This window comes from Lemur catta, chromosome 13 (assembly GCF_020740605.2).
Source record: "Lemur catta isolate mLemCat1 chromosome 13, mLemCat1.pri, whole genome shotgun sequence".
Taxonomy (NCBI): domain Eukaryota; kingdom Metazoa; phylum Chordata; class Mammalia; order Primates; family Lemuridae; genus Lemur; species Lemur catta.
The window spans coordinates 79428742-79572920 of record NC_059140.1 but is presented as its reverse complement, the minus strand read 5'-3'; positions in this window follow the sequence as shown (position 1 = coordinate 79572920).

Genomic DNA, 144179 nt, shown 5'->3' with positions numbered 1-144179 from the left:
TTGATATGCTCTGTGGCATATAAGCAGTTTTGAAAGAAGGGCATAAGTTTTTATTAAAATTTCCAGAAATTGTTTAATAGATAAAATTGTTCAATTGCAACTTTAGAGAAGACACTCAAAATCAATGTTGATGCAGAGGGGTGGCAAACACAGACTCAGGACCGCTCTGCTCCAAGTTGGAATCCCACCCTTCCCTTTATAGCTGCATGACCTTGGGTGGGTATCTAAATCAGAGTACCATACCTATTCTGTGACGGGGCTACCAGTAAAGAGGTGATAGCCTTTCTGGACTACACATCCTCTCTCACTACCACTCAACTCTTCTGTGTGATGTGAAAGTAGCCACAGAAACAGACATTAAAAAAATAAGTGTGCTAAGTGTGAACTAGTTGAAGATTGGATAAAGAAAATGTGGGGTGTGTGTGTGTGTGTGTGTGTGTGATGGAGTATTATTCAGCCATAAAAAAGAATGAAATCATGTCTTTTGCAGGAACATGGATAGAACTGCAGACCATTATATTAAGTGAAACAACTCAGACACAGAAAGACAAATATGGCGTGTTCTCACTTTTAAGTGGGAGCCAGATAACACATACATGAGGATGCAGGGTATGGGATAATAGACACTGGAGACTTGGAAAGATGGGAGGGTGACAAGGAGGTTGGGTAATGAGAAATTACTTAATGGGTACAATGTACATTATTCATATGATGGCTACACTAAAATATCAGACTTTGCCACTCTGCAGTGTATTCATGTAACAAAATTGCCCTTGTACCCCTTAAATTAATACAAATAAAATTAAAAAATAAATTTCTTATAAAAGTATATGCAAAAAAATGAGTGTGCTATGTTCCAATAAAAATTTACTTATGGATACTGAAATTTGAATTTTATTTAATGTGTCACGAAATATCACGTTTTAAAATTTTTTTCTTAAGCATTTAAATGTAAATATTTTTAGTTCTTAGACTATAAAACACAGGCAGCAGGCCAGATCTTGCCCCAAGACAGTAGTTTGCTGACTTCTGATCTAAACTCTCCTCATCTGGCTCTTCTGTGAAATTCAAATCACAAGAATTGTCTCTCAGTATTAAATTGTGGATGATGTGAAATCAGTGAGCTGCTTCATCCAGTACTGGCTGAAAAGTAGGAGCTCAATAATTTTTTTTTAATTTAAAAATTAGAAATTATTGCAATTATTAATTTATTCAATAAATATGTATTATCTCTTAGTGGCAGACAGTGTTCTAAGTGCTGGGGCTGCAGCAGCCAACATCACCTACAAACTTCTTGCCCTTCTAAGTGGTCACTTCGAGTGGAAGGAGAAAGCCGCTACCAAGACAAAAGGTAAAATTTATAGCATGTCAGGTAGTCATAAATTCTAGGAAAAAGAATCAGGGGAGGAGTAAAAGGGGAAGATTTAGTCTGTGGTTTTGAACTTTGGAGTCATCAGCACATAGATGGAATTGCCAGCTATAAGATTTTGAGGAGCTCATCAAGTGAGTAAGTGTAGATAGTGGATGAAAAAGATCCAGGCTTTGAGCATGGAGCTACTCTACTGTTCAGCTGTCAGGGAGGACTGGGAAGGTGGAGGCAAGTCAGGAGCGCTTGCTCTCTGGAGAGCCCAGCACTAACAAAGGGGAGGGCGGCGGGGGGGCGAGATCACCAGGTCAGAACGCCCACCGGGCCCAGCGCGCTGACTCCTGAGCAGGGACTAGAGGACACAGTAACATGGAAGTCACTGGTCACCTTGACAAGAATGGTGGTGATGGCGGCAGGGTAAGGGGTGTCACAAAACCTGACTGGTTCCAGAAAAAACAGGAAGAAACATGTAATTAGAAAGGAGTCAAGACATGGCTTTGAAGGATTTTTCCTGTTAAGCAAAGACAAAAAGGCATCAGTAACTGGCTGTGGGAGATGGGTTCGGGTGAGGCAGTGGGGTTGAGAGCCTTGTTGGCTTGGTTTAAATTACCTTTTTTAAATGAGAAATAACAACTTGTTAGTCTGCCCAAGGAAAAGATCCAACAGGGACGGACACATTGATGATGCGGCGGCAAAGGAGGCAAATGACCAGGACATAGGCTGGTTCAGAACCGCTGCAGAGACAGAGGGGCCAGCTCAGTGGGGAGCATAGGGAATGTGCCACCGAAACAGGGGGGACCCGGAACCAGGCAGAGCCTGCAGCCCAGTGTGCGCAGTGATGGGAGCTTGTGGCAGATCTGTTCTGGCTATTTCTAGTCTATTTTCTCAGTGGAATGGAGCTTCCACTGAGAGTGACAACGGCTGTCTGAAGTTGGAGGAAAAGAGAAGATGCAAATAATCAGATATAATTATTGTATTATGACTGTTGGACAATACTTAGGACGGACTGCTTAGGTGGGGTACATGGATTTCATAGTTTATGGATGGCCTTAGACTATCCATGAATCCCCTACAATGGTATGGGTGAAATTTTCTACAAATATGCATTTTTCTGGAAAGGAGATCCTGGCTCTGTTTAGATTATCTAATGGGTTCACAACACAGACAAGATTTTAAAAAATTAAAACCCACAAGATACACTAAACCTACTGATGAGAGATGGTAGCCAGGACCTGGCATCGGGACGTCTTCTGCCCATGCCCGGCCCTAAGGGAAGGCTGCCTATCCTGGGATGCTGGTTTCTCATTGGGAGCAAGAAAACCAGTTATGCCTGAAGCCCAAATGCTGTGGTCCAGCTATAAAATCATATTCAGAGGACGTTATCAGAGGGAGACAACGCTTCAGGTGAGTAACAAAGGAGTCAATCCAAACACGGGCTGTAGAGATTCAGGTCAGGTAAGAAGACCCCAGGGCAAGCCCAACACTGACAGCTGTAGGCAGAGTTCTGCGGCTCTCTGGTCAGCCCCATGCCCCCACCAACACCGCCCTGACCCTCCAGATCTGCTTGCCCTAGACGAGGTTATACACTGGTAAAACCATATTCAAACCAAAGACATTCAAAACAATTTGGTTTCTTCAAAATTAAAGGATGAATTTATTTTAAATATGCAGAATTGAAAGAAGAAAAGGTAATTCAGGTTCAAAACTGAAATACATTTTCTATTTTGAGAAGACTGGAGTATTGAATGACCCACTGGAGTCATCAAGTTAAGGAATTATTTGATTTTTCAGAGGTTTTTTTGTCTTTTAATTTATTTCATTTTATATTCCCAAAAGATATGGTACAAACAGGAAAGGTGCCATAATCACCATATAGATAAGAATAAAACTCTAAGTTGTGAGGATGATAAATTATGTCACATGTAAATTAATCATTTGGGGGACTTAATTTTGGGTTTTTCTTGAAACTCAAAAAAAAAAGATAACTCAATTGTTCAATTAGTAGTTCTTTTTAGTTAAAAACAAAACAAAACAAAACAAAACAAAACAAAACAAAACAAAACAAAACAAAACACCCTCTAAGCTGCAGATCTTTATTTGACGCTGATAGATATCTTTCTAACTTTAACTTGAAAGCCAAAGGGGAAAGAAAAACCCAGTTTGCCTGATTTTGCCTTTGGTGTTATTAAAAGGAAGGGAGAGAGCCTGTCTCGGGCTGAGATGTTATTTACCAAGTTAAAGGCTAAAGCCAACTGTCATGTCCAAGTTATAAAGTCCTTATGAAAACAGCAACTTATAATGGAAAGTTTGACCCACTTAAGCTCTGGTAAGGCAACGTGATTCAAGAATAATAACAATAATAATAAATCTGGTTTTCCTATATTCAAACTCATACCACATTCTTGCTGTGAGGAAAATCAATTTATATTTCCAGGGAGGAATTCCAAAGTAGAATTGGGTATTTATCATGACTGAAATGAACTGACAACCTCTTCTCATTTATTTTGGAGATTTTCTACATGTTTACATTTGTTATTTTTAAAGTTAATAATTTAGTAAAAAATATTTCCTGTTAAAAATGGACCTTCCCATTTATTTCTAAAGAAAGTTACCACTATTTTAATTAAATTAAGGTATGACTGCAATTCATTTCATTAAATATTCCATTTTAAAAAAATAACCTCTCTTTCCTAGCAAAGTATGCACTTGCTTTAGTCTTGGCATTTTTCTCTTTAGCTGCCGTCATCCGATTGAAGCATTTGCTTTGAAATGTCTGCCAAATATTTTTGCCCAATACCACAATAACAATGCAGCAATGTATGAGTGATTTATCCTAGTCAGTTTACAACTGCCGGGACTGCAAGAAACACTCGCTGGAGTTCAAACAGAAGGTTTGCTTTTCTCTCTTAAGTTGCAAGTAGACTCTAACAGCTTGCTGTGTGCCTGGGCTGCCCATGTTCCCTATGCAGGTAGGTGTAAACACTGCCAAGGAATTAATTGGTTGTTTTAACTGGGGGAAAAAAAAGAGACAAGAGCACAAATATTTATGCACGTCTATCCCATGCACGCATAGATATGTACAACCACACACACACACACACACACACACACAACTTTTTTTCCCTCATTCCAATTAAGAGTTTTCTTATGGACACTTTAAAAAATTAAGTAAATGAAAACATCATTTCTTTGTTTAAGTGCTTAAAAAAACCCATTTTAATTCATGCCATTGATTAAGTTAAGCATGCTTTCTTTGGGTTGCCTAACCATTAGACTTTACTTGAAATAACCAAAATGAATGTATTTTCAAATTTGTCTCTAGTTCTCTAGTTTTACTTCTGTGTGTGGCTTTTTAAAAAGATCCACAACAAAGGAAAAAATGCTTGCCGGCTGCAGTTCCAAAGGCTGAATGCTTATTTAGAAAGGTCACTGTATCCAAAGGACAGATTGCCAGTTCTTTTCAATTTTCCTTACTTGCCCCTTCTATGGAAACAGAAAGAAACACGAATCATCATCTGGGAGGCAATAGGTAGAGACCACCCAGGGCAGAGCTCATTTGGCGTCTAGTGACCTTCTGTTACACACACAGCAAGGCAGTGAGGAAAACATCCAGACACAATCCCCACTGAGGCCTGAAGTATTCTCTACTTTATCTTGCTCTTTAAAGGCTTCAAAGCCACAGAAGCGGCTGATTATTTTAAAAACAAAGCAAGACCAAACTGGACCTGACCCTGCAGAGAGCTTCAGCCAGTGTTCTCTGACCTCCTTCCTCCCACATCACTTGCCCTATTTCTGGAGGACGATGATCTGTTTTCTTTTCCGAAAAAGCTGTCAAGAAAGTGGTCTCCCTGAAATGTTCAATCACAAATGGTGGACTCTCAAGAAATAACAATGCCTGTGCACACTTGCTGCCTCTACACGCAAGTACTAGGAGTGGGGAGGCAAATTCTTCTGCTCTGTGCAAAGACGTTCATATGCTGCAGCTCTGGGATAAAGACCTGGACATGAGCACAGATACCTCCTGTATGAAACTGAGATCCAGCAAAATGAATAGACAAGATGCAGTGCCTAGAACTGCAAGGGCAGGAAAGTCTGGTTAAGAATGTTGGCAGTGACATAACTGCAATAAGGCAGTTGGGTGGGTTCAATCACATGTCACAGTTTTCAGACTGTGTTGTAGGGATTGTTAACATTTTTAATTTTGTTTGTGTGCATGTTCATTTGTGCTGGTGACTATGGTTGATTTGTTGTTATTGTTTTAGTTTTTGGATTTTTAAAATTTACTACATAGCTTAATCAGTGGATCTCCTTGGAAAGGACTGGTTTAGGGTTGGGGTGAAGAACACTATTATTCCTAGATGCAGGGTGGGGACAGTCAGTGGTTGGGTCAAAAATACTTATTGAGTATTTTGCATTGGTTGGACACTGAACTAAGCTCTGAGAATTCATAAGATGAATAAGGCAGAGCCCCTACCTTCAGCAAGCATAGAGTCTGATGGAGAAGACCGGCCCCAAATCTGCAGATTCTTATCTTCAATGCAGTTAACAAATGCCACTTACTACCAGGCCTGGCCAATAGTAGGTAATCAGGAAATGTTTGTTGACTAAATGAACGAATTGTTTAGCACAGAGGGTTCCTCAGTAGGCAACAAATGTGAGTTTCCTAAATAGTGAAATGTTTATTTTGCAATTTTTTTCATATCTGTGTTTTAACACATTGACCGCCATGTGAGTTGTATTTAACTTAGGCTAGTTTGACTCCAGAGCCCTGGGAAGCAAAACCCTGCAGTAAGTTCATGAAAATCTTAGTTGTTGATGATCTTACCATTATAATTAATATTGAAAAAAATGTGGATTGTGTTGCATATAACTCACATGCAGAAAACAATAAAAAATAACAAATTAGAAAGGATCATTTTAATAAATGTGGCCCCAGGGAAAATTTTTTTTTCCTAGTGCAGCAGTCAATGTGTTAAAACTGTTTTTCTTACTTTTCTCTCCCCCAAAAGTTAGTAAGTTCACTGGGGCTGGACACCATTTTTACTATTTCTTGTCTGGGACTTGGTACAGTGAGTGAGGTTGGGGGTAAGGATTACAACCTGGGAAGAGGAAAATTCTTTGCAGTTTCATTGTCTGTCTTTAAAAGTCATGTACATTTTGGAAATATGACTATTTTAATATTAAAATAACTTTTATGAACATGAAAATGCTTACTAACTCACACATTGTGGTCCTAAGTCCTTCTATTTTAGAAATTAATGTGTACTAACAGCATATATCAGACTCAGCTTGGGACAATTTCTCATCTTTAATCTGGTATCACAAGAGTTTAAGAATCCAAACCCTTCTCTCCAGACATCAGTCAGCAGGACATGCTACCTGCATGGTTCCCTCACGTTCCTAAGGCATCACTGCCTATTCCCAGGACACACGTTCAGTGTGGGACATGCTGCATTAGACCTGTGACACACGTAAGTAGTGAATTCCGAGTGATGCATCGGTGCTAGTCCTGTGCCCATCTGCTCTCAGATCCGTCCCCATTTTCCCCTATGCTTTGCTCTGTGTCAGGCCACGTAACTCTGCCATTGCTCTGCCAACTGGCATCCACCTGGGTTTGTAAAATGGAAACACTGATATAAAATTGGAGGTTGCAAGGGAGGGAGATTCCCAGGGCTTGGCCCCTGTCTCCTCTCTGTCCATACTTCCTCCACAGTCCCACCTCTCGCCAGGAAACCCTGTCTCCTGCACTCTAGGAATGACACCCCCTCCCATGTTCCTCCAGTCCAGTCCTTGGACAGTGGTGGCTTCCTCTTGCCCTCTGTTGCCCTTGTGGCTTTTCCAGTAGTTTTATAACTAGTTCTCCCTATTAAATTTCCTCTGTTGAAATACCACGCATGTGCTCTCTTTTCCTGACTGGATGCTGCCTGATACTAAGACTTTGTTTACAAAAACTTTGCTGCTATTTCAAATCACTTACCCTGGTATCTGGCAGTATTTTCAAAGAACTTACTTCACTCTACACTATTCTATTCTATGAGAATACCTTTGTAACTTTGTTCACAAATCTACTTTACCTCACTTTCTCTGCAAATAAGTACCAGCTTGATAAGCATTTGTACTAGTCTGCTTGGGCTGTCATAGCAAAATACCACAGATTGGTAGATTAAAGCACAGAAATTTATTTCCTTGCAGTTCTAGAATTCCAAGAGTGAAGTGCCGGCTGGGTTGGTGGCACTAGTGAGGGCTCTTCTCTGAGGTTGCAGTGGCCACCTTGTTGGTGTGTACTCACATGGAATTTCCTTGGTGTGTGCCCATGGAGAGAAAGGGAGAACGAGCTCTTGGTGTCTCTTCTTATAAGGACACCAATACTATCAGATCAGGGACCCACACTTATGACCTCATTTAACATTAATTAATTCCTTACTCCAAATACAGCTACACTAGGGGTTAGGGTTTCAATATATGAGTTTTATGGGAATGCCTATGTTAGTTATACAACACCATTCTTTCATAAAACTATTTTATGCAGAGAGTTTATTCCTTTTACATGAAAAACATAAATGAAATAAACTCTTTGCAGCATTTTGGATTTATTTGGCAATAAAGAAAAAGAAAGGTAGCCTTTTGGGTTAGCAGTATGCTATTCTGGTATGTGTTATTATTAGTAATAATTTGTGTGCATAAAAATTTTAGTTTACTTATTTTAAATAATAGATACAATGTTAAACAATTAGAGCAAAAAGTAATCAGTAAGAATGATAGAGAATCTGAAAAATATTATATGCCAACTTTATCTTATTGATGTTTACAGAACATTATATCCAATTACTGCAGAACACACATTCTTTTCAAGTTGCAAAAGGTATTGACCAAGATGGAGCATATGCAGGAATATAATAAGGTCTCAATAACTTTTAAAAGATGGAAGCTTTACAGACTACATTTTAGAGGCTTGATGTCCAAGATCAACGTGCCAGTTGGGTTGGTGTCTGATGAAAATTAGATGAGAAAGTAGACGTAAGAGATCTACAAAATATGCAAATATTTAAAAATTAACATATTTCTAAGTAATTCATTATTCAAAGATGAGCACATAGAAAAAATTTAAAAGCTGTTTCAAACTGATGGATACATGATAATTGGTCAGATGCAGCCAAAGCAATACTTATTGGGAAATTTATAGCTTTAAGTGCCTACATAAGAAAAGATAAAATATTTTAAAATCAAGGAAATCCAAATTTCTAGCCTAAGAAGCTAAAGAAAAGAAAAGCAAAATAAATATAAAGAATGTTAATAAGAAATAAATAATAGCAATCAGAGTAGAAATCAAGGAAGAAAAATATACAAAGGAAATGAACAAATCCAAAAGTTGCATTTTGTTAAAGATCAATTAAATGGGTATATTCCTAGCAACATTAATTTTTTTTTAAAAAGGGAGAAAATGCATAACTTATATGTGTTAGAAAAGAAAATGGGGATCCTACTGACTTTAAAAGAATAGAAATGGAATATTATAAGAATTTTATGTCAATAAATTTAGTAACCTGGGCAAAAGAACCAATTTCTTGAAAAACAAAGCTTACTACAACTGACTTGAAAAGTAATAGAAGATCTGAACATCCCTCTAGCCATTAAAAAAAGTGAATTAACACTTGAAAACTTCCCATAAAGAAAACTTCAAATCCATATGATTTCACAGATAAATTAAAAATAAGTTTAAGGAAGAAATAATACCAATCTTATATAATCTCATTACTCTGAAACTAAAATCAGAACAAGACATTTAAAAATATTAAAGACCAGAACAATTCTCCTCATGAACATAGATGTAAAAATCTTTAAACAAATATTAGCAAATCTTATATAGGACTATATAAAAAACAAACTACACCCAGACCAAGTAGAATTATTCTAGAAATGCAAGGTTGGTTCAATATTGAATATCAATTATATAATTAAACCAACAGATAAGGAAGAAGCATTAGACAAACTTCAACACTCATTTATGTTAAATCTTCTCAGTACACTAGGAATCACAAGAAATGTCCCAAAATTGCTAAAGAGCATCCATGAACAGCCTGCAACAAACATCACACAAAAGATTCAATTGAGGAGAAAAGCTAATATTTCGCTTTCAATCCTTACCAGTGTAATAAAACAACAAAGAAAAATGAAATGCATAAAGAATGGTAAGAAGAAAAACTGACCAATTTTCAAAGGACATGGTTATCTAAACAGAAAGTCCTAAGAGATCTATAAAAATGGTACCAGAATTAAGAAGTGAATTAGACATGGGCATAAGAAAGAAGATAAATAAAATTAGTTAAATTTGTATATACTAGCAACAAAAATTTGGTAAATACAATTTTTTAAATGTCATTTTGTAATAGCTTCAGAAAACATGAAATACTTCATAATGCAGAGAACCCAAAACTGCCAAAATTATTTTGAAAAGTCTGACAAAGTTTGATGATCCAAACTTTGATTTGAAAACTTAATTTAAAACTACTGAAATCAAGACCATGGAATTAGCATAAAGATAGACATACAGACTAGTGGACCAGAACCGAGCCGTACAGTAACCTCTAGACCACGTGCCGCGTAGCTGGTCTAAACAGATTTGCTGTAACAGCTGGTGTAAATGCACATCAGATTCTTAAGACTGCATAAAAAATATAAAATATCTTATTGATAATTTTTATATTGATTGTATGATGAGATGATAATATTTTGGGTTTATTAGGCTAAACAAAACATTTTATTCATTTATTTATTTAAACTTCAGAGTATTACAGGGTTACAAACACTTTGTTATATAAATTGCCTTTGCACCGCCAGGGTCATAGCAACAAGCGTGCCCATCCCCCAGACATCACGCTCTGCACCCATTAGGTGTGAATTTACACAGCCCTTCCTCCCCTCTCCCACCTGCCCAACACCAGATGAATGTTACTTCCCATATATGCACATAAGTGTAAACAAAACATGTTATTAAAAGTAATTTCAGCTGTTTCTTTTTACCTTTTTAATTCAGCTATTAGAAAATGTAAAGTTGTATATATGTAACTAACATTGTGCCTTGTCTTTTAATTTCATTAGATAGTGGCAAAATAGAGAGTCAAAACCATGATTAATTGATTTTTTTTCAAAAGTCGCCAACATAATTCTACTGGAAAAAGATTAAATCTTCAACAAATGGTATGGAGCAACTGGATATCTGTGGTTTAAAAAAAAAAAAAAAAAAGACTCTTGACCCCAACCATATTCAAAAATTAATTTAAAGTGGGTGGATAAGACAGCTGAAATGTACACTTAAAACTATAAAGCTTCTAGAAAAGAATGGAAAAAAGCTTTGCACCTTTAGTGTAGTAAAAACTACAAGAAAAGCACTAATCACAAAACATGCTAAATTAGACTTCATTAAAGTTAAAATCTTTTGTTCTTCAAAAGATGCTGTTAAGAAAAGGAAAACAAGGCCAGGTGCAGTGGCTCATGCCTGTAATCCTGGCACTTGGAGAGGCCGAAGCAGGAGGATCGTTTGAGCTCAGGGGTTCGAGACCAGCCTGAGCAACAGTGAGAGCCTGTCTCTACTAAAAATAAAATTAGCTAGGCAACTAAAGTATAAAAAAAATTAGCTGGGTGTGGTGGTACACGCCTATAGTCCTAGCTACTTGGGAGGCTGAGCCAGGAGGATTGCTTGAGCCCAGGAGTTTGAGGTTGCTATGAGCTAGGCTGATGCCACGGCACTCTACCCAGGCAAGAGAGGGAGATTCCATCTCAAGAAAAAAAAAGAAAAGGAAAATGAGTCACAGAATGGAAGAAAATATTATCAGTACATATATTGGATAAAGGATTTACATTCTTGTATTCAGCATATACAAGGGACTCAAACTCAATAATAAAAAAAAGAAACCACCAAATAAAAATGGGGGAAAAGACCCGAATAGGCCCTCACAAAAGAAAATGTAAGAACTTTGGCTAGTAAGCACCCCAAAAGGTGTTCAACATTACCAGTCCTCAGGGAAATGTCAATTAAATCACAGTGAGATAGACTCACACTAGAATGGCTGAGATTAAAATGACTGTTAGTACCACATACTGGTGAGGATGTGGAGCTACCAGAATTCTCTTACATTGCTGGTGAAGAGTATAAAATAATACAACTAGTTTTTTAATTAGTTTGGTAGTTCCTTAAAACTCTGCAATTTCACTCCTTATATTTTACCCAAGTGGAAAGCAAAGTAGTCTACAATCGTGCAGGAATGTTTACAGCGGCTTCACTCTTAGTAGGCAAACCCCAGGACAATACAAATGTTCATGAAGAGGTGAATGAATAAACATTGATTTTTCCGTGTCATATTGACAAAGCAAAATTATTCAGCACAAAATGGTTATTTATTACTGATATTTGTAACAATATGGATGAATCAAGAACATTATGCTGAATCAAAGAGAAGAGGCAAGACAAAGGAGAGTACCCTCCGAAGGAGCCCACTTACGTGAGCTTTGCCCGTCTGCCCAGGTAATTTACAGTAGGGAGGTCAGCGGCTGGCTAGGCAGGAGTTGACTACAACGTCCCAGAGAGCTTTGGGGCTGATGTGACTTTTCTATATTTCGTTTGAGGTTGTAGTTATAGGGTTGCATCAATTTCCAAAGCTTATTTTACTACACACTTAAAATGGGTCCTTTCTATTGAATATAAATTACTTTTCAAGAAAGTTAATTATATGTGTGTGTGTATAAAGTTGACTAAGAGCAGGCACATTTTATTCATTGTACACCTTTGCCAAAGAGAAAAGGCAGAATTAAAATCTTCAAGAAGGTCATTTTTCAGACACTGTCCTGGTTCTCTCATAAATGATCATAAGTTACATGATTATAACTAAAATATTGGAATTTTTTTCTAGAATTTGATATTTTTCCTTTTACAATTTGGAGAAAAATATGTTTTTAAGAATTATCGATCTTATGAGTCCTAGAGTACAAATAATTTCTATCCTAAAAGTTTAAAGAGCCAGAGAAACCACCCTAGAGTTAGGTGAAGGGAGCTCAGCTTGGTAGCTATTCTTTATTTGGGCGTAGCTTAATAAAAATAAGTGGCAGAAAGATGATTTCTTCTTCTTCCTCAGCAAAACAGACACTTCGATACCTTTTCTTACGAAAGTACAGGTCCCATTACAAAAATAACACCTTTTTCTAGGGAAAAATCTGCACACTTTAAACAATTCAGTAGCATCTTTGAGTTTCCTTGGGTATTTGATTGTCTGCTGGTGTGTTTGTTTTGTTTTGTTTTTCTTGTTTTCTGATCTAACACTGTCTGACTCAGGTGTTGGTTTAACCAGTTAGAGCTCTATGTACAGAGAAAAGCTTGAGGCATTAGAAACATAATTTGGCTTCCCCTTGAGATGTGCTTTATTTTAAAAAAGCAAAATTGGAGAGGACATACTGGCAACTCCACCTTGCAGGGAAAGCATATGACAAGCAGTGAGAGGAGGCAGCAGGGCGTGAGGAGTACCTGTCTCTAGCTCTCCGATGTGGGCACCTTTGGGAGGTTGTCTGAGGCATGTGCTCTGCAGCCAAAGCGATTACCTGATTCTACCTATTTTATCCTGTGAGTCTGTGGTACAGAACATGTCCAAGCTTTGCAGACTTGTCTCCTGCCTCCTGGTCTGTTTCCTTCCATCATCTGACACTGGCAATCCCAGCACATTTTTTTTTTTAAACCAGCATCCAGCCCTAATTCTCTACTGGGCTCTGGAGCCCTGGCATCACTGTGTTTTCTTTTTCATCCATGAAACCCTCTTTAAATCTTGCTTCCCTTAACATTGATGCCAGTGGAAAGAGATGGCAAGCTTGTGCAGAGAGACTCTTAACAAATATTCTCTTATAGCAACCACAAGCACTTACTGAAAAGCCTGGAATATTTTGGGATTTGTGTGAAAATCCTTGTACCTCTACCCTGCACAGAGGGTGATATCATTGGCCTTCTTTACCTTAATTTTAAATGCCTAGCCTCTCTCTTGGGCAGGTGAATAGAAGTATTCTGTAGCCCTGAATCATAATTTTAGACATAGTATCCAGTGAACTGCCCGCAGGTGGTGGCCTGGGCAGTCACTAGTTTGAGCTTGACACAGAGCAGCATGGCTGGGAGGAACCTTTTGATGGTAGTTCACGGGTGAGGAGGCCTACAATGTTCTAACACTTGCTGTGGGCAAAGTCCATTGCTACACACTGTACACATTCCCACCATTGAGTCAAGTAGGGCAGCTACTGCTGCCGTCCTCCTTAATGGGGCATGGGGACAGAGCGGTAAAGCAAGTCGACTGAGGCTGCAGGGCCAGCAGCTGGTGAGCAGGGAATTGGACCTGGCTCCAGCCTCTGTGTCTGTGACAACTACACTATACCTATCAACTCATCCAAGGCAGGTGAACTCCACATCAATGTTTTGAGTTTCACTTGAAAAAATATGTCATTATTTTAAGCCACACTTAAAGCAGCTGTAGCCATCTACAACAAAACTTCATCCCAAGGGGACAAAATTCTAAAGAGCTGACATACATTCCACACAAAGCAGACAGAAGTGTTAAATGAGATAATTTACAAAAAGCACTTAGCACAGATTAGCCTATGATAAGCATTCAATGAATATGAGCTAACATTAATGCTAATAAGAGGGAAAACAAGCCACAGCTGGTTTTAGGATTTTCCTAGAGTGGTGAGGGTCAGTGTCAGGACACTGACCTACTTGATCATAAATGAGCAAATAATTTAGACATCAGCAGTTTCAGGTTTAAATCTAGAATTAGTCAATATCAGAATATATAATCAGGAGGTCAGAAAATAACAAGAGGGTAATCTTTCCCAGTAGCTGCAACTGTAAGATATGAAATGTGGAAACATATTTTGTGCTCTTGCTTTTAGCCCTGTAGCCTAGAGAAGCAGAGTCAGCCAGCAGGAGGAGAGAGATGAGAATGGAGCAATGTGAAGAGAGAAGCCAGCCAGGAGGGTGCGACCCAGCTGTCGCTGACACCAGCTATATCAGGGTTCATGAATTTTAGGCTAAGATCTAGAAGTGAGCAGCAGATGGCAGAATCTACAATGGGACTAGAACCATGTAACCCAGAGAAATGGCAGGTGAGTAGCTAGACTACTGATCAATATACCAGATAACTAGGACATACTATCTAGTACTGAGCTAGCCCTGCCACTACAACTGTTGAACTCTTTAACAAGGCAAAAGGAAAAAACAGTTGTTTTGAGACTTCGGACAATAGGCAGTACAGAACAATGATCCCTGGAAAACACAATTGAAGGAGATAAATCCAAGATCACCCCAAGATTGCAATGCAAGGAGTACAACTGAAGCAGAGCATAATGGTGTTGCTGAGCTAGGGAGACAAAGATTATAATTTGGGGAGGCTGGGGCAGCTTGAATGTGTTAGGCAAGGTATTGAGGGGAGAAAGCAACACAGAGAAAGTGCTTTAGAAATCTGAATAAGGAATCTTGGAGTATTCTGTTGAGCACCTATCTATACCTGCCTAAGGTGGGACTCCATGAGGCCAAGGGAATAACAAATGCCAGGGAACCATAAAGTGAAAAAAATACTAGAGTTTGCACAAGGATGGGAATGTGCTGTTTCTGAATAGCCAGATTGGAAATGACTAATTGAACACCTGGGGCATTCAGTAAAATTCCAGAGAAGCAGCACCAAAGCAAAAAGTATAACAGCCCCTAGATTAAATCATAATTAGACCTCAAAAATACACAAAAAATAAGAACAAGCAGCAAGAGGAACATGCTGATCCACAAGTAAATTGACAACAAAATCCAGAAATTCAGCACTGTAATATTAGAAATGTCCAGCATCCAATAAAAAATTAATAGGCATGCAAAGTAGCAAAAAAATATTACCTTTAGCCAAGAGAAACACCAGTAAATAGAAACAGACCTAGATATGACAGGTACAAGAGGATTACGACTATTACGTATCTGAACAAGGATATAAAGAAAAGTATGAATAAAATTAAGTGAGAAACATAAATTATAAAAAAGAACAAAGGAGAAATTCTAGAGCAGATAAAAAATAATACCTGAAATGAAAAATTCACTGGATACACTTAACAGTAGATTAGGCATGGACGAGTAAAATAATTGCTAATTTGAGGACAGTGTAATCAAAATTATCCAAACTGAAGAATAGAGAGGAAAAAAAAGCTTTAAAAATTGAAGAGAGACTCAGTGACACATGGGACAATATCAATCAAATGTGTGTAACAGGGATCCAAGAAGGAGGGGTACAGACCAAAATAGTTGAAGAAATAAGGATCAAGCACATACTAAAATGGATAAAAATATAATCCCACAGAGCCTAGAAGCTCGATAAATGCCAAGCAAAATAAATACAAAGAAAACCATATTCAAGACATCATCAAAAATACTGAAACTAATAATAAAGAGAATATCATAAAAGCAGTCCTCTTCACACAAAAAACCCACTTCACATAGAGAAACAAAGATAAGATCGCTGTTGACATCATCAAATTTGGGAGGTCTAGGCTGGGGCATTAAGAATTTATAATTTTAATAAGTTCTCAAGTGATACTCATGCTGCTTGCCCAGGAACCATTCTTTGAGAACCACTGAACTAAAGATTGAATGCTATCCCTAAAAAAATTTCAGCAAGCTTTTTAATAAAGGAATTGACAAGCTAAGTCTAAATAACTTATGAAAATTCAAAGAACATAAGATAGCCAAAATAATCTTAAAAAATGATAAAATTGGAGGACTTACAATACCTGATTTCAAGACATGTTATTTAACTACAATGATCCTGAAATAATGGTATTTGTGTAAGAATAGGCATATAGATCAATGGAACAAATGCAGTCCAAAAATAGACTGATGCATTTAGGGTTAATTCATTTTTTATAGACTTTCTCAATGTAATTCAGTAGGGGAAAGGATACTATTTTCAACAAATGTTGCTGAAACAACTGGATATACACATAGAAAAAAAAACTTAATCCTTAAATCACACCATAAATTAAAATAAGCTAGAAAAGATAACAGGCTTCAATGTAAAAGATAAAAGTACAAAATAGAAAATAATATTATGGTAAGCAGAGATTTCTCAGAAATGGCACAAAGAGTGCACACCATACAAGAAAAAATGTTGATAAATCAGATTTCACCAAATGAAAACCATTCACTCTTCGCAAGACAGTTCAGAAAATGAAAAGGCAAGCCAATGGTAGGGAGAAAATTATTGATTCAAATATTTGAATAGTCTCAACTCAAATATTTGACAAAATACTTTTATCTAGAATACATAAATAACACATAAATAATATGAAAAACAGCTCAAATTTTTTAAAAGAGCAAAAATTCTGGACAGATTTTCATGAAAAAGATGTGTGAATGGCCAAAATACATGAGGACAAATGCTCAAAATCATTTGTCATCAGGGAATTACAAAAACCACAGTGATGTATTACTACATCTCAAATGGAATAGCTAAAAGTTAAAAAAACTGACATTGTTCTAAGGTCTATCCTTACAAAATAGTAAGTTTTGGTGGGGATGGGGAACAGCTAGAACTCTCTTTATGCACTTCTGGTGGGAGTTTAAATGCTATAACTACTTAGAACTGCTTTCTGACTGTTTTTCATAAAGCTACACTTTCCATATGACCCCACAATTCCACACCTACGTATTTACCCAAGAAAAATAATATATCATTTTATATGAATGTTGATAGAGGCTCTATAAATCGTAACCCCCAACTAGAAACAAGCCAAATGTCCACCAACTGGAGAGCAGATACTTGAGTTATATTCATGCAATGGGATATCCCTCCTTTATTAAAAGGAATAAACTACGGATACATTCAGCATCATGGGTATCAAAAATACTACGCTGAACAAACAAAGCCAAACAGAGAAGAGTGTCACACATCCTATATGATTCCATTTATAGGAAATTCTAGGAAAAATATACTGAATTTATAGTGATGGAAAGCAGACGAGGCCAGGGGTTGGGGGAAGACTGACTCTTGAAGACATGAAGAATCATTTGGCAGTGATTAAAACATTTTATATCTTGATTGGGGATGTAGTTACATGAGAGGATACAGTTTTCAAAACTCACCAAATTGTACATTTAAAGTGGTTGCATAATATTATAGGTAAATTATACCCGAATGGAGGTGATTTTAGAGACAGTGTACAAAGGAATATTCAGGAGCACCACTATTATGTAAGACATAAATACTACATTGTTCTTTTTTCCTTGGCAAACTATGTTTTAGATGATTAATTATAATTTTACATCTTGAGGAATCTGCTCAATTTTAATGCCATATGTTTTCATCCCCATAGTCCACAAATCATTAGCTGTGAATATTTGAGAAAATATGTTCTTATTAGCAATTTAGACGTGAAATAATATGTATATGTGTGCGTAAAATTGGGCACAATTCAAGCCTCTTATAGTTGTAAGCCTATTAATAGTATGTTTTATTGTGTAAGTATAAAATTCAACCCAATCCATATTTTGATGACTTTTGAACTCCATCAAAAACCATCTAATAATAATGGTTTTGTGCTTTAAATAATTGTTTATTTAATAAAAAATAAATTTGTTTATTACTTGCCTAATCTCTTTGTGGCAAGAATGCAATTATCATTATTAATTATAATCCAAAGGCAAAAGAAGTCTGAAGAAAAGACCAAATTTTTCTTTGTCACTAGGATGCTTTTGGGTTTACTTTTTGCTTTAGCTATATCATAATAGTTGATGGATTTTAATTTCATTATAGTCCTTTAATTCTACAGTAAATAATTAATCTTTTATGATGAAGTGTAGTCATGTTTAATAATTCTGTCATTGTCTTTCACTGTGGCTCTGATTCTTAAGACCTTCTGATCCTTAGATTAGGCTTGAGAGAATTTCCTTCAGACGTGCAGACAGACATCTTTCATCAGACGCAGGATTAACTAGGGTTAGCAGCCTTTCAGAGACAGGGACGTCCAGAGTTGTATTTTCTGCAGTGATCTCTTTCAATATGAGATTTTAAAATCCTTTAAAATATGAGATATGGTTAACTCCTTGATTTATGATTTCTTTAAAACCTAAAAGAACAGGGAAAATGGGGGCAGGAAGGGAAACTGTGAAAACATTTTTAAAGACTGGAAATGTACAACTGAGGTCCTCAATACGGAAGGAAAGGGAAATATTCAGCGAGGTGTGAAGAGGAGGGGATAGGGAAGATTTCCTGTGAAAGAGTGTCTTTCCTGAAAAATCACTGGCATGCCTTGCATTAGCGGGGCCTTCCATATGTACCTCATACAACTCTCCAGGAGGCATTTTGAAAGGATCACATTTGCCAAGTAAGTTCCACAGGGTTTGCCATGAACTCCTGGGACGGAGACGCATGGGCTCCCTTGCAGTCTAGTCATTTCTTCAAATCATCAATAATTTAAATCTTGTGAATGGAGTAGAATCTTTTACAGATCTTGTTTTTGAAAAGAAAAAGCCTATATTTTACATTACTCTAAGGGAAAAAAGGGGAGTTGTCTTAAAACTTCCAATATCTTGTTGTAATCTAGTTCTACCAAGTATTAGCATTGATACCATTTAAGTGGCATGGTTAACAGTGTATGTGCACAGACACATACATGCACCCACACATATACTCACACACATATACATGCACACACACAGGTAGCTCAGCAGAAGAGGGTAGGCAGTCCAGACAGCAACTTCATACAAGCTAGAGGGGCCTCTGCACTCATGGCACTCCTAGGTTCCATGGGCAGCTCAAACTGTGACAAGGACCAAGGTGGCAAGCTATGAGTCTCTGAGGAGGTGCCATTTCGTCCTTGGACTGAAGAGCTATATGTGAGCTGATAATAAAGTATCTTGAGCCTGTCTCAAATAGGCATTTTCAACAAAGATGCAGGTGAGTCAGGAGAAAGATCTTCATCATTGAAAACTCTTCCCAGAATTTAGACTAGATCAGTATAGTGACATGTGCATCTGCATTGTGTGACAGGGAGAGGAGGGTGGGATGGTGAATGAAAGGGATGTATCGGGAATGATGGGAAAAATTACCTTGCAGGCAGGGCCCTCTCTCCTGGGTCATTCCTTACTGCTCTCTGTTAGCTCACTCTCTTCAGCATACAAATTTTAAAAATTCCCTTAAACCTGCTTAGTCTTCCAGCTAAAACTCCATTCAGCTTCTCCCCTCTACAGCAAAATATATACATACATGAATGCATACATACCTGTGTGTGTACATGAATTCATAAATAGGAAAATTTTTAAAACCTGCAAACCAAACTTACTGTCTTTGCTTTTTCACCTTCCATTTCTCATCTCCCATTCTCCATTTTCTTTGCTGTTATGTCATACAAATTTTATTTTAACCAGTTTCAAGGCTAAATATTTATTCTCCAAAAGTTTACAGATCATAGAGTTTATATACAACTCAGCTATTAAGAGAAATCAGGCCCAGTCCATGCAAAGCTGCCGCGCCAAGAGCTGTGGTGCCTGCAGACCTGTGCACTGCACAGCTGTATGTGGTAAGGAGAGGGCCGGCTCCAAGGATAAACTTCAAAGCCATAAAAAAGTACAACTTGTTTGCATCCTGATTCAAACAAACCAATTTTTAAAAAAAGATATTTGCATATAAAGTCTATATTAGGTAATATTTTGTTATAATGGTATGGTAACTGTGGTAAACAAAACCTAAATATACTTATCAGAACATTAACAGGTGAATAAAATAACGCTTTATAATACTGTTAAAAGACTGTTTAGAGACATGGATGAAATTAGATTAGAAAAATAGTGATATAATTTTTATGGTTTCATCTCTTAGGTTTCAGTCTGTAATGCATAATTTTTATGAGTGGTGATAGATATGGATCCTATTTCAGTCCAATTTTCCCAGCACCATTTATTGAATAGGGATTCTTTTCCCCAATGTCTATTACTGTCTACTTTGTCAAAGATCAGATGGCAATATGTGGATGGTTTTACATCTGGGTTTTCCGTTCTGTTCTATTGGTCTATTTCCCTATTGTTGTGCCAGTACCATGCTGTTTTGGTTACTATAGCCTTGCAGTATAGCTTAAGTTCTGATAAAGTGATGCCTCCAAATTTGCTCCTTTTGCTTAAGTTTGCTTTGGCTATTCAGGCTCTTTTCTGGTTTCTGAATTTATAAAGAATTTATAAAGCAAAGAATTTATAAAGAAGATCCCAAGGGCAATCACAGCAACAATAACAATAAATAAATGGGACCTGATTAAATTTAAAAGCTGCTGTACAGCCAAGGAAACAATCAACAGAGCAAATAGCCAACCTATAGAATGGGAAAAAATATTCACATGCTGTACATCTGATAAAGGGCTAATAACCAGAATCTACAAAGAACTCGAGCAAATGAGCAAGAAAAAAATCAAACAGCCCCATTAAAAACTGGGCAGAGAACATGAACAGAAGCTTTACGAAATAAGACAGACTACTGGCCAATAAACATAATGAAAAAATACTCAATGTCACTAATCATCAGAGAAATGCAAATCAAAATCACAATGAGATGTCACCTAACTCCAATGAGAATGGCTTTTATCAAAAAGTCCCAAAACAATAGATGCTGTCATGGTTGCAGAGAGATAGGAACACTCATACACTGTTGGTGGGACTACAAACTAGTGCAACCTCTATAGAAAATAGTATGGAGATTCCTCAAAGAACTAAAACTAGACCTACAATTTGATCCAGCAATCCCACTACTGAGTCTTTACCCAAAGTGAAATAAGTCATTTTTTCAAGAAGACGCTTCACTAAAATGTTTATTGCAGCACAATGCACAGTCACAAAGATTGGAATCCACCCAAGTGTTCATCAATTCATGAGTGGATTAATAAAATATGGTATACATATACCATGGAGCACTACTCAGCCATAAAAACAAAATGAATTAATACCTTTTTCAACAATCTGGATGGAACTAGAGTCCATCCTCCTAAGTGAAGTATCACAAGAATGGAAAAACAAGCACCACATGTACTCACTATTAAATTGGGACAAACTGATCAGCACTCATGTGCAGAGATGGAAGTAAAACTCAACAGAAATCATGCAGATGGCTGGGGGAGGAGGGGATGGGTGAAGTCACACCTAATATACACCATCTCAGTGATGGGCACACTTACAACTTTGACTCAGGCAATACAAAAGCAATCCATGTAACCAAAACATATGGACCTCTGTAATATTTTGAAATAAAAAAAGGAAACTAGTGATAGTTGATGACTCTTCCTGATAGAGATGTAAGAATTCACTATACTAAACTCTACTTTGTTGAATGATGAAAACTTCTATAATTAAAAGGAAACAAAAATAATGCAAGAAAAAAATAAGGTATTAGTCTTTCTTTCATTCACTGAATTTTAAGTTCTTTGTTCTAGATACAAGTCTGAGTTATATGATTTACAAATATTTTCTTTCATTCTTTGACTTCTGGTCTTTGAAACATAAAAGTTTTTAATTTTGATGAAGTCCAATTTACCCAATTTTTCTTTTATCACTTATACTTTTGGTGTTATATTTAAAAAAACTTTGCCTAACTCAAAGTTACAATTATCTATCCTATATTTTTTAGAGAAGTTTGTTTTAGCTCTTACATCAAGTTCTATGATCCATTTTGAGTTCTTGGTTCCTCTTGTAAGAGTCTGCAAAAATACTAGCTGGAATTTTGTTAAGAATTGTATTGCATTGGCTGGGTGCGGTGGCTCACGCCTGTAATCCTAGCACTCTGGGAGGCCAAAGCGGGTGGATTGCTCGAGGTCAGGAGTTCGAGACCAGCCTGAGCAAGAGCGAGACCCCGTCTCTACTAAAAATAGAAAGAAATTATATGGCCAACTAAAAATCTATATAGAAAAAATTAGCTGGGCATAGTGGCGCATGCCTGTAGTCCCAGCTACTCGGGAGGCTGAGGCAGTAGGATCGCTTAAGCCGAGGAGTCTGAGGTTGCTGTGAGCTAGGCTGACGCCACGGCACTCATTCTAGCCTGGGCAACAAAGCGAGACTCTGTCTCAAAAAAAAAAAAAAAAAAAAAAGAATTGTATTGCATTTACAGCTACAAATTTCCTTCTCAGCTCTGCTTTAGCTGAATCCCATAAGGTTTGTTACCTTGTGTCCTTATTTTCATTTAGCTCCAAGTATTTTCTAATTTTCCTATAATTTTTGACCCATTTTTTATTTAGAAGTGTTTAATTTCCAAATATTTTTGAATTTCCTAAATTTCTTTCTGTTATACATTTATAATTTTATTTTATTTTGGTCAGAGAATATCCTTTGTCTGATTTCAATCCTTGTAAATGTAGTGAGCTTGTTTCATGTCCTAGTACATAGTCTATCCTGGATAATGTGCCATGTGCACTTGAGAAGAATGTGTATTCTGCTGTGGAATGTTCTATAAGTATCTGTTAGGTTTGTTTATATATAGTGTTGTGCAAGCCTTCTATTTCCTTATTGATTTTCAGCCTAGTTTTTATATCTGTTACTAAAGTGATTCATTCAAGTCTCCAACTATAATGTCACATCATCAGTATCTCCCTTCAATTTAGTTTTTCCTTTAGAAATTTTGGGGCTTTGCTGTTAGGTAAATATAAGATTATAATTGTTATATTTTTCTTATGGATTGAAACTTTTATCGCTATAAAATATATCTCTCATTTCTGGTAACAGTTTTGTTTTAAATATATTTTATCTGCTATTAATACAGATTCCAACTTTCTTATGGTTGTTATTAGAATGATATATCTTTTTCTATTTGCTTTCAACCTATTTGTATCTTTGAATCTAAAAGGTATCTCCTGTAGACAGCATATAATTGGATATATTTTTTGTCCAATCTGACAATCCTTGCCTTTTGGTTCAATTTTTAATTCATGTGCATTTAGTGTTTTTATTGATATAGTTGAATGTACAGATGACCTTTTACTTTTTGTTAAACTATATCTGCCATGTCTCTTTTATTCCTCTGTTCCTCATTCCCTTCTTCCTTTTATATTAATGAATATTTTCTATTGTTACATGTAAGTTACTTCAATGATTTTTCAATATACCTTTGTGAGTTATGAGTGGCTTCTCCATGGCTTATAATATGCTTTCTAACTAATTAGAATTACCTTCAGATTTGTGCTAAATTCCAGTGAGATATAGAAAGATTACTCCTATATACTTCTATTCATTCATTCTTCTACTTTTCTGTGATACTACTTATATATAATATCTGTATATGTTAAAAGTTCAAAAGTACATTGACATAAGTATTAATGTACATAATTTTGTTACTTTTAAAGGAATAGAAGCAAGTATATATTTATAAGGTTTGTTATATTAACCTTTGTATTTACCATTTCAGGTTCTTTCTATTTATTCCTCTGGATTTAATATACTATTTTGTGTCACTTTCTTCTTCTAATAGAACTTTGCTCCCACTGATCTCCTTTGTCCTGTTATTATCAAAGAGAGTATGTATCTATATTTTAAAGGTCCAATTACATACATATTACTCTCCTAATTACATGTGAATAAGTTAACAGAAGAAAGAAGAAATATGCAATTATACTTTTTATGAATGACTAAATGGTTACTATTCACAGTACTCTGTTTTTCATGCAGAATTGAATTATCTCCTATGGGTTCACTTGTTTCGAGCCTAAGAGATTCTGTAACTATTTCCTGTAAAGTGATGCGCTTTCAATAAATTCTTTCAATTTTTGTTTATCTGGAGAGAGCACTGTCAGGTTTTCAAGTACCACTGAGAACAGACTTAAATATTCCCAGATCCATTGACATTAGCATAGGAAACATAATAACCATTCAGTGTGAACTACCCTCACATACTAAACACAGAAAAATAACCAAGAATCAAGATCGAAAAAGCAGATAGGGACAGTAATCTAAAAACCAAAATTTTAGAAATGACAAACTCTGGAGCAACAGCTACATGGCCACGTAAATGCATTACGTGTGTGCTGACGGCAGTGGAGGGCAGTAGGGAGCGGTGTTCACTGGAGTAACTTATGTCCAGTGGGATGCTCCTGGAAGAACCGACATGAGGTGAGCAGGAGCCAGCAGGCTAACAGTCCCCCGAACGGTAGCAGCAGGATCAGCAACCTTACGTCATTATTAGATCACCTCCAGCCATTTTTTCTGGCCAACATGAGAGACTACATTTGTTTGTTATTTGTTTTATTTGAAAGAATGTCAGGTGTTTGAACTTGATCCTCAAGACACTAACAAGTCTACATGCACACAAGGTACTACACTGGGTTTCTTATTTTCATCTACTTGGTATTTTTATGAGTGTCTAAATGGTCTTCTGAGTCAATAAGTCTAACCCATCACACGTGTGTATGCTGGAGGGTAGAGAAGGAAAGGGGCACAAGAGAGAAGGGGACATGAATAACTTCCAAGTTGCTGGCATAACCAATTGAGTGGATGAATATGACATTTACTGGAATTGCAACACTACAAGAGGAAAGGAAAATCATACTGGGAGAAAGAAGCTCTAGCCAGAAGCCATTTGGACTCCTGAGAATTCAATGGGATAATGCATGCAAGGGGGCCTAATAAATGGTAATGCACAAAACAAATAATGATGATGATAATGTTGATTACCACCTCACAGTCATGGGATTCCAATTTGTACAAGGATTTTGGAACAATTTCTATTACCTTCAACTACATATTAAACACTGCCAAAATGTTTCTTGTTTTCTAGCATATGTTTTGGCCCTAAATATAAATGTTAATGTTAATTCTCTTTTACTCCCTGGCATTTCAATCTTCAGCTCTTTCTAATTTCAGTTGGATAAACATAGCCAAGTATTTTCTTCCAAAATATATCTACAGTACATCCAAGGGTTTTCCTACAGACAGATTCCCAGAACACCAAGCAAAAACTAAAAGAAGTAGTATAAACAAAAGCAACTTTATTTATAAAAACTCAACTGAAGATCGAACATAGGAAGAGTGAGTCAATGCCACTCACCATCAACAGATGTTGTTAGGGGTCATTGTGGTTGTTTTTTAATCTCTGTCAGTTGTTTTCAAACCTTAGTGTGCAGAAGAATCACCTGGTGGGCTGACTAAACTGAAGATTCCTGGGACCCACTCCCAGAGAATCTGATTAATTGACTGGAATGAGTCATAGGAAATTGCATTTTTAAAATAATTGTAAGACAATAAAGAGGTACTTTTGTCCATGGATCACACTTAGAGAAACTGTCCATCATATTGGTCATTACATTTGGCACGTTTGTTGCCCCTCTGCCTGCTTTTGAAGATTGCAACTGTTGGTAAGATTAAACATAGCATTATGCTAATGCCGCAGCTGTGCAAGGGAACCCCACCCTCCCCTTCCCAGTATCTGTCAACTCCAGACTCTTCCTCCTGTTTGCTGCACTGAACGCTCCGAAGTTGCCTTGTTTGCTAGTACAGCTGCCTTTCACAGAAAATAACTCAGGAATGTTTCCAATTAGACAAATCTGGTGATCAGTTATTTTAAAAACATTTGAGAAACTGTTTACCACAGGGGAGATGGCAGATTTAAGTCTGACTTAATGGAGTGTATTCAGGGGAGTGGTTATCAGGGCCAACTTTTATATAATTGCTTAAGATTTCCTGCTGTGTCATTCAGCTCTGTCCTTCTTGCACAAGGCTAATGGGGGAAAAAAGAAAGTGTTGTCACAACCCCCATTTCCCTCCTCTAATGTCTCATTGGTGGAAAGACACAAGGTCTATAGGTATCAGAGAGTTACAAAATTGGGGTTGTGTGAGGAGGAACATGTTAGCTTTGGGGAATTAAAAGCTTTAGACATGTCCCAACAGGACATGGTTCTGAGCTGTGATGCTGGAGCTCTCCAGTTTAGTAGAAATGAAGCCAACTGAACTTTTGAAAACTTGAAAGCAATGAAAAAAACAACAATATTATATGCATTTATGACCAAATGGACTTTACAAACAGCCTTTCATAATTCAACGTGTTAGTTGATTAGAAGAGTATGTAAGTTATATTAATTGGACCCACATTAATTTTTTTTCACTCATCTTTTTTTGTTTCTCCCATATCTAGAATTGTAGCTAAGTAGCCATTTTTTTCAAGGCTTGTGTAAGGATTTAGACAAGATACTCCTGTAGGAACATGGATGGATAGATGGACACAGATAAGGATATAGGTATATAAATATGTGGATGCACGTAGTTTTATAGGCATATATCTGGATAAACACATATATATAATTTTATATATATCTATATATGTATATATAAAAGATAGGTCTATAATCTTGGACAAATATACAAAAACAAATATTCTTTCAGGTCATGCATAGCACATCTAAAGTACTTACTCTGATTCTAGAAATAGGCTTATTACTCAATGATAGCCACTTTTATTAAAATGGTAAGAAACAAAGGAAGAATAAAGCTCCACACAAGCTAAAACTAGAATATATTGTCTGTAGCTTTGGTGGGATCTGACCTGGAGAAGCATGAAACATTACATGTGTATTGTAAATAACCTTAAAGTAAAGATGGCAACAAGCTCACCACTATCTTGAGTGTGATACTGTCTGTCCTTTTGATGTGCAAGGGAGTGTTCATTACTATTTCAATGCTTCTTACAAGTTAATTTGTGCCTCAGCTTTCATGGAACTATGGTGGACAGTTAGTGTAGAGTTCTGGGGGGAAATGTGCATGGCTGTGACTCTTAGTAGTATGATACTCACCATCTTTACTACTGTGAAAAAGGTAGGAATTCCTAGGACCAAAAGGGAATATTTGCAATCATTTCAAGAACACTGGGGTAGTAGCTAAAGAACTCTTTTAGAGAAAGGTTTTTAAGCACCAAATGTCTGTCTCATTTGTTATTATTTTAGTATCCTGGTGCACAGTAGATACTCAATACATATTTCATGAATGAATTAAATCCCTGATTATTAGGTGATTTCCAGTGCTCCTCTCTACCAAAGTAGTACTATGTGATTACCATTCACTGTGTCCTTTGAGATCTTTTTGCTATTATTCCAAGTGTTCAGAATATGTCAATGAAAAAAACAAAACAAAACAAAACAACAACAAAAAAAAACAGGCCAAGGGCCCAGTCCTCCCAGAGTTAACTTTCTAGCTGGGGAGAGGGGAAGAGTTTAGATGCATAGAAAAACAATAAATATGGTAAATGGCAAGTGTTATGTTATGTCAAAAATCATCAATATCATAGATGAAGCAAACAGAAGAAAGTAGAGTTGGGTGAAGGGAGTCAAAGTACTAGGCTGGAGAAGGGTGAGGAAGGTTATATTTTAACAATGTGATTGGAATAGGTTTCTTTGAAAAGATGACATCTAAGCCATGACCAGAAGGAGATGAAGGAACTAGCCACTCCCGATGGGGGCAGAACGTCCCAGGAAGCAGCAGCGGCAGGGCTGACCCCAGGGGGCAAGGGTACCTGACGCTCCAGAGCCGTGAGGAGGCCAGTGTGGCCGGAGCAGAGCGGGCTGGGGAAGAGCAGGACTGTGGTGCGAGGGGCCATGTAGGGTCTTATGAATCTGTGTGTGTGTGTGTGTGTGTGTGTGTGTGTCATTTCTTCACAAAGAATTGTTTGTTTGTGCATAATGAGCAGCCATTGAAGAGTTCTAGTCTAGGCAGAGGCCTGATACGAACTGGTTAACCTGTTACAGGTTCCTCTCTGGCTACTCTGTTGAGAACAGATTGTAAGAGGGCCAGGGTGGGAGCAGAGTGACAGGTTATGAGGCCACTGCAATATTTCAGGAGAAACAGGATGGGGACTTCCATCCTGGTGGTAGCAGTGAACTGGTAGAAAGTAGCCAGCATCTTTGCCTTCAGTCATGATGGAGTAGATTTTATCAGACCAACCCTGCTTGGAACACTATAAAAAAACTGATGAAATTAACAGCAGCAACAACTTTCTGAACACACTGGAGAACCGCCAGGACACCTATAGCTTGAGTGGCCAAGGTGCCCTGAGAGGGGCGATGGCACTAAGGTGAGCCCAGAGACACTTGCTGCTTCTCTCAACCAGGCAGTTGCCAATTTCCAAGGGGGACGAGGCTGAGAGGATCAGGTGGAAGCAGCAGCAGGGACCTGTTTCACAGAGGAGAGGAGGCAAATCTGAAATTTAGAGTTACTAGGGCAGCTTGGATTTGGGAGAGGTAACCACAGCCAGGCAGGCCTGATATTTTGCACAGAGGCCTGTGCTGTGTCCTAGGCTGGATGGGAGTGAGGGAGATGGTGGAGTGGAGCCGCCAGGAAGTGGAACGAAACTGCAGCCATGGTTCCAGACAAATGGAAGTACGGCATTATGCATTAGGCTGGGAATATAAACACTGGAATTTAGAGCAAGACAAAGAGGAAAGGGCCTGTAAGCCCTATGAGCTTTCAGATAAGACTCACTCCCAGAGCATCATTTTCTAGGATAAAAGGCAAACTAGCAAAAGAGTATTCTTCATGAAGACAGAAACCCAGTTTAAAGCATCCTCAGCCCAGAAAGGATGAAGTTGATCTGTCCATATTCTAATGATCTTCCAGATAAAAGGAAACAATTCCTAGATGAACATAATATCTTTCAGAGTCTTCACAACCATGGTCCCCAACCCCTGGGCCGAGGACGGATATTGGTCTATGGCCTGTTAGGAACCAGGCTGCACAGCAGCAGGTGAGCATTGGGCAAGCAACTGAAGCTTCACTGTATTTACAGCTGCTCCCCATTGCTGGCATCACCGCCTGAGCTCCACCTCCTGTGAGAGCAGCAGTGGCACTAGATTCTCATAGGAGCGTGAATCCTACTGTAAACTACACATGTAAGGGATCTGGGTTGCAGGCTCCTTATGATAATCTAATGCCTGATGATCTGAGGCGGAGCTGAGGCAGTGATGCTAGTGCTGGGGAGCAGGTGCAAATACAGATTGTCATCAGCAGAGGTTTGACTGCACAATAAATGTAATGTGCTTGAATCATCCTGAAACCAATCCCTCACAATCCTCATGGAAAAAATTGTCTTCCATGAAACCAGTCCCTGGTGCCAAAAAGGTTGGGACCATTTGCTCTATAATATGTGACACACAATATCTTCCATTCAGTAATTTGTTACTAGGCTTTTAAAAAATAGAACCAGGTGACCAAACACCAAGAGAAAAAACAGAAAATATAATAGAAACTGCTAAGCAGCAGCTCCACAGGTGATAAAGAGCTATCAGATTAACATGTTCAAATAAACAGTAAGATGGAAGTTTTCACCAGATAATGGGAGTCTATTAAACAGAATTAAATGCAAATTCTAAAACTATAAAATAACTGGAATCAGCAATTCAAAAAGTTTCAACAGCTGGCCAAACATAGGAGAGTGGGTTAGTGGGCTGAAGGAAAGATCTGTAGAAAATACTCTCATCCGAAACACAGAAATATTTACAAAACAGAGAAAGAAAGAAAAACAGTATGGAAACTAAAGGACATTTTGAAAGACCTAATATGTGTATAATTGGAGCTCCAGATAGAGGAGAGAGCCATGGATAGAGGCAGTATTTGAGGACATAATGGCAGAGAATTCTCAAAACCAACAAAAGGCACAAGACAAAGATGAAAGAAAAACTATGGACCACAGGCAAATTAAATTGGCAAGAAAAAAAGCACACAACTGTACATCGAGCAGAATAAACTGCTAAAAGCCAAAGACAAAAAAAAAAAAAGTTTTCAAAGCAGCCGAGGGAAAATAGACACATTTCCTTAAAAAGAGCAACAATGATACTTGGAGCTGAATTCTTAACAGAAATTATCTAAGCACAAAGAAAATGGAATAACAATTTTAACATGCTGAATGAAAATAATTGTCAATCCAGAATCCTTTACTTTGCAAACACAATCCTTTGAAAATAAAGACCTTTATAGATAAACAGAAACTGAGAGGATTCATTGGCAGCAAACATGCAATGAAAGAAATACCCAGGGGTTTTTCTAGGCAACAGGAAAATGCTGAAAACGCTACAGAAAGTAGTGAAGAAGAATGAAAAAAGTGAATATGGGGTAAATCTAAATGACTATTTTCTCTATAAACAACAATAATAATGTCATGTGCTTGAAATGTGCTTGAAAATATGTGTAGAATTAAAGAACATGACATTAATAATATTAAAAATGAATGAGACTAGTGGAATTCAATACTTGCATGACAAGAAGTGATAAAAAGAACTTGTTATTTACAGTAGCCCTAATCAGTCGAGGATTTGTATTGAAGTACCGAGGGTAATAATGATAGGCAATATTACCAATAAACTAATAGAGGAAAAATAAATAAAAATATAATCATAAATATTTTATTAAACTTAGATAATTCAAGAAAGGTACAAAATGAATCCAGTAGGATAAATAAGAAATAGTGCATTGACTTAATGTCAAAATCATCAGTAAATGCTTCAATTAAATGACAAGGATTCAGGATTTTTCAAAATCCCAAATATATGCTGTTTTTAAAAGATATGCCTTAAATATATGGGCACAGAAGGTTAAAAGTAAAAGATATAAATGATATATCACATAAAAGTAATGAAACAAGTTGCTGTAGTTGTACTGATACCAGATGCAGCAGACTCTAAGGCAACGAGAATTCTAGAAACAAAGAGATATTTCCTCTTGATAAAATGCCCAGTACACTAGAAAGATATAATTCTGAATTTGTTTGCAGCTAATAAAATAACTTTAAAATATATAAATTAAAGCTGAAAGAACTAAAAGGAAAAATAGACCAGTCCACAATCATAGCAAGAGACTTTAACATCCTACTCTCCATAGTTGATGTAACAACAAAAATAATGCAAAGATTTTTTAAACAGTGTGCTTAACAAATTTGACCTAATTGACATACACAGAACACTGCACTTTCAAGTGCACATGGGCTGGGCCATATGCAAATATTACCAAGTTTTGTACCCTTGAAAGCATACAGAGTGCAGTCTGCTACAGTGTAATTAGCTAGATATAAATAACAATAAAAAACTTACCAAATCTTGAATTAAACATAAACAAATACAATCCAATGCTATATAAAAAATGACAAAATTGAAAAATTTTATGATATAATTAGAAAAAAAAATGACCTCAGAAATGAGGACAGAACTGGAAGTAGCAGGAAAAGTATTGCCTGTCTAGGATGAATGGCATTTTCTTGTTCCCCTCGTCTGACCAAGCACTGTGTACCCAGGACTGCATTTGCCAGAAAAGAGCCCCTTTCCCTGATTTGTACAAAGGCACTACAGAGGAGGCTCTGGGAAATCTCAAGGGAAAACAAGATTTGCAATAATATGACTGAAGAAAAACAACACATACATGTATGTATCTATACAATTAAAAGAAATGGGGTGATTATGTAAAAGAATTCAAGGGTACATTAAGAATGTAGAAAACTTACAACAAACAAGTATGAGGAGGGGGAAAGATATTGAGAGGTAGAACATGTTGCTTGTCTCATCTCCAAAGCTGAAAGACAAAGATTATAGATCATATAATGCTGACAATTCAAGTAACAGAAGTACAAAGGTAGATAGTAAGAGCGATAAAATTGTTGTGTGAAATTGGGTGACAGAGGAGAAGAGGGAGGGGAGTAGGAATGTGATAATTTTAGAGATGCTTATGGTTCAGAAAATAAAGTATGAACTAAAAATATTGGGTATGGTTCTAATAATAATGGTTATCACTAGAACAAAAATATAGCCTTTCCTAAATATCAGGACTCCCTAAAGAAAATCATAGAGAAGACAGAGATCACATTATAAAATGGTATAAAAGTCATCAATCCGAAGTCAAAACACAATGGCCATAGTAGTAATATAAATGAGCTAAAGATGCTGCGTTCACACATAAAAGAAAAATAATTTCTAATGGATAATTCTATAAAGCAAAGTTATTAGAAAGATTGCAAATAAAAACACGGACAAAGTCACTCCTGCCAAACGCCATAAAAACAAAGCAATGGTTTGCAATCTTATTAAGCAACCTGGCAGAATGCGGCCCACACACACAGTAGTAGAGGAGATAAAGACAGGAACTGTTAATGGTAAAGGGAAAAATTCAAATGAGGTTGTAAGAATAAGCCATATGCCACAAAATATAAACAAATTCAAAAATACAACTATAGGAGATACAAGGAGAATTAGATGGAACACACTAGTAGCACAGATTTCAATAAGTTTTCTCAGTCTGTGGCAAATTATGAGGAAATAAAAGTAAGGCTATAGAAGTCAGAATAAGATAATTTGAAAAGTAGCTATAATCCATCTACCCATCTATCTATTTGTGGTGGGCCCTGTAAAATGATCCCCAATAATTTTTGCCTCCTGGTTATAAGCGTCTTCATGGAGCCCCTGCTGCTGCTGAGCACAGACAGGATCTGTGACTAAATCCCGACCGACAGAATATGGCAGAGGTGAGGGGACAGCACTTCCGTGATTACGTTACAACATACTATGGTAAGAGGCGGTCTTAGCAACCAGAGCCAGAGATTGTCATTGTTGGCTTGAAGTAAGTGTCTAAGTTCAGGAAACCCAGTGGCAAGAACCTGGGGTACACTCTGGGACCTTGGGAAGGCCGTCAGGACATAGGGGTGGCCTCTGAGACCAGGGAGAGGCTCTAGGACCCGGGGGAGGCCTGTATGACCTGGGAACACCCTCCAGGACCTCCCTGAGGCTCTAAAACCAGGAAGAAGCCTCTAAAACCTAGGGGCTTCCTCTAGGGTCTGGGGCTCACTCTGAGACCCACCCGAGGCTTCTAGGACCTAGGGTGCCCTCCAACCCACAGCCAGCAAAACCCCTCAGCACTAAGCAAGGGAAGGAATTCTGCTAGCAACCTAAATAAGCCTGGAAATGGATTCTCTCCCCAAACAGGCTCCCAGTGAGAACCCAGCTAGACTAACACCCTGATAACGGCCTGCGCACACGACCCAGTTAAGCTGGGCCTGAGTTCCCGAGCCAGGGAAACTGTGAGGGAATAAACGTGAGTTGTTTTAAGTTACTACTACTATGCTTGTAATCATCTCTTATGCAGCGATAGAAAATTCACATACTGTTTTATGTACACATTCAAAGTAGAGAGGATAACTTGATTGTGAGTGCTAATGGAATATTCAACAAAATTGAACATAAAATAGGCCAGAATAAAACATAATAAATTCAAAGAATATTAGTACTATTGAAACAATTATCTGATCACAATGCAGTAAAGCTAGAAATGGCAAAATGAGAAAACAAAAAGCTGTACCTCCTATAAATTAAAAAAAAAAAAAAATCTTTCTGAAATGCCTTTGGTCAAAGTAGAAGCCTGAGCTTAACTGCATATTTTTTAAGAAACCACAAATAAGTGAAATTTATTCCAAGAATACAAGTGTGATTCAATATTAATAAATCTATTAATACAATTTAGCATATTGATAGAGCTAAGAAAAAATATGATCCTCTCTATAAATGCTAAAAAGGCATTTGACAAAATTTAGTGCTCATTCCTTATTTTTTTTACAATAAAACAAAACAGGTTCCAATGGATACTTCATTAACATAAAGAAATACATGTATCCCACCCAAAAAAACTCTTAACACTTTTTTTACTGGCGGACATATTTCGGCTGAAATCAGGAAAGAAGCAAGAATGCTGACCCGCCTGATGATAATTTAACATTGCATTAGATATTTCTCATTTCAATGAGGGAAAACAATTAAAGGTAAGAGGGTTTGAAAGAAGAGATTTATTCCAGATGGTATAATTACATACCTATACCTAACTATATCAATTCTCTCTAAATAAATTTTTGTTCAATACAATGTCCCAAAAAATACCACTAGTGATGTTTTTATAATTTGACAAGCTAATTCTAAAATTCATACAGAAAATCAACAAACATGAATAACCAGGGAAACTCTGAAAAGGAAGAACTATGAAGGGAGTTTTTTTTTTCCTAGTTATATTAGGCTCCAAAGCCCTCATAATTAATTCAGTATGATACAGTCCTGTTATAGGCAGGTAAACGCTAAGGGAACAATTTAGTGTTTTTAAATAGATCCAAATGCACAAGGGAATTTAATATACAACAAAAACAGCATCTCAATTCAGCACAAACAATAATGGATGTTCAAATAAGTGGCACGGGAACAACTGGGAACATACCTACAAAAAAACTTCATCCAGGGACTACAGCAAACACCAAGATGAACTCCAATAGGTCAAGTATTTAAATATAAACAGCCCCCTAAAATTAAAACTTTCAAAGTACAAAAATGCAAAGAGAGCAAATTCTCTGTTGCCCAGACTAAACTGTTCTTACTGTGATTTAAAAACACAAACGACATAGCTTAAAGAATGATAAAACTGAATCCATTTAAAAATTTTCAAGTCAAATGAAAAGATAAATGAAAAACTAGGAAAACTAATGGCCACTTATATCACAAAGAGCCCACATCCTTAATCTACAAAGAACTCAAAGAAATTCAGAAGGACTAGACTAACCACAGTAAAACTATGGCAATGGATATCAATAGAAAATTTGAGAAAAAATATAAAAGGCTTATGAACATAGGAAAATCATTCTCAGTCTACTCAATGAAAGAGAAATGTAGAGCAAAACTACACCAAGATACCATTTTTCATCTCTCAGATTGACATCCAAAGATTTGGTAACACACAATGTTTGTTAAGCTGTGATGCAACTAAGTACTCTCACACACATCGACAGTGGGATTGTAATTGTTATAGCCATTATGAAAAACAATCAGCAGTATCTTCCAAAACTATAGATACATGTCCCCTTTGACAAAACAATGCCAGTTCTGGGAATTTCTGACAGATACACTAGCATACATATGATATTACATGTATAAGATTATTCATTGCAGCGTTGTTTATAAGTGCAAAATGTGGGAACTAAGCTGCAAGTACATTAAGGGTGTTTGGTTAAATAAATTATGGTTAAAAAGAAAAATATCTTGTGAATATGAGGAAAAATGATCTCCAAAAGTGTGGTTACTTAAAAAGAACAAACAGGTTCAGAATAGTACATAAAGTGTGCCACCATTTCAGAGGACAATAAAAGAAGGCGTAAGCATATTTCCTCCCTTTGCATAAAAATCCCAGTAAGGATTAGGATTGCCAGATAAAACACTGGACACACAGTTAAATTTGAATGTCAAATAAACAATGATTTCTTTTTAGTATTTGTATATCCATGGCCATATTTGGGACATACTTACACTAAAAATGTATCAATAGTTGATCTGAAATGTAAACTTAATCAGAAGTCCTACGTGTTTATTTGCTAAATCCAGCAATGCTCGGGGGGTACACAAGTAACCCACAACCATGGTCAGCCGTGTGGGCACAGTACCCATGGGCAACGTGAAACAGCGGCTGGCTGATGCCTTTTTGCTTTATGCATTTCCTTTATGTATTTTATACTTTCTGATTTTTAAACCATATAACTGCATTACCTATTAAAATAATATAAATACATAAAACCAAATATAAATAAAGCTAAATATGTATATAAGGAGACTACGAGAAACCATGTGTCATTAATTGAGATTTCTCTTTTACATTCTGTTTATAGTAAAACCAGTCCCCATCTATCACCTTATAATTTGAAAATATAAATGTCCACAATTCAGTGAAAGCTGAAACATTCTGTGATTTTTATATTTTTAAAGTATCCTACCTCTGCCTAGGCTTCTTGTTGCCACCATTTCAACAGTGAAAAAAAAATCAAACATCTGAGGTTTGGGATAGAGAATAAAAGTGTCATAAAGTATTATTCTTGAGAAGGCAGGCTCAGCCAGGTTTTTGAAATCTTCCCAAATCTTCTCAGCCTTTTGACAGCTTCTCAGATAACTCAAATGGCCAGTCAGACATGTTGTTGTAACAAGCACCAGGTGGGCAAAAAAAAAATCAAAGGAAGAGTGTGCCATGGGACTTGTTAGTGTGGCAGGCCTCATATCGACACCTGGTGGACACACAAACACACACGTGCATGCATGCATGCACACGCACAAATACGTGTGCAGATGAGCCAATGTATAAAGGTAATTCAAGATTTTCTTGATGGCTAGAAGCATGAGTCTTATTCTAGTATGATAGATAATAAATCAAGTGATTGGAAAAATTTGTAAAAACGTGAGTAACTGACTATGGTCTCTAATAATAAATAATAAAATAATATTGTGAAACTAACACAGTGAATTATTAACTTTTGGATATGAATATCTTAATTGCTTTTTACTTTAAAGTTAATTTTCCTTTTTTTAATATACAGGAGGTAGGACAAAATTACAATCCCAGGCTCCTTAACTGATAAAAATATAACTTTAATATATTTTTAATGTATATATTTTTTCTCATAAGCATGTTTTCATTTTTTAATATAGGTAAATGACTTGTTTTAGGGGTTCAAGTAATATGAATCAGAAGAAATGGTTTAAGAGGAAAATAATTTCTGAAGATATCATTGCTTGGCAAAATTGTCGGGTAGCCAAGGTAGGGTTTTTCGCTGTTTGTCATTTTAAAAGTAGAGTTTATAAAAATGTCTTCAGCCGTAGTCCTAATCAGCTGAGAGATTCCCACCCTCCAACCTCATGCCAGCTGGCTCATGTATCCACAGATTTTTTTTGGCAAATGGTCAAATACAACACACATTTTAAGCAGCTGGATTAACCTAACAGCCCTTTCATCTGTTTTACAGAGATAGAAGGCTGCTATTTAATTACGGCCTAATTGGAAAACACATGCACATGTATTCCTAATCAATAGGATTATCACACAAAAATGTAACTTTGAAATTCCAAATAAAAGTGGTTATTAAAAGTAAAAGCTTTTAAGTTTATAATTTTGTTCATTATATATGTATTTTATTTTTAAATTTTTGGTTATAATTTCATTTGAAAAACAGATAAAAGGCAACTGTTATCCTCCTGTATTAATGGTATGTTCTTTAATGTAAAAATTAAAATAACACAGCACAGAATAGAAATTTTCATAATAAGATACTGGAATTCTTAGCTTAGCATGCAGGGGTTTTTTTATTTTCTGTCTGAGATTATAATCAAAACAGTATTGATCTTTCTTAACATTTCAGTCTCCATCATGACAATATTTGCAGTGTTCTAAATGAGAACCATATGCTCTTCCCTAACCTATTTAACAGTGGTAGCCAGATGTTTGAACAAATTGTGAAGGACAGTTCTACCAGCTCACCCTAACAGTTAGGCATAATGCTGACCACTACCAACGCTCACAATCTGTCCTCGCCTCCACTAGCAGGAAAAAAAAGTCTACCTGTTATAATATATATGACTGGGCCTCATTATTTTGATCAGTGTTAAATGGTGACAAACTTTCTGAGGAATAAACAAAAATATATTTTAAAAATTAATAGGGTTAAAATTTATTATAAAAAGTAGTATCTTGGTTGCAAATATACTAAATTTAGGGTGAAATTCACAACAGTTTTATTATCAGCTACAGCCATAATTTCTCAGTGGACATTCTTTTGATCCTGCATGTTTAATAATGGATTCCTTAATGTTAAAGCATTTTACTGCCACAGCCATGCGAAACAGATAAAGAAGATTAGATATTATCTTTTGAAGCAAATGTCTAAGGTAAACATCTCAACATGCAACATATCTGCATTATCACTCCTTTCTACATATTACAGATTGGATTTGCTTGCAATTGTAACTAATTTTAATTACTTATTACTGCTGTGGGGAAAATTCACATATTTAAGGTATATATTTACAATAAGCAAAAAAGGAAATACCTTCATACATGTGCTTATAAATAGCTCTGGACAAGTAAGCCAAATCTCCTGCAATAATTCAGATTGAAATATAACAGCCACAAAAATATGGAATAAAGAATAATAAGACCAGTAGAAAACAAATAGCAAGATGGTAAACTTAAACCTAACCATACCAATAAACATACTAAATGTAAACGGTCAAATGCTACAATTAAAGAGCAGAGATTGTCACAATGAATAAAAACGCAAGCTCTAACTATATATTGTCTATAAAAAACACATTTTAAATATAAAAACATAAATTGTTTATGAGTAAAATAATGCCAAAAGATATAACATGCAAACACTAATCAAAAGAAAGATGAGATGGCTATATAGATATCATAAAAAGTAGATTTTAGACAGGAAATATTATTGGAAATAAAAGTGATATTTTATAACTAAAAAAGAGTTTGTGAAGAATAAATATGAATGCAGATAAAAATAGATTCAAAGCACCTAAAAGAAAAACTGATAGAACATAAAGTATAGACAAACTATATGTAGATTTTCACATATTTCATTGTAGTTGATAAAATAAGGAAAAATCAGTAAACATATAGGAGATTTTACTATCAGCCAATTTGTCTGATCTAGTCAACATTTACAGTAATAGAACCAGAGAACAGTCTACCAGCAAGAGCAGACTACACAGGCTTTCAGGGGCACAGGGAACGTTCATCAAGACAGAGCAAATGTTGAGCCAAAAAACAATTCTCAGGTACAAAAATACATTTAGCATACTTTTAAATTTATTGTAAGGACAATTTGTAGTTTAAAGCAAATATAACAATCTATTGTGTGATTTGTAGCGTACATAGAGGTAACATGTAGGACTAAAACAGCTCAAAAGAGAATATAGAAATAAAGGAATATCATTGTAGGATTCCTATACCATATGTGAAATGTGATATTATTTAAATATAGGTGGTTTTAAGTTAAAAAAAATACATATGATAAACTCAAGAGCAACCACTGAAAAATAAAACAAAGAGGGATAGCTTATATTCCATTAGTAAAGATAAAACAATAATTTTTAAAATATTTAATCTAAAATAAAGTGAGAAAAAAAGAACAAAAGCAAGATGGTAGATTTAAACATAACCAAATCAATAATACCATTTAATGGAAATGGTCTAAACACATCAAGTAAAAAGCAAATTATCATCCTGGATTAAAAATAGCCAGACCAACTATGGATCATCTATAAGAAACTCATTAAAAATAAAAGCACATATCAGTTAAAAGTAAAAAAAAAAAGTTGGGAAAAGACACACTATGCATATACTAACCAAAATAAAGCTGAAGTAGCTATATTGACGTCAAAGAAAGTAGATTTTAGAACCAGATACATTATAATGAATAAAGACAACCATTTTTTAATGACAACAGGTCAATTCATAAAGAAGACATAATAGTCCTGAATATATATGGATTTAATAATAGGACTTCAAAATACATAAAGCAAAACTGAACCCCTATAACAAGTCATTTACCTATATTAAAAAATGAAAACATGCTTCAGAGAAAAAATCTCCATTTACTCACAAATTCATAAATTTTCATTTGTGTTTTTGAAAAGCAACATTATCCTTTGCTAATGACAACAACACACCCCTTCCCATTAATTATATTGGTTTGGCACCATATTCTTTTGGAACCAAAAACTAGGTTAAAGTTAAATGTATACATTGTTAAATTCCCATAGACCTACTTCTACATTGCACATACAAATTTAACAGAGAGTTATCATTGCAAAAAACAAAAAACAAAAAACAGGGAAGTAAAGGATGTAAAGGAAAGGAACATAAGCAATGTGAATAGGGCCAGCAAGTAACGGAATCACATAATCACATGTGCTTTATGATCAACATGGTTTTCTACATCCTGTATGTTTTCCTTTCTAATTTGGAGGTGACCAGACCACCCTCTAGTGGGATAAAGAAGCATGTCAATTAGCCAAGTTCAGTGTGCTTTGCCTGCAGAGGAAAGCAACAGGTTTTTCTTTCTCGTCTTCTTTAAGAGATTTTACTTCAAATTTAAGAAATTAGTATAACTTAGAACTTTCAAAGTTTTACATCTTTCCAAAATGTCTCAGTATGTTATTCTTATAAAATCTTTGTAAAGTAGATAGAATAGAAATTCATAATCCTACTTAAAAATATTGAAGCCAAGTTTTGAAGATAGCTTGACCTGCCAGGGTCAGCTACATTAATAAACAAGTAATGTGATTAGAATTCACAGACTGATGCTATCAGTAAGGTTCTTTTTGTCATGATAGCAATAGTAGAAGTTTCTATAAGATAAGGCTGCTGAGACTGCTCCTACATCTGTAATGATTATCATGTTGCAGAATGTCCAGGTTTCTCATTAGGGAAAAACTTTTTCAGATTTTTTAACATGTAATATTGATAGTAGTTACTAATATTATTGCAAATAAATAAATGAAAATCTAATTTATTTTATGAGTTTTAAATTTCAAAGTAACAAAGCCAAGTAGCATAGATATATATACTCCTTGAAGACAAAGTTGCCAAGAATTTTTGGAAGGAAAGTTTTCTTTGTATGAAAAAGAAATCTCCATCTTTTTATTTGTATCATTTTCCAGTAGGTACTAGAAAATGTCCTACTTAGGGGGTATTGGGGAAATTCCTAAATGCCTCTTTGGTTTTGTGGTGTGAATTTATTTAGAGGTTCTATTAACTTGCTTTATTTTGCTAAGAAACCCTTTGGTCCCATTTATTCACTGTGGATTTTTGTTTCAGTGACTAAGATGGATTGTAAAGACCAACCCAATCACCTAACTTCTAATTTTATTTCATCACCTCAAAAACATATTTTTACACCTATTACCTAAAGGGTAATTAGAGGGCATAGTAGTGTGGTTTAGTGGTTAGAGACTTGGGCTGAGAATTAAAGAACCTGGTCTCTCTACTCCCACTCTTTGAGCTGACTCTGTGTCATTGGGTTAACCCTTGAACACCTATAAATGCAGTTTTCAAAAGGAAAACCAATACTACCAGAGGTGATGAGGTTAGTGTTTTCCAGAATAGAGCCACTATGTAATTGTCTTGGGCAGCTGCAAATTATTTTGAGATTTTACAATTAATGGTAGATTTTGAGGGCAGCTATTTTAAGATTATGATCTGGAGTGAGCAGAAGGCACATACCTGGTTGGCCTCAGTTCACTGTTGTATGCCAGCAAAGAAGAGACTCCAGAAGACCTGCTTGATTTAGAAAACAACCCAGGTACCAACAAAGGTTGAAAGTATCAACTTTATTTTTCTTTTGACCAAATCTGTAATGCTTTCTAGATAATGCTTTCTAGTATACTATTTTAGCTGCTGTTCAATCCAAAAGTACTGGCAGATTCAGAGAGAAAAGGCAGACTAATATACATTTTCACCCCTGCCCACTACCATACCTCCAAATACGCGGAAAAGAAACAAAATGGAGAAGATAATTCATATACAACAGCATGGGGATAAGAACCAAGACGTTAGTAACTCAAATTCCAGAAAATGTTAACTGTACAATTTGAATGAAGTGAGGGAGAACATTAGGAACCTGTCAAATAACTTAACTACTTTTGAACACAGTGTCATTGGGTTAACCCTTGAACTCCTAGAAATGCAGAGTTTTCAAAAGAAAAACCAACACTACCAGAGATGATGAAGTTAGTGTTTTCCAGAACAGAGCCACTATGTAATTGTGACAGATGCTTTGCATTTCCCAAAGAGTGTTTTAAATTACTCAATTTTTACTTCTAGAAATTAAAAAATGAACTCTCTGACATAAATATAAGACAATAGGGTTACATAAATGAGAACTGGCATATCCAAAAGACAAAATTAAAGGGAAAAAAATAACATCAAAACCTAAAACAAAACATGAGCAGAACTGACCCTGGAGAAAATAAAATTAATTAACATTAAGATCTGAAATGATCAGAGTATTAAAAACACTTACAGGTCAACAATAAATAGATAAAAATACCAATTTAAAATTGGGCAAAGGATTTGAACAGACTTTCTCCAAAGAAGATATGCAAATTTCCATGAGCACATGAAAAGATGTTCATCATCATTAGTCCTCAGGGAAATGCAATCAAAACCGCAGAAAGACCACTTCACACCCACTAGTACAGTTCGGATAAAGAAGACACATAAATATTGATGAGGATGTGAAAAAATTAGAATCATCATACATTGTTTGTGAGAATGCAAAATGGTGTAGTCAGTTTGGAGAACAGTCTAGCAGCTTAATCACGGAGTTACCATTGACCTAGCAATTCTATTCCTCGGTATATACCTAAGAGAGATGAAAACGTATGTCCACACAAAACTTGTACTCAGGTGTTCATAGAAGCATTATTCATAATAGCCAAGAAGTGGAAACACCAAATTCCCATCGAATGATGAATGCATAAACAAAATGTGGTGAATGCATACAATGGAAATATGATTCATTCTCAAAAAGCAATGAAATGGAAGGGTAAGGAGAGATGAGCAAGTGGAGCACAGAGGCTTTTTTAGGAGTATAAAACTGTTCTGTATTAAATTATAATGTTGCGTACATGTCATCATGTATTTGTCCAAACCCATAGAATTACAACACCAAGAGTGAATTCTAACATAAACACTGGGCTTTGGATGACAATGATGTGTCAGTGTAAGTCTATCAATTGTAAAAAATGCACCACTCTGGTGTGGGATGTTGATAATAGGGAAGGGTGTGCATCTGTAGGGGCTGGGAGTATAAAGGAAATCTCTGTATCTTCCTCTCAATTTTGCTATGAACCTACAACTGCTCTAAAAAAATTAGTCTATTAATAAAACAAAATTAAAAGGAATGAAATTCTGACACCTGCTAAACATGGATGAACCTTGAAGACATTATGCTAAGTGAAATAAGCCAGACACAAAAGAACAAATATTGTATAATTCCAAGTAAGGTCACATTCTGAGGTTCTGGGTGGACATCAACTTTAGGGGGACATTATTCAAAACCAAGTAACCCTCCACCTCTTACCTCTGTGAGCTCACTCTCTATACTCTCTTCCTTGCGCACTTCATTCATGCAGGGTGGTCTTGCCCTTCCTCCAACATGCCAAGCAAGCTCCTGTCTCAAGACTTTCACACTTATTTATGCTCTTTCCTCAATTCTTGATTCACAAATCACCTTCTTAGTGAAGGCTTGTCTCATTACGCCAACTAAAATTGCAATCTCGTCCTGCCCTTCTGGTTCACTTTCTCTATTTTGTTATCAGAATTGTCAGTTTTGTACATTTCTTGGTTAATAAAGGAGAAGAAATCCATCATTCATATAGATGCCTAAAAGGCAGTTGGTAAAATTTGACACCCAACTTCTCATTCAAAACTTAGCTAACACACATTTCATTCGACAACAAATGGAAATACTTAGTGTATTATAAAAATATGAAAAAATACATAACTGACCTAGAAGAAATAAAGGGTAATCTTCGGGTGCCAGAAACAAAGAAGGAAGTTGTAGCCCAAGAGTAAGCCAGCAAATTAAAGATTGAATAGTTCAAAGGAATATTTCAGACATGGACATAAGTTCTTTACCTGTGCTTTTATAATTGGACTTTTTTTTTTTCCAGAAACTTTCAGCCTAGAAGAAGAGAAAGTCATGTAACTAATAATAATACCAGGCATTAGCCTCTAGCAGGGGTCCTCAACCTATGGTGACTTGTATAATTATTTCATTATATATTACAGTGTAATAATAATAGAAATAAAGTATACAATAAATGTAATGCGATTGAATCATCCCAAAACCATCACCCTGCCTCCTTGGTCCATGGAAACATTGTATTCCATGGAAACGGTCCCTGGTGCCAAAAATGTTGGAGACCCTGCTAAAGCACAGATACCTACAAGCGCTAACTGTAATGGCAAAGTCCCAGCTCTGGGAGGGCAGGCAATATGCCACATAGCAGCAGGTTTAAAGCAACAGGCAATGGAGGGAACAGGAGCAAGCTCAAGAGGGTGGCCCATATGAGATATTTAAAGTAAAATTGGGAAACAATTAAAAACGGGATACAAATCAATGTGATCTGCAGTTGAAAGGATCCTCAGCTGGCTCTAGCTTCTGAAAGACCTGTGTGCAATAGAGGAAAGAAACTCAAGAGTGTTTCTTGGAGGCTTGTCGCTGTCGGCACTGCTCAGTGTTTGTACCCACCTCAGAAAACCACACGAAGACTCTTTCCCCTGAGCCCCATCTCCCCCAGCTCTCACGTCAGTTCTCTAGTTAAAATAAGTGTTCCCAGCGTTCCCTCACAGACACAGGTTCCTGGGCAAACCACATCATGACACAACAGCAGCAATGTACATCTTGCCTGTTGAAAACATGGTTCGAACTCTTCAGCATTTTAAAAAACACGTACCGTGATTTCTTTAATGTCGCAGGTATGTTTTAAATTTATTGAATATTTATTTAATACCTATGTATGCCAGGTCTATACTAGGTAAGGGATAAACTGCCAAAAAAGGAACGATGAAGACAACTACTGACCAAAGTGATTAGAACTTATGACAAGGATTAGGAAAGCAATTCGTGGAGTTCATTAACACAGAATAAGGACAGAATGGGTCAGCTCTGTGAGTGTGTGTGGGGTCAGAGGCTGCCTTAGATAAGGTCGTCTTGAGAGCCCCTGGAGAGATAAAAAGCCTAGTTAAAGGTTGGTTTAGGTCTTGCTTTCGCATTAGGTCACTATGGCATTTTAGTGTGTTTAAATTCACTTGGTTGTTCAATGTTTAATGTTATTGAGTCGTCCTAATTATAATTTATAAACTTAACACAATTCCGTCTAGAATTCAAATGGTGTTTTTAAGCATGATTATTTTGTCATCTGAAAAAATAAGTATGCTAGAATTGCTCATAAATTTTAAAAAATTAAAAAAGACTACCAGAAGATGTCTCAACATTATAATGCATTATAAATCTACAGTTAACTAAAGGAGTGTGGTACTGGTAGGAATAAATCAATGAGGCAGAAATTCTTAAGAGCTATCCAAATTATTGGAAGGTTTTACACATTTCCACGGCGGAAATGGTCCTCCCCGTGTGCTGCAATCATAGTGGTTTCCCATCTTCTTCTCTAGTTGCTGATGCAGGGTGAGCACCCCAGTCTGAAACTGTGAAATCTGAAATGCTCCAAAATTTGAAACTTTTTGAGCACCAATACAATGTTTTAGTATATACTCACAAAAATAGAAAATTTAATACATAGAGGGTATACATGCATGCGTACTGTAAAATTATTTAGAATGACATACATGCCCATGTTTGGTTTATAACCCACGCATATCTCAAGGCAAAGATGTTAGGACCGTGTTTTAATTAACCCATGGGTCACCAAGGCCAAACGGAAGTCTAGGGGGAAGTGACAGAGACAAATTGAATCCTTTACATCTCATTATATTCTGCTGCTGAAAATCATGTGCTCAGGGCTGACATCCTCCTAGGAACCTGTTTCTGTACTTTCTTCTCTAGAAGCACTGTGAACTAGCACCTCATTGTGCTCTGAAAAATAATAAATTAATGAACATCTTTGAAACATTAACTCCTATGATTCATAATTCCTGTGAGTAGGAGGAAAGAGAAACATTACATTTAAAAAGAAAAATGTCCTATCCTTTGTCCTGAATATCTCAAAACACGCATTGTGTTTTTAGCACTTGATAAAAAATTAAAGACTCTGTGGGTCCTGAAGCATTGACTAATCTTTACTTGTACCTGAAGGCAGAAAAGAAGCAGGAGAAGGATTCAAAAAAATTGATTTTCACAAGGCAGTCCTCAGAACCCCAATACAGAGGTCACCTCCCATATGAGCCACTGCCAGGCAAAGCTGTTAGGGTTATTTCAAGGTATAAAATGATTCTTAGAAGTCATGTTCTCTTGTCTGTGCTCATGTCAGCAGCAGTGCCTGGCTGTGGTTTGAAGGCACCCAGTCTGCAGAGCTTTGGGAACCCATGGCAGATGCCCCAAACCTACTGTACCCCTATGGGGCACCTCTGAGTCCAACCTCATGGGACACCTTGGCTTAGAAGCAAGGAACCTCTCTCTGCTGGAGTGTTGGAGGAAGGAACACAGTGGCAAAAGGAGCACAGCACAGCACAGCCTCAGACACGAGGGCATCCACCATCCCCACCATGGAACAGAGTTGGGAGATTGGCACCAGTACTGGCATTTTGTTCCTATTCCTCTCCCATCTGCAGTACACAAAGGAACACACGGGTGCCTTCTCCCTCTGTTGAGCTGTGTGCTCTAAAAATCTACACTACTCCCAAGATGTGGCACGTGGATTAGCCCACTGAAACATGCCCTCTAGCCTCACTGTGTTATTTTCTCATCTCCTGGAATGAACACAACCGGAGCCTTGCATGTGGGTTTCAAGCCACTAGGTTTAGGAGAGAACTACCCTGCACTCATCAGCCCCTGTGGGCCAATAACTGGCTTGATAGACAGGCTGCTCAGTGGTTGTCACTCTTCCCTGCCGTAAAACAGCACCTGCCACCTCCTGCCCTGCATCAACTGTGCAGAGCTGGTGTCCTAACTACACCCTGGAACTCCTGTGACTCCCAAAAGCAGTCTTTGTCAATCCTCCTTTAATGGAGAGAAGCCAAACTGGGAGTTGCATAGAAGAGGCAAAAGCAGCAGTCTCTGCTGTTCTGGGTCTGTTTGTATACTAGTATGTTTGTTCCCAGAAATCAAACTGTCTTTATTTTCAGAGGAGCAAAACAAAACAAAGCAAAATAACACAAAACTTAAAAATTATCCAGAAGTTCAATTGAATATGAAATAGATGGGGGGAAAGATATCAATAATTGCGAAGAGTATTACGAATGATCCAATATGGCATGTGGATTAAGCTAAATTAGTATTCGTGGTGAACCAGTGGACATCATTCTGTTTTAAGACTTCATTTAAGTGATCCTTAACTAGGGTAAACTGCAGCTTGAGCTTGCTGGGAATCTACACCGCAGGGTTGCAAGTGGTGGAAGGTTTCCCGACGTCCCGGTGCTATGCATTTGAGCTTCAGAGCAGGAATGTGTACAGCCTGCATTCCCGCAGGAAGCAGGGAATCTGCAGGAACAGGAATTGAAAGGCAATTACCTGGCATCAGACTGGCGCAATCTGTTCAAGGGACTTGTACGCCAGCATGGGGTCAGTGTGATAGAGAACTGAGCTGGGAAGAGATCCTTTCTCCAGCCTCAGCAGTTCCCAGAGATACTGAGCAATTCTTGCCAGGTCTTAGGGCAGCAGAGCAGAGGGCGGCATCTTTCAATTTGTTTTGTTTTGTTTTGTTTTTTACCTATGCAGAAGATTTCTATATTTCAAATACTGAAAACTTACATTTCTATAAAGCAGTGTGCTTTGCCAATGTTTATGACTGGTAAATTTCCTCTCTGCCTCCTCCCTTATAAAGTTTCTTAAATGAGTAATTATATCACCCAGAGTCAAGGAAAGAAAAAAGGAAAAGCAAAACATACAAAAACAAAATCTACATTAAAGAGAAAATAAGAATCAAGGTAGAGTGCAGTTCGGATAGATTCTTATTTGGGAAAACCAGCTATTTCTACTTCTATTTTGAAAATCCAACTAAAGAGAACATATATTATACTTGGTATAGTGTTATGACATTATTCTGGGTAAAAAACCTTAAAAGCACTTAAAAAATATGATTCTAGGCTAGATGACAAAAGATGTATTAGACAATCACAGAACCTTTAATCCATGATGCCTTAAGTGTTCCCGAAATGATACTGAGACTGGATGTTTCATCTTCTAGTGCCTAGTGCAGAAATAAAGCCTTTAGACATCTCTCAGCAAAGGAGAGCTAGTGTGTATGTTTGCAATAAAAACTTAGCAACTTTTATGTAAGCTTATTCAGCATAGTTTTATTAATATACAGTAGCACAAACAGAAGGCAAAGAAGCAATGACTTAAAGACTGATTTGAATAAATACCCTTATTTTATCCCGAAGATGGCAGATTAGAGCCTTTGTTCGCATGCCTCACCCACGTGGAGATAGCAAAACAGCATGTGGAGATTCACACTGTGAACTTTTATCCAAGAAAGAACATTAGAGCTCAAAAAAGTGAAAGAAACTGTGGATACTTTGAAAAATAGGGCAGGTAGCAGCCAGTGTGGTTGGTCTGGCAGAAATCCATGAGTGAGTTTCCACAGCGCGAGAGGGACAGAGACTGCGTCTGTGGTGCACATTCCCGCAGGGCAGCCGGGCAATCCAGGCCACAGGAGAGCTCCTCGGCCCCACCAAGCACAAGAGCTGACTGGGGCAGCGGGGAGTCTGGGAGAAGCAGCGGCATCGCAAGTGCTTGGCGCCACCCCAACCCCTGGTGCCAATAGGAGGAGTCCATTCCTGATCCTGACTCATGGGGGCTGCACGGAAAACTGCCAGCCAGCATGGCGCAGGCACGGGTTTGGAGGGGCTCCACACTGAGGTTGTGATCTACTCTCAAGCAGGGGAGGAGCTGCCACGGCTGGAACTGAGAGGCAAGTATGGCGTGGGCTTGTGCCACAGGCATGGGAGTTGGGTGCCCCTCACACCTTCGCAGCATCCCAGGAGGGGAGTTTTGCAGCTTGGGGCAATTTTGCAATCTGAGCACAGACTACTTGGGACTTGGCTGGCTGTTTCAGCTTGCTCTAATGGTGGGCCACAGCAAGGTGACCCACTGGGTCGACAGCATGGGAACTAGGTGCGTCGCACTTTCACCTGCTGAGCTAGTAGGCTCTTTCCCCTTGGTGGCTCTTTGATGTGGCACAGGTGGCTATGCTTCTCCCTAGAACATTTCCCCAGTGGCCTGAGAACTTCCCTCTCACCCCTGGCAGGGCTGTCACTTGCACCTGCCACTGGAGAGCCTGAACATGGCATTGCTCAAGCCAGCCCCTCCCCCCTAACCCTCCCGCCCCCAGTTGTCTTGATGGTAAAGCATATGGACACCTGGAAGTCCCACAGCCCAGCCCATTGCCTGGGACATCCCAGTACTTCTCTTGGTTAACAAAAGTCTGGCATAAATCCCACTGCACCTCTGCAGCTAACTCTTACCAGGAAGCACTAACTACTGACTCAGAGGTGAACCTGTACAGACCATTACAACACCTGCTGACATAATGGCACAGCATTTGAGAAGAAAGCAAACTTTGTGTGACTTCATTTACCATCATCGCCTACTCTACCCTGGCTACTCAGGAGTCCTTGAGCCAGTTGACCCACCCAGTCCATCACTACTACAACTGGCATTTGAAAAAAACCACCACACTAAGGCTATTTATAGCCATGAAAATCTTACAGAGTTTACACCACTCCCTCATCCCTCCATCAGGGCTGGTGGGATCAGAGGGTGGGCCTGGGGGACCAGAAGGTGGGCCTACAGGGTCCAGCTCTGCCCAACTTCATTCCCCTCCTAAGGGACTGAGAGCAGAGCACACAACATCGTGTGCCCCGTAGACCAGCCCACGGCCTGAGGCACCAGAGAGTTCCTGGCACACAAAGATGAAGCACATGCCCTACTGCTACCACTGCAGCCGGCTCTTAGCTGCAAGCACCACCTATTGTCCTGGAAGTTGAACTGCACAATCCAGTACAAAACCCACTGACACAAATGCACGGCACTTGGGGATGAGATAAGCTTCTCGAGACCTTAGGAGGACAAGAGCCTGCTCACATGCCCGGTACACTACCACTATAACTGGAATTTGAGAAAACCACCACACTAAGGCTATCCACAACCAAAAAATTCATACACAGTCTTGGTCACTGAAAGCACTCAGAAACAAAGCCAAATGACGATACTCAGCATACATAATAGTCACATTTTTTTCTTTTTCTTTTTTAGCGGTTTATCTTTTTAATGAAGCTATAAAGCTTTCCATATCTATACCACATTAACTCCTTTACTTAACTAAAAATCACAGCTGTGTTTATCATTTTAAGCTATGTTGGGGTTGGGGGGACAAGTAATAGAAACGTCACAGCTACCGAAAACTACACAGATGGCAATTTCTTCAACCCTTTGTTACAAATAGCAAAAAAGGAGGGAAAAAAAGCTCTCTTAATGAATATCAAGTTTCAAAGCTTCATATGGAATTCTAGTGTTATTAAACAAGTAGCCAAGACACAAACACCCAGCTTGGGTCACTGAAACTTCAATACAAGCAACAAGTGAGGCTAATTCTTGACTTAATTTTGAGGACCCATGGAAGATTTGGCTACAAAATTCAAACTAGTCTGGATGCTAGTTCTAGCACTGGATTCAAGCCAAAAAGAACAGTCACATTTTCAAGGGAGAAAAAAAGTGTCCTATCCAAACAAAAGTAAATTTAAAAATAAGAAGTGACAGTTTCTCCAGATGATCAGGAACCAGCATAACAATTCTGGAAGTATGAAAAAACAGGGTGTTACAACACCCCCAAAGGATAACACTAACTCTCCAGCAATGAATCTAACTGAAATTTCTGAAATGCTGGATAAAGAATTCTAAATATTGATTTTAAAGAAGCTCAATGAAATCCAAGAGAAATCTGAAAACCAATTCTAAGAAATCAGAAAATCAATTCAGAATATGAATAAGAAATTTATCAAATAGATTATTTTTAAAAAACAAACAGAACTTCTGTAAATAAAAAAACTTATTGAAGAAATTAAAAAATACAGTTCAAAGCTGCAAAAATAGACTTAGACCAGGCAGAATAAGGAATTTCAGAACTTGAAGACAGATCTTTTGACTTAATTAAGACAGACAAAAATAAAGAAGAAAGAGTTTTAAAAAAATAACAAATCCAGTGAGAAGTACAAGACTACACAAAATATTTGAATGTAGGAATTATAGATATTCCTGAGGGAGAAGAAAATGCAAAAAGTTTCAAAAACTTATTTGAGGAAATAATTGAGGAAAACTTCATTGTCTTGCTAGAGATTTAGACATCCAGATACAAGATGCTCAGAGAACTTCAGGGGAAAACACTGCAAGAAGGACTTCACTAAGACATATACTCATGATACTATCTAAAGTCAATGTCAAGGGAAAAATTCCTAAAACCAACCAACAAGAGAAAAGCATCTAGTCACCTACAAAGAAAATCCCATCAGACTAACAGTGTACTTCTCACCAGAAACTTTACAAGAAAGAGGAGATTGGGATCCTATTTTCAAAGTTCTTAAAGAAAAGATTTGTCAACAACGAATTTTGTATCCTGCTAGAATAAGCTTCATAAATGAAGGAGAAGTAAAATCTTTCCCAGAGAAGCAAACACTGAGGGAATCCATCACTACCAGAATGACCCTACAAGAGATGCTTAAGGAAGTTTTAAACATGGAAACAGAAGGTTGATACTCATCATCATAAAAACACATGGACTTTTTTTGTATAAATAGTATAAAACTTACAGGTCTTATAAAGCAATTACACAAATGATACTGCAAAGTAACTAGAAAACAATTAACATATGACAGGAACAAAACTTCACATACCAATATTAACCTTGAATATAAATGAATTAAATGGTCCACTTAAAAGTCACAGATTGGTGGAATGGATAAATATTTGTGATCCAACTACATCCTGCTTACAAGAAACTCACCTAACCAACAAAGACACTTATAGCCTGAAGGTAAAGGGGTGGAGAAAGATGTTCCACACAAATGGAAACCAAAAGCAAGCAGGAGTAGCTATACTTATATCAGATAAAATAGACTTTAAATCAATAGTAGTAAAGAAACACAAATATAATCATTATATAATGATAAAGAGATCAAGTCAACTAGAAAATATAACAATTCTCAATATATGTGTACCCAACATAGGAGCACCTAGATTTATCAAACAAATATTACTAGACCTAAGAAAAGAGAGAGAGAACAATACAATAATAGTGGAGGAATTCAACACCTCACTGACAGCACTAGATAGATCATTAAGACAGAAAATCTACAAAGAAACATTGGATTTAAATTTGACTTCAGACCAAATGGACATAATAGACATTTATAGAACATTCTACCAAACAACCAGAGAATACATATTCTTCTAATCAGTACATGGAAAATTTTCCAAGATAAACCATATGTTAGTTCTTGAAAAAAATTCTCAATAAATTTTTTAAAAGTCAAAATCACATCAAGTATCTTCTTGGACCACAGTGGAATAATACTAGAAATCAATTCCAAGAGGAACTCCGAAAAGTATACAAATACATGGAAATTAAACAACCTGCTTCTGAACAATCTTTGGGCCAATTACAAAATTAAGATAGAAATTTTTAAAATTTCTGAAATAAATGAGAATGTAAATGCAACATACCCAAACCTCTGGGATACAGCAAAAGCAGTGCTAAAAGGGAAATTTATAGCAATAAATGCCTACATCAAAAAAATAGAACGATCACAATTAACATCCTATCATGGCATCTCAAGAAAAACTATAGAAATGAGAACCAACCAAACCCAAAGCAGCAAAGTAAAAGAAATAACAAAGATAAGAACAAAGATAACTAAATGAAATTGATACCACAAAGCCAAAAACATCAATGAAATAAAAAGTTATTTCTTTGAAAAGATAAACAAAATCGATAGACTGATGGCTGGATTAACCAAGAAAAGGAGAGAGAAGATTCAAATAAACACAGTCAGAAATGAGAAAGGAGACACTACAATTGATACTACAGCAATACAAAGTATCATCAGAGACTAATATGAACAACTCTATGCTCACAAACCAGAAAACCTAGAGGAAATTGATAAATTCCTGGAAACATACAACCTCCTAGATTGAACCAGGAAGAAAGAGAAATCCTGAACAGACCAGTAATGAGTAGTGACATTGAATCAGTAATAAATCTTCCAACAACAACAATAAAAGCATAGGACCAGATGAATTCTACCAGACATACAAAGAAAAACTAATACCAATCCTACCAAAACTGTTCCAAAAAACTAAGTAGGAGAGAATCCTTCCTAACTCATTATACAAAATCAGTATCACCCTGGTACCAAAACCAAGAAAGGATAAAAAAGAAAGAAAGAAAACTACAGACCAATATCCTTGATGAACATAGACTGAAAATTTGTAGAGGTACAAAATACCAGGAAATGGAATTCAACAACACATCAATAAGGTAGTACACCACAATCAAGTGGGTTTTATTCTAGGCTGTAAGGATGGTTCAACATACAAAAATCAATAAATATGATTCATCACATAAACAGAATTAAAAACAAAAACCATATAATCATCTTAATAGATGCAGAAAAAGCATTTGATAAAATTTAACATCCCTTCCGGATTAAAACCCTCAAAAAACTAGGCATAGAAGAAACATATCTCAAAATAATAAATGCCAGCCAGGCATGGTGGCTTATGCTTGTTATCCTAGCATTTTGGAAGTCTGAGACAGGAGGATTGCTTGAAGCCAGGAGTTTGAGACCAGCTTGGGCAACACAGTGAGACCTCATATCTACAAAAAAAAATTTTTTTTATAAAAATAAAATAAATAAATGCCATATATGACCAAACCATAGCTAACATCATACCAAATGGAGAAAAGTTGAAAGCATTCCCCTTACAAACTGGAACAAAATAAGGATGCCCACTTTACCACGCCTATTCAACATAGTACTAGAAGACCAAGCCAGAGCAATCAGTTAAGAGAAAGAAATAAAAGTCCAAATTGTAAAAGAGTAAGATAAATTATCTCTGTTTGCTGACAATATGATCATATACTTAGAAAACCTTAAAGACTCTTCCAAAATACTCCTAGATTTGATAAATAAATTCAATAAAGTTTCAGGATACAAAATCAGTGCATGAAAATTAGTAGCATTTCTGTGTTCCACTAACCAAGCTGAGAACCCTATCAAGATGTCAATCCTATTTATAATAGCTATAAAAAACAAAGCCTAGGAATTCATTTAACCAAAGAGGTGAAAGATCTATACAACGAAAACTACAAAAGACTGATAAAAGAAATTGTAGATGACACAAATGGAAAAATATCCCATGCTCATGGTTGTATCATAGCATATCCTACCATATTATATCATTAAAATGACCATACTGCTCAAAGTAATCTATAGATTCAATGCAATTCCCATCAAAATACTAATGTAATTTTTCACCAAATTAGCAAAAGCAATTCTAAAAATTCATATGTAACCAAAAAAGTAGTCCAAATATCCAAAGCAATCCTAAGCAAAAAGGACAAAGCTGGAAGCATCACATTACATTACCTGACTTCAAAGTATACTATGAGGCTGTAGTAACTAAAACAGCATGGCATTAGTAAAAAACAGATACATAGATCAATGGAACAGAATAAATAACCCAGAAATAAACTCACATACCTACATCCAGTTTGTCTTTGACAAAAACATACACTGAGGCAAGGACACACTTTTCAATAAATGGTGCTGGGAAAATTGGATTGTCATATGCAGAAGAATGAAACTCGACCCCTATCTCTCACCATATATACAAATTAACTCAAAATGGCTAAAAGACTTAAATGTGAGACCAGAAACTATAAACATTCTAGAGAAAACCTAGTGAAAACTCTTCTGGCCTAGGCAAAGAATTCTTAACTAAGATTTCAAAAGCAAATGCAACAAAAACAGCAAAAGACAAATGTGACTTAATTAAACTAAAAAGCTTCTGCACAGCAAAGTAAATAATCAACAGAGTGAACAGAAAACCTACTGAATGGGAGAAAATATTTGCAAACTATGCATCCAACAAAGGACTAATATCCAGAATCTACAAGCAACTCAGTTTGACAACAGCAAAAACTCCAAATAACCCATTAAAATATGGGCAAAGGACATGAACAGACATTTTTCAGAAGAATACATGCAAATGGCTAATAAGCATATGAAAAATGTTCAACATCACTAATAGAGAAATGCAAATTAAAACCACAATATGATACTATCTTATACTAGTCAGAATGGTTATCATTAAAAAGTTGAAAAAATAATAGATGTCGGAAAGGATGCAGAGAAAAGGGAATACTTATATACTATTGGTGGAAATGTAAATTAGTACAACCTCTATGGAAAACAATATGGAGATTTCCCAAAGAACCAAAAATAGAACTACAATTCAATCTAACTATTCCACTACTGAGTACACCCAAAGGAAAAGAAGTCATTATATCCAAAAGGTATCTGCACTTATGTTTATTATAGCACTATTCACAATAGCAAAGATGTAGAATCAACCTAACTGTCCATCAGAGGATGACCAGATAAAGAAAATGTGGTATACATATACCATCAAATACTACTTAGCCATAAAAAATAATGAAATCAGGTCTTTTGTAGCAACATGGATGGAACGGGAGGCCATTATCTTAAGTGACATAACTCAGAAACAAAAAGTCAAAACACCACATGTTCTCACTTATAAGTGGGAGCTAAATAATATGTACCATGGACACAGAGTATAGAATCATAGACACTGGAAACCCTGAAGGGTGGGAGGAGAAGAGGAAGGTGAAGAATGAGAAACTATGTAACGGGTACAACGTACACTGTTTGGTTGATGACTACACTAAAAGCCCAAACTTTACCGCTACACAATATATCCATGTAACAAAGCTACACTTGTACCCTCTTAAGTCATAAATATAAAATAAATAAAGTAAAAAAGTAGAACTTTTCATGGAAATAAGTTGTACCTATTTTATACAAAATATAACCACACAAATAAGGAACAGCAGAAAGAAGACAGCTAATCATCATTACATCCGAACTTCACTGTTTTCCTCCATAATAATAATAATAACTATACTTAGAAGTTTAAGAACCTACTATGTGCCAGGCATAAGCCACCCAACCATTATGTATAATAGATAAGATTTCCATTTTCTAGATGAGCAAGTTGAAACTTTATATTCATTTTACCCAAACAAGCACACCTGGAAAAAATATAAGATATATTATTGAATCAAAAAACTGTTTTTGCTGAACAGTAGATATAAATATGGTCTTGTTTTATAAAATAAATGGTACATTAGCACATGCATTGAAAATATGAACTTTTACTTGCATGGATTTTTTGCACCCTGGAAAGCAAGGTGGTAGAAGTGAAGTTTTAAAAATACTTTGAATTATATTTGTGCCTCTCTTTTATTTATTACAACATCATCAGAAATAAAGGTAGATTTAAAAAGTATAAGAAGAAGAAGGGACAATGTATTGTCAAGAGGTTATTATTAGAAATGATGGAGAGAGAGTAAATAAGAGATTTACCTCTGAGGTTAAACCAGGTAGCACTATAGGAAAATGGTTCCATACTTTCCACTGTTGTTGTTTATGTTTCTTTGTTTTGTTTTCCTGTTTTCAACCTTTATCAAATTTCTGCCTTGAATTTCTGATAGTTTGGGAACAAAAAGAAAATTTAACCTTTTAACATTTAAGTAAAAGTGTTAAGTTTTAGACACTGGAGAGCTTCAGTTCACAAGGAGTGGCCAGTCCAATGCTGATCATGAGCAGATACAAATACCACGATGTCTGCATATCTCTTAGAAAAACAGGTTTTATGGGTTTTAAAGGCCACAATCCTTCTGAAGTATTCCCAGGAGGACAGCTTTTATCAGAGTATTGCATTACTCAGGGTCACTGTCAGAGTGAACAATCTGCTTTCCAACACACAGAGTTTGGACAGAAAATAATCTCCTGTTTTCCTCCACGATATTTTTGTGAGATTGTTACTGGCACAAATATATTCCAAGTTACCAAAGCAAAGGGTGGAAATAGATGAGATGTTTATAAGGATTCCAAAATTTTGGGTGGAAATTCTTCGTGCAAATGCCTTTGAAGATAAGAGGACATAGAAGCCAAGATTCTCAACAACTCAGGGTCAAACTACTTTCAGAGATGCCATTGAAAGGTTGGATGACCACAGCCACAACCACGGCCACAGTGAATGCAAAGCTGTCTAAACAGCAAAATTAAACCTTCTGAGAGAAGGTATTTGCCTTTCCCTGCCCTCTGCACATTGATTTCAGGTTGTTGGATTTTTGCTAGTATCCTTTGGTTTTATCATCTACGTATGGATTCAGCTGGCCAAGAGTTTAAAAAGAATAAGAAGGAAACTTGCTAGCAGGATATTTGCTCCCCAACCTGGATTCAGGACATTGCGAGCAGCAGATAGATCCCAGTTTACTCTGAGCTCAGAAACTCACGCACTGTGTGGCTCCCTCCTCCCTAACGAGCACTTTCTCACAGTGAAATCCCAGGAATTCAACAGTACCAGCAATAGACAATTTCTTTCTTCAGTTTAGGAAATCATTTACAGTAAACAAACATAAGGTATACACTGGTTAAAGCATTTTTCTCTGAAGCAGCCTGCAAGGGCTTGGAGGAAAAGCAAGGCTCATGGGGCAAGAGTGAAAACCTCTGAGCTCTCTGATGCTCCCAATGAATGTTCCATACATATGTGTCTCCAAGTGTAATTTTCATGGCTGAATTGGAGTGATACTTAAAAACCCCACAAAGGCGACTTACTCTTCCATTTACAACACAATGTGGAGAGGCAAAAGTCCAAGAATAGCCAACACAATATTAGGGAGAAGAACAAAACTGGAGGACTGACTTTAAAATTACTATAAAGTTATAGTAATCAAAATGGTGTGGTACTGGCAAAAGAACAAATTGATCAATGAAACAGAATAGAGAGCCCATAAATAGATCTGCATAAATATAGCCATCTGATCTTTAACAAAATAGCAAAGGCAATACAATGAAGAAAAGGTAATCTTTTCAACAAATGGTGCTGAAAAACTGGACATCCACACTAAAAAAAAAAAAGAATCCAAGCACAGTCCTTACACTCTTCACAAAAATTAACTCAAATTGTATCATAGACCTAAGTGCAAAATGCAAAATTTTAAAACTCCTAGAAATAAGGTAGGAGAAAATCTAGATGACCTTGGGATAGGCAATGACTTTTTAGATAAAACATCAAATGCAGGATACATGAAATAAATGATTGGTAAGCCAGACTTCATTAAAATTAAAAAACTTCTACTCTGCAGAAGACAATGTCAAGAGAATGAGAAGACAAACCACAGACTGACATAAAATACATACAAGAGATGTGATAGAGGACTCCTATCTAAAACATACAAAAAAACCTTAAAATTTAACAGTAAGAAAATGAACAACCCAATAAAAAAGGGGGAAAACGAATTGAACAGACACCTGACCAAAGAAGATATACAGATGGCAAATAAGGATATGAAAAGATGCTCAACAGTGTATATTTTTAATGAATTGCAAATTAAAGCCATAATGAGATGCCAATACACACCAATTAGAATGGCCAAAATCCAGAACACTGACAGCACCAAGTGCTGGTGAGTATGTGGAACAACAGGAACTCTCATTCGTTACTGGTGGGAATGCAAATGGTATGGCCCCTGGGGAAGTTTCCTACAAAACTAAACATAGCTTTAATCATACAATCCAGCAGTTTATAAAAAAAAATTGCAACATAAAAAGAAAACATAGATAATGCATTATTATAAACATTATATCTAGAACATAACTCAATAAGGAAAAGATAAACATTCTAACAGAAAGAGTGATAGTCTATGAATATGCTACTGTGAAAAAAGAAATACAAATAGTTGGTAAACATTTTAAAAGATGCCCAACCTTGCTAGGAATCAAGATAATTTAAAATTAAATCCATAATGCCATACATTTTTACCCATCAGATTGAAAGATTTGTGTTTAATGGCATAGATATTGGAGAGAGTGAATCAAAACAGTACACTAATGGGGTATTAGACTTGCTGGGGTATTAAATTTGATTAAGTTATTGCTCCAGGGTTATTTGAAAGTGTTTTTTAAAATTTTTTGAAAATCATGGTATCTGAATCAATAATTTTTCCCCTCTTTTTCATATCTATCCTGGAAAATCACTGGCAACCACAAATATATTTACTTTACCTTTATTTATATTGGGAAAAAATAGAAAACTATCTATAGAAAGCAATCTAAGTGCCCAACAGAGGTAATACATTATATAGGAAATAATACAATGGAATATATATAATAATTAGAAAATAATAAATTAGTTCTTTTTACAGTGACTTGAAAAAAATCTGAACACAAATTGTGAGTCAAAAATAGATATCATAGAGTCAGACTGACATACAATATGATATTCCTGTAAAAATATATAAGAAAATTATATATTATAGTATTTTTTATTTCCCGGCAAATCATTTACTATTAAATTTTCTTATCAATAAATTTTCAGGTATTTTTGTTCTATCTCTTTCTGCTAATTCTGAAAATTATATATACTATGCACTAAAATCATGTATATATTGTATATAACATTATATAATTATATATAGTGAAAAATACATGAAAAGTTATATAGTCAACTGATAATGGTTACACCAAAAGGACTGGGTGGGGATGTGGTCAAGGGAAAGTGTATTTTATTTGTAATGTTTGAACTTTTTACTTGAGTACCCATGATTTTCTAATATACTAAAAATAAAATGTAATAAAATTAAAAGGAGAAATGAAAAATAAATGTTATAATTTTAGCTTTACATTTATAAGATGTAAAATCTATTGATTTTTATATGATAAACATTATTTTAAGTGCTTTTGCAGATATTAACTTATTTAACATCCTCAAAACAACCCATGGATTGAGCGCTATTATTACTCCCATTTCATAGATTAAGAAAGTAAGGTGCAGAGAATTGGAGTATATTTTTGAAGCCCAAATGAGGCATCAGCTTATGCTGTTAACACATTTAAGAGTGAAAGAAGTTAAAGCAGACAGTTAAACACTTATAAAGAAACATTTATTCAGAGACATACTTAAGAAACTTCAATAAACATTATAGAAAAACATATAGTCCAAATGGAAAGCCCTATAATAGTTTTCACCTTGATGATCTAATATAACTTAACAAAACTTGGCCCAGCTCTGGTGGTAAAGAAAAAAATTTCATGTATTGCCTGCCATAACAATTCTCTGTCTTCATCTCATTATATTAATATATTCTGTCTCTGTTTTCAGCTTGTTTAGAAGAAATCAAGAAGCTTCATAATTATGCTCACTCTGTGTAAGCAGTATTTTTAAAAATTTTATTCACTGGCATCTGTCTGCCAAATTAATGAATTACATACCTGAAAAAGACCAATAGCAAATATGGGCAATTGTTATAGTGTCCATACTCACACTCTGGCTTAAACCATGTTGACCCACAAAAATATCAAATGTCCTGGACCAATACAAACAGTTGCAAGGCATGCGCTCCAATTCTACAGGTAAACCTCCCTGCTCTCGCTTTTGCTTTGAGTTCTTTTCCATTGTCTCTGGGCTTTTTGCCATTTGTAACCCTAGAATTAATTCCCTTTTCCAGGGCTGGCTTTGCAGGACCCACACTTAGTAAACCCCTTAGAGTAGACTCCATGTCTGCCACTCCATTATCCCTCCAGTGTCTCTAGTGAGAGGAACCTGTGTGATGTGGAGTCTGTGAATACTGGTGGAGTAGAAGAGTAAATAGAAATTTTATAGACTTCTCTCTCATCTAGTCTCATCAGTAGCAGCAGTTTTGTAACTACCCATTCAAAAAAGTCTTAATTATCTGCATCGTATCTTAGCTTACATGCTAAGCAACATATATTAACCTTCTACTTTGTGCAAGGCACATTATTAGTGTCTGTGAGGAATGCAAAAAAAGCTTTGAAAATATCCTTCACGCAAAGAAAACTAATATTTGCTGAATGAACAAATAATTGACAAATAGATAAGCTAAAAAACACGTGCAAAAATCATTATTATACAAGGCATAAACAGTGCATGATGAAAGTGAAGTATAATCTTTGGATCTACAAACATGCCAATTTGGTTTACTATATTTTCCATAATGACATATTACTGTATAATTAGAATTTATTACACATGGTTTCTGAGAATTTTATAAATTTATAGGACAATAAATAAACAAGAAAATAATTGAGCAAGGAGAAATAAGACTACAGCAGATTTTCCCCTGGAATGTACATTCATACCATTTTTCTTTCCAAATCAAATTGTACATTTGATTCTTTTAAAAGTGTGTGCAGAAACCAAAATGACAGATTACTCTGAATATGACAGTGCTCTTGGAGCGATTTACATGATTTTTCTTTTAACTCTTTGATCTTCAGTCAAGTTCATCATTTATAAATCCCAGAACAAAACTAACAGAGCAGGAAAGGTTTCATGGTTGGAATATATATTGATACCTCATAATGTTCTTAAAATCATTTTTTTCTGATAGAAAACTTTGTTAAAGACAAAAAAAATCCAAGTATTATTAGTGAATTATAGAAACATTATTAATATGTTTCAAAACTAAATTCAGGGAAAATGATAAAATAAAATAATTAACAATTAACCTTGTATTTAAATTTTTGATCTCAGTTATTGAAAGATAAAATACACTTTCAAAGTACAGCTGCTACACCTTTGTCAAAGATTAACTGACAGCAAATACTTGGGTTTATTTCTGGGCTTTCTATCCTATTCCATAGCTCTGTGTGTCTGGTTTTATGCCAGTACCATGCTGTTTTAATTACAATAGCTTTACAACATATTTTGAAATTGGGAAGTGTGATGCCTACAGCTTTGTTCCTTTTGCTCAAGATTTCTTTGGCTTTTGGGGGTCTTTTCTGGTTGTATATCAATTTTAGGATTGTTTTTCTATTTCTATGAAAAATTACACTGGAATTTTGATAGGAAATTACATTGAATCTGTAGATATCTTTGGGTAGTACAGATATTTTAACATTATTGCTTTGTTTTGTTTTGTTTTTTTTTTTTGAGAGAGAGTCTCACTCTGTTGCCCAGGCTAGAGTACTGTGGCATCAGCCTAGCTCACAGCAACCTCAAACTCCCGGGCTCAAGGGATCCTCCTGCCTCAGCCTCCCAAAAGTAGCTGGGACTACAGGTATGTGCCACCATGCCCAGCTAATTTTTTCTATGTATTTTTTTAGTTGTCCAGCTAATTTCTTTCTATTTTTAATAGAGACGGGGTCTCATTCTTGCTCAGGCTGGTCTCCAACTCCTGAGCTCAAACGATCCACCCGCCTTGGCCTCCCAGAGTGCTAGGATTACAGGCATGAGCCACCACGCCCAGCCTATTAATTCTTCCAATCAGTCAATAAGGGATATCTTTCCATTTATTTGTGCCTTCTTCAATTTTTTTCATTAATGTTTTATAGTTTTAGTGAACAGATATTTCACTTCCTTCATTAAATTTACTCCTAAGTATTTTTTTGATACTATTTTAAATAAGATTGTTTTCTTAATTTCTTTTTTGGATAGTTCATTGTTAATGCATAGAAACACTACTGATGTTGTATGTTGATTTTGTAACCTGCAACTTGGCTGAATCTGTTTATCAGTTCTAATACGTTTTTGGTGATTTTAGGATTTTCTATGTATAGGATCATGTACATCATCAGCAAACAGAGATAATTTTTCTTCTTCTTTTCCTGAATGAATCCCTTTTATTTCTTTTTCTTGCCTAATTGCTCTTGCTAGGACTTCCAATTCTATGTGAATAAAAGAGGCAAAAATGAGCATTCTTGTCTTGCTGCTGATCTTAAAGAAAAGGCTTTCAACTATTCACTATTATAATATTAGCCATGTGCTTGTCATATATGGCCTTTATTGTGTTGAGGTACATTCCTTCTATGCCTACTTTTTGAAATTTTTCCTCATGAATGGATGTTGAATTTTATGAAATGCTTCTTCTGCAGCTATTGAAAAGATCATGTGATTTCTGTCCTTCATTTTGTTAATATGGTATATTGTTGATTTGTTTATTGATTTACATATGTTGAGCCATCCTTTGTACCCCTGACATAAATCCCACTTGATTATGGTGAATGGCTATGATAAAAAAAAGATGAATGATAACAAGTGCTGGCAAGGTTGTAGAGAAAACGGAACCCTTGTATACTGCTGATGGGAATGTAGATTAGTACAGAAATTTTGGAAAATAAAAACCTAAAAAGAATTACCATATGATCCAGTATCCCACTTCTGGGTATACATCCAAAGGAATTGAAATTGGTATGTCAAAGAGACCTCTGCTTTCCACAAAGGTTGTACTAGTTTGCAGTCCCACCAGCAGTGTATGAGTTTCTATCTCTCCACATCCATGTCAACATTTATTGTTTTGGGACTTTTTGACAAAAGCCATTCTCAAGAATGGAAAAACAAAGACCACATGTACTCACCATCAAATTGGTTTTAACTGATCAGCACTTCAGTACACATACAGTAATAACATTCATCGGGTGTTGGGCAGATGGGGGTGGAGGGGATGGGTACATACACACCTAAGGAGTGTGGTGTGGTGTGCACCACCTGGGGGATGGACACGCTTGAAGCTCTGACTTGGGTGGGGCAAGGGCAACATACATAACCTAAACATTTGTACCCCCATAATATGCTGAAATAAAAAACAAACAAAAAAAGAGACGTCTGCACTCCCATATTCATTTCAGCATAATTCACAATAGCCAAGATAGGGAAGTAACCCAAGTTGTCTATCAACAGATGAATGGACAAAGAAGATGTGGTATATATACACAATGGAATACTATTCAGCCTTAAGAAAGAAGGAAATTCTGTCATTCACGACACTAATAAAATTGGAGGACATTATGCTAAGTGAAATAAGCCAGACACAGAAAGAAAGTACTTCAAGATCTCACTTATGTGTGGAATCTAAAAAGTCAGTCTCACAGAAAGAGTAGGAAGGAGGCTACCAGGGGCTGGAAAAGGAGGAGGGATGGGTAAAGGGAAGACATTGACCAAAGGGTACAAAGTTCTGGTTAGACTGAAGGAATAAGTTTTAGTGATCTATTGCACTGCATGGTGACCACAGTTAATAATAATGTATGCTTCAAATTTGCTAAAAAAAAAAAAAAAATACACTTGTAATGTTCTGACCATAAAAACATGGTAAGTTGGTGAGGTGATAGATATGTTAATGAGCTTAAATGAATTTTTCTACAATATATACATAGATCAAAACATCACACTGTACCCCATAAATATACACAATCATTAATTATCAATTTAAAAAATAAAAATATAAAATCAAAGTAGAGCTGCTACTGATGAAATTATGATTGGAGGGACATTTTGTTTCTGATGTTACAATTCTTTAATTTTGACAGGGATTTTCTTTATCCCTTGTTCTTTCAATTTTTCAGTCAGTCAGTGCTATCCCCTCTGTAGAATACTTACCTCTAGAAAGAGTTCATTTATTTCATTACTGCAGTTAACAGATATTTCAGTTAAGTACTATGCTAGGCATCATGGGGGATGCAAATTTGAACAAGGGAGAGTCTCTGTCCTTGTAGAACCTCCAATATCATCCAAAAAACACGTGTCCATGTGACAGGTGGAATATGAGCAATGCAAATTCAGTGTTATCAAAAGGATTTTTTCTGGGTATAAAAATGGAGAAGGCATCATAAAAGAAGTTACACTTCTGAAGAACCTCAATGAAGAATCAACTGCACTTTGATAAGCAAATATACTAAAAATGAATGAATAAATATATTCTTAGTGCAAACACGCAATATTAAATATTATTATTCAAAGTGGAAATAATGGCAAGGTAAAGCAATAGGTTTTCATGGGGGCTTTGAGGAATATAAAACTGAACATAGGACACTGAGACACTAACTGAGAACACCTGAGTATCTGAGTAAATTTTTCAGCTTTGAGGGAGACAGGGAACCATTGAAGCTTTCTTAGGAGAAAATTAGCACTATGAATGCTATGTTTGTGGAAGGTTAATCTCATATACCTCAAAATGTACTGAAGCAAGAGAAAGTTTTTGGAAGAGAATCCATTTAGGAGGTTTCTGAAACAGCTGGTGCAGGAGGTGAAAGAAATCCCATTAGGGCAAATGTGGTAGGGCAAAAGTAAAGAGTCTGTGAAAGAGAAGCAGAAAGAAGTTTTGATAGAATTTAGTGCTGCTGAATTCCTTTTCCAGTTGCTACTTAATAATGTCCCTATTCATACCTCTGGCATCTTTCGTCTACCTCATCATATGTAATTTTGTTCAACAATGGTCTTCAGGATTTTCAGAATTAGTTCACCAAGGCTACCCATTCTTGTCTCTCTCTCCACTCCTAATTGAGCATACTACTGTAATAAGATTTGATTTTAATCATCCCCTCTAAATACCTAAGTCTTTGCCTAATCTGCTCACTTCCCAGCATTCTTCTGCTCCACTAAAATGTGTAGATTCATATTCTCAAGTAACTCCGCTTCCTTCCAATTTTATAGCGTTGTTCTTCCCATCCTCATATATGCTTGCAATCGTATTTGCAGGCATTTATTGGTGCTGATTGTGTATTTATCTGTTTTCTCCTATCCTATTAGTTTGAAAGTCTTACAAGAATAGGGCTATTTTAGTAACTAATACATGAATGAGCTACAATATGCTTACCTACTATGTGAGGTAAATACATCTTTAACTGGTAAGTGGAAAATTATAATGAAAAGACATCAGATAAAAGCAAAAACACTGTATTTTATATGTCTCCTAATCAGAGAAGTATTATTGTGTCTGTCAGTTCAGTCAGTGCTGCACTTATTGAATAATACATTCCTAAAAACTTATCTCAAACCAGATATGGGAAATTTGAGCTGAAGATTTGAAAGTCAAAAAGGAAGCTCTATTCCCAGAGAACCAAAATACATTAGAAAGATCCCTACTTAGCATATAACCTTTTAGATATAATATTCAGAGATCAATTCATAGATTTTCTTTTATAGTCTTTAATTTTGTTCCTTGAATTGAACACTGAACCATTACCTTAATTCCAATGAACATCCAACTGTGAAAAATAATTTTTACTTTTAGAACATCTAAATATGTCCTTATATTGCGGTCCTATGTGTTTCCTGATAATATTGACACTCAATGTTTTTGTACACAATGATATTAAGGAATAATACAATAAAATTTTTGATTAATTGGGCTATTGCAAATTTATATACAACTATGGCAATTGTGCTTAATCTGAACTCTTGGCTACTAGACAGCAGCATCAAGCTACCTTGGTCAGGAATAGTTTTTTAAAAAGTTCTAATTTTGTGTAAGAATAGATTTTTTGAAACATCAATGTGTAATTACCAAAGTCCAAGTTGTTAAAAAATTAAACATACAAAAAAAAAATCAGTCTTCTCCCTCAAACAATCATGGCCCACATTGTCTTGGGAAAAGTGCTATCTATGCCTCAAAGAATAGAGCTAGAAGAGATTCTAGCAATCGTCTCCCACATGAAGCCCTGTTTTGAGAATGAAGACAAGGGAGGCCGGAGTGGTCCAGCGACTGACACAGCATAATACACTGCAAGTGCACGTGACGGATGCCAGTCAACACAGATGGGAGGGAAGAATCTTACCTGCCTCTTTGTGCTACCCAGCAGTGTGCCTTCGAACACTTAACTTTTGTTTTTAAAAACTGTGGTAAAATACACATAATATAAAATTTACTATCTTAGCCATATTTTCTAAGTTTGATTTTAAGAACTCATGTTTTGAGTCTAGGGCAGTACATGGGTGACAGCCCAGCGGGGCGGGGGGGGGGGGGGGGCGGCGTGCCTCACTCCGGACACTGCCACCAAGGGCAGCGCAGGACACAGTCACCAGGTGAGGAAGGAAGCTAGCTGGGTGTTGGGCTGGAGAGTACCACAGCATCTAGACACACAACTCTGAACTCTGGTGAATTCAAATGATGTCTGAATGTAATGCTGTTTCCTGGATGGGATCCCCAAACAGAAAAAGATTTTAAGTTAAAACTAAGGAAATCTGAATAGACTACGGGCTTTAGTGAATTACAATGTATCAATATTTGTTCCTTAACTGTAATAAATGTACCAACCTAAGCTGACATGTTCATAATAGGGGAGAGTCAGAGCTTCAAGCGTGTTCATGTCCCAGATGGTGCATACCGCATCCATTAGGTATGAGTTTACCCATCCCTTTCTCCCCCCTCCAACCTGCCCCACACCCGATGAATGTTACTATCATATGTGCACATCAGTATTGATCAATTAATACCAATTTGATGGTAAGTAAATGTGGTGCTTGTTTTTCCAGTCTTGTGATACTTCACTTAGTAGAATGGGTGCCAGCTCCATCCAAGATAATACAAGAGGTGCTAGATCACCATTGTTTTTTGTGGCTGAGTAGTACTACATGGTATACATATGCCACATTTTATGAATCCACTCATGTATTGATGGGCACTTGGGTTGTTTCCATACCTTCACAATTGTGCATTGTGCTGCTATAAATATTTGAGTGCGGATGTCCTTGTTATAGAATGTCTTTTTTCCCTTTGAGTAGATGCCCAGTAATGTGATTGCTGGGCCAATTAGTAGTTCTACTTGTAGCTCTTTGAGGTATCTCCATATTACTTTCCATAGAGATTGTACTAGTTTGCAGTCCCACCAGCAGTGTATGAGTGTTCCTATCTCTCTGCATCCATACCAACATTTATTGTTTTGGGACTTTTTGATAAAAGCCATTCTCACTGGAGTTAAGTGATGTCTCATTGTGGTTTTGATTCGCATTTGCCTGATGAAAAGTCCTGGACCAGATAGTTTCACACCCTAATTTTACCAGACCTACAAAGAAGAACTGGTACCTATCCTGCCCAAATTATTCCACAACAAGAAGGAAGGAATCCTCCCCAACATGTTTTATGAATCCAACATCACCCTGATACCAAAACCAAGAAAGGACACAACAAAAAAAAGAAAACTACAGACCTATATCCCTTATGAATACAGATGCAAAAATTCTCAATAAAATCCTAGCAAACCAAATTCAGGTGCTTATCAAAAAAATTATCCATCACAACCAAGTGGGCTTCATCCCAGAGATGCAGGGATGGTTCAACATACACAAATCTATAAATGTAATTCACCACATAAATAGAAGTAAAAACAAAGACCATATGATTCTCTCAATAGATGCAGAAAAAGTATTTGACAAAATTCAGCACCTCTTTATGATAAGAACACTTAACAAAATAAGCATAGACAGGACCTACCTAAAAATGATAAAAGCCATGTATGACAAACCCACAGCCAACACCATACTGAACAGGGAAAAATTGAAAGCATTCTTGCTTAGAGCTGGAACCAGACAAGGTTGCCCTCTGTCACCACTTCTATTCACCATAGTGCTGGAAGTTCATGCTGGAGCAAACAGGCAAGAGAAGGAAATCAAAGGCATCCAAATGGGGGCAGAAGAGGTCAAACTATCACTCTTTGCTAATGGTATGATCTTATATCTAGAAAACCCCAACTTTCTTTTGATTAGTGGCACATCTTTAGTTTAACCTGTGTCTTTATATTTAAAGAATATTTCTTACAAAAAATTTATAGTAGGGTCTTTTTGTTTTAATCCACTCTAACAACCTGTCTTTAATTGGTGCATTACAGCCATTCACCTTTAAAGTGATTATTGATATAGCTGGATTAGTGTCTACCATGTTTGTAACTGTATTCTATTCATCGCTCTTCCTCTTTGCTTTTTTCTCCCCTTCTTTTATCTCCCTGATTTGGCTTAAATTTAGAATTCTATGTAATTCTATTTTCTCTCTTCTCTTAGCATTGCTTTTTAAAAAAATTTAGTGGTTGCCATAATGTTTGCAATACACATTTATAACGAATCTAAGTTTACTTTCAAATAAGATTATACTGCTTCAAGAGTTATGCATATGCCTTACAGTAGAGTATTCCTAAGTTCTCCATCCCTTCATTTATAAGACTGATGTCATTAATTTCACTTTAACCGTATGTTATAGTCACAACATACATTGTTATTATTTTGAGTAAATATTTATTAGATCAATTAAGAATAAGATAGGGATTTTACTTTTCCTTCATTTGTTCCTTCTCTAATGTTTTTTTATATGTATCAAATTTCTGAATGATATCATTTTTCTTCTCTCTGAAAAACATCTTTTAATATTTCTTGTAGGGCAGGTCTGATAGTGATGAATTTTCTGTTTGTTTGAGAAAGTCTTTTTCTTCAATTTTGAAGATTAATCTCTCTGAATATAGAATTCAAGCTTGGTGGGGTTTTTTTTCCCTTTCAATATTAACTATTTCATCCTCCTCCCTTCTCACCTGCATGGTTTCTAATAAGATGTTTGCTATAATACTTATATCCTTCCTCTATAGATAATGTTTTTTTTTTTCCTCTGCCTTCTTTCAAGATTTTCTCTTTGGTTTTATTCAGTTTTGATATGACATGCCTAGATATAGATTTTTTGATGTTTATTCTGCTTTGTGTTCTCTGAGCATCCTGGATCTATTGTTTGGTATTTGTCATTAATTTTGGAAAATTCTCAACCATTATTGCTTCAAATATTTCTTCTGCTCCTTTCTTTCTTCTTTTAGTATTCCAATGACGCCACAGCTTTTGAAAATGTCCCACAGTTCTTGGATATTAGGCTATCTGTTTTCATTCTTTTTTCTTCTTCAATTTTAGTTTGCGAGGTTTCTAATTGTCTTGCTTCACTTTCACTGATTCTTTCAGCCAAGTCTAGTCTGCTGGGGAGCCTGTCAAAAGCACTCTCCAATTCTGTGATGGTGATTTTGATTTCTAACATTTTCGTTTGATTCTTTCTTAGAGTGTTCATCTCTCTGCTTACATTACCAATTTGTTATAGCATGTTGTCTACTCTTTTCATTAGATCATTAGCATATTAATTATACTTAATAATTATGTTTAAATCCTGGTCTAAAAATTCCAAAAATCTCTTCTGATTCTGGTTCTGATGCTTGCTTTTTCTCTGTAGACTGTTTTTTGCCCTTGAGCATGCCTTGTCATTTTTTGTTGAAACCTGGACATTGTGTATTGATTGAGTAAAAGGAACTGAGGCAAATTAGCCTTTAGTGGGATATTTTATGTCTATGTGGCTAGTGGTTAGGTTGTGCTTACTGTTTGCTGTAGCTGTAGGTGTCAGAAGCTAATATTTTCTCTAGTGTTCATGTTTTGTCTCCCCTGTTGTCTTTTGGTTACCTTAGAGACTTCTTTTTAAATAAACTCTCACTCTTCCGGTTGTTGCAGCTTTGGTCCACTCTCATTATAGGTGAGTCCTGTTAATATAGTGGTATGGAGTAGGAGAGGAGAAGCATTCTGTAATATTATGATTAAATCTCAGTCTTTTTGTGTCCTCAGCTGTGATTTTCACGAGTATTTCTTACTATTTTTTTTTCCTTCCCTGCTTAGTGAGACAGGAAGGTTAGAGTGGGCTGGAGTTGGATAAATGCCTTCTACCTGTGTGAGACAAAGCTCTGGTGAACTCGTTCACTGGAGAGTAAGCCCTTGTCATGGAGAACACGCTGGGCATAATTCAAAATAGTTATTTTCCCTTCCAGACCCTAAAGACACACACAAGGTGATTTTTCTTGAATACTATTAAATATTATGAGAACCTATTGACGTTCCTTCAGTTAAAATCCATGAAAATATGGGGGCCTCACTAACACTGAGGCCCTCTGGGGTTATTCACTATCAACCTTGTCCAAACTTAGCCTCCAGCAATTCTTCAAATCCCCACTTACGCTGCCTACCAGATTACACCCTCAGTGGCTTCTGTTCCAGGTAAGATGATCTTGGTGTGGTTTCTCCAAATTTGTCTGTGTCTCCAGATTTCAGGGTGGCAGTTTGCCCTGTAACCTCAATTCTCTGCTAGGTCCAAGAAAAGTCACAGATTTTCATTTGTTCAGCTTTTTTCTTATCTATCATAAGGATGAGAGTGACAATTTCCACGCTCTTTAGATGTGGGAGCTAAAACCGGAAATCCGCTAGTTGTTTTTTTTTTTTTTTTTAGTGTAGCATATTCCAAAAGCACTGACACTGTGGTTAACATCTGGTTACTAGATTAAGATTTTCTGGCTAGGAAAATATTTTTTAAAGTACAAGGCTGAGAGATCAACCCATAAAACTTTGCACAAATGAACAAGTGTTCCATGGATGAAAATCCTTTTAGCAGTTGGTGGGGCAGTGATCATAAGTCCCTTTTCTTAGAGGCAATTTTACTATTTTAGCAGATGAACATGCAGTTAAAATAAAAAATATCATCTGAACAAACTATTTTCCTATTATTTGAGTTAACTGAGATGTTGCTGGACTTTCTTATAGAGACATTTGCTTTCTGAGGAACAGGGCTAGGATCAATGTTAGACAAGTAAGGCATTTTCCTGGAACTCAAAATTTAAGAGGGACCAAAAAACTTAGTAATCAAGAAAAATAATATTTTAAAGCAATACTTTTTTAAAAATAGAAATGAATGAAAAAAATCACAATGAACAAAGTATCAAAACTTATTTAAATAAAGACAGATTCAGAAACAGTCTTCTGCAGAGCTATATTAGAACCTAAGGCAAAAGGGGAAATCTTCCTTGCTGACTTTTTTGATGTTTTCTTAAATTTTGCACCATAGGCACCTTATCCCAGCCCTGGTAGGGGAATATCTAGTCATCAAACACAGAAAAATACATTTAAATTTATATATTAGACAGAAAAATTGAGGTATGTCAAATACAGAATGGCTTTCTTCCATACATATTTTAATATGGCTCTCATTTGAAATTTAATATAACTAAGTGCAAAACTATTGCTGATTTTTTCCAAAATAAAAAGGTATATTTCACTTAGTAGCTCTTTGTGATTTGAAAACAATATTGATATGATATTAAATGTCAATGTGTCTGTCTCTCTCTACACACACATGAATATACACATACATGTTCATGTACACACAAATATCACGAGAGATTGAAAAGTAGACATCCTCATCAAAAGGAGTTTCTCTTTTGCTGACTTTCCACTGAAGCTTCTGGTCATCCATAATTTTGGACTCCCCCTTTCTCTCCAGATCCCTCCATACCTACTTCCTTCTCAGGTTGTTCTCAACCTTAAAATACCTGTTAATTTTTTATACATGTCTCCTTCCTTTTTAATGTAAATATTTAAGGTATACAACATAATATTTTGATAGACATAGTGAAATGATTACTGTAATCAAACAAACTAACATACTGATCTCCTCACATGATTTTTTGGGTTGTTTTGAGGGTTTTTTGTGTATGTATGGTAAGAGCACCTGAAATCCACTTACTTTAGCCATATCTTTGGCTACTTCCTTTCTTCATAACTAAAGAGGCTTGAATTTGTGATCAAATGTAGTTTTCTTTATATGAGGAAATCAATCAATCTTTTTGGTATCATAAATATATAAATATGCATACCCTTTTGTTGTATACATGGGACAAAATTATTCAAATATGTATTATGTAACTTAAAAATTTGTACACCAGAGAGTATCTGTCTTCTCATTGAAGCATTCACTCTTTTCTTTTGATCCCATTATACGTGATCAAAATGCACTGGAACGTGAGGGTTGCTACTTCACGGTGGTGGCAGAGAGATGTGAACAGCTGTTCCCCTGCTGAGATGGCTGGTGAGCTAGACACACCCTGAGCACCTCTGAGCACCAGGACCTCACCAAACCACCTGGTGAAGCACAGGTGTTGAGAAACAAGACAACTACAAAGAATGGTCTCTCCTAAGCGTGCTCAGATGGTAATCAGGACAATTTCAGACTTAAAATTTTTCAGAACTTTAATGTCCTTAAAATTTTTAACAGCAATAAAGAGAAAAGGCCAGAATTACCTGAATTTTACAGGTAGATAAAGTACATAGAGTATTTCCAAACTCATACATTGAGTCATAGACAAGACAATCAACTTAAAAATATATATGAAATTTAAATTATGGTTTTTCAAATCACATGGTTAAGGATGCATCTGAAACCAGAAACATGCAGGCTGCTTTCAGAACTCAGACCTGTTGATTTCACTCCCTATATCAAACATTCTTTCAACTCTTTTTATCATGTTTTGTTAATGTCTTTAATGTTTAATGTCTGTAAACAGTATGTTGGTTTTCTATTTCTGAGAAATGTTTATCTTGAATCCAATTTTGCCATTATAAAAAAAATGAAAAGGGAAATTAGTGTATCACATACATTATTTAGACACATAAGCCATAGAATAGGTAATAATAACTCGTCACCCCCACATATAAAGGGCAGGGAACAAAGACATTCATTTAAAATATTTAAATTCCATATTTAACTGTTTTTCTGGTAAAAAGCCTTTATTAAGCATGCTACTTTTAGGACTCTCTCCACAATCTCCCAAAATGACCTAAAGGCGAAATGTGGGAGACTAGCAGGGAAGCACAGAGAGATTGGGCCTGAGACCCAGAATGAGAGAAATACATGCAAGAAGGAAGCAAGTCCAGGGCAGAGGCTTTTTCACTTCATAAATTACCATCTTGATGGACATTCAATACTAGCAAATTCAACGCACAAGTAATGCAGAGAATTTTCGTGGGTGGAAAAGGCTGAAAGAAGAGATCAAGCAACAGTGTCAGTAGCTCTGGATGGTTTGATAATGGTCCCAGATTTCAAGTAGATACTTAAATACATTCCTTGCATAACTTAGAGTACCTGGGTGTTACATAGTACAGAAATGGTATACTCATTGTGCTGTTTTTATTTCTAAGTGGAATCTTGAAAGATCTCTCTAAGTAAAATGTTGGCAAAGAAACTATCCCATCACTACACGTTCTTGTCATTCTGTCTTTTATGTGATTGGTTGCAGATGTGGCAGAGTCTGTGCCTCTCCACCTAACTCCTTCATACTCAGCCACCAACTGCAATAAACACATTGCTCATCTATTGTGATCCAGCTTTAAAGCTTACCTTTTTTTTTTTCTTTTTGTCTCAACTTACAGGTGCTTTTTGTAGAGAAAACTTTCAAGTGGTTTTAGATTACAAAACAAGGCAATGATGAATTACTTGGGAACTTTATTAAACATGAGATTAAACTTTGATTAACACATTTTTATAGAAATAGAAGAACCATCAAAAAGGGACAAGTCTACATAAAGTTCAATTCAAAATAGATCTAGACTGGGAAAGCATGAATATTACTTGAATCATATCTTTAATAGAAATACACAATGAAGCTTGTAACAACTGAGTGTTTTCATAAGTGAAGGAATATCTAAGACTAATTTTTAAAAGAAATTCATAGTAGATACCCTGAAAAGTTACTTTTAATGCTATTGCCTTACTTATATAACGTATTTGAAAGAATAGCATTTTGTGGTCTTTGTAAGATATGACAAAAATGGGTTTGTTTTTGTTGTCATTGTTATTATACAATTAAAAATTGCTCAAGAAAAGAGGCTAATCATAATGAACTACCCTGTTTAACTGTAATTAATACTTGCATAGTCTTAAGAATGGTAACTCTGACTATTGATTTAACCGAAAAGGGTGCTATAAGTATATTGGGAGGATGGGAGGAGTTGTCTATGTGAGTTTATGGCTAGAGGGGATTGTATAAAATAGATTAATTTTCAACCTCAATATAAAGAAAGTAAGATATATCACCCAAAAATTAAATATCAAGAATTAGCTGTCCAAACATTTGGAAATGTGGAGGTAAATGACACTTGCAACAGTTAAAAGATACAAGTGTAGAATCAAAATTGGGAAAATGAGCAGGGACCAATTAAATAATTCTTGGAGAATTATGTTTTTAATTATCACTCTAATAGTACTTTTTGAATAGATGCACATTAAATTTTGATTTAATTAAACACTATGATAAAATTAAACACTTAAAAAAGAGTTTTGTAAGAAATGAAGTTCTATTTAAAAAAACATTTTTTTGTGGTGGAAGGGAAGACTACTTCAATATTTTTTAAGTTAATGGAGAAAAGTGGAAATATTAGTTAAACAAAACTATTATTTCTTGCCAAAATTTTATAACACCATTGAGAGTGATCAAAATGAAAACATATACTCTGCAATCCTGCTTCCCCAACAAATAAAACTATCTTGGTATGCCTGCCCAAACCTGTATACAGCTGTAGCACAGTCACCAACACTGAAGGCTTTGAGTCAGACCATCGTGGTTTGAATCAGGTTGTGCCCCTTGTAAGCAACTTTGACCAAGTTAAGCAGCCTATTTAGTAAAACGTGCATCACTGCATTGTGAGAGAGTTAAATAAGTAACAAGTGCAAAGCACTTACCATGGTGCCTAGCACAGATTCAGGTTAAATAAATGTTGGTTTTCCTTTTGTTCATGGGTGAAATCACAGTATAGATATGTTTTGTATCTTTCTCTCCCACAAGGCAGCCTGCTGTGTTCATTGACTCCCATCCATTATTCAGAAAAGCCTTCACTAATTGCCCCTATGTAAATAAGATGGCCCCTTTCCCATTTTTATTAATATCTTCCATAGCATCCTGCTTATTTCCTTAACAGCACTTACTAGGACACAATATTTTTTAGTGTAATTATTTATTCAGTATCCATTTGTGTCTGATAATAGACTTAAAACTCTTTGCAGCAGCGTCTATTTCTATCTCCATCTTAATTGGATCCTTAGCTCTGAGCATAGTGTTTGACACATAATAGATGTTCATGAAATAATTGGCTTAAAGGATGATTGAATAATAATTCTTATGGCTGTGTAACTTTCCATGATGTTCCTGAGCTATTTCTTTCATAACTGTTACCTTACAATTGGAATACTTCCCATTTTCAGTTACTTCCTCTTGTCCATAGTGTTATAATAAATACATTAAGAATAGGGATTTTTCTTATTTTGGATTATAAATGTTTAACAAACACACCCAAAACGTGAATACTTCTGTCTAAATCCTCTGATCATGTTTTATACTTCTATATCCTCATAATCACCTGCTAAAATAAACAATCAACATATGTTTGAATGTAGAAGTGAATTAATCAAGGAAGGAAAGAGCTAAGACCATCAATCAGGCAGTTAGAAGTTTTCCTGATTTAATTCTACTTTGTGTTTTTTTTTTAAATCTTTCTCCCTAGTTGTCAAATATTCTGCATGATTGATATCTCATCTTTTGAAAAGGAAACAGTACAATGTAGAGTACTCTTTTTTTTCTTTGTTTTACATATTGATAATTCTTTCTAAATGCCCACATACCTCTTTTTTCAATGTGATTTCATCCTTCTTACTAAAAGCTAACTCACAGAAATATTTCAAAAATCTTCTCTAGAGTCACTTTTTTTGAGGAGCCTTTTTTAGTTATCTAAGCCGGATTTAGGTGACCCCTCTCCCTCTGAGAATCATCATCCTCATATAATAAATGCTCAGTGCTTATGTGCATGACATCATCGTAAACATTTTACAGGTATCATCATATTAAATCATGCAAAAACAAACATCAAATAATTTCCTTATTACAAAAACCAAACTCCTTAACTTGGTAACATAAAGCTAAATGAACAAATAATTTGACTTTGACTCACTTTCAGTTTTATTTTATCCAGTAGGTAACATCAGCTTCCTTTTTATAGATGTGGAAACTGAGCCTCAGAATATACAAGTTATTAGTATATGCTCACAAAGTAAGGAATGATGGGTCCTTTTGTATTCAAAGTCGACATCCTCAACTAGTACAGCACACAGTCTCCATCCTTTATTTTTAGTCCGATATCTAGTATTTCTACATTTCTGTCACTCATCTATAAGCTCTGTGAAGTCACACTATTCTTTATTCTTAGTTATGTACTTAACACCTATGGCAGGGCACAGCAGGTGCAAGTTACTCAATGATACTGACACTGACTAAGTAAAATTTAATTCCATTGACCATTATGAATGGGGTCAACCTAAACTCTTAGAAAGAACTCTTGCCCACCTTAAATTCAATTTTCATATTTCCGCCTTTTATTTCTATTTTGCAAAGATAACTTTACTAACTTAACTACATTTTGTGGTCTGTTCTTATTTTAATTTCCTAATCTTGAGTCTATGTCCTCTAGGTTCCATTTGAAGTATTGGTGAAAGAAGTTTCAGTCATTCAGATTCAGCTTTTTATTATTCTTATTTCTCTGTCATTTCTTCCTTTCCCCTGGTATGATGGATATGCCAGCTCCTCCTAAATCTAAACTGTTGAATAGGTAGCCATCTGAAGGTTTAAGGAATGTATTAATAAAAGAATCATGAAACATTCACATTACATCATAATTTCCTAGTGGACTGCATCTAAAAGGAAAAATGTTTTATTTGTTTTATTTAAAGTGTTATTACTGAGACTCAAAATGTCAGCTAGAGTCATCCCCCCCTTTTTTTAAACAGACCTTTTTATTTAAGTGCAATGTTTTTCCTTCTCTTTTTTATTTCATTTCAGAATATTACCAAGGTACAAACACTTTGATTACATTTATTGCCTTTGCACCGCCCAAGCCAAAGCTACAAGCATGCCTATCCTGCAGACAGTGCGCTCTGCACTCATTAGTTATGAATTTACCCATCCCCTCCTCCCCATTCCCACCTGCCTGGCACCTGATGAATACTACTACTTCCATGTGTGCACCTAAGCATTGATCTGTGAGTAAAAATTTGATGGTGAGTACATGTGGTTCTTGTTTTTCCATTCTTCTGATTCTTCACTTTGAAGAATGGGCTCTAGCTCCATCCAGGATAATATAAGAGGTGCTAGTTCACCATTGTTTTTAGAGCTGAGTAGTACGCCATAGTATACATATAGCATATTTTATTAATCCACTCATGGATTGATGGGCACTTGGGTTGTTTCCACATCTTTGCAATTGTGAATTGTGCTGCTATAAACATTCGAGTGCGGATGTCTTTTTATACAATGTCTTCTTTGCCTTTGGGTAGATGCCTAGTAGTGGGATTGCTGGATCAAATGGTAGTTCTACTTTTAGTTCTCTGAGGTATCTCCATGTTACTTTCTGTAGAGATTTACTGATTTGCAATCCCAACAGTAGTGTATGAGTGTTCCTATCTCTCTGCATCCACACCAACATTTATTGTTTTGGGACTTTTTGATAAAAGGCAATCTCACTGGAGTTAAGTGATATCTCATTGTGGTTTTGATTTGCATTTCCCTGATGATTAGAGATGTTGAGCAATTTTTCATAAGTTTATTGGGCATTTGTCTTCTTTTGAAAAGTTTCTGTTCATGTCCTTTGCCCACTTTTTAATGGGGCTGTTTGATTTTTTCTTGTTGATTTTCCTGAGTTCTATACAAATTCTAGTTATCAGCCCTTTATTGGATGTGTATAATGCAAATATTTTCTCCCATTCTATAGGTTGTCTGTTCACTCTAATGATAGTTTCCTTGGCTGTGCAAAAGCTTTTTAATTTGATCAGGTCTCATTTATTTATTTTTGTTGTTGCTGTGATTGCTTTTGGGGTCTTCTTCATAACTTCTTTGCTTAGGTCGATGTCTACAAGAGTTTTTCCAACATTTTCTTTTAAAATTCTTATGGTTTCACGCCTTAGGTTTCAGTCTGTTATCCATCATGTGTTGATTTTTGTGAGAGGTGAGAGGTTTGAATACTGTTTCACTCTTCCACATGTGGCTGTCCAATTATCCCAGCACCATTTATTGAATAGGGATTCTTTCCCCCAGTGTATGTTTTTGTCTGCTTTTTCAAAGATCAGATGGCAATATGAGGATGGTTTTATGTCTGGGTTCTCAGTCCTGTTTCATTGGTCTGTGGTTCTGTTTTTGTGCCAGTATCCTGCTGTTTTGGTTACTATACCCTTGTAGTATAGCTTGAAGTCTGGTAGATAGATGCCTCCTAATTTGTTCTTTTTGCTTAAGGTTTCTTTGGCTATACAGGGTCTTCTTTAGTTCCATAGAAAGGGTAGAATTATTTTTTATAGATCTGCAAAAAATTATGTTGGTATTTTAATAGGGATTGCATTGAATCTGTAGATCACTTTGGATAGTATAGACATTTTAACAATATTGATTCTGCCAATCCATGAGCATGATATGGTTTTCCACCTATTTACATCCTCTGCAATTTCTTTTCTCAGTGTTTTGTAATTCTCCCTATAGAGGTCTCTCACCTCCTTAAATATATTCTTAAGTATTTTATTTTCTTTGATACTATTGTGAAAGGTATTGAGTCTTTGATTTGATTCTGAACTTGACTGTTATTGGTATATATGAAAGCTACTGCTTTGTGTGCATTTTGTATCCTGAGCCTGTGTTGAAATCATTTATCAATTCCAGGAGTCTCTTGGTTGAATCTTTGGGGTTTTCCAGATATAATGTCGTATCATCAGCAAAGAGTGAGTGTTTGACATCTTCTGCACCAATTTGGATACCCTTAATTTCCTTCTCTTGTCTGATTGCTCTGGCTAGGACATTCAACACTATGTTGAATAGAACAGAGATAGTGGGCAACCTTGTCTGGTTCCAGTTCTAACTGGGAATGTTTTAAATTTTTCCCTGTTCAGTATGATGTTGGCTATGGGTTTGTCATACATGGCTTTAATAATTTTAAGGTATGTCCCATCTACGCCTATTTTGTTAAGAGTTCTTATCCTAAAATGGTGCTGAATTTTGTCAAACACCTTTTCTGCATCTATTGAGAGGATCATATGGTCTTTTTTTTTGCTTTTATTCATATGGTGAATTACATTTATAGATTTGCATATGTTGAACCTTCCTTGCATCTCTGGGATGAAGCACACCTTATCATGATGAATTATTTTTTTGATGTGCAGTTGAATTTGGTATGCTAAGATTTTATTGAGAATTTTTGCATCTATATTCATAAGGGATATTGGTTTGTAGTTTTCCTTTATTGTTGTGTCATTTCCTTGCTTTGGTATCAAAGTGATACTGGCTTCATAGAACGAGTTGGGGAGGATTCTATCCTTCTCAATGTTGTGGAATAACTTCTGCAGTATAGGTACCAGTTCTTTGTAGGTTGGGTAAAATTCAGGTGTGAACCCATCTGGTCCAGGGATATTTTTAGTTGGAAGATTTTTTATTGCTGCTTCAATTCAGTGCTTGATATTGGTCTGAGATGTTGCTAAAATTGGCTCAAAACCCCATCTCATTGTCTCCATCATTCTTCTAGATCCCTGTGAATTCCTCGTTCTTGTTTCTAGTCTCTGGCTCACTTTCCTATTCCTGCTGACGTAAGACTGATGAACATCCAACAAATAATTTAAATTCAAATGATAGTTGTTCCTTTTTTAAAAGTCATTTGACAATTTCTCTCTAGCACAAGCAGTGGGCTGCCGTGGCAGTGCAGCCACCTCCTGCCTCCCTCCCCTCTCTCCCAGGCTCTGGTTCACTCCCCCTTTAAACAGCCTCTTGTGCTACTGTCCCCTCGTTACTGTCCTGGGGCCTTGATATCTCCCTCTGCTCCCTCATCACACTAAGGTTGTGACTTTTCAAGGTGTTTTCTAAACCAAAAGAGGTTCTTTTCTTATTTCAGTCATTAAAATACTTTTTATTCCTCCACCACACCACTGTCTGCCCTTGGCTCCACACAACCCTAAGGTGTGTGTGCCCTCTTTTGTTTGCAAGGACAAGTTGGCAGACCTCTGCTCTGCACGAGGGTGGGAACATAAGCGACTTTTGTGTCAGGAAAACCAGAAATATTAATTAAGATTTCTTCAAATCACACCTTAATTGCCAGAGTTCTTTCTTTCTCATTTTGGTGGAAGCAAAAATAGAATATTGAGTATCAGTTTTCTAGTACTGGGCAAAAGCATCATTGCTTTTTAAAGAACTGTGCATCAAGATGTTGGCTATCAATTAGCTTTCACATACAAGTGACAATATACATATAAAATACTTGTATCCATGAATCTATAATGTACATATATTTATATGTAGGAGATATAACTATATTATATTTTAATATATTGTCATATATATGGTATACAAATGATATACATAAATATTATATGATTATCTCTCAAAGGTAATTGATAATATATGTAAAATACAATATATACAAGTATGGATAAAGTATGCATATACACATACATATTTACCGTATATTAAATTTTATGTGCACATATATATAAGTGCACAATGTATATCTGCATGACTCCATTGCATAAGATATATATGTAATCTATCTATCTCCTGCAGTTTATCTGTTTTGTAAGGTGTCTTAAAAGCAGAAAATTCACTTTATCTATTCAGGTATGCAGTTTTTTCATGATTCAATATATCCTGTCATGAAGAAAAGATGTCCCCAATAACTACTCAATAACTGTCATTTGCCTACTATTTATATTTTGGCCACTGGTTTCAAAGTCATGTGAGAAAATGGTGGAAAGTTCTGGAATTTATCAAATCATATATTTAACTCAGAAATGAAACTTGGGTGTGAAGTTCTACACATGGATCCCCTGCTATTCATTTGCCACACTATAGAAAGTTGTCTTTCCTTCCTTGAATAGTGAGAAAGCAGACTTGTCTTCTGTCTCTTCAACCTCCCTTTTCCCAGAAACTGATTCTATGTATGCACACGCGCATTCAAGGTAGTTCTTCCCCATAGCAGATTATGGGCCTAAAGAATCTGACATTGTAATTTTTCCATTTTTCATCTTTTTGAAAGCTTTAATATTATTGCTGTAAATGTGATTGTACAAAGCTATAAATTTCTCACTTAATCCTTTTTAAATCCCTGTGACATGTGACCAGGAGTTGGAAATATATAAATGTTAAATTTTATGTTTTTTTCCATGTTACCATAGCCTGTTATTCTATTATAAACTGTCATTTGTTACCCAATCAAAGGAAAATGGGTAAGAAAAACTTATGGTAGTCCAAAGAACATTCCTTTTTGCATGAGTTTACCAATCTTCATAGGATGTAGGCTGATGGATCAAATTTGGAGTTTTCAAAAATGGTAGTGCTTAGTGGGAATAAAAAGTCTCATTTCCCCCTTTTTTGCTTCTCCCTAACTTCCGTATAAAAATATTTTTTCTGTGTTTGGGTATACTCTGTCACCAGAAATATTTCTCTTGTGACTTAAGTATATTTCCTTCTGATTGTTTTATAATTTCAAACTCGAACTCAATCTTCATAGCTTTCTATTCCAGATGAAGATAGGGCATGTTTTGGTCAAAATTGAAAATTTTTTCATAAAAAAGAGAACTGGCACACTGGTTTTGGCAAAACTATACTCTGCCTTTCACTGTTGTTAAATATTGGCCAGCCAACAAATCGAATAGTAGTTTTCGATATTTTGTTTCGGTTCAGGAGAGGTGAGAGGAGTCAGGCGTTGAAGCTTGGAAGGGTTCCATGGCAATTCCAGCACCTTCCTTTTTGAGTGTAAGATATTGGGCAATTACTTGCTCTTTTTCTTAGCTTGTTTTCTCATCAGCAAAATGGCAATAATCACACTAACTGCAGGGGTTTCTTGGGATGTTTCTAGGCTTAAAAGAAATGATAGCACATAGATCACTATCAATCCCTAGTACCTATTATCATCAAGTGGTTCCCAAACTAAGTTTGAATCATTATTTTAATATATATCAGGGCTCTTTGAAGAAGTAGTTGGTTTCAAGATATGGGTGGGGAAAACACAAGGTGACTCTGGAACATCTTGTGGTGCCAGATTGAGAAAGTGCTTCAGAGAGAATGGGGGCATCTTAAGAAGGCATGGAAGAAAGCTGAAAGAGCTTTCAATGGCCAAAGCTGGAATAATCCTGGGCACCTGTGGTTTAACAACAGATATTTTTTTTCTCACAGTTCTGGAAGGTACAAGTTTGAGATCAAGGCGTTGGCAAGGTTCGTTCCTCCTGAGGCCTTTGTCCTTAACTTGTAGACGACTGTCTCCTCCGTGTGTCTTCACATGGTCTTTCCTCTGCACGTGTCTGTGTCCTCATTTCCTCTTCGTATAAGGACATCAGTCCGATTAGATTTGGCCCATCCTAATGACTGCATTTTACCTTAATTACCTCTTTAAAGACCCTGTCTCCAAATTCGGTCACATTCTGAATCACTGGAGGTTAGGACTTCAACATATGAATTCTGGGGGATGTAATGCAGCCCAGGACAGGTAGTTTCCCATCTAGTAACTTCACTTTGTGAGGCGCAATTCCTGATGCAAGTTTAGGAGCCAGGTCAGGGTATGGTGTACACAGCTCAAGAGTGAGATTCAAAAATATGATTGAGTTGACCTTATATGATTATCTCTCTCAAAAAGACTTTTCATTTGTTTTTGTTTTCCATCACTCAGTTAACTCTTCATTTGACACTCATGATATAAAAAAATGCTAATTGTGTTGTGAATAGTGAAGGATTCCAAGACATAGTCCCCATTTTCAACACTATTTCAAATCTTATTTGGTACATAATGAGATTATGGGGTTGGCTCATGATAAATGCCAGAACGTACGCAGCCCTTAGCATGGTGCCTGGCACAGAGTTGGGATCACTACATGCTTTGAGTAACTATCACATGCATAAAATTATTTTTACAGGGTTTTGTTTTGGTATCTGAGCACGGTAAAAGTGAAGCTGATCCTGTTTCAGAACATGTCTTTGTGGCATTTTCCCAGCAACAACTGAGGTTTTAGGAATAAAGACCAGACCATGCCTTACATGAATCAAAAGTAGAAAATTAAAGTCAGCAGCTAAAGACCATCTGTGAAGTCATTCTAGTTCCTGATCTTGAGGAAAATTTTTGAGAATTTCTTGAGAAAATGAATGATGGCAAATTGATAGGGAAGCTAAGAGGCAAAGAGTTATAAAATCATACCACATTTTTAAAATGTCATATGTAGCTTAATCACATGTTAATCTTTTATTTGATTAATATGTTTATTTGGTCATAGTTAACAGAACTTTCTCTCCTTAAGAGAAGAATTCTGTAACTTCCATGGTATGCCTTTAAATTTTTTTTCTCTGTGGAAGACAGTCTGAGTCAAAACAACAATTTAGTCCTTTTTCTCCTTCAAATGTTATGGAAAATACTATTTCTAGATTGATAGCCAGCATATCACACTTTAATCCTTCTGGAACTTCATTTGTGCCAAGTAAGAAACCTCTAAACACAGTTGTTAATAGTGACCCAGGCGGGCTGTCTTTGAACAGCCCCAGGGCTGTTACACACCCATTGCTAGAATTTCTACAAACTTGAAGCTAACACTTAGGCTTGCACAGTGTTTTTCAAGATCCTTAGTGTTAGTAATAAAAAAGTCATAAATAATTCCTGTGCGAAGCTCTCTAGTTTTCATCAGTATTTTTGACTTAATACAAAGGCATTTTAGAAGCAAGCCCTATTACTGTCTGTGAAACAATGCAAGGCTGTGGTAGGTCTATTTGAGACAAGATTTTACAGCTATGTCATAAAACATATCTGAGTAAAAACACATGGTTTCTTGATCATTAAGGTTTTTCCAATTGAATGGGCCAAGCTTCACAATACAGCAGAATTTAGTTTCTGCTTTGATACCTGAAATGATTGACCAAATAATCCCAGAAGGCCATGAGATTAACAGTTCCCTAAAACCTAGTGCATGTTCACTGAAGTACACAAATAAACCTCTTTTCCTGATTAGTCCAAAATAAAACATGCCCAGGCATATGGGCTCAAATCCATTCAGTTGCTCACAACAGCTTCTATCTGTGGATATCAGGGCTGATTTCCTGTTCCAAATCACTTCTTGATGACACGAAAATGTTTTCTCCAAAATGGTAGTGATGCAACTGCTTGCAACGGAATTAGATAGAAGCCGATATCAAAGAAACTTCAGGTTAGGAAAGCATTAGCCAAAATTATTTCCTAAAATTCCTCTTTTTAACCCTATCACAGGAAAAACTTTTTTCTTAAGACACTGAAAAGAATCTGGAATATTTTCAATTTACAATATTGTGTTATGAACTCCAGGCCTCCTGCGGTACTAGCTCTCCAGGCTTATTTATCCTCCGTAACTGCAAGTTTGTAACCTTTGACCCATATCTCCCCATTTCCTCCCCCTTCTCACCCCCATAATCACCTTTCTACTCTGTTTCTATGTATTCAAATTTTTTTTTAAATTCCACATATAAATGAGATCATACAGTATTTTTCTTTCTATACAAAAACATCATGTTGTACATCTTCAATTTATACAAAAAGAAAATAAAAGAATCTTGCAATATGTAACATATACCTACGTTTCAGATTTCAGATTAATGGTCTGAGCTCAATTTTGGTTAAAGAGAGCACAATGCACTTAGCAATTATTCATCCCTCCTTACTTGGTATTCCCACTGATTGATTTTAAAAAATAGTCACTGTGACCAACAGGCTAAGATGATATATGTTATTGTTTCTCCTCAACACCCAGGTGGTAGAAATGTCTGAACTTCACACTGTTTTCACAGCCTAACTATTACTCCATGCACAACACCGGACTCTGGGCCGGTAACAGTATGCTACGACACAGGGAAGTACGTTATCCCTGTAATTTTATCTCTGGCCGGGGTCCTAGTCACCCTCCCTCCACACCCACCCTTGTCCATATTCCAGCTTTGGCTGCATAGTTTCAGATTCAGGGAAGTCCTGGGAATAAACCATAGGATGGAATCATTCAGTAAGTCCCTTAAGCTAAGTGTTTTTAATGCTGCTTGGCTTATTCCAGGTTCTTAAGTTACATTCACTCCCAGTGTGCTTTTCTGGACGTGGGTGGCCTCAGTAAGTCACCAGAAGCCCAGCACCACTGCACATGCTGGCCTGGGACAAAGGGCTGGTCTCCACTCTGCTCTCTGTGGTGGAGAGAGGTGGAGAGCTCCCTCCTGGTCACAAGAAACAAATTGGCCAACTCGTGATTTCAGAGCATTAAACACATTCTATGTTAGAACTCAGTTTCTGTAGCAGACTCACATTTCATATGAGACTAAATCATTTCATAATTTTTGTACATACATACACAAACACATACACACAGCAAAGAAGAAAAATAAACAAATCACTCTTTACATTTTAAGCAAATAAGCTACCTGGATAAGGAACACAATGTGCTTTATTACTAATCATTAGGAAATAAAACTGATTTTGGATTCCAGCAGTATATTTTAAATTTTATACATCCAAATGGCCAAAATTCCTAACTAGGATGAACACATAAATCATTGATTACCAAATAATATCCAGCTTTTGTGATTCACATAATACACATACTAATATACATTGAGCTAGTACAATGTATCAAACACTGTTCTAAATGCTTCTATTGATCCAAACAACAGCCCTATAAGATAAATGAAAACACTGCAGCACAGAGAAATGATGTAACTAGTCCAAGGTCTTGTACCAAGCAAACAGGTGACCTTGGATTTGACCAGAGATCTGATTCTACAACTCAAACTGAGACAAATACATACAAAATCCATCACAAAGAAGTGTTTGGAAAATAGTACCTGCTCAAAGCCTGTTTGCTATTAGTAGTTAGTAAAATTGCAAGAAAAAGAATTATTGCTGCTATATTCAAGCAGCAACAATTATTTTGGTCAGTACTTAGGCAAAGAAACAGAATATTCAATCTGTTTCAATAGATAAATGAATATTGGCCATATTTTCTGGCATAATCAATTTATCCCTCTCCCCAAAAGTTTTAGCTTTCCAATTTGACATTGCTCTTTTGAAATTATGAACTTCTAGACCAATAAAAGGTCAAAATAGTTTAGGTTATGAGAATTTGGGGAAAAAAATCAAAGTGAATTATTTACTAAATCTAGTTGGGCGATAAGATATAAATAGATACACCCAAATTTGTAAAAATTTTGAAAACATTTTTTAAATTTAACAATGTAAGCTGTTCAATATTACTATCAATATTAAATTTTTATTGATTATATGTAAGTCAAAGAAATATACATCACTGAACAGAATTTTCAATAATAGGCCAAGTATTTTATTTCCAGTAGGAAGAAATACCTGGAAGGGAAAAAGGAGTTTGCCCATTGCAAAAAATCCCAAGCTCTGGGGCCTGACAGAGCTGGGTTTGGACTTCTCATTTACAGATCTGTCCCTGGGACGGTTTACGCAGCCTCCTTAAGTTTCCATTTTCTCACTTTTGAAAGGATGCCTGTGTAGATTACATGAGATAATGCATTTAAGGCACCAAGATGTGTCTGGCATACAGTGTGCACCCAGTAAGTGGTAGTTTTACACGTGGGTGTGAGGAACCTTGTCACGGGCAAGACTGCAGTGGCGGCGCCTCTCCTCAGGCTTTGCCCATGGCATCTGTGCTGTCAGGGGCACAGCTTCTCAATTGTCTGTCATTTCCTTATGGGCAGGGGCAACATGCAAGAAGGGCGCAAATGCCAGCGCGAGCTGGTGCGCATAGGCAGCGTGGGTGACAGGCAGGGCAGGGACGAACAGTGCACAGTGCTACCTGGTCAGGTGGCCGTCTCAGGTATGGGCCTGCAGTCATGCCCAGGCAGCTCCCTGTCCTTGTGAGGACATCAGCTTTGGATTCAGGCTGAGAAATTGGCGATGGAGTGGAGAAGACATGAACAAAGCCTTGTGAGTGCTAAAAATAATAGATATATGACAGAAAGCAGAGCCACACAAGGAATGAGAGGAAAGGTGTCCTGGGGAAGGCAGAGGCGGCGGAGCAGAGAAGACGCTCTTGAACTCAGCCCTCCCCCAGCTCGTCCAACTTCGCCTCACTGCCCTTTGTCTCTAAAAATCCCGGTAATTGACCGGCATAATTATAATTCCCACTGAGAGATCTGTATTATATTAGACATCCCGTCCATACAAGGAACTTTCCTGGCAATGGACAACTGCCTCTTAAATTGTTCGTAGTTGCACTTTCATTTCTTCAGTTAATTTAACAGGTATTTGTTGCGTTCCCTATGGCAGAGAGAGCAAATATTTTGCTGGAAATAGCAAGGCTGGTAGAGACACTGGTACTCTGGGAGCTGGCAGTCCAGCGTGGAAGTCAGAGTCGTGTATACAAATAAAGAGCACAGAAGTGGAAATATGCACAGGTTGTTGTGGAATCAGGGTGGGAGGGCGTCCCAAAGCCAGTTTCAGGTGGTCAGGAGGCATTTGTTATTTATTTTAAATAACGAAAAACATTTAGGGGCAGAGGGCAGGGGAATAGGGGACAACTTAGATCATGCTTTTTTCTTTTTTCCACTCAGTGTTAGGTGTTGTACCATACTTGATGGACTTACCAGAAGGAAGGGAAGGACACAGAAGACAAACAGAGAGGAGAGTGTAATTTCCAGCAGAGCTCGCCCAAAGTGACACAGAGCCATGTGCTGCACAGACATGAAATCCCAAATCTGGTAGTGGCCACAGGGCATTGCCCCTAATAAACAGATCCGAAAATGAATTTCAAACATTCTCTGTGCACCACTCCTTTGACCAATTAAAAACTGGCATCAGTTGTCACAGTCCAACTAGCAGATGCCGTGTGCCCTGATGAGGGGACTCCTAGCTCTCAGCTCCCACCCAGCGTCCCAGCGTCCAGCTTGTGCACATGCAGGGGGCACGGGAGGCCCTGCAAGGAAATTTGCTTTCCAGTCCAAAACCAGAGCGGTAAGTTTGCTCTGTTTCTCTTACTATTAGTCTAATTTAGCACATCAAAATATCTAGAACCATAGCCCACTTTTTTGTGTTTCTAATAGTTTTGGCCACTGTGTATTCCAACACAGACGCTAGATAATAATGAGCACAGGATCATACGTGTGTGACCAGAGAGAAGTTGCTGCAGGCCAGCTCCACTTTGTCCATAAGCCGCTTTGTCTCCCTCGGACTCCAAAACCCTCCGCCAACATTAAACTACATATGTGTGTATGCATGTCTATGCATACATATACATACATGTGCAGATACATGTGCATACACATATAGGTATGCACATATATATATAATCATTACACTTTGGATATTTATATATCTAAATGCAATAACTTCAACATCATTTAGAAACACTCTTTTCATTAGTGCCTCAATCATATCGTTCCACAATTTCTTAGAACACAGAATTAATGGCTTTTACAAATGAAAAAATTAAGCCTTAGGCTTACTGACCTGTCTACACCAAACCACCTCTAAAGCAGAGGTGGGGACAGAATTAATGATTTCTTATTCTGGATTTCATCTGTTTGTCCCTCTACACTCTGCCAAATTATTAATATATAAAAGGCACGAGCCCATCCTCGCCTATACAAACGTGTACTTTCTGATTCCTCTTGACTCCTAGGCAAAGGCAGTTCTTCTGTTCAATGCCCCTTCACAACAACGATCGCCTAGATTAAAGCTAAACCCTTTGGAAGACGTGTTGCTATTTCCATAGAGAAATCCATCTTATGATGTGTGACATTTTTGTTTCCATTACAAAAATGACAGCTCGTGGCTACGAAAATGGCAGATGAGACATTTTAAAAGTGTTGTGTGAGCTCCTGATAATGGTACCATTAATCTTAGCATCACTCAGACCTGAGCAGACTCTGGTGGGTCATCCACTGCATCGTGAGTGGTTGATTTAATTATTTCAAGCCATCCCTGACTAGATGGGAGGCAGTGCCACAGCAGATGTTTCCGGAGGTGGCCTCCTCCATAAATAACCCTCATTCCCCCTGTCCTGCAGCTCCTGGGCTCTCCACCAGCTACCGAGTCCTGGCTGCATAGCGCCGGCTGGACCCTGCCGCCTGTGGGTCCCGTGAGAGGAGGCGGACGGGTGCAAAAGGTACCAAGTCTGGCCGTGGGGGCTAAAGAGCCAGGGATTTTTACTCTATGTTCTTTTGCAGTCCTTGGAATTTTTCATCAATTTTTCAGTCACCCTGAATCTGTTCTGGAATTCGAGAAACTTAATAATGATGCCATGTAAAGGAATTATTGCAGATGTCTGCATGATCCCCTTGAAAGAATCCTTTACATTTCAGAAAAATACCTTCCTTTGAAGAGGAGATGCCCATAAAGGCCTATTGGCTCCTATTGAACTACATATTTTTGATTTCCTAATGCCATGCTTCAAGCGCACTTTTGGCAATCCACCAGGAATTTTGGGTAGGAAGGTTTTGAGTTACATGCCTTCATACAATAAATTTTATCTGACAAGTCAACCACTCACTTTTATTAACGTGTCTCATTTTCCCAGGCACATACCCTTTGCAGATTCAGAAGGCCCACCTTGCCCCCAGCCCCGGGGCGTACATTTACTGTTTGGAAAACATTCTTTTAATGAGTTAAAATGAGACCATTTTTCTAACTACATTTTGTATAGAAAATTTACTTCTTAAAATAAATGCCTACAAATTTCAATGAGACAAACATCACTAATAAGAACATTCATGAATCCAACTTTATACTACTCAAATTTTATCTGTTATTGTTCAATGGCTTTTATAAAATGCTATTGAATCATTTTTCTTCCTCTGATGTAATAGAGTTACTGAGGAAGAGAAGGAAAGCCCAAGGTGTTTTAATTAGCGCAATGATTTAAAGATTGTCCACTTTATGTGTTTGTAAGTATCGGAAAGATTTTCTGTATTATACTCTTATGGCCAAGAAAAAAGCTGTTAGAGCATCCTTTATCCCAACGGAAAACACATTCTACACTGCTGGCTACAGTTGCCCTTCCCTCTGCAATACTAAAAGAGAGATGGAAAATTTACATAGTCTGATGTCAGACAATCAGGGCTATGCCTTATGGTGTATCAAGTTAAAACAGCAAAATTAAAACCACTGACTGCCCCTCTTCAACTGAAGCTATAAACTCTTAACCCAGAAATTCCTGGCTCTTCAGCAACACTCCAAGCCCCATTTCTCTCTCTCTGCAAGCTCACTTTGCTCCAGCGTGTGTATGGAGGGGCATGAACATCTGTGCACCGTGTCCTGTTCATTTGTTTATTCCTTTAATAGGGAAATACTTACTGACTTTCAGGCCTGACCAAGCCACTGTGTTTCAAGTGCCACCATGAACACAGCCACGCACACCTAAATCCTGGCCTGGCCACTTATGAATTATGAGACTTTGGGCAGTTGATGACTTAACTTCTCTGTGCCTCATTTTCCCCATTTGTCAAACAGGGACTCAAACAGTGCTCACCTTCTGTGGTTATAGATAGAGAAGAAGGAAAGTGGCTCTACTTTCCAGAAAAGCAGAAACGCAATAGCCATACCTTTATATTTCTCTGTATATGCTTTAAGATTCTCCTAAGGGTTTTCATACACATGATCTTGTTTTATCCTCATGCTAGCTTTGTGAAGTGGTAAATATTATCTCTATTCTATTCAAGAGCTGAGAAAACTGAGGCCAAAGGGGGGTCACAGATGAGCCTGACCAGCCCCACCACTGTCCCTCAGTACATGACAGCATTCCCAGATACTGCTTCACCAAGTCCATCTTGCAAAGGATCACATAATGACAAAAATATGTTAAAACTAGCAGCCATCAGTGTATATATAGCCTTGGGGTCATATTCTCGTCTGTAGTAAGCAACTCCCTGTGGGTTCTCTGAATGGCCTGGCCAAATACTTCTTTGATACAAACCCCACTGAATCAAGGAATCCCAATATTAGCAACGCTTCCTTGAAGGAAAACATTAACTTTTTCCTATATTTGTTAAAAATGTCCCTAGACATACAAGTGGGAACATATTTAGTCTATAATGCTTCAAAGTGAATGATTTCACCAGCTTCACTCTTGGAAGGAACAAGCTGGTAGAGAGAGCTCTGCAGTCTGGGGAAGGAGAGGTGTCGTGAAGAGAAACAGAAGGTGGTGTGGCAGCCCTGGGTGTCTGTCTCCCGGCCTTTTCAGCCTCAGGAAAGCCCTACAGACTACAGACTGTGCTGTGTGTCGCCCAGAGCCAGAGGGAAGCCAGCAGAACACATCCGGTTCAGCATTCCAGACATAGTCCTCAGGGCTTATCATCTGGCCCAACTGGCTCTGTTGAATCTAATTTACACTTTTATTAATAAAAGCAAAGTTGCTGCCCCTTCTGGCTGTGTTGATAAACCTGTACTTGCCTCTTGATTGAAGCTGATCCTTTCAGGATAGCACCAAAGGACACGAGCTCCCTATTTTTTTTTCTTTTAATGAGGTGCTAAATATGCAGTTTAATTATAAGCACTTAAATTCCAGTGATGTCAATGGCTTCGCTGCTGAGGGACACCCAAGGCGAGACTGCAGGACCTGGAGTGATTCTCATTCCATCGGAACCTGTGGACTCAGCACACAGGCATGTGGACGTGGCAGGGGGACCTTTTAGGTAATGTCTGGGAGTAGCTGACTTCAATTCAAGATTTTGTGCAATGAGCAAAGCAGGATATAGAAATTTCTGGAAAGGTGAGGAGTCGTAGTTCTACAGACACAACAAAGGTTATTTCTGCAAGTATGAATTCTCTTCTGCTATTTTAAACTAAATTCATGGAGAAGTTCGATGGACAGATCAGTTATTAATGGATTCAATAGATTCCCAACTACATGTGGAAATTTTTTTCCATATATAATGAACAAATTATGCATTATTTTATTTTTTCTTTTACATAGAGTGGTTTTTTAAAAATTGTTTTCCATATTCCAAAACTAAACATGTTTGCTGTAGAAAAAGAAGTAAACTGCAAAATAATTGATAAATTATTAGTTCAAAGACATGTATTATTTATATCTATGGCATACACTTTTTTTTTGGAGCAAAGAATCATTTTACATTGAATAAAGGTAGAATCCACAATGGAAACATAATATTCAATAACTTCTATAAGCCAAATCACATACCTTAAAAATATACAAACAATTGTCAGATATAAAATGAAACTGAAATAACTATTAGTGGGAATATTTAGACATACCTCCATCTGCTTCTTTTCTTTTCTTTTTTCAGAATATTATGGGGGTACAAACATTTTGGTTACATGAATTGCTTTTGTACAGTTTGAGTCAAAGTTAGAAGTATGGCCATTACCCAGCTAGTGGGCATTGTACTGGTAGGTGTGAATTTACCTATTTTTAAATTTAAAAAAATAGAGAGCATTTTGTTATTTTATTATAGTATTATTCACTACTTTAATTGATTATCAATATGCCAATTTGTGAGTATACCATGATTTATTTTTTTAAATACCCAATATGGAGATCTTTGAGTTATTAACAAATTGTTTATGTAGGTTAAACAAAGCTATTAATAGTATATTTAAGGTTTAAGCCTATTTAAAAAGGAAATAAAAAGACAATAGCTACATCCAAAATTATGCAAGTTCCTAATGCTCTGAAAGTATTAGCTACACATTGCAAACTCATCCTCCACAAAGTCTATTGTAATAATAAGAAATGTTATAATTGAGTGCCCATTTTCTTTGCACCTTGCTAACCCCTTAAATTATCACATTTTTGCATTGGAAATTACAGAGGAAAAACTGATTTTTTTAATTTGAAATTATTTAGTTTTATTCTCAATATTGTTTATTCATTTTCTCTTCTAATTTTTCTACTGGGTATACAGCATTTTCCAGTTTATTAATAAGAGTGCTTTATATACTTAGTGATTAACCTTTAGTCATGTATATTTTTCTTTTTGAATTTTGTTATAGTAAACTTAGAGGCACATAAGATTAAATTATATATAATATAACAAACATATATATTTTCCTGGGAGTTTTACCTTTAATACCATGCTTATAAAGATCTTCCCAATTCCAAAAATGTAGAAATAATTTTTTTATATTTTCCCACATAAAATCTATGTGAAATATCATTTAGTAAGAGATAGAAGCCTTAACTTTTAAAGGTTTTGAATAGTTATCAATTCCTTCAATATCATTTTGTAAATATGTGATATTTTCCCCACAGATTTACTAATCCTTATAATACAATAAATCCTTACATACAGTTATTCATTACATTTATTATTCCAGATGAATTTTGAAATCGTCCAGTATTCCTACATAATTTGGAATTTTGTTAAATGCACAGATTACTTTTAGAAAGATTTGTGTCTCTTTATTCAAGTTTTCTTTTCTGTCTCTTGGTGGGATTTTTTATGATGGTGTGTACATTTTTTTAGTCTGACCATAAGCTTTCTGTGAAATGTATTCCTCATTGCTAGAACAAACTTGATCTGGTCCCTTAATATTTTCTGTGTTTTTACTAATAAAGTTATTGTACACTGTACTATTTAATTTGTGAACAAGACCATTCTGATTTCTTTTCACAAATTTTAATTGCTTTTTGAGTCCAAATACTTGAAAACAATTACCAACTTGTTTCCATCTTTTCTTTCTAGTTTTATTATCTATGATACTATGAAAATTTTTTTCAAATTCTAAATTCTAATGTTTTACCATTTAATATAAGTCTGAAATTTTAGGGGCTTTTTTTGTGTGTGGTTTTGGTTGTTTTTTCTTTGTCTGTTTGTTTGTTTGTTTTTTGAGACACAGTCTCTCTCTGTTGCCCTGACTAGAATGGAGTGGCATCACATAGCTCACTGCAACCTCAAACTCCTGGGCTCCAGTGTTCCTCCTGCCTCAGACTCCCAAGTAGTTGGGACTACAGGTGCATGCCACCACACCCAGCTAATTTTTAAAATTTTTTTAGAGATCAGGGCTCACCATGTTGCTCAGGCTGGTCTCAAACTCCTGGCCTTAAGCTTTCCTCCCGCCTCCACCACCCAAAGTGCTAGGATCACAGGCATGAGCCACTGCGCCTGGCCTTAGGTGTTCTCTATCAGGTTAAGCAAGCATATCCTACTCTTTTTGCTTATTGAGTTTTTTGATCAGATTGTACAGTCAAATTTTAGTGTCTTTATTAAGTATCTTTAGGGATTTTGGTAGATTCTGGAAATTTTCATATTCATTGTCTACTTTAAACTTTTAGTAATGGAGTCCCCCAAGTTTTAGCTGGATACGCAACTACTTCAAAATAGACTATTTCCCAGCTTTTGTTGACATTAGGCCATGCAGTTAATTTCAGGCCAACAGAATGTGAACAAAAGTGACGTGAATGACATTTGGCTTACTTCCTTAATGGTAATTCCTTTCTGTAGACTTTCTCTGGGTTTTCCATAAACTTTCGTCTTTCTGGAATGTTGGAAAATAGCAACAGCTGGAATGGCCACCTTGAACCACGATATGAAAGCTAGTTGTTGAGTTCAGTGAAGTCTACCCACCTATATGACTGAAAGCCTGGATTAGCTCAAGAAGCAGAGTAATTTGCCAGCCAAGACCACTATTTTCTTCCTCTAGGCTGTTATGTAAGGGAGATACATAAATACATATATTTATATATTTACATATAATTTGTATAAATATATAAATACATAAGTACACTTATAATATATAAATATATGTACATGTATTTATAGATATATATTTAAGTGATTATATTTTATTGCTTTTTTTTACAACAGCTTAGTCTATACCCTAACTAATATGTACATCAATCAATATAGTCATATATTTTTATATCTTTTGACCTGGAATGCTATCAACAATGGCAGAGGGGAAGGCCAGTGAGGCTAATGTAATAATCTTTTAATGTGATGCAAGATTTATTTACTACAATTTAACTTATGGTTCTTATATGTACTTTCCTTAATGCACTGGTCTGCATTTGTGAGCGGCGGGATGGCATGAGAACCTGGACTCTGAAGCCAGACTTCCTGGGTTTGAATCATGTTTCTGTTTCTTCATGGCTCCAACCTTGAACATACTTTGAACATATTTACCATCTCTGTGCTTTATTTCCTTCATATTTGAAATTGGAAAAGTTGTTGAACATATATCCCAATGATTGATGTAATAATGAAATAAGTAAACACGAGTAAAATGCTTGAGACAGTATGTGGCACAGAGTAACTGCCCAATGAATACTATCTATTATTATTGTTGTTACTGGTGTGGACAGTGTGTTGTTGTTATCAGGTTTTAGTATCTGGGTTATCCTGCTGGCTTTACTGAATTAATTTTTATTTATTTTCCATTTGTGTTTCTTTGCCATGGAAGAGTTTTAACTAGCATAGCCACCATCTATGTTTTGAAGTTTGGGTTTTCTTTCTTCACACAATATTAATTTATTCTGAGGATATTGTTCTGCTAATGATCTTTGCCTCTTTCCCATAATTACTTTACCATCCTCTGCTGATATTATTCTAGGATTGGCTGTTCTTGGAAATTATCTTTTCTAAATCACCACTACAGGAGTTAGAATTCTTGGAAGTTAATACTTGCCTAAAATGAAAGCTTAAAAGTTTCCAGGTAATTTGTTGCATAGTTCTAAGTCCAAGAAATTGCTCTCTGCTACATTAAAATGAAACTACGAGAACAGTTCAGAGAGGTTTGAAGCCATCCAAACCTCTCACCCCGCTTTCTTTTCATCACCAAAGGCACATGACTGGTGAAGAAAGGAGCCTCTTCTGTCTGTTCAGGCACACAGTGTGATTTCTTAACATAGGTAGGGGCTAGTAGAGATGGGGCACCAGAGACAAGTAATGTTGCTGCAGTTTTCAAGCCATAAGTTCTCTTACATCTTCCTGCCATCCCCTCAAAGCTATTGGGAATGTCTATGTGCAATGAACAGTGTAAGAAATATAATCAGCTACCAACCAGCCATCCTACTGCCAAGAAAACAACAGCCAAAATGATCAGGCTATGGGGAAAAGCAGTTGTGGTTGCTGGAGTGGGTTGAATTGCTGACACCAATCCCCTCCCCACCAAAAATGATATTGAGTTCAAAATCCCAGTACCTGTGAATGTGATGTTATTTGGATATGTTGTCATTGAAAATGTAATAAAGTTAAGATAAGGTCATACTTGATTAAAGGTAGGCCCAAATCCCATGAATGGTATGTTATAGGATAAAGGAGGATAAAGGAGATTTGTACACGGAGACACAGAAACACACATATAGAGAAGACCGTGTGACAATGGCGGCAGAGCTCTGAGTGTCACAGCTACAAGCCAAGGAAAGCCAGAGGTTGCTAGAGTCACAAGAAGTGAGAAGAGGCAAGGGGGATTGCTCTTTTCAGGGGGAGCTTGGCCCCACTAACACTGTGATTTCAGACTTACAGGCTCCAGCAGTGTGAGAGAATAAATTCCTGTGTTTTAAGCCACCCAATGATGGGGCCCCAGAAAATTATCACAGATATTTGGTACTGGGAAGTGGAATGCTACAGTAACAAACACCTAAAACACAGGATTGACGTTGAAACTGGGTAAGGGCAGAGGCTATAGGAATGCTGAAGCACATAATGGAAAAAGCCTAGATTGCCTATAAGAGGTTGCTTAGCAATTTGGACATCAAAGAAAATTTGGGTGAGGGCTCAAAAAGAAGTGAGAAGTGTAGAGAAAGCTTCTATAGTCTTAGTGAGCACCTATGTCTTCATGAACATAGCATTGGTAGAGATAGGAACATTAAAGATACTTCTGATAAGGTCTGAAAGAAATGAAAAACATATTATTGGACAGTAGAGGAAAGGCAATCCTGTTATAAAATTACAGAAAATGTGGCCAAATTGGCTGAAATACTGTTGTGGGCAAATTAGAACTTGTAAGCGATACACTTGGCTATTTAGCTGAGGAGATTTCCAAACCAAGTGTATAAGGTGTGGCCTGGGTTCTCCTTGCTGCTTGTAATGAACTGTGAGAAGAGAGATAAATTTAAGAAGCAAAAATTAACAAAAAAGGAACAAGCCCTTAATGATTTAAAATTTTCTCACTCTAACCATATCACGAGAGATGCTAAGGCAAGCTCTGGGGAGAGTCCCAAAGTACAGCTGGACACCTTCCTGCTGGAGAGGTGCATTTGGGGGATCCAATCAGCCATCTGGCAGGAGCCAGGAATGGAGATGGCTGTCTAGGAAGAATCAGTGGAGAATCCCCTTGTCTGCTGGAGTGATTCCCTTGACATACATGGAACACAACGGGCCCAGAGGACAGAGAAGTGAGCATAGAAGGTTACTCTCAGGCCTTGAAACCTAATGGAATTTACACTGCTGAGTTCCAAACTTGCTTTGTACAAGTAAACCCTCCATTCCTCCCATTTTATCTATTTTGGAATGGGAATGTGTGTCCTATGCCTGTTCCACCATTGTATTTTGGAGGCAGGTAACTTTTTTTCTGATTTCATAGGTCCACAGTTAAAGAGAAATTTTGGTCCAAAATAAATTATACCCAGAGTCTTATCCATACCTGATTTAAATGATTCAGACAATGAGATTTGGGATTTTTTTTGAGTTAATGGTATTTAGATGATATTTTGAACTATTTTGATCATACTGGCCTAGGTGAAGACTTGTGGGCATTTTGAAATGGATGAATATATTTTGTACATGGAAAGGAAGTGGACTGGGGGAGGGATGGCGGGTGGACTGTAGTGGGTTGAATTGTGTTCAAGTCGTCACCCCCAATGCATGTGAATGCAACCTTTTTAGGAAATAGAATCTTTGTAGATGTAGTCAAATTGAGACGAGGCCACACTGGATGAGGGTAGGCCCAATCCAATGGCTGGTGTCTTTTATAAGAGAAAGGAGATGGATGTTTGTGCGCAGAAGGATGGAAACGCACAGATAGAAGCCACGAGAAGGTGGAGGGGGAGCTTATAATGACGCAGCTACAAGCTAACCGGCAGAGAGAGTGTGGCCCTGCTGACATATTGACTTGAGACACCTGGCCTCCAGAAGTGTGAGAGGATAAATATCTGTTGTTTTAAGCTACCTGGTTTATGGTCATTTGTTAGAGCATCACTGGGATATTACATAATCACATAGCTTGCAAGAGAACACTAAAGAGTTTTAGGCATCTTTTCCAATCTGTACGACTTTCTTTTCTCTTTTTTCTTGTCCTATTGCATGGACTATGAACTTCTGATTTTGAGAAGAGGTCTTTAATCACTCTCCATTAAAACTGATATTATAATAGCTTTGACTTTAGCAAGCTAAAAAGAAAGAGTAAGTTAAGTACAAAATATCTAGAAGAGAGTAAATAATAAAAATAATAGTGGAAATAGATAAAATATAAAATGTACAAACAGAGCCAACATCAGGTTCTTTGAAAAGTTAACAAAATTAATAAAACTCTAATGAGACTAAACAATGAAAAAAAAGAAAACACAAATTAAAAATATCAGATCCTTCAAATGTTAAAAAGATACTACAGGTGGGTTCCGATTCAAGACGGCTGACTGATACAGCTAGCGTATTGCTCTCCTACAGAGAGAAGTTAAGGTGAGGGAGTAGATTTTCACGCTTCAAACAGATAGCTGAAGAAAAGAATACTGAATTCCAACAGAGAAGTGACAGAGGCTGAACAGTGGAGAAGAGTGAAAACTGACACCCTGCTCAGCTTGGAATGGTGGGAAGACTGGACAGGCTCCGGATGCAGGGAAAGCATGCATGAGAGATTCCTGGGGTTCCACCCTTCTGCCAGGGACTTTTAAAATTCTAGCTATGGGAGAACTGCTAAGCCCTCGCAGGCCTGCAGCCTGGAGGTGAGGAGCTACCCAGAGAGCACGCAGAAGCATTGTGGGAACTTGGGTGAAGGTATCTGAGCCCTGAGCCATTCAGAGAGCACAGCCCCCAGAGGTCTCTGCCCTGCTCCAAGGCAACCACCTACACCACTGCAGCCACAGCCACAAGGCCACCAAGGGATAAGGGTAGGAGCAGGCATTCTTGTGCTCCTTGGGGGAAAGTGGATGAGAAACCTGCACCCTGGAAACCTGCCTCTACGGAGAGCAGCCTACCCTCCCTGGACGCAAGTCTATGGCACAACTGCCCCTCCCCCACCAGAGCATTTTAGCAGCACAGAAGCCATTCTGGGTCGGAGCCCAGCACATAGCTTGAGCCGCCTGTACCACCTCTGCTGCTGCAGGGCCAGGGATGGCGCTGGGCATCTGAGCACTTTTGTGCCCCCAAAGAATAGAGAATGTGCTGCCACAGCTGAGAGAGAGAGGTGTGAGAAGCTCACTGGCCCCACAGCTTCCTGCCTCTGCTAATCTCATGAGAGGGACCCGCTCTGTGCACAGGTAGGCTCCCATCGCATCCACCCTTCCCTGCCTGAGTATTCTTCAGGACCAGGAGACCACCCTGCCCTCCCTATGACAGCCAGCACTGGACAAGTTCACAGCCCAGTCTCAGTCTGGCCCCCGGGACTCAAGCACACCATCTAGGGGTCTGGGGGTGGGAATTACCTGACCTAGTCCACCACGCTGGCACCTGAACACTCCCCCAAAGGTCTGAGATCTGGTGCACCCAAATTGCCAGCAACACCACGGTGGGTGCTCACCTGCAGGAGCTGAAAGGCGGTGCACCCCTCCCTCTCTACACGGGGTAACAGTGCTCCCCACAGAGGAGAACAGGCGAGCCACAAAGGCATCTGTTTTGAGCTGAGGGAAGAGGTTCTGCTTTGAAACCATTTAGGTAGGAAGCTATTGAAAAGGCATTTCCTACAGATCTCAGTGATAATGTGGCCTGAAGATAGATGACAGGGTTTGACTGAACTGAGAATCACAAACCTCAGGACATAGATGCGAATCACTTTTTACCACAGTCTAGTTCATTGCTTAAGACCATAGAAAACGCCTCACAGTAAACACAGTTCAAACATCTGCCCACCAGCTTCTGCTACAGCTGGCTCTTACTCGAAAGCGCCACCTACTGGCCCTGGAGGTTGAAATGCACAACCCAATGTGAGACCTGCTTCCAGAAAGGCACAGTGTTGGGGAATGAGAGAAGTTTCCAGAGACCTCTGCAATTCCAGTACTGCAGAAGGTAGCGAGCCTACTCATTTACCCTGTGCATCTCTACTGCAGTCACCATCTGAGAAAGCCACTGCACAAAGGCCATCTATAACCCGGAACTCACCCTTGGCCCTTTGAATGCACCCAAAATTGAAGGCAAAAAACCAAACACAACATACAATATACCCACCCACTCAAGGGTAATAATAAAATAAAATAAAATAAAAATGAAAAAGTATCATCCAAACAAAAGGAAAACAAAAAATTAGAAGTGACAGTTTCTTCAGATGAGAAAGAATCAGTGTAAGAACTCTGGCAGTATGAAAAAACAGGATCCCCCAAAAGATCACATTAGCTTTCCAGCAATGGATTCTAACCAAAATGAAATTTTTGAAATGAAAAATAAAGAGTTGAAAATACGGATCACAAGTAAGCTCAATGAGATCCAAGAGAAATTTGAAAACCAACACAAAGAAACCAGAAAAAAAAAAAAAGAGAGAGAAAAGAAAAGAAAATCGGGATTTAAATGAAAAGTTCACTAAAGAAGTAGATATTTTTTTAAAAACCCAGAACTTCTGGAAATGAAAGGCTCATTTAAGGAATTACAAAATACAGTGGAAAGTTTTGACAATGGACATGACCAGGCAGAAGAAAAGATTTCAGAGCCTGAAGACAAGGCTTTTGAATTAACCCAGTCAGACAAAAATAAAGAAAAAATAATTTTAAAAAATGAACAAGTTCTCCAAGAAATATGGGACTATATAAAACACCCAAACCTAAGAGCCATAGGTGTCCCTGAGGGAGGAGAAAAAGCAAAAAGTTGAACCTATTTGAGGGAATAATTGAAGAAACTTCCTGGTCTCCTTAGAGATTTAGACATCCAGAACAAGAAGCTCAAAGGACTCCAGGGAGATGCATCGCAAAAGGACATCACAAAGGCACACTGTCATCAGACTAACTAAGGTCAACATGAAGGAGAAAACCCTGAGAGTAGCAAGACAAAAACATCAAATAACTTTTAAAGAAAACCCGTCAGACTAACAGCAGGCTTGTCTGCAAAAACCTTACAAACTAAAAGGGATTGGGGTCCTATCTTTAGCCTTCTTAAACAGAATAACTGTCAGCCAAGAATTTTGTATCCTGCAAAACTAAGTTTCATAAACGAAGGAGAAATAAATTCTTTCTCAGACAAGCAAGTGCGAAGGAAATTTGTCACCACTAGACTGATCTTACAAGAAATGTTCAAAGAAGTTCTAAATATCAAAATGAAAGGTCAATACTCAGCAGAACAAAAGCATTCAAAAGTATAAAATTCACATGGCTTGTAATACAGTAAAACACTGGAGAATACAAAACAACTAGGCAATAATCAACATGATGACTAGAACAGTATTTCATATATCAAAGTTAACTTTGAATGTAAATGGTCTAAATGTTCCACTTAAAAGACACAGATTGGCAGAGTGGATGAATAAAGAAAACCCAAATACCTGTTGCCTCTACAAGACCCACTTAACTCATAAAGAGTCTTATAGATTCAAAGTAAAGGAATGAAAAAAATATTCCAGGCAAATAGAAGTGTGCAGGAGTAGCTATTTTTATGTCAGATAAAACAGACTTTACATCACCAATAGTAAAAACAGACAAAGAAGGTCATTATATAATGATAAAGTGACCAATCCAAGACGAAGATATAACAATCCTCAATAAACATGCGCATAATGCCAGAGATCCCAGATTCATTAAACAAATACTACTAGACCTAAGGAAAAAGATAGACAACAACACACTAATAGTAGGGGACTTCAACACTCCAAATTAAAACTTAACATGTTAGGGATAAATCTCACAAAATATGGGCAAATATCAAAAAACACACTGTACAAATGAAGCTATACAAATGCCCATTAAGTAAATATAAAAGTACTCAACATTTTTTGTCATCAGAAAAATATGAATTAAAGCCACAAGAGATGCTATTTCACTCCAACTAGAATGGCTAAGTTGTAACTATCTGAGGATTTGGAGCAACTAGAACACTCATGTATTGCTGATAGGAGTATAAATATTAATAACAACTTTGAAGAAGTGTTTGGCAATTACTTATAAGGTTAAATATAGCTTTACCACTTACCCAGGAATTCCATTTTGGGGCATTTACCTAAAAGCAATGAAAACATATATCCAGAAAAGACATATTTAAAATGTGGATAGCAGCTTATTCATAATACCTGAACTTCATTAACCGGGAACTATAAACAAATTGTGTTACCAGTGGAAGACTACTTAAACATATAGAGGAAGAATCTACTACTGACACATGCGACAAGATGAATTTTACCAACGTCATACTGAGTGAAAGAAGGCAAACACAACAGAATACGTAACTATATGATTCAATTTACATGGCGTTCAAGAGCAGGCAAAAACTCATCTCTAATCCCAAAAATCACAACAGCAGTTGCCACTGGGGTAGATTTTCAAGGGGCTTGAGGTCACTTTCTAAGTGATGGAAATGTTCAATATCTTGTTTTGGGTGGTGGCCAAATGGGTAAATAATTGTTAAATTTCATTGAGCATTGAAGATCTATGTATCTTATTATGTCAAAATTATACAGCCATTAAAAAAAAAGAAGCAGCACAGTAATACCAGGGCAAAAAAAATCTGAGTACTTGGAGTTCCAAAGTATTGCTGTTGAATAAAATCTGAAAGAAAGAAGCACATATTTATGTGAACCTTAAATTACTTGTCTAAGCTGTCCTAATCCTTAGTTATTATATGAATAAGAAAAACTGGAAATATTTTATTTAAATTGTGATAACTTAAAAAACTTTCTTCAAAGCCTCCTTTTATGTGAAAGAATTCACCTTTAATTTCCCTGATATAACTCTTTCCAGATACATCAACATTAAAACTTCTATCCTCTGTGCCCCCATTGTCTCTAAAAAGCAGGCTGAACTTCCATGTTTCTGAGAGTTTCTTCAAATGACAAGCAACTGCTGCTTCTTTCCACTCCAGGCAAAATAAAATAAGTCACAAAGATTTCCCAGAAGATGAAGAGTTCTAACTCTACGACGACGCCATTCACTACCGACACATACATGGAACAGAGCATGGAATGGTCTTATTTTACATCTATTCTGTATATCAGGCAAGATGAGCATTTTCCTTTCTTTTATATACTTTACTTTTACTTCAGATAAGTATTAATTAAAAACTTACTTTATACAGTTTAGATAATATGGGCCAAAATCTGAAAATATATTTCACGAAAGAATATATACAAGTGGTCAGTAAGCTAATGTAAAAGTCTCAAATTCATTTTCTGTGTGTATATTTGCTTATTTTTTTTACCTATTTTTAAAATATTTTTAACTTTGGTTGGTACTTGCATTATATCTTTATAGTTATAGAAATTTATTTATTTTTTAATCTTTTTTATTTTTTATTTTATTTATTGTTTTTTGAGACAGAGTCTTACTCTGTTGCCTGGGCTAGAGTGCCCTGGCATCAGCCTAGCTCACAGCAACCTCAAACTTCTGGGCTCAAGCAATCCTCCTGCCTCAGCCTCTAGAGTAGCTGGGACTACAGGTGTGCACCACCACACCCAGCTAATTTTTCTATTTTTAGTAGAGACGGGGTCTTGCTCTTGCTCAGTCTGGTCTCAAACTCCTGAACTCAAGCGATCCTCCCGCATCAGCCTCCAAGAGTGCTAGGATTACAGGCATGAGCCACTGCATCTGGCCTAGTTATAGAAATTTAAATACAAACAATATCAAATTAATGTATCTCATGTTATTAAAAAAAACCAAAATAATTTTTAATCCCAAATTAAATTGAGCCTGAAACATCAGATTTGTCTTCAAGAATGTTGTTTGTCATTAATTTAGTTCCCTCACACAGATTAATATTTCCAATTAAAGAGTATTAACTCTTGCATTATTTCCAGAGGTATTTCACATTACATTGGTGGTGTTGTTGTTGTTATTTAAAACAATTAATAACCTCAGAAAAGTTTCTCCTTTACATGTTCCTGAAGTCAAAACGACTAAATGGCAACTGGCATGGACTACAAGAAACTTTATTTCATTATTGGACAAAATGGCTGGACCCACAGATAGACATAGGGTTGCATTTGTAACATTGTGACCTTAGCTGAGCCTTCATCAGTTTTTCCCTCCTTTGCATCATATACTTTGACTTGACTATGTCTATACGGGCTCCGAAGACTGTTGTCTTTGGAAAGGCTTTGAAGGAATGTGGTTATTTCAATGCTATGCCTTAGCCTGCCCCTCAGGATATCCTAAAGACCTACAGTCCCCAACCCCTGGGCCACAGACCATTACCAGTCCGTGGCCTGTTAGGAAGCGGACCGCAGGGCAGGAGGTGAGCAGCAGGGGAGTGAGCAAAACTTCATCTGTATGTACAGCCACTAACCATTGGTTGCATCACCACCTGAGCTTTACTTCCTGTCCAATCAGAGGTGGCACTGGATTCTGCATTATGGTGAGTTGTATAATTATTTCACTATATATAACAATGTAATAATAATAGAAATAAAGTGCATAAAAAATGTAATGCTCTTGAATCATCCCAAAGCCATCTCCCCCTGCCCCAAAACCCCCAGTCTACAGAAAAATTGTCTTCCATGAAACCAGTCCCTGGTGCCAAAATGGTTGGGGACCCACTGGTAAAGATGAAACAAATGAATACTGTGATTCAGTGTGTCACTTTTGATCTCTCAGTGACAGTGTAGTGACAGGACAGAGTTCGCTTCCAGACAGTCTATGTGCTATAGTTTTCCCTTCCGCAAAGTAAATACGTTTGGCAGAGAATAAATTGATCCATATGCTTGTGGGTAGCAGAATATTTACACAGAAATGTGTTCCAACCTTTGTTTCCACCTTCCTTCTTCAAAGTGTTTGTTTCAGCTTTTGTGAGAAAAGATTTCCAAGATAAAATTTTTTAAAACTTTCTTTCAAAGACTTTAGCTCTTACTCTAACTTATTGCCTTAAGAGTCCTTAAAACTTCATGTTAATAACAACAGAAATCTAGAAGGAAAAGATCTGAGCTGGAGAGTAAAGTATATTTTGGAAAATTTGTATTTTCTATAACCTTGTCTACTACAAGAAGTTATATGGCTGTGGTGGTGGAAGCAGTATATGTATTGGAGACAGGGTATGGAGTATATTGCCGCGGCTAGATCAAATGAGAACAAGACTAATACAACTTGAAGAAAGCTATGTCATTAATAACTCTCCTGCACAAGCGTCCTCTGGATTTTTGAAATACTGTTGACCTTTGAACAACACAGGTTTGAACTGTGTGCTTCCACGTATAGACGGATATTCTGCCACCTCCACCATTTCTGAGACAGCAAGAGCAACCCCTCCTCTCCCTCCTCCTCCTCAGCTTACTCAACGTAAAGATGATGAAGATGAAGACCTTTATAAGGATCCACTTGTACTTAATGAATAGTAAATGTATTACATTTCTCTTTCTTATTATTTTCTTAATAACATTTTCTTTTCTCTAGCCCACCTTACTGTAAGAGTACAGTATATAGTACATATAACACAGTCCGTGTTAATCTACTGCTCATGCCATCAATAAGGCTTCCAGTCAATAGCAGACTATTGGCAGGTAAATTTTTAGAGTGTCAAAGGTTATATATGGATTTTTGACTGTGCAGGGGCCCAGTGCCCCTAACTGCCACATTGTTCAAGGGCCAACATAAGTCTTCTAATCATTTCTTTTATTATACAGAAAAGATTATGAATGTGTCAGAAAAATAGGATAATTCATTCTAAAGCACCGTATATGACCCAAGACTGCCAGGATTCTGAGGCTGCTTAATTGGTTTCCACTGGGCAAGCTCTACTAAATAATGAAGTCTAACTGAAGTCTAGAATTCAACATATCTCAAAACACCTTGGACATTAATATTTCAAACACTCTCTTTATTCCAAAGGGTTTCTTTGAATGTAAGAAGTAAATTACTAAGTCATATTTATATGTATGAGGTGATTTTATTCCCACCTGAGGAGGCTGGAAAACAGATATAATATTTGTCTATAGAGAATGGCATGCATATTTATTGACACCTTTAGTTTACTTTTAGCATATGCATTTACAGAAATCAGCAGGCATGCCGCTGCCTGTTTTCCAGCCCTAGTTCCAAACATCAATAAAAGTAACCAAACTGTGCATATTTTTATTGGAAGGCTGGCTTAGGAAATTTAGAAATATTTTTAGTAAGAAAGTATCATAAAGGTATCACAACCATTCTGTTACAAATCTAGCTAATTCATTATCCAAGGGAAACAAACCAGATTTCTCTCCTACTGACAGAAATTCCATAGAAACCTGTGTGTCTGCACTTCAGGTTTCTAAACTCAATGTTATTTCACAGAAATAAGCACTAGTTCTTTTAGGCTTTTAGATGCGGGTTAATGATATTCACTTGGAAGTTTAAAAGAAGGTTCCTGAAATTTTCCAGAATTGATCACAGAATTTTTGCGGCGGTACATTTGATTCATTAACTTATTTAAATACCGAGTGACCCGATTTCTTTTCAAGGCCAGTGCAATGCTGGGTTTCCATTTTCTCAACAGGTTGGGAGAAGAAACAGCACAAGACTGGCTTTGTGATTTACCTCCAGCAAACTGCATGGTGGAAAGAATTTTTAGAAAGCCCATTATAGAAAACTCTTTGGAGACTGGCAGAGAAAAGGAAAAATGTAAAATTCACTGAGCTTCCCTCCCTCTGCCTGCATCTCAGAGACTCTTAGTGGAGAGAGGATCTGCAGACGGCCGCTCCTGAAAGAGCCCCTTGTGCTTCAGGAGTTTCTTAAACTAAGATAACTCCCTGCCTCACAGAGATAAGAGACACCTGAGCTATGTCTCTTGTCCCAGTACAATTTATTAGAATCCATTTTGTTGTGGCCTGACATGAGCCCTGCTCTCCCCTTTAAATAGAGAAGAGCTCTGGGTGACCACATGACAGAGTACAATGGGCAGTTTTCATAACTTTTGGCTGTTAAGCCTTTCCCTAAGTGGAATTTCAATGCAGAGAAAGAAAGAGGTAGATGGTGTTTGGATATAGAATTTTCACATAGGTAGGACATGTCAGACTCCTGTAAAATCAAATAATCTCTCTGGCTATTAGGTTCTTTTTTTTTTTTTTTTTTAAGTTAATCTTTCAGAGAGACTTCAAGGCCACACTGTCTTCCCTGGAAACCCCTAAACTAAGAAGGAATAAGCTTTTCAATCAACACTTTCATATAAAAGTCAATGTGGCGCCCAGGTCATGGATTCCATTACTGAGAGCTTTGCTGATAGACTCGCTAGCTTTTCTCTAGGAAGTGTAGCAAGCTTCATTTCCCCTCGCTCTGGGTCAGTAGGAATAAAACAATATGATTCGCTTCTCTGTCTGTGGCTATGGTATTTCTCCTAAGACCTGAGCTTCATGCTTCCTAAAGGGAAACGGGGGACTACTGGGATTAGCCTGTCGCTCCAGCACGTGACCCCGCTCTCAGCAGCCTCTGGTGGAGACAGACCCACAGGGGACCCTCCAGGAATCTCAGGGCTTCTGTTCCAAACTGTTGTAATGATAGAAAGTCAAGTCCAACTGTACTGTTTGTTACAATGATCCCACCTCATTTGGAAAGAAAAACAAACAAGAATTAGTGTTTTCATAAACTGATTTTGCAGAAGAAAGATTACATATTTAAATATTTTCACTATTATTACTTTGCCTTGGATCTGGGAAATTTCCATGATCTTTCAGGTAACAGATTTCACTAAAGAAATAAAGACTATCTCATCAAGTGGCAATTTTACATTTTTTAAATAAAATTTTCAAAAAAAGGTTAAGATATCATATAAAATTATAAAAGTTTAAAAAAATATATATGTGCGCTTTGAGAATCCACTGAAAGTATCAACATATGCTTTGTATTTCACAAAATAGATATTATTAGAATTCAGATATCTAGGGCTGCCAAGACTACAAATGTTTCCTTAGAGACCTTTTAAAAGCAGAAATCTAATTTTATGAAAATGTAATGAAAATCATGTCAATTTTCAAGTTTCAGATGTTAGAATCATTAAACCAATAACAGGAGTGTCAACAATGTTGTTCATCTTCCCCCTTCCGCCTTCACTACAGTGGGGTCAAGGGATGGGTTTAAACAAGTATTTGGCCCATTAATGCACAATGTGATACTCGTAGCAGTAGATCAAGTGCTGCACATTATCACATCAAGAAAACTAATCTATTGTGATTTTTGAACATATAATCCTAAAATCACTTACACAAAAATTTTAAAAATTTAAAAATTAAATTACATCATTATTTTTGTTTCTCCAAGTTGTGAATGACAGGCTTTCTCACTCTCTCTCTCTCCACACACACACACACATACACACACATACATATGTACTATATGTGTGCATTTGTGTGAGTGTCAAATAAACAAATGAAACAAAAAATGGCCCCTCTCCTTCCTCTCATTCCACCTTAGCACTTCTGAATGAGGATGTACCTTCTGGACTTTTGCCCCAACCCTTTCCTGGAATGTCATTTGAATAGCATATTGATCGATCTCACTTGAGAAAGCAGGAAAACTTAAAAATATTTGCCATTTCTCAACATTCCTTCCTTTCTACCCCACCTATACACCTGCTGTAGAAATACGCAGTACTTTTTCACGTTACTGCCAAGCAGGAGTTCCGTCTAAATGATGCCTACACAGAAAGAAGTCTTCGTTCTGCTGATGGTGTACTCCTAGAGAGTCTTAGCTCAGACCCAGCATCTCAACCAGAACACTAGCAAAGATCTACAGTTAGGTGGCTTCAGTCCACCTGCCTCATTCCCCAGGACACCGTTTCTCAGCCTGGAGTTAGTGCTATGTCATACTGTCTGACACCTGCCCCAGCAAAATCACAAATTTTTTCCAGTTAGATATGGTTATTCTAAAAGATGGCAGTATGCTACAAAACCAAAACTAATGACAATGCACTCAGATTAGACAACATGGGAGATGCAAGGGAGAGAGATTCTCCCAGATGTCACACAGAGCACCAACATGATTGGCATGTGCCCAAGCTCGCAGACAGCTGCAGCAGGAGCTCCATGTTGGTTCCGATGTTCTTTCTCCATATGTATACCTTTTAAAAAACAAGTATCATTTGATTTTTTTTCCTCAGGTGTGCTTTTTCCTAAGTACCGATAATCCCAAAGAACCAATGTAAAAGCTATTTCTTCTGCCTTTAAATATGGCCATGGATTTGCTGAGAGTTTGCCTAAAAAGTGTAGAGATTGCTCCTAAGCAAGGTTGATCCAACCCAAAATGATCTTTGAGATAAAGCGAGGCAGATCTACTTTCTTCCCACAGATGCAGCGCCTCCACAGAGCAGCTGCAAGCATCTTTCTTAGAATATTCACTCCACCTTCTCTGACCTTTCACCTTTGCCATCTCATGCCTTCCCAATACATTGCATACAATTATCTAATCACTTAACCTCTTTCCCACCTTGCCTTACCACTTGTTCAGAACTAGTCCAGGAAAATGCGTATTCTTCCTAGACAGGTCGGAATCAGCAGAAAGAAGAGAAAGTAAACGAGACATCCTGGAGGGACATCTCTCACTCTGGAAGAGGGGCTCAAGTTTCCGCATGGCCTCCTGCGCCTGGTGCTACCTGTCCTCCCAGAGGCCCTGTCCCACCTTGACCTCAGAATCCTGGATATATCTTCCCAGATGAAAATTCAGTAGGTTCTTCTTTCCTGAAGAAGCTTGAGGAAGAGTCAGACTCTAGCAAAGCCCACCAGGAACACACCCACAGTTGACAAGTGGTTTTATACCATTTGCTACGCAGCACATGAGCAGCAGGTGTTGGAAGGGATTCTATTATAGGATCTGGTCTTGCGTGAGGTGATTTGGAGGAGAGTGTAAAGAACTGGGGATTTTCTCTGGATGGGATGCTGTCGGGAAGTGGAGATAACTCTATGATTGGATACCTTAATAAATCTCAACTAGAAGGAGAAAAGACTACACCAAGGTTGAAGCCATAATTGGTAAAAAGCAATAATCACTCACATGGGTCAGGACAGGAGGATGCTGGATCATTTTTGTGGCTTGGGCAATGTGTCTATCTGTATTCAGACACAATCACAAAGTGGTCTTGTTTTTATCTTCATCTTTCATGGTCCCAGAGTGGCCTGGCCTGATGTGGAAGTGTCTTATTATGTTCAGCTGAGGAACACAGTTGCCCAGCTATGAATGCCAGGACAGCAACTGGATGCCAGTGGCTGTTTTTCTCTTTCTCAAACCCCCTGATTTGGCCAAAAGCAAACAAGTTAGGCCATAGGGTATTAATCAATGCCCTTCGGATTTTCACTATGCCTGATGTTTTTCCAAGCAGGATGTTGTTTAGAGAACAGTCTATGGTTGGACTAGCATTAATTTTTCCTGTTCCAAGAGATTTGCTGGATCCTCTAACATGACAATAACTTCCCAGAGAATTTAAGAGTCTGTACAAGATACATCAGCCGATGCAACAAAGGCAGTTATCAGGGGAGGGAAAACAAAAACAAAAAACAAGTTTAGAGCCAGTCATTTCTGGAAGATTCCAAGGAATTCTTAATTTAAGATCTTCCAAAAGAATAGATGTATAATAGGAAGAAGTGATGTATGTCTTCTAAATGAATCTCAGAATCAAAACCTACAAGAAATATGGGACTATGTAAACAGGCCAACATAAGAACCACAGGCATCCCTGAGGACAAAGAAGAAAATACACAAGGGTTGGAAAAATCAAAACCTTGATTTCTTCTTATATGTCGGTTGATAGTAGCTGGTAGGGTCTTTTCCATTGAGGCTTTCCATTGAAGCTGAAGGGTAGCTTTTCCCTGATGCCTTACAGACTTGCCAAGAGTGTGTCGTCGGCAGGTAAGGCCTACATCGGAAACATCATCCCCAACGTCGCTTAGGGTAAGCACCCCAGTGTTAGGCTATCCATCTCTGCACTTGTGCATGATATTGTGAAACACCTTTGCTAAAATTCTGTTTTTATTATAGCCATCTTCTTAGATAATCTTAAAGCATTTCAATGTTTTTAATTTGCCATTTACTTTATAGGAGTTGTTGGAGAAGCCAGGACATCTTTTGGTTTCTGAAGCATGGCAAAGTAATTGACACATCTAAAATCACATACATATAATATATATATATATATATATATCTTTTACCTTTTGTCTGGGTAATTTGCCATCAGGATTGATTTAATTCCTGTGAGAAGCTTTTATTTTAGAGGTAAATTTAAGTCTGTGATTACATATCCTGTTAGGTACTGTGTGGTTTTATTTCTTATGTATGATTCCCTAACAAACAAACATATCACAGTTATCCAAGGCAGCCTGTGTAGGGTATGGATGGTTTCCAAAAAATAGCAAGCAATCACAGGGTTTTCTTTATGTGAAAGAAGGGATGTGGATGGGTTTGGATGGCGATGCATGGAGGAGAAAGCAACAATATTTTATAGGAGATTATACGAGGGCAGGAAAGTGGTAAACACATTTTTTTGTGTGTCAGCAGAAGAGATTGTTTAAGAAGCCTCCTTCACTTAGTTGTTTTCTGTATTTGATGACTTAATTCTCACCCACGTATGCTTGTCTTTAATTGCAAGATCTGAGAAAAACATTAGACTGGGGAAGGACACGTGGGATTTCGTAGCATGTAGACATAATCAGTAAAGAAAGACCCAGGGCGACCAAGCTGTTAATAAGATACAGCGATGGTTACAGTGCTAAGAGCAAATGTACAGAAGTTAACACAGAGAGGAAACAGGATTGGCTTTATTACCACAGCAATCAATGCCAAGGATAGGAGTTGATGTCAGAGTTTTAAGATGTCTCATCTTTTCTGGTTTGGTTGTTTGTTTTGTAAATCTCTTGGTGGATTTTCAATTTTTCCTCAAATATAACACCTCAGCATATCATAAGAGACCTGTAGACCTCCTTTTTTGAATGATGTAAACACAAGAAGCAGCTGTGGATCTTGAGAGTGAGATGCTGTGCTCAGGAACTGTAGGGCCCACATGCGGGGTCAGGGAGGAAGGAGGTTTCTGTGAAGAGCTGGGCTTCCTCTGTTTCTAACTGCTCCTCTAGAACCCATTTTCCATTTACTTGAAAACATACAAACTCAACTTCTAAGGAAAAGAGGCAACTACCATCAGTTCAGGCTTTTGTGAGAGCCTGAAAACTTTCCATAGTACTTTCATGCAAAAACAATTTGGGAATGAGCTGCAGGGACTTCAGCTGAGCTCAGAGGGCTGAGCAGCTTGTGGTCTGGTGGCAAGGGGAGAAGGAACCACCACAGTGACCAATTCCAAATGCTGATGAACATTTGGTCTCATTTTTAGGTATCTTATGACTTTCAGAGCTGATATTTTGTTACTAGAGAAAGATTTCCAAGCTGGACTTTGGGGAGGCATTTTCTTCTGTTGTAGATGTGTGAGTTGTAGAGTGTTCAGAGACGATGTCCCATAAGCAGTGTCTAAACATTGCTTTTCAAAAGAAGTTGACCAGAAACATCCAATTTGTCCCTGCCTGTTTTTAAAACATCATATGTGCTGTTGGGATTTATGGTTTCACTTGTCATATTGGCACCTGTGATGGATAAGATCATTAAAACATTTTTTTCAAGTTTTTATTTATCAGAGCCATGGAAAAATTACATTCTTGCTAGTTTTAGTTGGAAAAGTTGGAAAAATGTGTTGTAACTCATTCCAGGTAATATCTTTCTTTTTGTATAGCTATTACTCAGACCTATCTAAAGAAATAGTTGAGTGTGAATTACCTCAAAATCAAAGTAGTCTCTTTAAAATTTGAAATGCATTATGCACCTGAGGTGCTGACAGCAAAGCCCATGCCAAGCATTTGATCCACTAATACTCATTTTCCAAGTACTCCAGATCCTCAGATCTGCCACTCTTCCATTTTTGCTTGTGGCCAATTTTCAAATAAGGGATCGGGAAACAGTTTAGTGATCATAAATCACACTGCTGGTTGGGAGAAAACAGTGTTCCTTTGCGTCTTCAGATGTGGTTCCATACATTTTTACACATCTTTTGGCTAAATCAGAAATCCAGATGCAAAACTGTGGTGCTTACAAATACGGCGTGTATTTGTGGCATTTCACAGAAGGGGGCGGGAAACCAAACTGGGCTGTGCTCTGGGTCAATACTGTGGAAAACAACGGGCAAGAGTGTGCTTAAAAGTGAATGTGGTTTCCACTGCTGTGTACATATTTCACTAAGTGACTAATTCATCCAAAATAGAGCATTCACTGCAGGGGATCATTTTAAGAAAACACTTGTGACTTACCCATTAAATGGGACTTAGTAATAGCTTCATTTTTACTTAAAAAAATGTCAACCTTTCTGATAGGATGGTTGACTATTTTTTCCTTATTTCTTATTTTCTTTATTCTGCCAATGTTTTTTAAATAATAAAAGCATTTTATTTTCCTAATCATAAAAATATATTTAAAAATCCTTATCCTGCCTTACAGACACTATTGAAATCCTACAGCCCTCCCTGGTTCTTTCCCTCACGAGGACATCCTTCCTCTGTTCTCCTCTGACACGGCTGTTCTGGGGCTGGGGTTTCCTCATCTGATGCCCATGTGCTAATTAGCCTTTTGAGCATCATTCGTTATTCTTCCCAGTGTGGCTCCTGGACTCCCGGCTTCGGGATAATTTGTGCAGGGCTCGGTGCTCCTCGGAGCAGGAATACAACATTGGCACAAAGTAGATGTTGGGGCCCACAGAGCTTTCTCTCTTACATGTTTCCCCCCGCTTTCCATGGCACCCTTTCCTTCCCTTCTTAAGGAAAACATAAAAATGCACAGGGAGAGGCCACAGAGGGCCTGGCAGCTCCAGGATCCCAGCTAACCTCTGTCAGAAAGGAGCACGCAGGCCCCAGCAGGCATGTCCACTGGCCCCGTGGCTTCCTTGACCTGTGGAAAGGTGTCTGGCCAGAAGGGCCTAAGAAGTGAGCTGTCTATAACTCAGGGCCCAGGGCAAGTTCCTCTTTCCTAGATCTAAGGGTAGTACTAGTCCAAGTTTAATATCAGCCAGAGTAATTTTAGAATGAAGGGTAAGGTAAAACATCACTGAACATATCATTTCTCATATCATTTTGAATTCACAATAAGAAATAATGTCTCTCTTGTTAAAAATTGTCTTGGTCTACCTTTGTTATTTTACACAGAAAAATTTTTGTGTATTATTTTTGTCTTAAGAATTGAAAAATCCTAAAACTCATGTTAAAAATAATGTTGTAAATAAATATTAAACAGCAGTAGATTCTCACCTATAGTGGGTAAAATAAGCATCAGTTTTGCTTAAACTATGGCTATCTGGAGACAGAATCTCCCAAAGATATTAATTGAAAAAATATTAATTGAAAAAAGATCTAAAGTTAAACACTTTAGACTAAATGCAATTGTCTGTATATAATTTTTATTATGGTAATATCATCTTTTATACTCACCAACAGACAAGGAATAAAGTGAACAAATTAACTTTTTAATGGATGATTATAATTACATAAAAGCAATAGAATGAAGATGGAACATTCTCAGTTTATAGCTATGGGCTTTTAGACTGAGTGGTGTCAAGAAAAAAATAAAATAAATTATTGGTGTCATTTAAAGATATTTAAACTTTTGTCTAATTTCAGCCAGGACAGTAGATAGACAGACGGGTTCTGAATTCTGTCATTAAAAATGATATTACTTAAGGGAGATCAGTAAAGGAGAAACTCTGAACAGTATCTGTCCACAAAGGTGTGTTCTAGCTGATAAAATCATACATTTGCAGATTTTTTTTTTAAAAAATAGTGTGCCAATTAGTTCAAGTTTATTTGAATAAATGAGAATGTTTCATCTATTTTCCTAGTATTTTAGTTTTGATATTTCAGTGTTTAGAGGCATTGTTTGCTTGGTCCTCAGACTTAAAATTCAGGTGGACAGTATTTCATTAGAGAAAGAAAAATTTCTACTCATGGACTTGATGTTCCTTTCCTATTAATTTCCACACAGAACACTGGCTTGTTATTATATGCTGACAGATGGTTACACATACAATTCATCTTCAAACACATCCGCATTTTCTCTTGAAGATTTCTGAAGCACAGTTTAACCTCTTTGGCAAATGACTATGATTATGTCCCTTGTCATTTAATCATAACGGAAATACAAATGGGTTATTCCAAAGGATTTGTTCTTTAGATTATGTGAACTTTGGGCTGCATTTCCTTCTCAAAGTCACCTTTCAGACTGCATCTCTGTGGACAATGACTAGATGGTGTTTCCTGTAGCCCAGCTGATGACAGGGTTAATGTCAGTTCAAGTGTTTGCAGACGGGGGGCCTCGCTGAGGATTCACTGATATTGGCATTGACTTTGTTTTATTGAGTTCTTCATTCCACTTTTCCTCCTTACTAATCTGTTATATACTTTGTCATTTTTTCCTCAGTGGAATCTAAAAGTCCAGCAAGATTTTAGCATAGGTTAACTGCATCCCAGCAGAAAAAACAGTCTCTGAAGTGAAGAACACTACCTATACTAGCCATTTCTCTTTCTGTAGTAACCTCAAAGTGAGTAAACTCTTCACTTTGCTCTAATAATAAAAAGCTTAAGTAATTAGATAATTTTGTTTTTTTCTAAAAAGTTAGTTTACTTTAAACAAGAAATCAGTAAACTATAATAAAGAAAAACCTACTTTTCAAGATTTAGAAAATCATTGTAGTGATAACAACAGAAGAAGTTTCAAGTGAAAAAGAAAGTAGGCTCTCCCCTAGGTAAGTCACAATGGGGACAGAAACACATGAAATGAAGCAACAAGAATAAAACAAAGAAAAACACTGATAAAAACCCTACTTATATGAATTTGCTAAAATTTGCTAAAACCATTATTAAAAAGGAGGCATAGGTTCTAGTAAATTAATTTTATAAAAGTAGCTTAATGACTTAACCAATAAGCTTTTGCTAAATACTTTGTATTGTTAGGTGAATTCTGTAGATGTAGAAGGAATCCCACATGAATGAGTACAGAGCTCCTATATAAATTGAATTTAAAATGTTTGTAATTAATTTAAAATCCATTTTGCCCTTGTCATTAGAAAGTAGCCCAATATATTAGGTAGCTCAGGCTGTTATGTTTCTACGTAAAAGATGATTAAGCTGATTAAGCAAATGAGTGCTTAATGAACAGTTAGCAAATATTTGTTGGTACTTATTATATGAAAAACACCATTTCATACTACTGAGCCACAAAAAAATAATGAAATCCTGCCATTTGCAGAACCACGGATGAACCTGGAAGATATTAAGTGAAATGCGCTAGTCACAAGAAGACAAATATCGCCTTTTCTCACTCATTTGTGGAATCTAAAAAGGATGTCATAGAAGTGCAGCATAGATTCCTGGTTACCAGAGGATGGGGGCCGGGGGCGGGGGTGGTGGTGGCCAATGAGTACAAAGTTAGAGTTAGAGAGGAGGAATGTGATCTCACGGCGTATTGCACCGTAGGGTGACCACAGTTGACAATATGGTACTGTGTATTTCAAAGTAGCCAGATGAGAGGATTTTGAATGTTCCCACCACAAAGAAATGATTAATGTATGAGGTGATGAATATGTAAATTACCTTGATTTGATCACTCCAAAATGTACACATGTATCTACCGAAACATTATAAATATGTATAGTTATTATGCGTCACTTAGAAATAAAAATCTCACAAAAGAATTCCAGTCGCTGAGAACATAACCACCTGAGAGGCAGCTGAGGCAGAGAGCCACATCAGTCTTGAGGAGCTTGCCCGTGGTCCTCTTCTCCCTGGGGTAACTCATTCCCCACTTAGGTTGCTAGAGACACACATGAATGTTTCACTAACCCAGTGTGTCTTCATCATTACTAATTTTTCTTTGTACTGCCTACACATGAAACCTAGGAAGTCTAAATTGAAACTTGAAGTGTAATTTAAGGTAAAATAAATTCTGCTTAAGTAGAATGCACAAAATTCTTGAAAGAAACAAATTACCAAAATTGACACAGAAAAAAATAGAAAACCTAATATACCTATATATATTAAAGAAATGGAATTTGTAACTTAAAAACTCAAAGTCAAAATAGTTTTGCTGGTGACTGCTATCAAACATTTAAGGAATAAATAATACCAATTAAACAGAAATTCTTCAGAAAATAGAGGAGATATGAACACTTCCCAACTCATTTTAGAAGGCTAGTATTAACTTGATATCAAATCCACATAGTAGAAGAAACTAAAACTATATGCTAAATCTTTCATTAACAAAGATACAAATATCTTTAACAAAATATAAGCAAATCATATCCAGTAATATCCAAAACAAGCAAATAATAACACATTGTGCCAAAGTGATGATCTCAGGAATGCAAGATGTTTAATATATAAAAATTAGTCAATATATTTCTCCATATTAACAGATTAAGGGAGAAAATCCACATAATGATCTCAATAGGTAGAATAAATGAATTTAATAAAATTTAAGATAAAACTCTCAAGAAAATATGAATAAAAGCTATAAAAAGTCCTACAGCTGATTTTATATTTAATGATGAAATAGTCAATATTTTCCCCTATGACTGGGAACAAAGCAAGGATGTCTCATCTCAACATTTCTATTCAACATTATACCAGAGTCCTAGTAATTCAAGGGGAAAAAGTGGCATAAGTATGGGGAGTAGAAAAATATCAGTAAAAATCTCTTTATTCTAGTATAACGTAAGTGAATACATAGAAAAGCCACAGAAGTTTCCAAGAAAGAAAACTCTACTATAAACAGAAGATTAATTTAGCAGAGTCACAAAATGCAACTCCCTATACAAAGATCAATTGTATTTCTATCTACTAGCAACAAAAATTTAAAAATAAAATTGAAAAAGTAATATCATTCATAGTAACACAAAACATTAAGAATAAAATTCTCTGGAATAAACTTATTTTTACAATGTACAAGGCTGAACATATAGAAGTGCCATATTGATCACATCATGTCAAGGGTACATACTATGAACACGACTTGTCACTGTTGCCGTTGACCTTGATCACCTAGCTGAGGTAGTATGTCACAGTTTCCCCACTGCAGTTATTCTTTTTTTGCCCTTTCCACATTGTGCTCTTTCGAAAGAAGTCATTCTACACAAGCCACACTTTATTGGCAGGAAGTTATGCTTCCCTTCCTTGAAGGTAAAGTAAATCCTAGTGTTTTTATATAATGGAATACCGAGAAATAAAAAGGCTAGGAAGAAAGCAAAATCGGGGCAGAGAGAAAGAGGGTGAGGAGAGGACAAGAAAAACCACTGATACAAGAACAGCATGGTTGAATTTCACAAACATGATGTGTGAAAGCATCCAGGCATAAAAGGGTTTATACTGCAGGCTTAATTTATATCAAAAATAGACTAAAGTAATCTATGGCAACTGAAATTAGTAGAATGATTGCTTCAAGGGGGGGATGACTGACCTAAAAGGGGTACCAAGGAATTTTCTGAGGTGATAAAATATTCTATGTCTTGATTAACATATATTCGTTTGCGGAAATTCAGTTAACTATAAACTGAAGGTCTTCATTTTCCCTTACGTAAATCATTTCTTAATTGAAATATTATTTTTTAAAAGAGTCTTTTGCATTTAATGTCAAAGAAGTCATTAACAATCCTGGTAAAACGCAGTTTCAGTACAACTGTGGATGCAGATGGTTTTTGGGTCTTAGTTAATTTTCCCTAAAAGACCAGCAAAATGGAATGGAGTGAGTGAAAGAACAGCACTCATTTAAAAAGATCACTAATTACACTTGAAAACTTAGATGACAGAAACAGAGGACTAAAGGTCTACAAAGAACAAAAATCAAACTGCACAAATATACAGTAATAGTGCTGACCTCATAATGGAACTAAAAATAGAGTTTTATTGAGCACCTAGCTGCTACAGCAATCCAACTGGGAAAAACATGCAAGAAGATGACTAATGTCTTACAGTGCAACATGCTTACCTCTAGACCCCAGTCTAGCAATCTAAAATCTTACATCATTTTACAGTGACCTCTGGAGGTTCGCTAAGTCCTTCAAGCACTCTAATAAGAAACAATTCCTTAAATTTTATGGCTTTTTAAGGACACAGACAGGTAGTATGGAACTATAATTTTAAAAACATATGTAAAAAGACACATAAAACAGTGCCCTAAAGAATCAGGGCACAATTCTCACATGATGCTTTGTCTAGCAAGTTTCTGGCTGCATCTCGTTTTGTCTTCTATATTTAAGAAAATCTCTAGAAAATTAATAATAGAACAGAGGAGAATTAAAAGAGTAGAAAATAAACCTCTCTGAGAATAGATTAGGATAATTATCCGGCATCCTAAAGACATAAAAATCATAAAAGCTGCTTTCTGTTGGAATACAAAAAATTAATAATAATAATCTAAAACTCCATAAGAAATTGGAGTTCTCAGAAAAACTATTTAATGTGTCTGGGATTCAGTTTCTCATGAAGCTCTGTGTAGGAAATGTATCTTAGAGAAGACAAGAAAAGAACTGACTATAAAAGGAAAAAAGAAAAAAGAAATGGGGACTTTACCTTGTATATTTGCCCTTGGGTGGGAGAGAAGGTCTGGATTCTTATACAAATGTTTTTCCAAAACATTTATATTAAGTCTGGAAGTATAAAAAATAGCCCAGAACTGGGAGTGTAAGGATCAGAGACCTTTAAATCTCCATCAAAAAACTGATGGGACTAAGTATTTTATTAATATTATTAAGGCTACAGTCAGCCTCTAAAGGTTTAAATTAAATGAAAATAATTGTTAAAATATAAATGCAGAATATCACATATTCTCATGAAGATCAAGAAGCATATAGTTTTTAATTACACCAGCTTTAATTAAATCCTCCTCCTAGTATATCTAGATTTTAGGCAATCACTTATTCTATAAACATGTATTGAGGACAGACACACTTGGTTTTCAGAGATGAACAAACAAAATTCCAGCTGTCAAATAACTCATTGCTTGCATTTTTCTGGATTTTTCTTTTGTTTTGTCTCGTTTTTTGGAATAGTATTATTTCAAGACTAGGAGATGGATAAGATCTCCTCTTAGAATTCCTCTAATCTCATAATTTTATTAAACATCTTGTTGCCAACTCAAGAGATCAGCATTGTAACTCACACACATTGGTCAGAGCTTAAATAAATATATAGTTATTGTTGGGCTTTGAGAAAGGATATTAGATTACATACCAAGGGAGCTAAAGCCAACATAAAGGTACACTTATGTCTCTCTTTTCCCATTGCATGGGTTTTGATTCCAAAGAACTCCTGAGCTTAAGCTATTGACATAAGCATTTCTCCCTTAACACAACATCCACTGGTTATTGCATTCTACATACCTTGATTCTTTCACTATTTAATGAATAAGTATTTTAAGTTGTTTCAAGATAAACCTGATATATTTAGATAACTGAACAGTTTGTTACTCAGACAAATGAGGATTAGTTTTCTTTATATCTCTACCTTTGTATCTATAGATAAAAATAGAGATGTCTCTCCTACCAAGAAAGGCTAGGTAGTGGGACCTCACCCAATCAGGTAGCAATTTTCATCGTAGAAGCACATGCTGACTCTATGTGAATCCCCATTTTAATGTGTGAAGCAGAAGTTCTATATGAGGAATAGGGAATTGCTGAATCACATCTTTCCATGAAACTCAATGATTTAATTTTGTCATGATTCTTTCTGAATCTGTCATTTTTATTTTAGCGAAAATTGTTTTGCCTTGAGTGGAACTGAGCTGGTGAAGCTTAACACATTAGCTGGCACCATGATTTGGGATTCATTGAAATTCTTTATTTTGTTTTCTTAAATTGTTTCCAAAAGTAACTTCAGAGACCATTAGGTAAAACCATCAAGAATATTCAACAAGGAAATAATTGCCAGAGTTAAAAGCCCAAATCTGTGCACCCTGGGGTAGAAGTGGGGGCGGTTACACACACACACACACACACACACACGTATCTGAAAATACTCCCATGATTGGTCGTTGCTATCAAATAACAGAAAACAGCTGCATTTAGTAAAATAACAACTGGACTGCCTTCGTAATCTTAGCTTTCCATCTGATACTTGGGGGGAAAACCTTCTTCTACATACAAAAGTATGACCAAAATTGTGATTTGTAAACCAGTGAAGCAGCAAATTCAAATAAGCACTCACTAACTTGTCTTCTCACAGTCTCCACCCTGTCCCCCTCCAGCACCGTTTTCTCCAGGCCACTATTGCCCTTCTTCACTGGGCAAATGGCCCACCCCATTGAAAGCACCTATACTTGTTTAAGGAAACAAATAAATGATCTTTTAAAATGCTCACCTCCAGGAAGCTTAACGATTTTAAGCTTAGAACAAAGCAGCCATGGAAAAGCTGTTACTGGCAGAACTACACAGCTGACTTTTTCTTCACTATATTTATATTATGTAATATATTTATATTCTGGGGTCGAGTGGGTTGATTGTGCCAGCTACTCCAAGGATGGTTTCAGGACTGTGTCCATCTCTCCTCATTTCTTGCCTCAGCCTTTATATTCTGTACTTCAGGTGATTTTAGATGACCTTTTTATCTCTTAGGGATAGAAAATACAGCACCTATCCCAACGGCTTGAACAAAATTTTGAGTGAGGATTCTGTGTAACATACCAACTCCCGGAATGAGCAAGATTGAAATGGATTTATTGGCGGGGGAAAAAAGAAAACTCCACTAATGTATCTGTCAGCATTAGTTATTAACTAAAATTCTCTCTATTGTAAGTGACAGAAAACTGTCCTAAAGCAAGTTAGGGAAATAAGGGAATTCATTGGATAAGAGATCTAAGGAAAAATTGAACAACTAAGATTCAAGAAGGGCAATGGTGCAACTGGACTGCAAGAACTTTAGAACCAGGGACTTAAATGCTGCCAAGACACTCTCTCCATCTTTTGCTACACTTTTGTTTTCATAATAATTTAATTCTTTCCTTTTTAATTTTTTCTTTTGGAGGCAGGAGTTTCACTATTTTGCCCAGGCTAGGCTTGAACTTGACATCCTCCTACCTCAGCCTCCCAAGTAGTTGGGACTACAGGTGCATACCACCATGCCGGTTTTAATTCTTTCTTAAGGCAAACTGTTCTTTCCCTCATAGTGGGAATCACAGAAACTCAGGTAGACATTCAGTTACTACAGCCTCCCACAGGAATAATTACTATCATGACTTCTTGGGCCTCTAATAGCAGTAACCACTATTGTGACTTCTAACACTATAGATTAATTCTATTTATTTTTAATCTTTGTATAAACAAAAATCACATAGCATGCATTATTTTGTGCCTGGCTTTTTTTAGTCAATATCATGCTTTTGGAATTTGGCAATGCTATTGCTTTTAGTTGTACAGTATTTGTTATCCTTACCAGATAGTAGTCCATTGCACGTATATAACAATACTTTTCCCAATTTCATTATTGATTAAAAATGGGGGGTTCTTTTTCATTTGGAAATATTACAAATAATGCTCTGATGAATCTCCCCCATTTTTTTGCACATAAACATTTCACTGGATACAGACATAGTAGTGAAATTCTAGGTCATAGAGTATATGAATATTTAGCTTCATAGATATTGGCTTCTATTCTTCTAAATTGGTTATATTAATAGTAACTTAAATATTTACCAGCAGCATATGAGAATTTCAATTCCATTACTTCTTTGCCTATGTTTGGTATTCCAGGTCTTATTTTGTTTTATTTGTTTAATTTTTAATTCTAGTAAGTATGGAGTTTTATCTCATTGTGGTTTGATTTGCATTAGGCTAATGTTTAATGAGGAGAGCATCTTTATAGGTGTTTATTGGCTGATAGAATTTCTTTTTTTTTACCAAGTACCTGCTAAAATTCTAGTTCCTCACATTACTAATTATGATTGTCAGACTTTTTCTTATTAATTTTTGGGAGCTATTTATATATTCCTTGATACAAACCTTTATTTCATTGTATGTGCTGCTAAATCTTATGCTGTGTGACTTGCAATTTTACTCAATTAATGATGTCTTGTGATAAACAAATTTTTATTTTGATGAAACTTTATTTATTGATCTTTTGTATTATGTCAATACTTTTATTTTCTGTTTAAGAAAAAATTTTCCTACACAATGGTTACAAAATATTTTCCTATGTTAGTGTATAAGTGTTTTATTATTTTATTAATACTTTCCTTGTGTGCATCTACAATCTACCTGGAGTTGACCTTTGTGTATGCTGCAGGATACAGTACTGATTTTGCACGCATATGGGTAGGAGTCAAGATCATTTTGTTCTCTAGAGCTATTCAACCCATCTAATTACATTAATTCAAACTACCATTCTTTCCCTACGGCACAGCATATCATAAATCAATTGATCATGTATATATCATCTATATCTGAACTATGTATTATTCCATTAGTCTGTACTTGTTTTAAAAGTCTTAAGTGGTTTCAAAGTAAGTCTTCAATTTTGTTTTCTTCTTCAAGATTAGTCTTGGCTACTTGGGGTCCTTCTGCAGTACTCTATAAATGTTTGAAAGTTTTTGTTATTTTCCACAAAAGGAGTAACAAAAACCTGCCAGAATTTAGATTGGGACTCCACTGGATCTATACAAAAATTTTAGGGAGAATTCAAATATTTATAATATTTAAATTTATAATACATAAACATGATATGACATTTCAATAATTCTCCATTAAATTTATTCCTAGAAATTTGATTTTTATGTCATAATAAATTGTATTTTTAAAATTTAATTTCTATTTGTTTCCTACTGGTATATAAAACACAATTTATCTTTATATTTAACCCGTATAAGGAAACCTTACTATATTTTATTATTAATTCTAATAGTTTGGCTATACATTACTTTGAATTTTCCACAAACACAATTTTAATAAAAGATCAAATTCATTTGACAGATATAGGATATTCAGAAATTCTATTTATTCTGAGTTCATTCTACATTATAAAAACTGCAATCCTTCCCACTGTATTACCTACATTGACTGATATTATTTAGCTACACCAGTTCTTTTAAAAAATAATGTTTACTGTTATGTTTTTAACTATTTCTCTACTCTTCTTTCTAATCATTGTATATGGAGTGTGGATCCTTGAATTTAAGGATTTAAGGCTATTAAGCAGAGTATAGTTGGGGTTGTTGTTTTTATACAGACTGTCCATCTTGATTTTTTTTAACTGGAGAATTTAAGCCATTTACATTTCATATACTACTGATACATTTGAGTTTATTTATCACATTTTACTATTTGATTCATATTTCCCCATGTGTTTTGTTTTATTCTTTCTTCTTGTTTTAGATTAATTATTTTTTAATAATTAGGTTTTTTAATACATTGCCACACTAGAAAAAAAAATTTTCCCTGGGGCTACAGTGTTTTATTATGAAAATAGAATAAAAACTTTGAAAACAAAACAATCCTTTCTAATTTAAGGAAAATTTTGTTATTTTTTATTGTCTTCTGTACATTAGCTATATGCAACTTGAAAAATAGTTCATAAGGGTAAAGGTAAAGAGATGAGTAAGTTATATATGCTTCAGGAGTCCCCAGGCTCAAAACTAGCATGAGTTAAATACAACTCACATGGCAGTTAATGTGTTAACAAAAATTATATATATTTATCATGTACAACATGATGTTTTAAATATGTATATATTGTGGAATAGCTAAATTGAGCTATTGACATATACATTACTTTATCTACTTTTTGTATGTGTGTAGTGAGAACATATAAAATCTACTCTTTTAGTGATTTTCAAGTATACAATACATTGATAACTATAGTCACCATGTTGTACAATACATCTCTTAAATTTATGCCTCTTGTATAACTGAAATTTTATATCCTTTGATAATGTCCCCAATCCTTGCTCCCCCAAGCCTCTAGTAACCCCCACTCTACTCTCTACTTCTATGAGTTCAACTTTTTTAGATTTCACATATAAGGGAGATCATACAGTTTTTGTCTTTCTGTGCCTAGCTTATTTCAGTTAACATAATGTCCTACAGGCTCATTAATGTTGTTGCAAATGATAGAAATTCCTTCTTTGTTAAAGTTGAATAGTATTCCATTGTGTATATACAACTGATTATTTTAAAATTGTTTAATTGTTCAACATTGATATTGACACTGAAAATTTTTCCAATATTGACTTACATTATTTTTACTGTTTTTAGTTATTACTCCAGAGATTAAAACATAATTTTTATTTATTATAGACCAATGCATCAGTCACTTTTCTAATAATTAATGTATATTAATTATATTATATATTTATAATTATCAATGTATATTAGTTATTTTGCTTCCCACATAACTCTTTAGACCTCAGAAACCTTTTAACTACATTTAACTTCTCACTTTTGGTGTTAACGTCATAATGAATTTAGTTTTTTATACACTTAAGTCATAATAGTAGATGACAGTTTCATTGTTTTATAGTAAATATGAATTTATATATTCACATATACTTATACCTTCTGTTACTCTTTATTCTGTCTTGCATTTTTATGTTTCCATCTAGAAGCATTTTCTGTCTTTGTGAATGTCTCCTATCTGTATTTTGTGTAAATCAGGTATAAATGAGAATTATTTTGATTTTTGCTTACCACATCCCATATATATATATATATATATATATACACACACATGTACACACACACATATATATATGCACACACACACACACACACACATATATATATGTATTTTTTTTTTACTTTTTACTTTTTGTTGTCCACTCATTTTTAAGAGTGGAAATTTTCCACTGATTATTTTTCAGTTCACCAATTCTCTCTTCTGCTACATCCTAGCTACTGTAAGTCCATCTTTAACTTCTTAATTTCAATTACTACATTTTTCATTTTTAAGGTTTTCATTATTCTTTTAAAAATTCTACATTGTCTTATGTACACTCTTGAACACATTAATCCTGGTTATTTTAAAATCTGTTTTTCATACTTTTATTAACTAGGTCATTTGTAATTCTAATACCTTTTTCTACTTTTTTCTGCTTGTTTTTATTTTATTGGCATGATTATTAATATTGTATATGAAATGTTAGGGAGACTCTGGATTGTTATTCTGCTCCAGAAAGGTTACAGTATATCCTCTCGTGGTGAGACTCAGTCAAGACATATAATCTTAATCTAAGTTGGGACTAAGCTGGCAGGAAGCTGGGCTAGGCTCCATCTCCCTGCAGTTTACACTCATTCCTAGGATACTGTCCTCCAGTTGGCCCACCCAAAAGTCTGACGTATTTAATAAAACCCTTCCTCCTTCATGGCACTTGAACATAATTTTTTTTTGTCTCTAAATATTTCCAGAAAACTCCCATTATGTTTTTCACTAGCTTTGTGATAAGCTTCTTATCCTCTTAATAATTCAGCAAATGCATCTAGGCAAAAAAATATATAAAATATACTAATTCTTTATATCTCTTTTCTTACCAAGAACTTATCTTCCACATCTCAGTTGTTTTGAACTCACAACCTTCAGTTTACTTCCCCTCGGTCCTGTGAAATCACCAAATAGTCTGCAGGTTTCCCCTCCTCTTACTTGAACTTCTCTGCCTATGACATTGGCTGCTCAACATGTGGACAAACTGGAAAATGCCCAAAGAAGAGTGGCTCTTGGAGTGACCTCCTGCATCTCTGTGGTTTCCTTCTCTCCAGGACCTGTGCAATGTCTAGTTGCCGTGGCAGCTCTCCAACATATTCAAACAAATGGCTTAATCCAATTTTTCTTTTTGTTTTCAAGTTGACTTATTGGTCTGCTGCAAGCTGCTCCATAGTAAATGGAAGCAGAAGTGTTAAGGAATAGTTGATAAGCAAAAATGTTATATACTTCTTGTAACTATTGCTGTTGTTAATAGGCTATTATAATTTTTAATTCCAGGGAATTGAAGCTCCTGCACAGTTTTCATTAGGCAAGAGTAAGTGGCAATTGACTACCAAAATCAGAAAATCCTGATCTTTTGCAGATGTTCTTGTATTTGGGGTTAAACACTAAATTTTAGTAGGGCATGCGGCATATCTCAAACACAATAGCTTCCAGTGATTACCTCATTACCAGTCACCAGAACTGCTATGAAATCTAAAAAGTTTCAAGTCTTTTGTTTGCTTCTTAATATGGCAAATATTGGACCATTTATAAACTCAGACGTGCAATCCTTACACATCCCATATACATTTTATGCTATATTTATCAATATGAAATATGCAGTTTTCAATTAAAAATACTAATCTCATACTCCTCAATTTATCTATATTTAAAACTTTATTTTTTTCATAGATATATGAAAGAAACTTCTTGCCCTTTATTTCATGTACCGAAGGATTTTGGGGTATAAAAATAATTCTATTCCATCAGTCATTAACATATATCACATATAATACAAAAATATTTTCTATATTGTGTTTTATCTAGCATGTGTATTTATATAATAATCAACACTTTTCATTGGTACAATTTTTTTGTCATCTTGAGAACTTACATAAATATTACTGAGTGAATTCAATTACTTTAAACTATAATACGATGCAACTTTGCAATGTGGCTGGCTTAGGAAAATGTGGTTTTTATATGAATTAATAAAAGTAGAGTGTCAGAACAAGAGAAGTGCAGATACTGCTTTATTCTGTTGTGGTTAGGATGTGATTTTAGTGTTCTGTTTTAGATGTCACACATTAAAGGAAACATCAGTTATAAGACAGTACACAAAGTATCACCAGGACAGTGAAAAACTCTTAAGCCATGCTTGTGCAGAACAATTCACAGGACTGAAATGAAGACAGGACTTGTCAAAGGACAAATTTTCTAATATTTCGAAGTCTGTAACATGGCTTAAGAGACATTCTGGGTCATTGCAGTGGATAGAGTCCCAGTGAGTTGAAGTATGAGTGGCTTGATTTGAGGTCTATATGAAGATGAACTTTTTAATAACTGAATCATATTTCCACAAGTAAATTAATGCAGAAAGTGAAAATATATGAAACATTAAAGATATTCAATGATTTAGTGGGGATAACATAGGGATGAACACATCCTAAAGGCTGTGACTTCTAAGGTGACATCTAGGATTTCTTTCAATCCTAAAACTCCAAGATTCAACTTTATATAAAGTCAGATCTCTGCTTTCCTTTCTCATTTAATGACTTAAAATTTATTTATGTGGAACACCAAATATCTATTTTTTTCTTTTACTATTTGAGAGAAAGATTGAAATTTGAAAAAGAATAATGTTCATAATTCTACCACATTATAGTATTTAGCTTAAATTTTCTGCTGTACTACCATTTCTATAATCAGCAATAATAAAAGAGATAGGACCTGTGGTTCAAGATCTTAAGTCAAGCCAAGTTTTCTGTCACAAGGATGGCTTTTCCTCCTGGACCTAATAACACGTCCATCACTTCCTTCTGAGACCACCAGGAACCAATCTGTCACGCTTTTGCTAAGCCACTAGAAGCTTTTCCTACCCTGCTCCTCACAGCCATCTGAACCCTCACCAGAACCGCCTTTCTCTCCACATTACTACCAATCATCCCTTCGACCCAATCTAGGTTTTCCCTATCATGGACCTCAAACTCTTCCGGCCTCTACCCATTATCCAATCTCAAAACCACTTTTACGTTTTTAGATATCTGTTACAGCAGTACCTCACTTTCTGGTACAACTAAGTAACACAAACTGGGGGCTTAAGACAACAGGAACTTATTCTTTCACAGTTCTGGAGGCCAGAAGTCTGAAGCCAGGGTGTTGGCAGGGTCGTTTTCCATCTGGAGGCTCTGAGGGAGAATCTGTTCCATGGCTCTCGGGTTACAAATGCATCTGTTCCAAGGCGTTCCTTGGTTTGCAAATGCATCACCCAGTTTCTGCCTCCATAGCCTTCTTCCCTGTGTGTCTTTGTCTTTGTGTATGTTCCCTCTTATAAAGACACCAGTCATTAAATTTAGGGCCCATATAAACCAGTATGACTTCATCTGAACTTAATTAATTACACCGTCAAAGACCCTATTTCTAAATAAGGTCACATTCTGACGTTCTAATTCAACATGAATTTGGGGGGGGCTACTATTCACCCCACTGAATAGGTTCCGTGTCCTTTGAGGTCTATAGTGTGTGTGATTCACCTCTGGAGTTTCAGATATTAACACAGTGTCTGGAATTTTGAATAAATGAATAAATATGTGCATGTCCTCAATCACTAACTCCATCAAATGAGGCCAGCTTAAGTCTCAAAGTATAGATGAGTGCATTAAATAATATTCACTTTATTTGAACAATATTTAAAATTCAGCCTTGATTTTTAAGCCTCCAGTTTTCCACATAAGTGGTGTTCACCACACTGGAATCTCCTTTTAATGTCACTTCTTTGACTGTACCCCAAGAAGCTTGCTTGAGAACACCCTCCCCTCCATCCACTGAGATGGAAGTTTGCCATTTTTGGTTGAATATATTCTAGCAGGATCCTCATCACATCCTTTGCTCTAGTCCCTTCTATAAGAGAGGATCCTACTAACCATTGACATTTCTGTATATTCGGAATACAGCCATGTGACCTTGGTGAGCCCCTTAAACAGTCTGTACCTCTATTCATTTGTAAAATGGTGTTAATAATGATACGTCATAGGGTTATTATAAGCATTAAGTAAGTTATTTATAAAGTACTTAAAACTGTGTCTGCTCTATACATGTTTGTTAAACAAAGAGTATTTAATGTCAATCAATCAAAATTGATAAAGTTTCTCTGTAAACGAATTAAGAAGCAGCTACCAAGTGTTCAGAAGGTGCTGGCTGTTTCTCATAATTCTCTTAGAGACATAGCAACTTAGAACTAGTTTCATCAAGGTAGTTACTAAATTCAGCAACATGAAGGAAAATTTTCTGAGAAGCATTTTCCTGGCTAAGCTTAAAGGTCTGCCTCTCAAACACTTCTGTTTTGGAGATATGACATTTTATAGCATGAATGGAAAAAATCGCTTGGAAGTTATAGTGTTGTTTTTTTTTTTAACATAACACTCATACTATTGTACCTTACATTTTACTGTTTATACAGTGTTTGTTTTATGCAGTCAGTAGGGTTGCACAAAGTATGTCCAATGTGCATCCTGACTTGTGGATGGCATATAATCTAAGAACATCAAAAGGCTTGTTGGTGTCCTTTTCTTGGCTCATGGTTTGCATACTCACTTGAAGGGCTGTCAAAGTTGGCATGGCTTAAATGTCATTTTTTAAATAACTGAGGACTTAAAGTCAGGCTGAGGTTTTGAGCGTGTGCATGTGTGTGTGCGTGTGTGTGGTGTGTTGAAGATGAAAGAGTTTAGTAAATACCATTTTATTGAATATGAAAATTTACTCAGATTTCACTTAAAATAAACCGCTTTTCTCACCCACCTATAGGACTCTTTCAACCAAGTTCAATCAAGGTGACACTAATGAGCTGAGAGTCTGCCAGGTAACAGTGACACTGACATCAGAAACATTCTCTGAGTCTTAGCCCCGCCTCTCTTAAAGTTCATTCCACCACTGCCTTTTGTCTTTTGTCAAAGCCTGAAATCTCTTACTATTCCTCTTGGGAGGTCCGTTTACATTGAATGCACATCTGGCTTAATTAGGTTGACAGCTGCTACAGGTACCATTGGACAAGGTCCAGCCATCACAGTGTATTGCCATTCACCTGATAGCTTCACCTTTCATAATCTGATCTTCAAAGTGCAAATGAACTTGAGAGATGTGCTTTTATTATTTGTTAATACATGTTCATTTTCTACTTTACTACCAAAATCATAATCAACAGAGACCACACTAAAAGGCAAAGGGCATTTCCCTGATGCCAACCGGTGAACTGCAAAGACCAGACTACCAAACCTATGAAAACTAGGCCAAAAAGCATAATAATAAATGGTCCAATGTGGTTGGAGAAAAGGCTGAGAAAACAATCCCACTTTTAAGGCTTATGGCTTGAGTTTGCTTATATAAAATCTTTAGGCAGTAAAAAGTGATTATAGTTATTGCTGCCTTCAGCCACAGCCAACAAAGAAGGTGGTCTTCGTATTTCCCACATACGCTGATGTTTTTCATCTACATTGTTCCTCTAGCAATGGGGTGACCAACAGCTTTGCACATGCATGTGGGATGGATCAGTTTGTTGCAAAGCCGCTCAGTCTATGTTTTAAACCACCTGCATTTGCAGTTATTTTAATTAATTTGTACATAGTTTTATTCTACTAGAGCTTCATGTAGAAACAACATTGACAATAACAACTACTTTTAGCTGTCTCAACCCAAGCCTGAGCCCAAATTAATAAAAGCAAAATCAATTCCAAAGGGCCCTTCCAAAGAAAGGTGGTTAGCTTTTCCGTACCATGTTTACTTAGAGCAGGAAAGTCTTTTATTTAACAAATTGCTATTTGACTTCCTGGAAGTTCAACAAATAGAATATTTGGTTCTCTATGGGGATTTTGTTTTCCCAATAATAAGCAACACCTTCGGGAGGCCAGGGACAAAGGGAACCTTTTGAAACTGAGGGTCATTTGGTTTGCCAGGACCATGATTTTCCTTTGGCTACTATTTTCAATTATGATAGTTAAATTGCTTTTTGCTCCTTTATAATTCAGTTTTGCTTTTATTGGTCCCTATATGTACTTAATATACCAAGTTTATTATACCACACCTCCTGTGAGAATGTCATGTTGAATAGTATTTTGTTTTACAAAATAGGCCAAACTGTACATTTTTCACACGCACATTTCTGTTCACTTTGTTTCCTCTTTAGATTTAAAGTACCTCATTTTCCTGCAGGCACTTTATGTGACTTTAATGAAATTCATGATCTGTGTGTAGCAAGTAACACTCAAACTCAACTCGAGGGTGGGTTACTGGGAATCTAGTACAATATAAGAGTCAGCGAAAGTCAGTCTGTCAGAAAATAACGAGCCCAGTAAGACACAGAAGCTGTGCTCGGTTGCACCCTGAAACCCAGCCCCTGGGTCCAGCGGCACTCCCTGATGGAGTGCAACAGTAGGCTTGTCATCTGAAGGACGTGCAAACCTCTTCTTCCACAATTCTTCCCACCCATGAGGAAACAGGCTTCCCACAGCTTAGGAACTTGCCATTAGCTACTTTCTCTACCTAGGCAAGGAAAATTAGCACGGGACTTGTCTCCTTATGTCCTAACTGTTCAGCTGAAATGGACCACCCAGAGGTGTAGGGAAGCTGAGGCCACCCTTCCCCAAGCAGCAGGAGTTGAAAAGTCTGAATGGGCATCGGACACATCTGTATCAGTAAGTAGATGGTAGCTCATAAACACAGACTGATGGTATTTATTAAGAGGAGATGGAGGCACAGTGTGCCACTCTCCTGAGTGCTATTGGGTAGCACTTCAGAAGTTCGGATGGCTGCCCTCAGTCAAGTCAGAGTTGGTGCCAGAACAGGTTTTCCCTTTAGGGCAGACTAGGATACCCTCAAGGCAACCAGGGTATAAGTTGTCTCCTTGTTGCTCTAAATTGGCTGCTGAGGCTGATTTAGGGCCCTAGTTCAGCAGGGCCAGGTACTGACTTGCGGGCAGCCGTCTCCCCATGCCATGCCCTGAGTGCCCGGGAATGGCCTCTGCTGGCCTCCAGAAGCTGCTCACCATTGGAAAGCAAGGCCAGGACTCCCAGGACATGAACAAAATCCCAAAGACAAAATATTTGGGTGGTTAATTTTGGTACATAGGCATGTATAAATGATCATATTCCTTAGAGATGCTTATCTACACTAAGAAAAAAACCAATTTTTTACAAATGCATTTCACCTATCACTGTAATATTTCTCATAATGTATTGGTAGATGTAAAACAATGAAGAAACAAGATTAGAAAAAATTTTACTCCATCTCTTTTGCTGCCCCACTAGCCAATTAAATAAATGACAGCATTTAACATATTTTACTTAAAAATTGTATTAGCAATGAGCTATTGTGTAAGCTTTGATTCACTTCCTAAAGCCAAACCAAATAAAATAAAATGAAACAAAACATAACCAAGCAGACAAAAAATCAATTCGTGCTTCTTCAAATTTTAGTGGGACGGCAATCAAATCCATGCTTCTTGAACACACACTATCAGAATAAGTGACTTTTTTTTTCCTTTTTCAAATCTGTATACTAGTCAGGTCAAATGTCTGTTTTAGTTTATAGAAATATAAATAAATAACCATACAATAAAATTTTATGATCTAATCACACACCATGCCCTAGATGTTAGTCATAGGCCAGGCACAGGGCTTTCTACCCGCCGTAAATCACTCAGCACAGCCACTGACTTGTTTACAATAAACCGTTCTGACAAATGTAGTTCTGCCTTTTCCCTCTGTATTAATTAATACACGTAACAAGGATAACACTATCCCTGGAACAACAAAAACCTTTTGTTCCCTCCAGCCTCCCAGCATCCTCCGAGGCCCCTCTGTAGGTGCGGCCTCCTCGCTGATGAAACGAGATAAAGTCAGGCTGCTCTGTGTGTTCCCATAAATGAACTGGGAAGTGTAATCCTGCACCTGTTGGCGGCTTAGGAAGCTGGTGAGTAAACCTCTCAAACCTCCTGGCAGACTTACTTTTCTCAGCCTGGAGACCTGACAGAGCTTCTCCAGGCTGGGAAGGCATTTATCCACGCGTTCCTCACGCCCTCACAGCCCTCCCGCTGCATTTCTCAGAGCCAAGTCCTAATTTTCAGTTATTCACTAAAAAGCTTTGACAGTCACATCCAATGAGTACAAAGCATCTAATTTAAGTCTGAAAAAATTAGTTAAAAAAAAGGCTACTTGATTTATTTTAGACCTAACATCCAGCTATTTGGAAATATCTATTTTTGACTGAATTTTTATTCTCATCCAGATGTTCGGCATTTTTGTAGACATGGATTACGTGCCTGTATTAGTATTAAAAGACCATTTCAAAAGGAAAAATGAGGTAATATTCTTGTAAATTTGGGTAAACCAAAAGAGATTGGCTTCTTTCTTAGCACAATCAAAACAAACTTTCCTCACCTCGCTTATAACCTCACATCCCAAAGGAAAGGGGGAGATGTCTACAAAACAGCTATTTCCACCCAGTTGCTAATTGTTCATATCTAAGATAAGAATTACCAGCTAATAAAAAACACAATGGAACTGAGAAGTCAGGCAGGGGTGAAGCTGGCGAGACTTCTCAGGAAGCCCCTCAGCGGCACAGGCGCCATCCTGCGGGCCCACCTACCTTGGCTCTGTCCCGAGGTCACCGCCATACAGAGGGTGTAGAGGGAATCTTCACAGTAGGATGTTTCCTCCTGTGGGGCAAAGGGATGAGAGGATAAAGCTTGGACCTCGCAGCAACACCCAGGGGCCACCAGGTGTTGAGCTGGCCTACCTGAGCGCCCTGGGGCTTGCACCTCTACGGGTATTTTGAGGGTGTTCAGGGATGGAGGCTTCCATGTGGAGCAGCTCAGCACTCCAGGAAGCTGTCCTAACCACTGCAGGAAAATCCACTTCAAACCCTAAAAGTCTCAGTTATGAAACTAAAGAGAGACATTTTCTTGCCCTCTTTTTCTTCCTGTTTTGTAGAAGCTAAGGGATGTGGGAACCCTAAGCAAATCTGCTGCAGGTACAGGCTTGGAGTTGCAGCAGTAAATTCCTACAGTGAGGTGGGTAGGATCCTGGAAGGAATGATGGCAAAGGGTAAAAGAGAAGTTATTGACAGATATGTACAGAGACAACAGGACATTTGGTAAAGAAAGAAAAAATTCTGCAGCCAGTAGTTCATGCCAAATCTCTTCCAGAGCCTCTGTGTTTCTGTGGATGTTGCAACTGACTCCTGATGGAAATGGAGAGAAACTGGAGTCTCCTTCCATGAGATCATAGTATTGGAAGTGTATGTGGGCAAACCAGACTTCTTGTCAGTGTTCTAATGTGTATGAAATAAACACTGAGTTTTCCAGTGTTTGAAACTACATTCTTATCACAACTTAAATTGATATTATTATTGTTACTGTTTTATAGGGTCAAGAGTTTGTACAGCTTTTTGTTTGTATTTCATTGTTCACTGTGACACGGTAGAACGAACTCTGGCTGGAAGTTCAAGTACCCAGATGCCCTTATAAAGAGCGTGTCCAAATTTTACCAGCCATGTAAAACTTAGGAAAATCATTTAATGTTTCAGAGTCTTTCTTTATGTTTTCTAAAGTGAAGTTATAGTAGTACCCACAATTAAGAGTTGTTAGAAGGAGCAAAGGAATGCAGATTTTTTTGAGTTTTGTAAACACAAGTATAGAGTATGAAGCTAATGAGGTGGGAATTTAAGAGATGGTCTCTTGCTTTCAAGACCATGGTAAAGCTTTAGGAACTTAAGCTGAATGTGTGGGGAAGCCTTTGGAAGGTTTTGTGCGAGGGTGACATAATTTGATTTGCATTTTAAAATGTCATTCAGATTGGCATAGAGAGAATCGAATTTAGGAGGAATGAGTAGGAACAGGGAAACCCAAGGCTATTGAGGTGTTTTACTCAAGAGTCTTAAGTGGTCTGAATTAGGGTGGTGCTGACCGACATAGTGAGAAGTGGCCCATCTCAGATACTAGTAGGACAAAGAGTAGACAGTGTTTTCTAGGATTTTTGACCTGAGCAGCAGTGTAAGTGGTGTGCACTTGGGAGGACAAAGGGAGGAACAAATTTGGGAGCAAAAACAAACAGGCAAAAGCCAAGTGTCAATCTGGCACATGCTCAGTTGAGGTTACCTGCAGACACCTGAGAAGGATGTGAGCATGTGGAAATCCGGGGCTCCATACCAAGGCCATGGCAGAGCTGAGACATGAGTTTGGGACGTGGATGGAATTTGAGATGAGAAATCCTGGAGACCATTCAGGCTCAGGTTGGAAGGGCAGATGGAAAAGGGAAGATGGCCAAAGACTGTGTGCCAGGGTACTCTGGCATCTCATGGTCAGGAAGAGGAACAAGAACCTATAGGAGGACAGGTCAGACATGACCTTCCCTGGGTGGTCTTCCTTACTCCATTCTCTCCCAAACACTGAGTTAGATTGCGATTCTATGGAAGGCTGTGCTTGTCACTTATAGCATCTATCGAGCTACACAGCAAATGTTTTACATGAGGCGGTGTATGTTGTAAAGGCAGGAATTGCATCTTGTTTATTGCTCTGTATTCTGAAACTGACCCAGGTCAACAGGTAAACTTTGAAACCAATATTTGTGGGATGAAGGAAGAAAACTTAGACCTGAAAAGCTTAGACCTGAATAGACTAAAATTTTATCGCATTTCACAAGTAACTTGTTTCAGTAGCAGCTTCTACCCCATGTTAGGTGGGATCTGAACAAATGTTATTTCATCAATAATATGTGGTCCTTGGTGTATCTTGAATGTGTCATTTTGCCCACACAGTTATGAAAAAAGTATGCCAAGGGAAGAAAAAAATCTCAGTATCTTGCTCTCTTTCTATTTCTCTCTTCCTCTTTTCAGTTTTGCAGAGCTGTGGCTGCAAAGAATGTCTCTAAAGATGAAGACTATTAATTCCAAAATTTCACATTTGGGGTCATTCTCCTTTACTTGTAAGAACAACATTGTGACAGACACCTCAACTCACTCCCCTTGCATCCTATTTCCTGACCAGCTGAACTGTCAGCCTTGCCTTGCACGCTGACTCCACGTCAAAGGATGATATACACACACACGTGCACATACATATTCATCATCACCGTGGTTCCACTCTGGTGATTTATATCTTGCATCTTACTTCTCCTTATTGGATTTATAAGAAGATACACAATAATTCATTGTCTTTGTCAATTCTCTGCCTTTCATTTTGCAAATTCAATGCCACATGTGCACTTATATTAATTTGGCACCTGGAACTGATAGATTTACTGTGTGGTATTACATCTCTAAGTTAAATAAAAATAAAATATCAGACCTGATGCTCTCTCCTGTGTCAAGGTTTCATTGTTGGTGCTGTTGTTGCTGCTGCTGCTGCGGTTGTTGTTTTCTATTAAGCTTACTCAGATCCTTTGATCATATGCCACGGTTCTCTTGATCAGCAAAATGGGGATAATACCTGCAGTGTCTCCATCTCATAGATATATCGTAAACATTCCTAAAATAAAGACAATAATTTCCTTTGACTTCTGTGGTTAAATAAGTCATTTTTCTTATAAATCTCAGAGTCTGTTTGAGTAATAAAGGGACCTGTTCTCTATATCCAATGTTTGTTTGCAATAAAGGACCAAACAGAGTTCCAGTAGTGGTCAATCAAGCCTTGTCCATGACATATACACACGTAGACAACATCTATGAAGACAATTAACTCTGCAAAATTTGAGGACGACTAGTTGCCTATGAATTAGAATAACATCTGCAGTTATATCAGGGAGGATAAAATTACCAGGGTGATCAATCCTTATCCCTCAGGATATAAGCTGAATAACAGCTGCTTTGAGAAGAAAGTTCTACTCCTGTGATCAAATTTCATCAATGATCAGGCACAAAATGAGTGGCTGCCCACTGCTGAAACTCCTAGCTCAGGCCCTTGTTGCAAACAAATACTGCCTATAAATGAGTGGACCCCGCTTTTCACTCAGGCAAACTCTGATTTCTAAGGAAATTTTTAGGACTTACAATCTAGGAGTCCATTTAAAGTTCAAGCATTTGTGAGGGGTCTGTAGAGGAGTATGTCACCACCTCAAACACAAACCAGGCCAATGGATGTCAGCAACATGACCAAGGTGACCACTGCCAGGGTGACTGATCTGTCTGCAGTCTGCTTGTCCCTTCTACCAAGTTTTAAAAACAGCTGGGCATTTTTGAACATCACTAACTCTCTTCCCCCTCTGACCTTGCTTCTTTTCCACCCTTAAATCTGTAGTGGGAAAGAAACTTATTTGGTAACTTAAGCTCTCATCTTAAGAAAAGTTCAAAGTAGGTGTGGAGTAAATGTGTGAGAAGGAAACCTGAACCAAAAGTGAGTGTAACAAGCCCAAGTCCCAGACATATCAAGAAAGTTAACAATGCCAGAAATAAACATATCCAAGCATAAATCAACAGAGATTGTGGATGGAAATTTCACTGTGGGTATCACTGGGAACAAAAATAAAACAAGCAGATGGTAATACTGGCGGGAAAAAATGAAACATAAGAAGAAACCATAAAAAGAGGAACTATTTGGATTTTTTCACAGGATAAAAGAAAATTGTAACTATTTTCTACTTAGCCAGTTAAGAGTGAGAAATAAGAATCATGAAGAAAATAAATAACACACTCATGTAAAGGATTATATAAAGGCATAGAAGAACTTTAGGAATAAAAATGGGGCTTAGGCAATTCTAGAAACCCAAGTCCATTTATATTTGCCTAGATCAAACCAGTTTTGCCTCAAATTAGTAGCAAAACTGCTTATATCAAAATCTGAGTTAGCTTTGAGGAAGCATAAATTAGTCAAGAGACAAACTTAGTTTCAACAAATCCAGTAAATCAGAAACAAAATGCAAAACAAAACACAAAAAGATGATTTTTCAGAAATGCATGTTCTTTTATGAGTTTTTTTCATTCACTAATAGTTAACATTAATTTATCAACATGTAATATTCAATTATTAGGAATTTTATGGATAACTGAAAATAGTTGTTACCTAAACTAGCATATTTTCCAAAAGCAACAAAATGGGCATTGCTTGTGTTTATTTATGAATTATTTCAATAGCATGTACTGTGTGTGCACCATGCTCTTGGCAGATTGTGGGTGCTGGAGACATGAACATGAACAACACATGGCCTTGCCCTCAAGTGATCTGGGCTAGTCAGTTGCTAAATTACTCTGTTCACATAAATATCTTCAGATTTACACCAAGACACCATTTTTCATGGAAATCTATAAATGACTCCATTTCGAATGTTAAAAAATCTCATCCATTTGTACTTAAACATCTTTTCCTCTGAGACCTCCCTCCCTGACCTACTAAATTAGCTCAACTCTGTTCTATCAGTTCCTGTGGAAGTATTAATACTTCCTGTGCTTCCTTTAGCAAAATACTCAAGGCACTCTACTGCAGTTTTGCTTACTCTTGGCTCGCTACAGTCTTTTTTATTGTCCTCCAGAAGACTCAGTAAGTGCCTTCTGAACCAATGACGACATGACTGAAGGGTGAATGAATAAATGAAGTGATAATTAAACCGAACTGTCCCAGAACAATAATGAGATCTGAACAAAATAAGCCTATTTACCTGGTCCTATTTTTTGATATTTTCCCTGCAATTATGCAATGCTAATTTGGACTAGAAACTCATTTTTAATTAATGACAGGTCCAAATTTCTCAGCTTCTCTCTATTGCTTTTACCGCTTAATCTAGGGGTCATAATTCTTTACATTAATTTAATTTCTACAGCACTCTTTATGAAATGAAATGTACAACTTTAACAGAGGAAACTACTAGCTAAAAATTGTTTACAACTGACCTAATTAGACAGGTGAATATAGTTTAAGCACAGTGCAGATATTTTAAATGTGTAATAATTTCATCCCAACTATTGATAAAAGATAACTTTGTTCTGGTATATATGAACAAGTTTATACATCTTGACTACTTCTTGCAGGTTTTATTATGAAAATATTTTCTATCTTGAACAATGGATTAGTTGTCAGAAATCTGATATGTTCAGCTACAGAAAGAATCTTGATTTTCTGATGGAGGTGGATTTTCTGCACAAGATTAGTCAGAACTTGTTCTTATAAAAACACACAAGAAAGGGATAAAACACATTCTTCTGTAATATTGCAGGGAAGGGAGTTCAGAATTTAAAGATTACTTACCTCATTGTTTCATTAATATACTGTAATTAACTGAGCCTCTCAGTTTAAATTACTAATTGGGGGATTCCTACCACAGACTTGGGCTGCTTTTCCTCTCAAGAATGTTCATTTCTAAACCTGTTGTTAGATACTGGTCTCATTAAGTTACCAGTTCATTTGTTACAGCTGTCTCCATAATCTCTTCTTTCACAGGAATCCCACCCAGCAGAGGCATTCTCTGTGTTTTATAATTACTGACTCCTACAAGGGAGACCAAAGAAGCTGACAAAAGCATGACTCTATGACTGCCTGTTCTTAGAAATTATAAGGTACATTCAACAAAATTTAGACATATATAGGATTAATGGAGTGAATTGTATTTCAGAAGTAGGACACCCTTGCAACATCAATTATAGTTTCTCTCTTAAAGCTAACTATATAAAAAAAAATCTTTTTGATTCCTTTTAAAGTCACTTTAATGCAAGCAATTCTCTAGTTTTTCCTTTTGGTTAAAATTACATTAGATTGGTTGGCTTTTTCTTTAGTTTTGGGTTTATTTTTATTTTTCAAACAGTTATTCTACTTTCAAACAAAAGAAACATTAGCACAGTGCAGATATTTTAAATGTGTAATTGTGCTATCACAACTACTGATAAAAGAGCTATGTTGAAAAATAAAAACACATCTCTCTTCTTTACTCAATCAGAATTTAGCAATAAGTTCATCAGCCTGTGACCATAAAATGTATTTATCTGTTAGCAATTGACCCAAGAATTGAAGCAGAATGTTAAGCTGAGTAGCAAAGTCTTTGTTAGAAAATCAGAGAGCTTTTGAGATTTATTTATAAACCATCCACACAGGTAAACAGGGGAATATGAAGGGTATGGTCACACTGGAGAAACGTATGGTTACTTTTTCCCTCAGGGGAAACTTTTGAGAAGTCTTGGTTTTCGATGACCAAGCTTTTTCTTCATAAAGCTGCAAAACTAATGGAAGCTGGAGAAAGGACAATATTGTTTGTAATTGTATGTTTATGAAAGCGCAGGCCACAAGGGACCAAGAATACTCACGTATCTAACTTTATAACACAACAAGGTTGTTGTATTTCCTTAATTCTTAATTCTAATTTAGAATTACAATTCTAAATTCTGATTAATTTAATTGCAGTTGTGCCCCCTCACACTGGAGCTCTTTCTATCCTTTCAGATGTTTTCTTCAAAGCAGTTTGTCTTCAGGTGCTCCTTGTTACAAAGTTTATGATAAATTAATGAATAGGCAAATAAGATCCCTTTGTCCTGTGTTCGAGCTAAGGTGGATAGCACCACACTTCCGGCTCTGGAAAGACATCTGAATTACTCTGCGACACTCAGAATCCAAAACAAGGGCCTTAAGACAGCACAACAACAAGAACAAAATAAATTCTCTTGAAATAAAAAGAAAAACCAATACATGTTGGCATAGATGCAGAGAAAAAGGAACGCTTATAGCCTGTTGGTGGGACTGTGAATTAGTACAGCCTCTGTGGAAAACAGCATGGAGATTTGTCTAAGAACTAAAAGCAGACCTACCATTGGATTCAGCAATCCCACTATTGGGTATCTACCCAAAGGAAAAGAAGCCATTTTATCAAAAAGACACCTGCACTCAAATGTTTATTGCAGCACAATTCACAATTGCAAAGATCTGAAATCAACCTAAGTGCCCATCCATTGATGAGTGGAAAATGTGTGTGTGTGGGGGGGGTGTGTACATACACACACACACACACACACACACACACACCATAGAGTACTACTCAGCCATAAAAAGGAACAAAATAATATCTTTTGCAGCAACCTGGATGGAACTGGAGACCACTATCCTAAGTGAAGTATCTCAGGAATGGAAAACAAACACTACATGTTCTCACTAAAAAATGAGAGATAAATGATGGGTACACACGCCATCATAAAGTGGTGTAAAGGACATTGGAAACTAAGGAGGGAGGCTGGGAGGGGATGAAGGATAAAAGCATACCTGCGGGGTACAACCTACGCTACTCTGGTGCCCGTCACACTACCGGCCCTGACTCCAGCATTATACAATTCATCCACGTAACAAAAACACCTGTACCCCCTTAATATTTTGAAATAAAAAAAAATAATAATTATCTTGCTTTGACCAGGAAATGGAAAGCATTCCACACTCGCTCACAGCCAGCCACATCCAGATTCAGTCTCATGAGAGCCTCTCTTCACACCAACTCTCTCAAAAAGTCCTCACCTGCTCTCCAGAACCGCTCCGAAGAAATTCTCGTCTTCAGTTTTGACATTAGTCCACTCCACGGTGCAGATTTTATTTTCTAATTTTTCACTTTTTTGTTAACTGTACAAGGCCCTCTGTGTAATGCCTACAATGTCTGGGGCATAAACACCCCTTTGGAAGAAATCCAATTTTATTATTTTTTTTTTTAAATAATGCAACTTCACGTCTGTCTCCGGGCATGCCCCAATTCCACTGAGGGCAGGAAGTGAATTTTAATCACTTCCGGGCAACCGCAGAGAGCTGCTTCCGGGCCAGGTGGCGGGCGCAGGTGGCTGATTTCCAGGCCTCCTGGTACCTGCGCGGGCCAGGCAACGTGCAAACGCAGCCAGACCCCGCTGGGGCGCCTCCCCGCAAGGCCCCTGGGCCCCTTTCAGGCCTGTTTCTCTGGGTCTGGGCGCTGCAGCTCTGTGCTCAGGTGCGGAGGCGCGGGAGCCTCCGGGGGTTCTCGGCCGCCCCTCTGCGGTTTCAAGGAACGCGCTAGGGCAGCCCCAAGCCCTGCCCTTCCCAGCGTCGCCGGCAGCAACTGCACGGGGTGCTCCGGTGCCCGCCCGGCCCTGTGGGGACATTGGCGGCTTTCCTGGGCTTCCCCCAGCAAGTAAAACCCTCCCCTGCTGCATTTTCAAAATGTCTTGAAACGGAGAGTTTTTGTCTATGCTCACACACCCGCCTTAGGCCTTTTCAGAAGTGCGTCTACATCTAATGGATATTAGCTATGGGGTGTTCTGATAATTCTAAAGAAAGAAATTTAACCCCTTTGGGGCAGAAAAAAGAGATTTACCGAATTGCTCCAACTTTTGACTATCCTATGAGCTTTATACTCCAAGGCTTTTAAGGCCTATACTTTTTCTTAAACTTTTTACTTTGAGATAATTGAGATTCACATGCAGCTTCAAAAATTAATAGAGAGAAATCCCAGGTATCTTTTACTCAGTTTACTTCAATGGTAACATCTGGC